Source organism: Ambystoma mexicanum, chromosome 1p, assembly GCF_040938575.1.
Source record: "Ambystoma mexicanum isolate Mex_15411 chromosome 1p, UKY_AmexF1_1, whole genome shotgun sequence".
NCBI classification, from domain to species: domain Eukaryota; kingdom Metazoa; phylum Chordata; class Amphibia; order Caudata; family Ambystomatidae; genus Ambystoma; species Ambystoma mexicanum.
In genome coordinates this window covers 148,458,387-148,602,565 of record NC_090921.1, presented here as the reverse complement: position 1 = coordinate 148,602,565, position 144,179 = coordinate 148,458,387, and the positions used below count along the sequence as shown (strand labels likewise).

Below are 144,179 nucleotides of genomic sequence, written 5' to 3'. Positions count from 1 at the left end.
CGACTATCATTCGTGGAAGTCCAGGGAAATGAGGCATGCGGTCCACCTCGATGCAAAGTGCCTCGGGATAGCTTTGGCGATCGGGACTCGACCACAGGCTGGTCTTCGGATCTTCACTCCATCAGTGTCCTCAGGACTTCTTTGTGGCTTCAGCTGGCGGAAAACCCATTGGCAAACTTTCCTCGATAGCCGACGACCACGACTTTCTCTGGCGGGACATACCGGTCGACGGTGATGGCAAGGGAGTGATTAGTTCAAATGTTCTTGGGCAACGATGGAGCTTTCTCTGCGCCGGTCGCCAGCAGCACAGCGTCAAGATATCCCCGCTTCTGGGCGACACGCTTCAACTGGCTTCCAGTGGTTACGGAAATCCTCCAAACGCCGGTCAACGGCAATGGACTTCGATGGCCTCGATGTCCTGGCGCTTTTACTTCACGATTCTCAGCGCACCCCGTCTCTGGTCGACAGGCTTTTGGGAATGACTTCCAGGCTGCCTCTATGAAGATCAGCTTTTGAATGATGGTCCCTCGTAGCTCAGGGCGAGGTCTCCTAGCAAGGTCCTCTCTTCGATCAGTCCTCAACAGACACAACAGCTTTTAGATTTCATCGAAGGAAAGCAGCAGCAATTCTTCTTCTTCCATCTGGACTTCAAGGATAAGCTTCAAGTTTCAACTTCAGCTTCTGAACAAATTGGGAAGTGAGAGGTCCCCAGATATACACATCTGTTCCTCATTCACTCTGGCTGAGCCAAGCTCAGTCAGTCAATCACACAGAAGGGCTTTCAAGTAGTCATGCAGCCAATCAGGTCGCTCACAGGCATTCAGGCTATTCAGTTCTACCCAGACACCCATAACAACAAAAATGGATTTGGCCAAGCACCCAGGCTTTCAGCACACCACACTGCGTTCATGTCAGTTTCAGGCTGGGCCGTCTCATTCATTGTGTCACACACACAGAAACCACACGCCCATAACATAGAATGCATATTGGTCACACACGCTGTTCACATAGGACCCACCCCAAGGGTGTACCCACAACATACTATCACTGGGAAGGCTCCTGCCAGTCTGGCCTGGACTTCCCCACAGGCCATATATGGTTGTTCCACCCAACAGCCAGTCAGGGGAAGGGACAGAGTCAGGGCTTCCTATGACTTTGGGAAAAAATGGTGACAGGCAATAGAAACCAAGAGGCCACAGGGGCTATCTTGCCTTCTATCAGGAACCCACTGATTCCTATAGCAAGGCCTGGGTATCACAAAATGGAGGATTCTCTGAGCACCTGTCAAATTTAGCATGGAGCTGCCACCAGCCCATACCCAGCTCTGTGGGCAACACACAGGTGCCCAAAAACATACACTAGTGGTACAAGGTTGTACCCCCACCCATGGGTGCCATAAGGGTATCCCAAGGGTCTCTGTTCACTCACCACAACCAAAAAGAAGAAGAGCTGCACTGCCAGGAATCCCAACTGGACTCATGTGCAGAAAACAACACGAAACACACATGATAAGGGAGTACAGGACAAGGACATGGAGGCCCTGCCCCCCAATGCATTTCCAGCATCACACATGGCCAGGTCAGGGCTCACACAACAGGAGCATCTAGGAACACATGCCCACAATTTTAGTAGCTAGGTATAAAGGGAAGCAGCTACAGAAGAGAAAATACATTTTAGATCTCTGGCATATGAAACAGAAGATCAAGGGAATGGAGTAGAGGTGCAGAGGCAGAAAGATAGAAATTGCAGGAAGGGAGAAGGAGAGGGTGGGGCTCCAGTGGAGTGCAGGGAATTATATCCCTTGTCAGCATATCCTGCAGAAGGGTACACCAATCCAATCTATGTACCCGTTGCAACAGGGACCCCTTCTGCTGTGGTAAGGACCTATTCAGCACCGGTAACACCACAGACTACTGCTCTCCAACTTGCATACGCAAACCTGCCTAAAGTATCAGCATCTGTCGGTGTCAGGTCAAGAGAGTTCGAAAACCGGTTGGCAGAGTTGTTAACAGAAATGAACAGGATACAAGAATCCTCAAGAAAGTTGAGCTATGTAGGGGCACCATAAGATGCATCAGGAGACTGCAAATCAGAAGATTTGTTGTTTAGAATGAATCAGGGAGGAATAACAAATGTATGTGTTGAAAAGGAAGGAGGCAGGGGTAAGTGAAAATATTTTGGATCAGGTACATTGGTGGGAGATGTCGAGAGGGAGGACAATAGTGACTCGTTCACTGAGGACCAGGGTGAAGAAGAAGAAAGGGGTGAAGTGGCGGCTGAGAGTACCCCCCTAGCAGTAGGCGCATTGGAAGGGCAGTTTGAGGAATCAGATCAGCCGGATGGCGACAGTAAGAAAAAGGGGACGTGGGAAGAAGGGCATGTGAAGTCAGGTAAAGATGCAGATGCCCCTAATACATAAAGGGGTGGGGAGAACACAGTATGTGCCTTGGACCCAGATGGATATGAACAATTTAATTAAGGCCCTCCCACAGTTCACAGCAGGGGTGAGCAAGTGGATATAGGAATTTGAAAAGCAAACAGCAGGGGTGCCCCTGGCAATAGGGGATCTTAAGAGCTTGATAGTTGCTATAATTGGGGTCCAGGCTGGGGATGTGTGGGTTAAAGTTGGATGTCCGGAAATAACCAAGGGGGATGATGAACATGATGAAGCACTGTTTAATGGAATTAGAGCACAAGTGTGGGACGCATTAGGGAAGGCTTTCATGGATACCCCTGATTTACAGTTGATGCGCAGGGATTCTCTGGGGCTATTTCCAAGGTTCCATACCCAGAGGGGATGGATGTAAAGGTGGGAGGGAAGGTATTGCGGGCAACCTTACTATATTCTGAAAGTTCCCCTGTTAATTTGCTAGGCAGAGACCAGCTCAGCAAATTAAACATGACGATATCATTTTCAGATCGTGGTATAGTTCGCTCCACGTCTGGGATGTGCGGTATAAGAGCGATATTGATAATACACACAAAGACAAGGGAGGTGTTGGTCCACGGGATTCCCGTGGACCCTGATATGTTCATTTATGGTATTACTGTGCTCATGGAGGTGGTGCCCCAGATTGCCAAACAGTGTTGGCAAGTGCCCACTGATTTTATCTTTCATCCAGCAGTGTCACCTGAGGTGGTGGCGGGAACGATATTGTCGCTGGGTTTGCAGGATTGTTGTTTTCCGACAAGAGTGGTGTTGTGTTAGGAATTGACAGGGATGGGTGTGAGTGGCGCACAGTGCTCTGTGTAGATCCAACAGTACAGCTAAAGGAAATGACGGATGACGAATTGTTTGAGAATAACGCCAACGATGGGGAGAGAACAGTAGAGATTTGTATCCCCTGTGACATAATGATACAGTACAGAAGAGTGCAGTGCCCCTTGATGGCAGTATTGACTCAACCACTCTTTGCTGATGAAGATTTGCAACACGTGCCTTTACAGCTGTGGACTACAAATCCACATGATGTAGGATTACTAAAAGACGTGACCCCTGTACGTATAACACTGAAGCCAGATGCGATGCTGCCCAGGGTAAGAACATATCCATTATCGATGGAGGCAGAGGAGGATATCAGAAAGTCAATACAGGCCCTATTGGATCAAGGGATCATTGTGCCATCAAGGTGTGTAATACAGCGATATAACCTGTCAAGAAACCAACAGCGGGCAATTGGAGAATGATCCAGGATTTGCGCACCCTCAATGATGTGGTGCAGAAAGAATTTCCAGTCGTTCCGATTCCTGCAACATTTTTATGTAGCATTCCCAAAGAAGCCACGTATTTCACTGTAGTGGACTTGGAAAATGTATTCTTCTCGATTCCACTCCATCCTGATTTGAGGTACCTCACGGCATTTACACAGGGCCAGATGTGTTTCGAATATACTAGGTTACCTGAGGGGTACTGCAAGAGCCCGAGCATATTCAACAGAATACTGCATGCTGATTTAGGGAATATTCAGGTGCCTGGCACGATTATCCAGTACGTGGATGACCTGTTAGTGTGTAGTGGCAGTGAACAGCTCTGCCAAAGGGACTCTATTGCACTTCTACAATTGCTGGCCTGGAAGGGGTACAAAGTCAGCAAGGCCAAATTGCAATTTTGCCAACAGGAGGTGCTTTATCTGGGGCAGTTTATATCAGTGAACAGTAAACGAATACTACCAGATAGGGCAGCATCAGTATGTACTACCACAGACCCGCCTCAGTTAAAGAATTGCATACATTTCTGGGCCTGTGCAACTACTGTAGGGCATGGATTGATTGATTGATATTTTATTTCTATCGCGCTCATACACAAGTGTTTCAGAGCGCGACCAGGCAGGGAAAGGGAACAGGGGTGAAAAAAAAAAACGATCTTACTAGGCCCAGTGACATTGAGAACGTGCAAGTGCAGGGTAGAGGGAGAAGGGGGAGAAGTGCATGGAAGGGGGAACAAAAGGAGAGTGCGGAGCAAGAAGGAAAAAAACAAAAATAATAATAAAATAATAAATAAAAAGGCAACAAACAATGGGAGTGCAGCCAGCAAGTGGCAAGTGCTGGGTTTATGGCAGCAGGCTGTGTAGGTCTGAAAGTACAGGAAGAAAAGGGGAGGGCTGTATGGGTACAGATACAGGCCCCAGTGCAGGGGGTGGCCCGGAGGCAGTGCATGAGTGTGGCAAGATGAGCAGGTACCTGGGCCCGGGACAGAGGGTTGCCAGGTGCATGGTGCCGAGGGAGAGTAGAATCAACAGGGGAGAGGGGAGGAGAAGGCAGAAGCAAAGAGGAAGGTTTTGAGGTGCTTCCGGAACCGGAGATGGTTCTCCTCATGTTTTAGAGTGGCAGGGAGGCTGTTCCAGAGGGATGCCCCAGCCGAAGACAGAGATCTACCCCCAGCTCGTTTCTTTAAGAAACGACTAACCCTGAGGGAGATAGAGGTAGAGGAGCGGATTGCTCGAGATGGGAGGTATTTGCGGAGGGATAGCTGAAGGTATGTTGGACGCAGGCCCCAGAAAGCCTTGTGAACAATGCAGAGGGTTTTGAATTCAATCCTTGCATCCACTGGGAGCCAATGGAGAGATTTCAGAGCTGGAGAGAAACGATCCCAGGGCTTGAGGCCAAGGACAAGTCTCGCAGTCCTGTTCTGGATAAGTTGAAAAGGGCGGAGAGTAGAGGCAGGTATATTAAGAAAGAGGCTGTTGCAATAGTCCAGCTTAGAGAGAACCAGAGCCTGGGAGACAGTGAGCTTCTGGGGGAATGAGAGGAAAGGAGGAATACTTCTGAGGAGGTGCAGTAGGAGGTTTGACTTTTTTGATACATCAGCGATGTGGCCAGAGAAGGAGAGTGTGGAATCAAAGGTGACACCAAGATTCTTGGCCTCGCAGGTTGGGCTAGCAGGAGGGCCAAGGGAGGCCGGCCAGAGAGTGAGGGGAAAGGATGGTGATGGTGTGCCAATGAGGAGGATCTCTGTCTTGCTGGCATTAAGACAAAGATCGTTGGCGGCACACCAATCTTGGATGGCAGTTAGGCAATCAGTGATGAGAGATGTGTAGGAGTTGGCCGAGGGCAGCCTGAAAATGAGTTGAGTGTTGTCTGCATAGCACTGGAAGTTTGAGCAGAAAATGGCAATACAGCGGGCAAGAGTTGCCAGGTATTGGTTGAAGAGCCAGGGCGAGAGGTTAGACCCCTGGGGAACACCACAGGTGGAGAGGAAGACAGATGATAGGAAGGACCCAAGTTGGACCTGGGAGGGTCGATCAGAGAGGAAAGAGGTCAGCCAGGCCAGAGCCTGATCGGTGATGCCCAAGTTATCCCGGAGACGGTTGAGCAGGATGGTATGGTTGACCGTGTCGAAGGCAGAGGAGAGATCAAGTAGGATGAGAAAAGAGGGAATGCTAGAGTCAAGGTTGGAAAGCAGATCTTCACGGATGTTCAGGAGAGCAGTTTCCATGCTTCTGCCAGATCTGAAGCCAGACTGATGGTCATGGAGACAGCCAACAGAATCAGAATGAAGGTTTAGCTGAGAGATGGCCAGCTTTTGAAGGAGTTTGCCTAAGAAGGGGGTATTGGAAATTGGGTGATAGTTGGCCGGACAAGAGGGATCCGCTGTGGGTTTCTTGAGGAGAGGATGCACAAGGGAGTGCTTAAGAGGGGAGGGGAAGGATCCTGAGGCAAAGGATTGGTTGCAGAAGTCGGCAAGGGCCGGAGCGAGGGTATCAATGTGGTCCTTGAGAGTTTTAGAGGAACAGGGATGAACCTGTTTTGACGAGGCTTTCATAGATCGGACTTGTCTAGCGACCTCATCAGGGGAGAAGAGAGGAAAGGAAGAGAAGGAGGGTGGGGGTTGGCTGGAGGAGGGTCAGTGAGTAACGGCGGAGAGGGGAGAGGAGAGGGTGTGGAGGAGATTGTGGACAGGATGTCCTGGGTTTTTGAGATAAAGTGTGAGGCCAGGGCATTGCAAAGACCCTGAGAGGCAAGGGGAGGGGTAGAGACTGCAGCAGGGTTGGCCAGCTCCTTACAAATTTTAAAGAGTTTGGCCGAGCTGTTCGATGCCGCAGAGACATGGGCTTGAATGTGGACTCTCTTCTTGGTACGGACAGAGAGACGGTATTGCCTTTGGAGAAGGCAACAGGCCAGTTTGTCAGAGGATGAGCAGGAATCCCTCCATTTTCTCTCAGCCGCCCTACACCTACGTTTAAGTGTAGCTAGCTCAGAGTCATACCAGGAATTGCACTTGGCTTTGGACTTCAGGCAGATCCTCATGACAGGGGCAAGAACATCAAGAGTATCAGAAATAGAAGAATAGAGAGAAGACAGGGCTGTGTCAGGGTGTGAGTCAGCCAGAGGAAGAGAGGGTGGGGAGAAGGGGGAAGCAAAAGCCTTGACTGACACACGCTTCATGGGCCGCATGTCCAGGAAGGTAGGTGGCAGTGTTGGGGTAGGCTTGTCTTGGGGGGAAGAGAGAGACGAGAGGAGAGGAGGTAGTGGTCACTCCAGGAGAGGAGAGTGGAGAGAGAGATAGATAGGGGGAGGCTAGAGGAGATCAAGACATCAAGTGTGTGCCCTGCAGAGTGCGTTGGGCCAGATGGGAGGATAGAGAGGGAGAGGGAAGCGCAGAGGTCGCGAAAGAGCAATGTTGAGGGACAGGGAGAATCAAGGTGAATGTTGAGGTCACCAAGGAGGAGGAGTTGAGTGGTTGAGGCCAGGAGAGAGGAGGAGAGGTCCGCCCACTCAGAGAGAAAAGAGGTGATTTGACCAGGGGGCCGGTAGAGAGTGGCAACAGTAAGAGAGTGGCTAGGAGAGATTGAGAGCCTGCAGAAGAGGCATTCGAAAGATGAGTAGATCTGAGTGGGAATTATAGTGGAAGGAATCCACTCAAGAAAGATCAAGGATACACCCCCTCCAGGGCGAGTGGATCTGGGTGCGGATTGATTGATTGATTGATATTTTATTTCTATTGCGCTCGTACACAAGTGTTTCAGAGCGCGACAAGGCAAGGGAGGGGAACAGGGGAGAACAAAACAGCGATCTTACTACGCCCAGTGACATTGAGAACGCGCAAGTACATGGGAGAGGGGGGAGGGGAAAAGTGCATGGAAGGGGGGAGAGGTGAAAAGTGCGAAGCAGAGGAGAAACAGATAAAAAGCAATAAATAAATAATAAAGGCAACAAACAGTGGTAATGCAGCCAACAATTTGCAAGTGCTAGGTTTAAGGCAGCAGACAGGCTAGGTCCGATAAGTGCAGGAAGAAAAAGGGGGGGCTGTATGGGTACAGATACAGACCCCAGTGCAAGGGGTGGCCCGGAAGCAGTGCGGGAGGGTGACAGGATGAGCAGGTACCTGTGCCCAAAAGACAGAGTGGCCAGGTGCACGGTGCCAAGAGAGAACAGATCAGCAGGGGAGAGGGGGAGCGAAGGCAGAAGAAAAGAGGAAGGTCTTGAGGTGCTTCCGGAACCAGAGATCGTTCTCCTCAAGTTTTAGAGTGGCAGGGAGGCTGTTCCAGAGGGAGGCCCCAGCCGAAGACAGAGATCTACCCCCAGCTCGTTTCTTAGAAAAACGACTGACCCTGAGTGAGTTGGAGGTAGAGGAGCGAAGAGCTCGAGAGGGGAGGTATTTGCGGAGGGATAGCTGAAGGTATTTTGGACCCGGGCCCCAGAAAGCCTTGTGGACAATGCATAGGATTTTGAATTTAATCCTTGCATCCACTGGGAGCCAGTGAAGATATTTCAGAGCTGGAGAGATACGATCCCAGGGCTTGAGGCCAAGGACAAGTCTCGCAGTCCTGTTCTGGATTAGTTGCAGAGGGCGGAGAGTAGAGGTAGGTAGATTTAGAAAGAAGCTGTTACAATAGTCCAAGCTAGAGAGAACCAGAGCTTGAGATACCATGAGCTTCTGGGGGAAGGAGAGGAAAGGCAGAGTACCTCTGAGGAGGTGCAGTCGGAAATTTGACTTTTTAGAGACCTCAGAGATGCGGGCAGAGAAGGAAAGGGTGGAGTCAAAGATGACCCCGAGGTACTTAGCCTCGCAGGTGGGGGTAGGAGGAGGGCCAAGGGAGGCCGGCCAGAGAGTGAGGGGAAAGGATGGTTAAGGTGTGCCGATGAGGAGGATCTCCGTCTTGCTGGCATTCAGACAAAGATCATTGGCGGCACACCAATCTTGAATGGCAGTTAGGCAGAGGACAGAGGCGGAGAGGATCTTGTAGCCATCAGGGAGGAGAGTGTCAAATCTCGTGACAGAGCTGGCCATGAACCATGTCTCTGTAAGACCAAGAACGTCAAAGCCAAGTTCTTCAAGGAGGTGGCAGATGTCAGAGGAGTGTTTGACAACAGAGCGAGAGCTGAGAGTGGCAAGATGAAGAAGGTTGCCGGCCTTAAAGACCTTCCGGGGAGGGGTACAAATCAAGAGGTTATTGTTATTTTACATTTATAAAGCGCTCACACAGCCCGCAGGCATCGAGAGGTACGTCCTGCGGAGTTGTGGAGGTAGCCAGTTGATGGGCAGAGGAGGGAAGAGTGGGCAAGGTAGCCAAGGAATGAGAGGAGGGGACAGCCGGAGAAGAAAGGAAGTTGATGAGGCGAGGGAAACGCCTAACGAAGAGGAGGAGATTTGTCTGGGGACCTTGGACCATGACAGTGCCATTTAGGTAGACGTTAAGGATGACTCTGGAGGAGTCAAAAGAAGCCATGAGGATTTCCCAGCGAGTGCCACCATTTATGGGAGAGGAGGAGACAGGACCTAGCACAGAGATCATATGGGGGGTCCATAGATCAGGCGAAGGAACAACAAAGAGGATGTTGGTGAGGGTCTGTCTGGAAGAGGCGCTGGTATAGGTATCAGCAATAGGGAGACCAGGGTTGGAGGCCAAGATATCCTTTTTAAACTTCTTCTTTCCAGACTTAGTGAGAAGGGAAGGGTAGTTGATAGAGAAGCAGTTGGAAAAGATGGGAGAAACAGAGAGCGCCATGAGTATGAAGAGAGGAGGCAGGGGGAGGAGAAAGCAGGTGCAGCGGTATGGAACAGTCACTGGGATAGCAGGATTACAATAAATGGGCAAAGTTAAATGCAGAATTACACCCAAGTTTGACTTTCAAGTTAAATGCAGAATTACACCCAAGTTTGACTTTCAAGTTAAATGCATAATTAAACCCAAGTTTGAATTTAAGGATAGATGAAGAATTACACCCAAGTTTGACTTTCAAGTTAAATGCAAAATACACCCTAGTTTGACTTTAAGGATCCAAGATTACGTAGCATACACATGGCCACTTTTGGAGACCCTTAAGGAAGCACATAAAATAAAGAACCCCAATTTACAGTGGACGGCAGACATGATCAAACAGTTTGATAATTTAAAAGACATAATTTGTTTGGTACCTGTACTGGCCACCCCAGATTCTAATTCAGATGACCAGTTTATGACATTGGTATTGACTCAGAAGGGCACTATGGGCCATAAGCCATTGGCCTATTATAGTGGCACTTTGGATGTAGTGATGCAAGGGCAGTTCACAGGTGAACAAGCTTTAGCAGCTGCTGCTTTCACAATAGAGAAAGGTTCTACAATTGTAATGGGGTGTTCAGTTACATTGTATGTGGAACATTCTTTGTTTACCATTCTAAAAATTTCAAAATCTACTTTAACTACACAAAGATCGTCAGTGTACGAGATTATCATTTCTAAACCCCATATTCATGTAGTTAAATGCAGAACAGTGAACCCTGCCACCTTTTTAACAGACATGCCTAATGCAGAGGACTTAACGACACACGACATAGCCACATACGAGGGGCAGAAGGACGAAATTCCCAAAGCAAGGGATTGTGCATTGTAAGAGGGTGAGATACATTTTGTTGACACAATTGATCAGGGGGATGGGCAAAGACGGACAGGGGCAGCAGTGGTACAACTTGAGGAAGGAGAGTATAAGACGGTGGTCAAGAAAAGGTTGCCCATGCATTATTCTGTGCAGGCGGCAGAACTCATAGCGTTCATCGAAGCATTTAGAGCGTCTAAAGCAGTGGTCTTCAAACTCTTTTGGCCTGGGCCACCCTGAGCAAAATGTGGGAAGGCTAGGCCCCCTCAAAATTTCAAATGGCCAGTATGCACAAATGGCTATGAACTATTGTGCGCCGTCACCGCACCATAGTGCCAGTATAGTCCCTGGGTTTCCCCACCTGCTCCCATCACAGTTGCTGGGCTCCCTCCTCCCGCTCCTACCCAGTCTCTGGGCTCTATCCCAGTGCTCCTGGCCATCCTGCTCCCACCACAGTCCCTGGGCTTCCCCCACCCCATTCCCAACACAGTCCAAGGGCCAGTGGGAACTGGTGAATTTTTTAAGTGGAGGGGCATATTTCCCATAAAAATTCCATAGCGACTGAGCACAGCGAGGGATCCCAAACCAATCAAGGGGGGTTTCCGCCTTGGATTCTTTTTAACATAATGGCTTAAAATGTTGCATTGTAGAGCATACTTCTAAAAAAATGGGTAAAAAGCCAAACAGTTAGCAATTGACGCTGGGGGGCCAAGGGGGAAAGCATGGTATTTTTGACTGGACACCTATGATAGATAATAGAAAATACCATCCCTGTGCCTGGGCTCCACTGACGCCTCAGGAGGGCTGATTTTGGCCGCTGGATTGTGCAACAAAGGCATTTTTAAAATGCCTTTGTTGGATAAACCTCCTTCCCCTCTATCCCCCCCACTCGCCAAAATCAACTCAATGGACCAAAACACATACACACACACATGCACGCACACATGCACGCACGCACGCACGCACGCACACACAAGCACACACACACACACACATACACAGTAATCACTCTATCATTCATGCGAGTACCCATGATCATACACTCACTCATAACACCAGCATACATGCATCCATACACATATTTAAATAAAAAATAAATGAATATAAACGTACCTTCTGCAGGGACCTGCGAGTGGGTGCTGAAATGTCCCACTCCAGGTTGCTCTGTCTGTATTGGCGAGGAGGCGCAAGAGCTCCCCCTTGCACATACAGACATGCAGTGCCACAGCCAGCATTTCCAATGAGCTATGCAAGGCTGGCAAAGCAAAACGCCCCCAGCCTTGCATGGCTCAGTGAGCATGTGCGGCTGGGGAACTGAACTGTCAAAGGAAAACAGTATTTCCCTTTGACGGTTCAGCCAGTCCAGGAGCACTCCCTCAGCTGGAAAAAGCAGCTGAGGGAGTGCTCAGTGTTTCACTGGGCTGGATCCTCCATAATGGGTGAGGGGACCACTGGGTGGCCGCCCCCTCGCCCATAATGAATGAGCCGCCAGACTCGGACTGGCCTATAGGGCAAAAGGGCAATGCCCGTACCAAAAACGCAAAATGCTAATGTAGGCCAGTCAAAATGGGCCACTTTTTTGGGCCAATGTGGGGCAGTTTGATGAGTTACTTCACTATGCAGCTAGTAGTTTTGACCATTGTTGCTGAATAAATATTCTTTAAATATCACAATTTGCTTACATGTCAACAAAAAATACCCCCTTGGGTACTGTTCAAACAGTCTGTGCCTAAAGGAATGAATACCCATTTGCAACTGCGGGCCACTTTTTCATTGGTGCATGAGACAGTTTTATGGTCCGGTTCGACCATCTGAGCTGCCCCTGCCTTATCCTCCAATCTAAAACATTTGGTCTGGTCTGGTCTAAAGGTTGCTATGTCACAATATATTCAGGCTCAGTGTTCGTCACAACAACGGTACACGCTGGTCTATCCCGCTGGAAGAGGAGGGGGTTTCGGAGGATGGATGTGTCCCCAGTGCAGCATGTGGTACTGCTAGATCTATTGATAGAAGCATTATCCCAGCCATCTGTTATGGCTGTCGTCAAGTGCACCACCCACACTATTGGGACAGACGAAATATCAATGGAGAACGCAGCTGCCGACATGGGCGCCAAAATGGTGGCGTATCTGCCATATGAAATACCTGCGAATATGTCATGACTGCCCCACCCGCAGGTGAATATCCAGCACCTTACACAGCATTGTCCATCTCCCAGATTATCGAGCTACAAGGAAGGGCACCTGAAAGGAAGAAAGATCTGTGGTCACAGAGAGGTTATAAGCAATCGCTGACAGATCTGTTATGGAGGTAAGAGAGCTCTGGGAAGACAGTAATGCCCCAGGAGCTGCTAGCAGTAGCCTTTAAATAGTTACACTACCCATCCCACAGTTCAAAGCAGCATATAGCAGTAGATATACAGGAGGATTTGTGGATACCAAACATCCAGGAAAGAATTACAGAAATGGTCATACATTGCACCACATGTCAGAATTTCAGTACCGGGATTACACTACAGACATTACGGGGCACCTTGCCCTGCCCTAATGGGCCATCCCATGAATTACACATAGATTACGCCAGCATGGGTGAGCGTTGTAATGGCTCCAGGTACCTCATTGTAGTGGTTTGTCCTTTCTCAAGGAGTGTGGAAGCAGGGCCGTGTACACATCTGTATGAAAAGTGTGCTGCTAGATTTTTAGTACGAGAGGTTTTATCGATGGGGTGTGTGCGAGGTTTTAAGGTCAGAAAACAGCACACATTTTTTTAATGCATTATTTCAGTAGTCACAGCACTACTTGGCATCAAGCACCGGATGTGTTCTTTTTACCACCCACGGGCCAGTGGCGTTGTGGACAGAATAAACAGGCTCCTCAAAAGCAAGTTATCCATACTGTTTACCACGTTGAAGAAGAACTAGGTGCACTGTTTTCCCCTGGCCCTCTTCATTTTATGCACAAAGCCCAGCAAAGACCACCATTTGTCATCTCACAAAGTGGTCACTGGCCAGCATATGCATACCCCCATATCCCCTGTTAGAACGGCATCAAACACACATAGAGCAGCAGTGGTGCTAGGTGAAGAGTTTAAAGAGTATTTGTCCACACTAACTAGAGCAATTAAATATGTCTCCCGACAGATTGCATCTCCCAGGATTGTGACAACAGAGAGACCGGACGTTGTAACTACTACGGCGACAGTTCCCGAGCATATGACCACACACTGCTGCCAAGGGACCTCATACACATCCATAATTTTGAGCACAGGTGGAATAACCCTCGGTTCCAAGGGCCCTAGAAGGTGGTGTGGTGTACGCCCCTTGTAGTGAAAGTTAAGGAATTGTGTTATTGGGTCCTACTGTGTGGTGATCGTAGGACACCTCCAGATAGTATACTGGTACACCAGTTATCTGAAAAACAAGAGGTAGCAGTACCGCGTCTACCTCACTGGCCTGTCCAGGGGCAATACGTGTGCAGTTGCACGCTCAAGTGGCAGGCCGAAGGTTAGCTGCTAGCTCCGCATCATCCTTTTTTCAGGAGCGCTTTTTTCTCTTTCTCTTCTTCTCTCTCCCTTTCTCTTCCTTTTCTTCTTTCTTTGTGTAAAAGGTACCTCTTGTACGTCTCTCCTTTCCATTGTCTTGTGTGTCTGTGTTGTCATTTCAGGACAAAAGAAGATGGATGTGACTAATGTAAATAATCTGTTAAGCAGAGATCTGAGGTGCAGATGCACGAATGAGAGAATATGGACCTATGTGTATTATTGTGGGTTGACCTTTATCTTAGGTCTCTGTGTGATATTGATAGTACTATTGGGATTGTATTGGGGAAGGATGTTATGGGGGAAGGTCCTATAAAGGGGGAATAGGATTGTATATTATCCGAACGGGACAATACATATGTTCATAATATTAGCAGAGTTACATATATTTGCAATGATGTGAACACATAATAATAATGGAAATGGATATAACGAGCACAACATGACAGTGGGAGAAACAGTGAAAAGGTTGTTCTTTCAGCAAGTAGGTGATTGTCTACCAATGCGAAACAATATAATGTTATTTCCGATAGCACTAGTAAAACTGCAAGCCTTGAAAGCATGTATAGAATAATGAAAAGAGAAGTACGAAGAAAGTATGACACGTATCAAGGGCTGGGTTTGGTTGTGATTGAGGATATCCGTCATCCAGAGTTTACTAAAGAGAGAGTGATGATGCTAAAAGCCCAGAGATTGTCTTAGGAAAAACAACGAAAGAAAACACAGGCAACAGCAGGTCTAAATTATAATGCAGTGTGTATCTTGGGAGTTATTTGTGAATGGGTGTCCCATTTAGGGTGTGAGCACTGTATATTTATATTGTTCCGTTACCTGGTTTCAATTGTGAATACATGTTCTGTAAAGAAAAGTAACAGAACTTGGTTGGAAAGGTCCACCTTTCACTTTTGTCGGTGGAAGTTCACAAAGGTACAGGTTTTAGACAGCACTTCACTGGCAGACAGTCGCCTACCGGCCCCGTGAACAGGCAGCGGAGAGCCTCTCCATATGCGAGCAGTCACGCCCGCATACAGGATTTATTCCTATACACGGCCACGTCCGAGTTGCCGCCAACCACAGATACTCTCCAAGTTAGCCCTTGATGATAGAAACCTCACGGCTGGGGACTTTTGTATGTGCACATCTCAATGCCTCCGGATATTTTCCGGACCCCATCAAACCTGTTCAGCTTTCCAGCTGCATCCAAAACAGGCCACCCATAAGTGCAGCTTACGTACATAGCCGCCAATTTAAGTACAAAGTGGAGCTCACGGCATTTGCCTTTGCCGGACGTCCTCCACCACATCAGCATTCAGAGAGGGGACAGGTTACTCAAGGCGGCTCAACCCATTGTGACCACGGATTCCATTCAATCCCGTGGCCCCTAAGAATTTGATCTTCACTGCCCCGATGAAGGCGGAATACTTTATTTCTCTTTACTTTTTTGGTCCATAACCGCCGGAACGCAAGAACTGTGAGGGGTGTGTAGGTGCTATTCCACTCCACCACACAAAGACATTTTCTCAGAACTGAGTTCCCCCACTGCGTTGGCAAACCTTTACCTCAGAAAACGACACTAAACCTGAGAAGAAATATCAGGAATTTTTGTTTGCATTCTTCATTTTAGACCTTAACGGGGAGTAACGAGGTGATACTTCCCAACTGTAGCAGAAACAAATTGTGTTGAACTTATTGATTTGTTCTTAATTTTGTGCCAGGACAGATACAACTCTGTCCCACTTTCACAGCTATCGCAACTTTATATATTTTTCTTTCACTTCTGCTTATCATTCTTCTTCCTTTTCTGCATGCTTTCCTTTTACTCCACACCACCACTCAGATTTAAACCCACATCTCTTGTGACCAATGAACAAAAATGTATAAGGTGTGTGCTGTTTTCAATGATGTTTTTCAATGTTTTTCAATGATAATAACATAACTGTTTGTTTTTTCTACTTTGAATCATACCTCAGATACTGGTTGCAAACTTTACATGTCTGGGGTGATAACCTCCAGTCAAACAGCGACTTTCATAATTTTGTGCAACCAAATACAGAACTGTTTTACTTCAATTGAGACTTATGTCTGCTGTTTATTTATTTGTTTTTTCGTCTTTGGTGTCCCATTTGTTCTGTCAAGTGGTTTAGATGTGATATACATCAAGGCATTCATTGCAATAACATTGGGTTGGCAAGGGGAGGCTACGAAATAATACTACCCCCCCTCCGCTTTAAAAACCCGTGGCAAAGCAACACCCCCTATCCTTTGATTTATAGCTTCACTGGCAGATAGCCTGTGTCTTAGAGGCCCTCATATTTTTTTTGCAGACATGAAATTGCATGTACTTTGCCCTATAGCCGACCAGCCTGGGGACAAATCCCACCTCTGCTGAGGGATCAGACCACACAAAAAGAGCGGTCAGAAAGCGTGTGGGGCTCTAGAGACTTCAGTTCCCAGAATGCTTTGTGGAAAAATGTAGTCATTCGCGCTTCGTGCGGATTAACAGCTGAAGGCTGATTGCAGTTCCTACTTCAACCGCCGGCCGCCGTACACAGGTGTGGCTTATTGAGAGTATTCAGCACGGGCAGTCACGACGGCGTGTAGGAGAACTTTTGGAGATCTGAGGAATGCCGGAGGAATGCGTCGCTTCATCCATTCCGGGTGGGAGCTGTGAGCATTCTCTGGAGGATTCAATGAGCTGCTACGTTTGGTTCGGGTCATTCCCACGGGAGGCCCGGGCCGTCAGTTAAGTACTGGGAAATAAGATAGGGGCACGTTATTTTCTTGTTCATTGTACTAGCGTTTGACAGGCAAAAGGCGTTGGGGAATCAGTGAGCCTAAAGCAATTACAGACTTGTAAATGCAATTCCATGCAGAGGGGCTCAGTAAGAAACTTGCCTTCCCCATTGCTTGCAGACTATAATTCTGGTGTCACGCTTGTTCTGGGAGCACTACTGGGCACCATTAATAGGCTCTCTTCCATGTTCTGCTTTATGTGTGGTTATGCTCACCCACGGGGCCATGTGTTTGTCTTATTCATGAAGGGAGCCAATCCTGTGTTTGTTTCATTACCGCTTGCTTCGTGATTAAGTGTGGCAACGTATCAAGATGCTACATGTCAGTTTACTGTTTCAATGTGGCAATATGTTTTATATTCATATGTGAAATGTTGGCACGCTTTATGTTGAATGTACATGTTTGATGGCGTTAAGTTTGCTAAAGCATCAGGTTGTGTTAGGAGGTACAGGACAGGAGTTGGTGGCAGGAATCAAGAAGTGTGCATGCAGTGTCAGCTTTAAATGTTACAGTGTATATGTGTAGCCGCAGGCTGGTGTTAGAAGACAGTTCTAAGTGGTTTGACTTCTCCCTTTTACCCCCTTACCCTGTTTCCCGGTTTTCCTACTTCCCCTTCCCTATCCACAACCTCTCCCTAATCCCTCCTTCCCCCATTGGCTGCCGCGTGGTACCGTGTGATTCTAGTATCAGGAGCCCGTGCCAACCACGGTTGGAGGGGTCAATCCATTCGGCTTCTGTGGTTCGGGGGAGGGTATCAGACCCTACTCCCTATAGTGTTAAATCTTGACAGGCACTACAAATGTTTTGGACTTCAACTCCCATCATCACGAAGCAGCTTAGTTAGTAGAAAAGGCTGATGTGGGCTGAAATTCATAACATCTAGGGGGTGAGGCTCTTAATGAGTATTCTTGCACCAGACAAAATACCTTCGGCTGGTCAGATGATCACAGCAACTGACCGGTATGAAATCCAAACTTTTTTTTTACGCTGACAGCCTGGAGCCCAGGCGCCCTGATGTGCCTGCTGAGCACTCAACAAAACACCCACTGAAATACAAACATGTATAACTGTTTGAGGCGAGTTCTCATGGCCAGTATATTCCTTCTCCAACAGAGACATCTGCACATGGGAGCTGGAGGGATGGAGGCCCGGGGCATTGCAGGCAAATGTTACTGAAAGCCTGGAAGAATAGACAGGGAGAAGGGGCAGGGTGATGTCTTTGTGTTAGCACTTCTCAGGCAGTATTATGGAATGCGCCAACAGATATATCCAACTTCACGGGGAAAGACCACGCAAAGAAAAACAAACTCTTTGTGGGCTATTGCCAGAAAATCCCCATCGAGGCCTCACTGAAAGCTGCCTTGTGCTGTGAGGAAGACCTGGTATCATTAGTGAAGACAGACACAAGTGATGCACAGTTCCAGGTTTTTATTGCACAACATGAGGGTTGGAAGAATGCCTATCTAGCCTTATATCTAAGGATGGGAACAAGCTCGAACATCAAATAATAAATAACGCAGTCCTGGTAGTGTCTGTCAAATCAAAATAGCCTAACAAAACCTATTGCCTGCCCTTACGCTATAAGACATATGTGCAGGGAAATGGTGTATTCAAAGAAAAAAAGTGTTCAATAGTAATGTATCAGGATGACTGAACAGTGATGTTCCCTTCTCCACGTTTTCAGCACGGAGTAAGGTTGCTCACTCTGGCTTTGGAACACACTCTGGCTTCTCTGGCACAAGGATGCAGTTCGGGACATTAGCCAGGGACTTCTGCAATAAAGTCTCTTTTTTATTCAAAAGTCTCTCGTTCGTAGAATGCCTTGGACACACAACTACAAAGTTCCTTTCTCTTTAGGAGTTTCACGTTCATATGTTTTTGGGATCACTGTTCACCATGGCTCTCCCTATGTCGGGTTCAGCCCTCTCAATAATTCACAGTTCAACAAAAAGTTCATGTAGGTCTCCCTCTGTTGGCCTTGGACCTCTCAAAGCTTTAATAATTCACATGGGTCTCCCTCAGATGGGCTTATACCTCTCAAAAGCAAAATGTTAACATCGGTCTCCCTCTGTCGGGGTCGGACCTCTCAAGGCATCAAAAGTACCTAGATGGACAAGTGAGGATCGTGCTCTGCTCTAAGTCATTGGGCCTTCAGAGTGTATTCCTCCCTGGCGGGGAAGTGGTAACCCAGGCAAATTTTCTGGCCCCTTGGACACCTACGGAGCAGAAGACGGTGCCCCCCTTCAGACCAGACCTGCAACAGTGCCTGGGGACGCGAATAGGGCCAAGAAGCCCAAGACGCTATGAGCAGCAACTGCGACAGTGCCTGGGGACACGTATCGGGCCGAGAAGCTCAACAAGCCACGAGCAGCGCGAACCTCGCGCCCGGTGCAGGGGTGGACTAGACCTCCACACTGGAGACCATCCTGGCCGGATGACAGCTTCCTGGGTGCTTTTGCGGGTGGAAGAACACTTCCAACAGCACATGGGCACCAAGGACAAGAGGAGCTTGAGGTGGGATCTGGTGATCCCCGGCCAAGGAGAACGTCGGCGGAACCGGCTAAGCAGGGTCGCTTGCAGAGGCATTGAGGAGGAGACACAAGGTCGGGTTGACCCCCTTGGGCCTTGAGACAGTAAACTGCACAACACTTCCGGCACCACATCGGAAACCCACAGGCCTCCCTCTGGTTGGCGCCCGGATGACGGGATAAGGTGAGGAGTCCCGGAGGGGTAGGAGGACAGCCCCAGGGCCGGAAGACCGAGGCCCCACACCAAGGGGGCACCCTGGGAGCACCCAGAGTTCGGGTGGAGAGAACCCCCAAGAGAAGAGAGCCTCGGGGGGATAGGGGGTGGCCCTGCCATGAGAGAGGCGGACACAAAACCGCCAGAGGGCCCGTAGTCTAGATAAAGACCGCCTGAGGGTAGAGATCCCCCAAGGGTGGAGCACAACAGCGCCAGACCTGGGGGCCCGCACACATTGGCCAGGGCCGGCTCCCTCTCTATCATTGGAACGGGCCTGCTGTGACCTCTGGGGGCAGAGGCCCAGAGCCAGCCGCCGAGATGACCCCAGAGCCACAGTGGGATGTCAGAAGGAGGAAAAGGCAAAAGTAAAGGAGGGGTGAGCCCGACTCCGTCCACAGAGGAGGTTGCAGAAAGAGGGGCCCAGAAAGGCGAGAAGAGTCAGGAAGAGAGCGGATCACCCAGAAATAAAAGAACACGGTTCCTGCAGGGAGGCCCCCGCCTGTGGGCCCGAGACACTGTTGACGGAGGTGGCCACCATTAGGGCCATCCCCACACCGGAGAGGCAAGAGGCACCCAAAAGAGGTGTCAGACTGCTACGGAGTCCACCAAGGGGGCAGAGAACATTAGCACTGAGCATAATGGCCCCCAGAAATCAGGGGCATAACTACGGCGCAAGATCAACTCGGCAACAGGAGTTGACACAGGAACCCCCAGACTAAGAGGCCTACCACTCTGGGCCCAGAAACAGGAGGCCTGTGCCCACACCATAGTGCAGAGCCCTCTTATCAGCACCTTGGGAGATGGCAGGAGGCTGGTACAAACCAGAGGAGAGGTTCTGGGGTAGCAAACGGACTCAAAGAGGAAGAACTCCCCCTAAGAGAGGCACCGCCACAGCCCTCCATGGGTTGTAGGGGAGAAACCCGCCTTCACCACTCGCATATGAAAACGTCACCCTGGAAGGGCCCATGCACAGGCTCCGGACCCGGAAGCCACTGGGAGATAGACGCTAAGGACCCAAAAGCCCCCCAATATGTAGTTATTAGCCGGCACACCCAGAGTCCACACCCCAGAGGGAGGTCGGAGAGCAAGCCTGGAGAAGACAAGAGTCAGACCCTCCACGAGCAGAGTGCCCATTGCAGGAATCCCATCACGGCAACGCTTTCGGAGGCTGCAGAAAAACGTCGGGGAGGCATCCCCCACTGATATTCACAGAATGGTGTTGGGAGAGGACACACTGGCACTCCAAAAAATGATCTCAAAGACATACTCCAGGAGACCAAAGCGATCAGAACTGACATACAAGCCTCGATATGCAATCTTAAGGGCAGGGTGGATACACTGGAGGAGAAAATGGAGGGCATGGAAAATAATCACCTGCAGGTGGATGTCCTTGACATGAAGTACAAAGTGCACCTCACCGAATTTTAAATGAGGGAAGAGGACGTTACTGAAGCTGTACAACCTGGAAAACAGGGAGAGGCGTAACAACCTGTGAATACTGTAGGTGAAAGAGCAGAGAGGAGAAACAGCGGCGGAGGTCGGACGAAAGGTGCAGGGCTTGATAAACCAATTATTCACCCTGGAAGGGGGCAAAGAGGTGCAACTGGAAAGGGTCCACGGAGGTGGAGGGGGAAAGGGCCCAAGGTCCATTGTAGTCCGCTTTCTCAGATACAAGGAGAAGATGAAGTGCTTGAGAAGGCAAAACAGTTGGGGAGCGTCCTCTTTGAAGGGGGCATTGTGATGCTGGAAATGCATTGGAGGGACAGGGCCTCTGTATCCTTGTCCTTTACTGCTTTTTATTGTGTGTTCTGTCGTGTTTTCCGTGCAGGAGTTCATGTGGGACTCCTGGCGGTGCAGCTCTCTCTCTTTTGGTTTGGTGAACGGACCCGTGGGATACCCTTATGACACCAATGGGTGGGGGTATAACCCTGTGCCCCTAGTGTATGTTTTTGGGCACCTGTGGGTGGCCCACAGAGCAGGGTATGGGCTGGTGGCAGCTCCGTGCTGAATTTGACAGGTGCGCGGAGTATCCTCCATTTTGGGATACCCTGGCCCTGCCATTGGGATCAGTTGATTCCTGATGGAAAACAAGATGGCCCCGGTGGCCTCTTGCTTTCTATTACCCATTACCTTGTTTTCCCAAAGTCCTGGGAAGCCCTGACTCTGTCCCTTCCCCCTGACTGGCTGTTGGGTGGAAATGCCATATATGGTGTTGTTGTGAAGGCCCGTCCAGACTAGCTGGAGCCTTCCCGGTGATGTATGTTGTGGGTACCTCCTGTGGGTGGGACCTGGGTGAATAGAGTGTGTGACGAATATGCATTCTGTGTTGTGGGTGTCTAGTATCTGGTGGTTGACACAATGACTGAGACAACCCTGCCCGAAACCGGTATGAATGCGGCTTGGAGTGTTGAATGGCTCGGCACTTGTCCCAATACACATAACTTGTTGTGAGTGTCTGGAGAGAAGTGAATGGCCTGAATACCTTGTGTGCCTGATTGGCTTCCTGCCTGCATGAATACCTGTAGTCGTGATTGGATGCTTGAGTGTGACCCAGCGGAATGAATGGGAGATCAACAGTATATCTGGGGACCTCTCACTGCTAGGAATCGTGTTCAGAAGCTGAAGTCCACTACGACGAGTAACTGGAATAACTGACGCTTGACCTTGAAACCCTGCTGGACGAGAAGGAGTGCTGTTGCTCTCCCTCGCAATCTGAAAGCTGCTGTGTTCTCAAGGACTGACCCAGAGAGGACCTGGTAAGGGGCCCTCTTCCCGAGCTACGTGGGACCATCGTGCACAGCTGATCTTTGCCAACGCTCCCTGGTAGACAGACCTTCGACAGGCTGCAGACCCGATACGGGGAATGCTGCGGAACTCCAAGGATAAGCACTCGGACTGTTGTCCGCCACTGTCGACGACCGCCGTCGCCGACCGGAGCTGCCGTGCTCCCGTTTGCCTAAGAACTTCAATTAATCATTGGATGCTCTCGTCTGCATCGTCACCCGCTTGTCTCCCGCTGGAGAAGCCCCGACCGTTGACGCGCCGAGGAGCATCCACCGGTGGGTTTCCCGCCACCTGAAGACCACAGAGACGCCGATGACTAGACGCCCTTGTTGGGCCACAGTTCTTCATCGTCTCTTTGCAGTCCAGAACTATCGTCACTGAGGTGCCCCGCACGCCTCTTCCTTGCAGGACGCCAACGCTCTGTCGTCGACGAGCACCGCTAGGAACGAAGCTGCCACTTCCCTGCCGTAGTTCACCCTGTTCACCGTCGGACGTTCGACGACCCGTGACTCCTGCCTTAAAGGGAGGGCACTCAAGAAGGGCAATCGATTCCCCGACACCAAACGCCAAGTTCCCCGACACCTCTCGACGATCCGTGGCTCCCGCCTGAAAGGGAGGCACTCAAGAAGGATCGGTCGGCGCATCGTCGGAGAACTCCACTCCACCAGGTACATTGGGGGGGTAAACCCTTAATAGGAAGAAGTAAGACTATCGAACATTATATGGACTGGGCTTGTGCTATATATCTTTATTTTACAGGCTGCCCAGGTGGAGGGATCTCCACACAGAACTGTGTCTAGGTAACGGGGCCAGCATTCTGCCTATTGTTTCAACCATCTTACGTTCCTGCCTATCTCTATTGCTGGTTTCCTCGTTATTAATCTGTGTGACATTTTAACCGTACAGTTGATGCACTTTAATGAGATTGCATAACATTAGTGGTACCACTTTAGAATTGTATATATTTATCATTATTGACTTCCGAGTACAAAGTGCGTTATTGTGATCGTGTACATACGTTTGAATATTAATTATATAAAGACTGTGTTTTCAGTAATACAGTGTGTGGACATTCCTTTGTGGGGGTACAGGGACTACACTGTACTTAAGAACCAGCCCGCATCACCTCCTGAGAAGCTAGGCCTTGATTGCTCGTCCATTGCTACCTTATAGAGAATCTTGGCTGGGGTCCTCTGTGCCTCTCCTCTACCATATAGAGAGCGGAAGTACAGACACCCCCTACCAGTCTTTACAGGCACAATCAAGGTATTTCAGGATCTATCAACACTGACGCTTGCCCGTCGTAGGGAATGTCGGCCGCTCACATTGTGGCTCTCCGAATAAGACATCAGATACAGGTGGTCCTATCCTTTTGCTTTGACTTTCAAACATGGTGAGGTGGACTACCAGGTAGCCAGTGGTAAAGAAGCACTCCAGGTGCTCCAGGTTATAAAGAATGAGGAAGTGGCGGCTGAGGGGGAAGAGGAGGCAGCGCCTCTGGAGTGCACACGGGGACCTAATGGGGCCTGGGCCACAAAGAAGAAGATGAAAGGCAGAGGAAAATTCTAAATATTTAATAATCCCCCCCCGCACTGAGAATGGGGAGAAAGGGTGAAGGCCAGACCTCAAGAGACTATCATACAGGGGAACCTAAAGATGCTCTAGCCCCGCTGGGGGGAGGTGAGGTGTTTCTGATGACAACGGAGGAGTAGCATTTCTTATCCCTTAGTGGCTGGCCTTAGGGTGGCCGTCTCAACCAACAGGGAGGGGGGAGAGAGAGGTTGTGGGGGTTTGACACATGGAGGGACAGGCCTGGGTTATAGAGAAGGATTAAGATGCCCCACAGCACCGAGTGGTTAAGGAGGATGGCACACCCTGAGATTGGGGGCCGGGTCGAGGTCCTCAAATTTGGGCTCCCTGAACGTGAAAGGTCTTAATTTGCCCACGAAACGCTCTCTATTGGGGAAAGAAATGAAAAATTCTGGTTTTGATGTACTTCTAGTACGGGAGACCCGAACAGTGGCTGGTGAGGAGAGGCATGTCCCAGGTGCCCATATTGGACAAGTCTTCTGGGTGTCTGGACCCGTCAAGAAGGGAGGAGTGGGGATTATAATTCACAAAAGACTTTCGGAGCCGGTGGTATGGCACCGAACAGATGAAAGGGCGTTAGTGGTTTCAGGGAACCTAGATAATACCAGGATAACAATAGCAACCCTCTACTGCCAGAATGTTGGCCAGATGCACTTCCTAAAGGAGACTATGGGGGAGGTGCTGGACAGGACGGAGGGTCTCCTCGTCGTGGGGGGCCATTTTAACATGTGGGCGGATAGGGAAATGGACCACAGAGGCGGGCTCATCCCCTCAGGTAGCAGGGGGGATCCGCAAATGGTGGGTTCACAGACTACATCTGGGACCAAGGGCTGGTTGATGCCTCGAGGGATGCCCAGCCAACGCCGAGGGGTTACACCTTCTATTCAGCAGTCCACAACTCCAGAACTACAATAGATTAATCTTCCTGGAACAACAGTACATTAACAGGGCGGGCAACTGTGAGCACCTCCGGATTAGCTGATCAGACCACAACCTGGTGGGGATGGAAATAGACGAATCGTACAAAAATGTCGCCCTCATTTGTGCACCCCTACAGTTACTGCGACTTTGTGGGCGCACAAAATGAGGGTGACATTTACTGCACCCAAGCACAGCAGAGGTTGCAGGGGTGTCCCCCGTTCTGCTTGGGCACCGTAACGGGAGTCGGGGGTTGCAGGGTTGTCCCCCGTTTACCATTTTGATAAGCGGGGGACACGAAAGAAAAAAAAGAAAAGCACCCTGCGGCGTCAGCTCTAACCCACGTTAGTGCGAGGAGCTGACACCACAGGGATCGCAGTGTGCAGGTGGCACACACAGAAGTGTGCCGCCATAAAAGGTAAGTTGGGAGTGGGGGGTGGGAAGGGAAAAGCAGGCCGGGGAAGCAGGCACAGTGATCTATATTATCACTGGACCGCGCCGTAACTGCCGTCGGCATTTCGGCCGTTGCAGTTATGGGCGGCGCAGTGATCACATAGATCCGAAATAGACTTATCTGGGCTGAAAGCTAGGGAATGCCTGTGGCGCTATAACGATCTACTCCTAAGAGACTGGGTCTTCATGGAAGAAATGGGGAAGGCCATTAGGGGATACTTCAAGCTTCGACGACATGGGTGAAGTGTAGAAGGGAATGGTATGGGATGTAGCGAAAGCTACTTGGAGAGGCCTGCTTATCAGTGAGGGCGCAACAAAGAAGAGGGTTAGGGCCCTCCAGGTCTGGAATCTCCGGGGAGAGATCCACCTCCTGGAAAGGGTGGAGGGAAAAGAGGAAGGGGAAAAGGATGTTTGCCTAAGAGCGGCAAGGGGGAAACGCCTAGAATTGAAAGAGATTGTGATGGGTAGGGTTCTGTCCAGCATCCAATACTTGAAATAGAAATACTATGAAAAGGGGTATAAGGCAGATGCCCTATTGGCAGCAAATCTTTGTAGCCAGAGAGCGGAGAGATGGGCAACTAGGATCCGGGGAGAGGCGGACCACATGTGTTCAGGGGCTGAGGCAGTGATGGGTGAATTCGCCACATTTTACGAGAAGATATATGGTCAAGAAGGGGCCTCAGATGAGGACGCATTAAACACATACCTACAGGGGGTGTCCCTTCCGAGACTTCAAACTGGGGAGTCCTCCATCCTGGATGGACCCATCACTCAGGAGGAGGTGTTGAGAGCGATAGCAGGTTTGAAACTTGTCACAACCTGAGACAATACCACAATCTAAGGTGATACATATACAACTCCCACTTAGGATGTTCCTTCACTCTGCGAAAGTCTTGAACGCGATGTAAAGAAAGACTTTCCCCCCAAGAGCGCAGCCTGCAGGAATTGAATACACCTGATTGGCCGGGGGCTTGAGTGAAAAGGCAGGAGCAGCAACAACAGAGCTAGGGGAACAAAGAATAATACAATAGTTCAGAAGAGCAGCCAGGAATGCCGGAATACAGCAATTACCACCCACAATTAGCCATTCTTACCTGCTCAGCGAAGAAGACCAGCAACCTACTTGTATTCAGTGGGAAGGTGATGGCTGTGATTGGTGAAAAGAGGAAGTCCCAAATCCAAGACAGTTGTGCAGAGCCACCTAACCCGAACGGCACAAAGGCGCAAACTAAAATGATAGTTCAGAACCAATCCAAATGTGAAATTCAGCAGAGCATCCCAAATTGTTCAAAAGCAATCCAACAAGTGATCTGGTAGGCAGGAGAGCATCCAATAGACCACTGATGTGTTCAGGGGAATGGTCCTTGATGATTGGGAGAAGTGCGTCCCTGGGAATCTTGATGAGAAGGTGTTGGTGAGTCAGTGAGTGATAAGTGATGGAGCAATTGGGGGGAAGTGCAAAATAAGAGTTCACCAAAAAAACCTTAAATCAGGGTTTGCGGCGTTATCACCATAAAACGCTAGTCTCTACAGAGAGCAAGGTCCAAAGGTCAGAGGCAGAAGGAAGTCGATGGAGCGTGTAACAGAGTTCGGTAAACAAGGGGGGCAGCAGAGGGAGCCAAGCGTCGGGAGACCAGAAAAGGACAATGGTAGAGGCAGTGTCCTTGTTTACAAACTGGGTCGAAGTAATAGAATATCAGAAGATTACAGGATACAGAGCGCTCGGAACTTACTCAGTTAAGGAGCACCCATTGTTTGAGACACCAGGAATTAAATACTTCAGTCACGGGAATATGTGAAATACTTCAGTCACGGTCACGTGACACACTGCGTGTGTCACGTGACCGTGGGAAGGAGGGCTGATGGGAAATGTAGTCCGATGAACCCCGTGCACCGAGTAGCGCTGTGAGAGATGCCAGGGTAGCCTCCAGGTGTTGACAGTCACCCCCAGGCGCCACCTCGTAGAAAACCGGGGTATGACAAAACTGGGGAAGGCACCGGGTGAAGATGGATATACAGCAGGCTTTTATAAGGCCTTTGCAGGACCACTTTTGGGGTTTTAGCAGGCTTATTCTTGAATATTATGGTCACAGGGAGGGCTCCCCCATCATTCGGGAGGGCGTTGATCACAGTCATCCCTAAGGTGGACAAGAACTCAGGGGACTGCAAGTCCTACCGACCCATCGCCCTACTGAACGTGGATGCTAACATTTTCACCAGGATCCTTGCCACGAGAATGGAGGGCCTTATGCCAAAGCTCATTCACTCAGACCAAGTGGGTTTTGTATCTGTTTCAGATGCTCCCGATTAAGGCCCCAGAGGAGCACTTGAAAGAGGCCAAGCGGTGCATCACGAAATGTATATGGCAGGGCCGGAAACCTAGGGTGGGATCTGACACGCTGCCCTTCCCAAAGGAGAGGGGGGGTGGGCCTCTCAGATCTGAAGATGTACTATAGGGCGGTCCAACTCCGGGCATTGGTGCCTCACTTGTGGGAAGACCCAGACAAACAGTGGGTATATCTCGAAAAACCAGCACCTGCTCCGGTTTGGCAGTCCTATGCCCATTTTCAGCTAAATCAATTTGGTAATACTCTCGTGTCTCTGTGAGGTGCTAGAAAACATTGCAAATATAGCCTAATTACTTTAACAGCAAGGTTGATCTACGTCTAAAACGTTTGCATTACCATATACTGGTTGCTTCAAGATGCACACATTTACTCGATTTGCAGATTTGGCAATCAAGACAACTGCGGATGTTATATGCAACAGTCGGAGAGTGGCTTTGGCTCCCGAGAAATAGACTCCTGAGACGCTACAGGGAGCACCCGATACTGGGAAGCCCTGGCCATGGGGGGCAAGGGAGAAGGGACCACCACCTGGCCCTCACCGATGAGTCACATTTGGGCACCACCAGTCAGTGATGTGATACCAGAGGTTGAACACTATCAGTCCTGGTTCGGGGCTGGGCTCAATAGGGTGGGCCAGTTGATAGAAAAGGGAACATTTGTAAGCATCCAGAAACTTTAGGAGGCATTGGGTATTGGTAAATTGTCAGTGCTGCTATACTTGAGGTTAAAGGGGATTTTCATGTCAGGGAGATGGAAACCATACAGTCGAGGAATCTCACACCAGTTGAGAGGGTCCTGGATGAACATGCTGACACGAAGGCATACATGCCAACATTCAGACGCACCTGGGAGGGAGATTTCCGATTTAGGTGGGAGACTCCTGATTTTTAGGTGAAAAATATTGCTATTTTTCACAGTCTTCGCCTAAAATAACTGTAGACTCAATGCATTCCTATGGGGAAATATGCGTCTCCCGATTTCCCTGTGGAAATCTCCCTCCCAGGTGCATCTGAATGTTGGCATGTATGGTACAGGTGTACTGGACTGAGGTCCTGGGTTGGATTAGAGATGCAGGGGTGGGACGTACAGTATGGACCCTTTCCTCGTCCTGTTTGGTCTCGAGAAATGTGACGAACAATGGGACTCGCCACCGCCACTGGTGCATTTCCTACTGTTGGCAGCACGGGCTTGTCATCCCAAGCACTGGAAAAGGGTGCTTCATTCATTTCAATGGGCCCTCACCCGCCAAAAACAAAATCGGGTGTTTTCACCCGCTTTTGTGACACAAATGGTTGAGAGCTATACCCCTCCATACAGGAATGGCCAGCTACAGCCAAAGACATATATCTTATGGCAAATATCTCTGCAGCAATTCCTGAAAGTAGTGCCTTAGTGGAGACAGAATGGTTGCAGTTTCATAACTTGAAACAAAAGAAGGGAGACAAGTGGGTGGACTGTGGAAAACACTGTCTTTCCTAGCTTGTCTTATTCATTTAACTATGACATTAGTAATGAAAGCTCGGGCTTTAAAAGAGCATTTGCGAAGTCCTCACATCTGCCCCTGAGCTTGCCTTTCACGTGCTTTGTGAGAGCAGGATACCAGATGAAGTAAAAATGATATACTACTCTTAATAATAATATAATATATAAATATTGGAGTTTACGCGCCTGTCCTATCTTGTACTTACTTTAAAAAATATTCAAGACGCATTTTTTCTTTATGCTTCTCTGGTAAAGCACACAGTCCAATATGGCTACCAGCTCCGGTTGCAGTTAAGCCTTTCTTTTGACATGCCTCAACAAAGATGGCCGCCGAGCACCCACCATCACTCCCTCCCATTGTCTCTTCCTGTTTCCGATCCACCTGGTTCTCTGGCCGGGATTTGCAGGCGGGGCTTGCGTCACCTGACAAGTGAGGCTCGGAATGCACTGACGTAACGGGGCGGGACAGGGGGGTGAAGTTTTCCCGCAGGAGAAAGTTATTAACGGAAGAAAAGAAGTCGAGAACCGGTGCCCGCGTGAACCGGAGGGGGCTTGGCGAAATTGGCCAGGTGAAAGGGGAGGGAGAGAAACACGGGGGAGGGGCTACGTAGGGAGGAGATAAAGGTTTAGTGTCTGTCTATTCTCGGAGCATGGAAGGTGTTGGTGGCAGTGGGTATTCTGTGTGCGCGGCTATACAGGCATGTCAAAGTCCCACAGGCCAGAACACTGCTCCTTTGAGAGTTTTAAAGACCTGTTAATAAATATACTATTGCTGATTCACAAGAGTTCAGAATCAAAATAATGTATACACGACCTAGCCCAAGATCCTCACCCATTCACGTCATTGTTGTATGCATTCTGGGGCTTGGAGTTTTCATTTTCGGTTTATTGATCCCTGAGTGCAAGCCTCAGAATGGAATTAAATGAACAGGACTGGCGGATCATGATTTATGCTCATGCTTAATGGGGCCCTGGCACATATATGCATAGCTCCCAACCTTTTGTGTCCCCAAGCTCCCAACCTTTTGTGTCCCCAAGGCGGGTAAAAACGCCCGATTTTCTTTTTGGCGGATGAGAGCCCATAGAAGTGAATGGGCATATGAGGGACTTGGGGGACACCCTCCAGTTGAGTTGAGAGCAATGTATAAAATGGAGATTGTGACACTGAAGAGTGTGCCCCAGAGTGCGTGTATGTCCCACCTTGTTTTGAGTGGGACTGCGTCTTCTCTCGCTCTGTGATCAACTGTGGCACATAGTGCGGTAGTATATGTGACTTTTACGTCCTCCACTGTACTGCAGGTTTAGAAATTGCCAGGACCTGCGAGCTATTTATCTCCTGGCTACAGCCAAGGGGAGCTTGGTTGAAACCAACAGCTAGCAGGAGCTACTTCCGACTCCTGGGGCAAGTGGTGCCATACAAACCTAGCTATGCGATTTTCTAACTATGTATGTTTGGGAATGTATATAAAGGACGATACATAACGCACTTAAGGGACATTTATAACACATTAGATAACATGACATGGACAGAAAGTTACAGTTTGTATCTTGTGCAAAGTTAGTTTTGCTAAACACTCTATACTAGCTCCTGGTTCCTTAGCGGTAGCTCCTGCCTAACTGGTTATGTCGGATACCAGGAGCTTTTTACTCCTGGTCAACAAATCCCAATTTTGATCCCTGTACTGTGCTCAGAATTGTGCCACTGTATTCCAAAACGTTACACCCACACTCAGTAAGAAAAACAGTACTTTGTGGTGTGAGGCTCGCACCAATGAGTGTGTTCAAAGGTGAGACTCGCACTCGTGCTTGATGAGTGAGGCAGCTATTCAGGGGGGCTAGAATAGCACCTAATGATTGTGACTTGAGCAGCCTGAAGGTGTTTGCACAAAAAGTGAAGGAAGTAGACGGAGGCTTGGATTTTATTTCTAACCGCCTCACACAGTGTTTGCTGCACCAATCCAAGTGAAGTTGTGAGTTGGGGTGTTCCTTTTGCACAGATTATACCAATTTTATTTGCCACCTCTTTATCTGCCGAGTCAATTCTAAATGCATGGATTTGAATCGTCCTCCCGATGCCCTGATATGAACAAAATGTGACAGTTGCTGTCGTAGTAACTTGCGGCAACAGTTATGGGGTGCACTGGTCTATAGTGAACTTGGGGAAATGTCTCGTTAGGCTTCTGCACCCTGGGCCTCTTTTGTGTGGTATTTCTCATATGAAAAGGGTTGGGCTTGCTGAAAATATGTAACATGGGGCCACTTTAACATTTTTCCAGGGCCTCTTTTGGTTCCCTGTCCACCCGTGGGAACATTATAGAGCCCTCACACCCTATTCAGTGATCAATGTTGACAAATTCACCCTCTCACTTCAGTGTTTATCCTTTACACTGCTTGCAAGATAATCAACCGTGGTGCTAACTGTTACATTTTTCATAGAATGCAACCAGTTATAGGTATGATCCAGTTCAGCTTTACCAACTATTCAGATGTCTTCTTATGACAGAGAAGTTCTTACGCCTTTGGTCCCAGGGCACATTGAGAACACCTTCTCTAAAGCATGGAGTTTTCTCACACCTAGAACCAGACACCCCCCCCCCCACCTAATCCGAGATCTGATCCCCTCCTGTTTACTCCTCTGGCTGCCTGAAGATCCCTTGCTTCCAAATTGCCTACTCTCCAACCCCCTCCTTTTGATCCCTCCCCGCTCCCTTGTATCTCTGCTTCCATCACCATGTACTTTCCCCTATGACCTGTAAAGTGCTATGTTGCTTTCCGAAGCTAGGTCTGTGCTCGATAAATACCATACTAATAATAATTGCCCACCACTTGGAGAACCAACAAATCCTGAGTTATGGGCAAAAATGCATGTATCTTCTTTCAGCATTTGGTCTTATGGCAAAGGTGCCTTTCGTATTTGGATGCAAAATTCTACTGCCAAACATGTACTTGGGAATTGTCCACTTGGGGCTCGCTTAAACGTATATGTGATGCGCCAAACTTATTCTAACCTTTCTTAATAGAAAATCAAAATGGCAAGACCTCCTTTTGCGCCCCCTTTTTGAAAATGGAGTCCGTTTTATATTTACTCGATTTTTAGTGCTCTGGTTCCAAAAGGGCTCACTGACCGAATGTAAATGACTTTATCCTGAGCACCCCTCTTTAGATAGTTGTCATATTTCTGTGGCTGCTTTGGTAAAGGACCAACCACAGTGTTGTTTCCTGTGGCACTTGTTAGCACAAGTGCTGGCATCAGAGCAGATTTCAGAGGTCTGAAATAAAGCTTCTTTGACGCTTCTTGTTGGCGCTGTTCAAAGAAGATATAGTGTCGGTGAAGTTTTTGGCAGATTCTTACTTCTGCTGCTCTAGAAGAGGGAAGAAAGGAGTATCCAGGATCTCTGCCAATCATATTCCAAAAAAGGAAACGGAAAAAAAGGAAACGGAAATGCCTTTCTGGCCTCAAACATGGTGAGTGGGTCAGCCCATGGAGCATTCCGATCAAAATGGAAACCTGGAGGGACACCATATATATTCTTTTGTTTTACTTTGATGACCTGTAAGCCAGGTGTGTTGCGATATGCTCCTCTAGAACCAGTGTCTGATCACATTCCCCGTAATGATTGATATAAAGCATGGTCTCTGTCACAGCTATTAACAGCAGTGAATAAATGTCCTTTTATTAGTGATACAGCACTCCGCTGCTTCCCATCTAGTTTCATACTTGATCAATTTGAAATACATGCCTGCATACGTGTAATGATTGCTTAGATCACCTGTAAACCAGGTGTGTTGCGATATGATCCGCTAGAACCAGTGGCTGATCACATTCCCCAAAGCATGGTCTCTGTTACAGCTATTAATCACAGTGAATAATGTCCTTTTATCAGTGATACAGAACTCCGTTGCTTCCCATCTAGTTTCATACTTGATACATTTGAAATAGATACATGCCTGCATACGTGTAATGGTTTCCTTGATCACCTGGAACTGTAAGCCAGGAGTGTTGCGATATTCTCTGCTAGAACAGTGTCTGATCACATTCCCCAAGCATGGTCTCTGCCACGGCTATTAATCACAGTGAATAATGTCTTTTTATCAGTGATGCATCACTCCATCTAGTTCCATGCTGGATACATGTCATACATACATGCATACATGCCGGCATACGTGCAATGGTTGATTTGATCATTTGTAAGCCAGGAGTGTTGCAATATGCTGCGCTAGAACCAGTGTCTGAACACATTCCCCGCAATGACTGAGATAAAGCGCCTCTCTGTTAAAGCTATTCATCACGGTGAATAATGTCCTTTTATCAGTGATGCAGCACTCTGCTGCTTCCCATCTAGTTTCATACTTGATACATTTCATACATACATGCCTGCATACGTGTATTGGTTGCTAGGATGGTGCGTGAATAATAAAAGGTACGCTTTTTACTCTTTTGATATAACTGCAAAGTAGTTGCATTCTGACATTGCGAAAGAGCACCCAACTGGCTATCCCCAGGAAGTGGCCGTTGCAAGACATGTCTCTCTTGTTTCTTCAGAAGCTCTTGCAGAGTTGAGAGATCTTACAGGCAAGTCTGAAGCTGCAGAGCTTGCGCCCTCAGGCGCTGGGTGAAAGGAGGACGAGTTTGTGGGTGAGGTATCCGGCCTGTGCTGAGCGAGGGCTTGATTTCTGGACCCGCTCCATCACCAGAACCAGTTGGTTAAGTTTGCTCGTCTTTGGGAAAGTGGAGGAGGGTTTGGCTTGTGCGCCCTGGAGGTTAGGATTCTTTGCGGTTTCCGGCAGTGAGAGAGGGCGAAATCGGAGGAGCGTGGCCTGGGGTCAAGGTGTGGCACCACCGTCCGTTATACACAGCTATATTGGTGAGACCCCATTATGCTTCCAGTTCCTGCCACTCATCTTTGAAGGTGTATGTTTCATTGAAACCTCAGGGTGTGGCCAGTCAGTGGTTTGAGCTTTGCTCATGGAAATAATCTTGTGCTTTTATTGTGCCTTTTGTTTTACGTGGCTGTAATTTATCAATATTGAAGCGAGTGCAGCATAACTGATAGCTATACCTTTTTAAAAATGAAAATTTGGATTGCAGTCATGACATTCGTTCTCGGCGGTGTGATTTTTAGCCAGCATTACAGCTTGCTGCAATGTTCCTTCTTTTCCTTGCCACAAGTAGGGTGTGGTTTTCCCTGAGGCATGGACATGCGCCAAGAGAACAGCGTGGGCATGTTCGGTGTCCTCTGGGTGTGCAGGAGTTTGTTAGGCTATTGCACAAACCTTGTGAGAGAGGAATGTGAATTTTCAGTGAAAGCTCGAACCCTAACTCTGGCTTTTCCCTATCCAGTGCTCCAGAGATGTCGGGGCCGACTTGGCTTCCCCCAAAGCACCTCAACCCAGCAGAGCCGGCCGATACTAGTGTCTCTGTCTCTGCACCAGCAGTATTCCGACCCCAGAAGAAGTTTGCCACAATACCCGTGCCAAAATCGGAGCCTGGTCCCTGCGAGCAGAACGGGAGTTCAAGCTTTGGACAGCCACCTCCGTACAAGACTTCCACAGGTAAGTGCCTTATCTATCGCATTTCAAGTCAGGTCCTTGCCAACAGCCGAAGATCCAACAATGAAATGGGAGAGTTGGGAGGTAGTATAAGTGTAGAGGAAGAAAGCGGAGTAATGTGAAGCCAATTTATTGGGTTTTTGTGAGAACACAATGTGGGTAAGAGGTCAATCAGTGAGTCGAACCTTTTTGTGCAGTACCTTTGGGTTTCGACTGGTTTGTGATTGTTCAATTTTCCTTTCCTGATGGGTTCTCACCCAAGGATTCCTCAGTGAGTGTGTGACCCCAGAGGGTCCCAGGTTACCCTGGCTCCCGGGTACACCATTTCACTATGCAAGTAACTCACATGGCTGGTTCTGAAGGCTCGTCCGGCTAGTGACACCCTTTTTGCCAATTTCAGAGTGTACAGCCCCACTGTACTGCAGGGGTGAACACACCTGAACTTACCATGTAAAATCCAGCTCAGGATCTCACAGCCAGACATTGTTCCTGTTTGGAACGAATGTGAGATGCATGTGGCCATATTTCATCCGCTCTGCCAGTCTCAGTCTCAGTCTCAGAGTTCCAGAGCTGGAGTGGCCGTGACAAGATAAGACCAGTTTGTGAATGGCAGTCTGGATTCAATGCTTAATCCACATCCAGGGAGTTTGTCTGGGGGAAACTTTTGAAGTTTGAATGTTGAGTGGCCAGCATTGATTGGGTGGATGCCAAAATGTTTGAATTAATGCAACCCCTTGATTGGGACTTGTGACCCTTAGCCTAAAGTGTGAGGGCCAGCGTTAGTTACTCCAAGAACCTTTTGACTTGAGGAAGCCCAGTTAGAACCCCTATCATTCAAACAGCTAAGGATGGAGAAGCTCTGACAGATGACCACTGTGCTATTTTACCTGAAGTGCTGTCGCTAAGGTCCTCCTGCAGTTTTCAATCATAGTAGCTGCACCTTCATTTGACCGGATTGTCCTCACTGCACTCTAGTTCCAGCACTATGTTCTATTCAATGAGCTATAAAGGACACAACGTGGGCAAGCCAGCTCAGTGAGTTTAGCACCTGCTTCTGTCATTTGTGTGCAGCTTAGTCATGGGTTCGAATCAAAGCAGATCTCCCTTAGCTATTTGCCCTTCCGGCGGATAATTTGGTACCATTAAATAGGGTAATAATAACTTTCATAACAGAAATGATATAAAGTGCGCTGTAATGATGAGATTTTATTTCTCTGTGTGTGGACATTTGACATGTAGCTATGTATTCTTGTTTACTCTGCTCCCCTCCTGAAACTTGGCGTTGCTGGCTTGACCGCAGATTACATTATGTGATCTAATTGAAGCATAGGGAAATCTTGTCCTGTGTAGTTCAGTAGTCTTTGTGGTCACTAATTTGCATGGTCTGAGGAAATTTGCATGGTCTGAGGAAATCTCCAGACATCTGGTTGCAGTGCTGGAACCGGTGACCGATACCAGGCAGCAATTGGCGCGCTGGAATAAGACTAACGGAATCTGAGAGTAGTAGACGTGGAGAAAGAAAGCATTGCCAGCAGTACTGGTCATTGAGGAGTCATGTGCACCATGAAGATCGAGGCGCCGTGATACACATTCCAGAGGAGGAAACTCCATGTGATCTCCCAATCACTGCAGATATCGGTTGTGCATTAACCAATAAAAGGGGAGGAGGATGGCACAATACTAAGCTCCCCAGAGAAAAGATATTAAAGTCCTAGAAGTTGTTGAAACCGAAGAGGAAGGGGTTTTCCCTACAACACCACCTGAAAATCTGCTACCATCAACCATGTCTGTATTCTGTCATGGTGAGAATCCCCGAAGCACCAAAAACTGGGTTTGAGGCACTTCAATTAATAAAATAAAAATGAACTTGGAACTGCATAGAGCACGCATGGCCGAGAAGTATGATGTTTACTTACAGGAGAGTGGCTTCAGATGGAACCACACATGCTGGCAGCTGACCTAGTCGGGCAAGGTGGACAACCCAAAAAGCGGGACCAAGCTTTGCAGCACATCATAATCCAATAATGGCACAGATCCTCCCTCTTGTTCCCATCTTTTGAAAGAATCGCCCAATATCTATGTTGTGGGGTTGGGTGTCTGAGCTTGGCTGGCTTTGTTCCTTGTGTACAGAGAGAGTGAGGAGGACACGTCTGATTGCTTGTTAAGCTGCCTGCCTCTAAGCGATGGATTCTGGAGATGCTGGCAAGTCAGCAACCAGAATATACCAAGATGAGAGAATCTATCGTGAGAAGGTTTTGGAAGACACCAAACCACTCCTAGTTGTCTGCGTGGGAGAATGGTTGTGAGACTGAAAGACAAACTATGGAGTAGCATCACACTATGTGTTTTTTTTCCTGATGTTACTTGATCTAGGGTTCATTCAAGACATGCTGTATGGACCTTGTTGGTGAGAACCTGAGTCCATTCGGTCTGAGTAAACGCAGCATGACCTGCTTTCCATATTTTAGTAACTTTGCGCAGCTGCCTATGAGGGCTGTGCTGGTAATCTACCTAATTTCAGGGTGTACAGTCCTGCTGAATCCCGGGGTGGGATGGTGCTGATTGGCGACAAAACCAGTGCATACAGACATTGCTCTATGGGAGAGCGTGTAGTTATATATACTCATGATTCTGCAGCCCTTTGGAGTTCCATATCTGGAGCAGTGGCCATGATCCGTTTATTAACGGTACCTGGAAGCAGGTTTGGAGTTTGGGTTGCTGTATCTCTTTCTGCCTCTGGGACTCGATGCCTCCATTGAATACCCACTTATTTGTGCACCTCTTCATCCTTCTTACGTTGATTCTCATACTCGATTACAATCTCTGTTCTAATGTTTTCTGACCCATTCTCTTCCATTTTCCACTGGACCCCATGCTTGATTTCTGCATCCCACTTTACCTTCTGTTTGCTGGCCCCAACGTGACAAGAAACACTTGTTGCACAGAGTTTGCCTCCTCTTTCACTAGCCTAGACATCTTGTATGTTAACTACTTCCATGTATGATCCATGGTTAGCAATCATTTTTGTTTTTTATAGGATTTGCTGGACCTTCTCAACCTGAAAGTTTGGGGGTGCACTCTTCGAGCTCTGAACATTTCCTTCCACATTCCGCTGGATCTTCAGAATACTATTATCCAGCGGTTCCAGCTGCTTCTGAAGGGTGTGGTGTAGCTGCCTGGGCATCCGGCCCTCCTTCCTACCAGATGCAGGTAAGTACTGTTAGGCTTTACCTCCACTTCCCTTCGTTCTTTTTTGAATTCCCCGTCTGCTGCTCTTCAGTTGATCTTGGGAATGGAGTTATTTATTTTTCTAGAGGGCCTTTTCAGTAGACGTTACAATTTAGAAGTCCAAAAGGACTGTGGATTTTACTGTCGGTATAGCCTTTGAAACAGGACTTCTCCGGAATCTATTACCCCATGAACTAGCCAGGGGTCTGCAACATTTGGCTCTCAAGATGTTGTGGGCTATATTTCCCATGATATCTGGATATTGACTATGCTGGTTAGGGATGATGGGAGTTGTAGTCCAAAACCTATGGAGAGCCAAAGGTTGGTCCCCTGAACTAGCCTAAACCCCACCTAAACTGCACTCTGAAGCCTTCTCGCACCACCTCAGTAAACCACAGCATAGCCACCTAGAGCTCGCTGCTCAGCCTGCAACACCTTTAGACCCATGACTCTCCCCTCTTCCCTCCCGCCCCCAGTCCAGTGGATCATTCGGTGCCCCAGCGATGGTCTCTATGACCTCTTGGGTGCTGCCCACCGGATAAAATAAACTCCTAAGTGTCACTATCACCAACCTTGTTGGATCGACCGGTGCACAGGACTTGGGAACTTCTGGTCGGGGCCCAGCAACAGCTCTGCTTTCGCACCTGCCCCTCTCTCTCTACTTCCACTAAGCCTTCGTCCCCAGAACCCTACAGATAAGCAGCGTATCGGCTGCTTTTACTTCTGCAAATATACTCCTAACCAAAAAATAGGGAGTAAAAATACTCTCAACAAAAAATAGGAAATCGACACAAGGATCAGTTCAGACCAATGGTGCCACTGGAAGAAGCTCCACTATTACTGCCTGAGGTAAACATGGATCTCTTTATGTGCTTGAACAACTAGGTGCAAAGAACTATTGAACACACACAAATTCTCCTTTTGTGACTGGGACCTTTTTCACTCTCTAAAAAGTAATTCCACTCCCAAACCTGAAAAGAAAATGGGTAGTAAAGGAGCTCTGCCCCCCACTTTTATATCCAGAGTCACGCACCATAAGGCCTTTGCAAGAGTGCTTCACAGTGCATACATGCTACTGCCCCACCACGTCGTTGGATGTTTCACTTTAATGTACTTTCATTTTTTTGAGGGGACTCATTCCATACAACCAGTATTAGATTCTGTCTATTTCTTTCAAGAGTTGTGTTAAGATGGATTTCTGAACTTTGACCTGGTGGGCAGAGGTTTAGAAGGCCAGCCTATTTTCTTGGAACAGGGTAACCTTCTGGACAAGCCAGACCAATGAAGGTAGCATTGGCGGTGGTCAAGACTAGGTCTCAGGAGGGGTGAGCGTGATCGAAAGCCCACAATGAGCACACACAGTAAGGACACTACAAATTACTCTGTCAGGTGTTTATCAAAAATACATATACATTTATTAAAGGCCTTTTAAATCAAACACAAAGCTCCATGGTAATACTTAAACTCACACCACACTACTCTAAAACATATATACAGTTACAATTGGTCTAAAGGGATAGCACACAGTAAGGGTCCACAACCTGTAAAGGACAGGGGCATACAATGCGATTATGCTTTAGACAATTCTTCACTTGTCAAATCCTAACGAAGAGGCAGTCCAGTCCCTACGAAGTGTGGAGCCTAGCGCTCAAAAGTACTTTGTGTAGACACCCGCGATTGTGCGATAGAGCAAAAACACGGTCTCTTGCAGGAGCTGCAGCGACTCGGGAAGGCAGGTAAGGCAGTGAATTATAAGCTCCCACTATTCGAGGGGGGTCTCCCAAGAGGGCAGAACAGGTCACAATAGTTGGGAATAGGATGGTAGCACAGGATACCTCGCTAAAGGTGAGTGGCCCTCAGGGGACACTAATGCGTAAAAATGGATGGATGCGCCAGGGGCCACCAGTAAGGGTAGCAAGTACTCGCCGACCCAAGGCGCACTCCGGACCAAACTTCGGCAGTGGAGTCCACTTCGGTTGCGGGTTCAAATGCTGCAATTGTGCGGCTCTGAAGCTTTCAGTGGCTGAGTTCCATGGATGATTCCGTGGCTGGACAGTGACGATTTCTTCTCTCCTGGTGAAGGGGATCAGCTCGATTTCACTGCAGCACGTCTCAGGGCAAAGGTGGGCACAGCAGCAGCGCACCCTCGAAGTTCGGCACCACGGCTGGGCGACACGGAGACTGCATGCACTCTGGTTCAGGCGTACTCTCCTAATTCCAGACCTAGGGCGCCTAGGTGTTCGAAACTCAGTGGGAGAGTGCCTTATACCCTGTGCTTACGATCTCCCAAGTCTCAAGAGTTAACTCGAGAAAGCAGTGGTTCCAGAGCAATGGTCCTGCGCAAGCTGGTCAGTTTGCTGGTCGGCCCAGGAACACTTCCTAGAAGGCGCTCTTGCAGGTTAAGGTGGAGGTGCTGTGTAAAGTTGTTTCCACTATCCAAATGGGTCGAAGCACCTTTCTGGATCTTCTGGTTCGATCAGATGCAGAGAGGTCCTGCGGGACAACAGCGGCTCAGGGTGTCAAACCTTCCAGTGGGTCACCAGCGGTTCCTCGACTCTGCTTCTTAGTTTCAGGATGCTTGGATCCTATCCTGGGTTCAGTGAGAACTCAAGTGATCGACCCGGTATGGGTGTTTGGAGCCTTCTATTATCTCCTTCGCGCCAAAACGAAGAGGACCCAATGGGAGATCTGCTCACATACAGGCACACCAGACGTGGACCAATCACGTACCACAGTGGTCCCTGTCATTCCCAGCACACCAGACTCTCTGGCACCCAGGATGTGTATTGGAACTAGACAGTCCAGCCCACATCCTGGAGCCGCACACACAAGGCATGCAGAAGCCCGCTAATGCTAGGCGTTTTGTTGGAGAATGCATGACCAAATAAGGTCTGCTCGACCTGGGGAAGGCAAAGAGACAAGATGGCCAAAGGACCGAACAAAGGACCTTGTGGAATGGCCATTTTGGGGCCAAGCCACTGTCCATGGCCAAACGCGGTAAATGTAAAATGGACCACAAGAAAGGGTTAAAGATATATGAAAAATAAAAGCTGCAACCAGCTCTGTGCAAGGCACATTTGTACTTCTACCAAAAAATCCTTTGAGGGTGTCTAGGGCCTGAAGGGTAGTCCCCAGCGCACTGTAATGTAAGGCACTTTGTGCACTGGAAAAATGTTGCAAAGAAATTGCAACAGTGGAAAGAAATAAGGGAAACAAAGACTCCCAGTACTGACTGCCTTTAAGGGCCTGTCATTTTCCCCATAAGAATTGAGCGAAAACCCAGCACCGTACAGCAGAAGGCTGTGCTCCACTGGCAGACGTCAGGCTAGCATGGTCAGACAACAGTAACAAGTGGGGGGGGGGGTGTTTCACAACTGGAGGGGTGAAACATTGGTGAAGTTCGGTTGAGTAAGTGTGGTTTCTGCTTTCTCGCTGCTCCTTGCCCTGCTCATTTGAGGATTTTGGACTTTTGGAAAAACCTGCCTCTCACAGACTTCCCGATTGCTGCAAGAGGTGTTTTATTAGATAACATCCCGGGTACGCTCTGCGTGGACTTTGTATTGACTTCGTTTGGAGGGGGCAGTGCTAACGTTTTTAACGTTAGTCCCGAATGCTCGTGCATTCGTGTGTTTGTATGACGCACATTTACACTCTATCCTTTGTTTCTCTGTAGAATTTCGCCCCGCCCACTGTCCCAGCAACCTTATCACTGTCGAGCCCGGGCATTGGTGAAGTGCAGTTGAGTAAGTGTGGTTGCTGCTGTCTCGCTGTCTAGCGTACTACCATACGGCTGAGGCAGTTTACACGGTTCTTTTGTTTTCCACGTGTCTTTCAGGTGGGCATTGTAACTTGTTGCTTACTTACGTGCCTATAAGAAAGCATTGAATCTTTGTATTTGTACTTGTAAATAATGGTGCTCTGAAAGTTCACATTGAAATCAGGTATGCCGCATGTTCTCCCATGGCAACCACTTTCTTTACCACAAACTCAAACTACAGTAATCAGACCCTCTATGAAGAAGTCTGTTTTTTCACCTACAAACTCAGCTAGTGCTAGATTGCGGCGTTCGTTATCACTCACTTCTGATATTCGCTCTTATTATTGTAAAGATCAGCCTGTTAAAGATTCAGGGCCAAATAACCTATCACAAGACATAATATTGCAGAATGAAGTGAATTACCATGCCGTTACAATTGAATACTGATAGTGAAATAGTTCCACAGCCTCCTTCCACGGCTCTCATTACTACATCTAGTTCTAGCAACTCAACCAGCTCCTCCCTCACGAGGGAGGTAACGGACACTACCTTAGAGTCAGCTTGCCTAGCGGGCGAGATACTACCTGCCGATCAGATGCAAATAATTGTCACAAAGATCCTGGGGCCAACTGTAGAGCATACTAGCTCAGCCAGCGTACCTCATGCCGAGGATTCGTTGCAATTACAAAATAACATATTTCCAAAAATGATCATGGAGCCTATTAGATGCTGTGTGGCAGCTAAAGTGAACCTCCGTAAAGCCCATGAGTTACTGACCATAGCGGGCGAGGTGGATGACGATACCATGGATTTCATGGCTTTGTCTAGTAAATCCTCCTCCCCCACTTCGAAGTTCTCTACATTTGTTCAAATACTGAAGACTTGATACAATTGCACGAAGAATTTACGCACAATAATTCAGTCATGTCAAATGATTTTCACCCTGCCAGAAGTTCCTTTCTTCCAGCGGAGAATCCTAACACATTACCATCACCTGCAGTTGGAGAGAAATCTTATAATCAAATTGTAGACAAATCCCCTTCATTCATAGCGCCCACTCCGCTGCGCACTAGATTTCAAGAAACAGATCAAGATTCGGAATTTTTTATACATAAGAACCATTCAAAGCGTTTTTCATTTCCTGAAGCTCCGGCTTTGAACAGTACATTGAGCGCAATGAATACTGCTCTGTTGTCTATTGCAAAATTATATGAAGTTTTGGATGGTAAAATGTCCCACCAAACAAAACTACTTGAACAGTACATCAGCAAAAAAACAGAGTCTCTGGTTAATACCCCTGTAATTTTAAGTGATGCCCGCCCAACTCTTGATGTACCCAGAAATGTCAGTGAGCCTTTAAGCGTTTCCGAGCCAACTCAGACAGTGAATTATAGTGTGCAAAGAATGGCCCAGTTACCATGTGCCCCTGACACAACAGTCAATCAGAGGCCGATGGTTTCTCAGGACCCAATTAATGAGCCCATCCATTTGCTGGCCGAACCCAAAGTGGTTCCAACTGTAGAATTGACTCCTTCTAAGCCCACCAATGTCTTCAAACCTTTTGATCCCTGTATAAAAACATGGACAAACAAACCATCATTCCGTCCATCCCTGAGGAATGAACGGAAGAGAGTCAAAAAAGCATGTAAAATAACCCGCTGTCTTTGTCCTAGGGACACAGCACGGAAATTTCTCAAGGCTCACGCTAGGTTGGAGTAGAGCCCTGAATGTGTACCTTTAACATCAGCTTCATCTGTGATTGCCCCACCTATGATGTATAAACCGCTTGATGATCTAGTGGCTCTAAGCTCACAGACGCTTCCAGCAAATATTGTGCAATTGCCTGCGGCCCCGTCCGTGTTTGTAAACCCTCTACTCCCAATTGTCGATCCTCTCAAAACAGCACATTGGTGGTTTCCAATTCTCCCAACTCCTGATAAGGAGCAACAGATTCAGGCCTTGACTGCTATTGACCAACTTCGTGAAGAAATTAGATCTTCTATTAATGCAGCTTCTCACTGTACCACAAGTAGGCTCTTCTGAGAGAGAACCTGTTAGGCCTATATCTTCAGTAACAACCACCTCTATAACCCATCCCACTAATGTGACTGATGAACTTGTTGCTCAAACAGCTCTGCAAGTGACATATGTTTCTACTAAATCTTCTGACTTTGTAGATCAGGTTAACCCTACCACGACTGAGTCTGCACTATCTTCTCAATTGCGACTGCAACCTGCACCGCAAGTTGTAGCCATTGATAGATCCCCTAGTGAGACTTTGAGCCAACTTGTCCTCTTTACACAATATCCGAGAGAAATTATAAAGTCATCTATTGATTCTTACAAAACAGACTCTCAAAGAAGTGGTCATGGTGCCAAAATGCCAATAACTTCTACTTATCCTGATGTGAGTCCCCTTTTGCGAGGCCCTTTATCGTTGAGCAATCAACAAGGACACCGCCGGGTCACTTACATGGCATTTGATACTCCTCCACTAAGACCATCTACAAGTGTATAAAACCCGAATCGTGTAGACAAGGCTTATACATCCAAACAGTCATCTTCATATTGTCTAACTTTGAAATTTTGTGATTTGCCATTCCCAAAGTATGTTCTTAATAGAACACGCTTTTTAAACATATGCACCGAAGTTCCAACTCTGAAAGAGCTAGCTACAACAGATATTGAGTTGATAGAATTTGCTGATCAAGAAAATGTATCTGAAGCCAAAATGTATGTACGATCAGGCTTAACATGTTGTGGCAGGCTTGGACGATCTTGTTTGATCTAGGGTTCATTCTGTTACAAGATAGTACCCCAAGTACTTGTCAGACTGAGAAGCCACACATAAAAATATATCGATCAAATCAACATGATACATCTAGGAGATTTATGACTAACCAATTGTCTACTACAGCCACAAGTGTGCAAATCTTTGGGGCTAGATCATAACAAGTGGCTGCTATGGATTTGATTAGCCTCGTCTCCTGGAATACCCGAGGCAATAGTCATCTTATGAATTCTTGTAACAATGGTCTTGAGGCCTTTGACATCGTTGCATTACAGGAGACGTGGCTTACAGATGCCCCGATTTGGGCCTCTCTTTCAATTATCAGTACTCTTGCCATTAAAAAACCGATGGGACAACCATCTGGTGGTCTTTTATTGGCAGTCAGGCAAGCTTGTGGTTTTACAGTGATGAAATACCCTTCCACTTCCCCCTATTTCCAAGCTGTGAAGTTGACTCGTGGTAATGGGAGTATCGTTATCATTAATATATACTGGAGCAAACGAAATATAACAAATTACCTATTCTTCATGTACTTGTTGTGGCATCTAGATAATATAGCTGCTGACAGGAACGTCTTATGCTCCATCATACTTGGTGACTTAAATTTACATTTAATGCCAGATGGTATTACTGTCCAAATGCCTGAGGAATGTAATTGGTGTAAAATCATGAAAGAAAGGGGGTTTATCATGGTAAATAACACTGTAACAGGTGACCTGCACAACCAACTTGGAGACGAGGCACTCAATGGGCAATTATAGATTACATCTATGTAAATATGAAGTTTTTTCCCCAGGTGCAATCTATGAAGGTGATTCCATCGCGTGTGAGTGACCACAACAAGCTAGCAATGACCTTTAAGTACCTCTCTGACACTCAGTTACTGAGTAAAAATATACATCTATCACATGAACAATTGAACAACAGCGGTACTCGCCTTCGATGGAACCCTCAGAGTTTGATGCATTACGGATATAATCTTTGCAAGGCCTTCATCTCAACATCTCCCAATGCTTCACACTGTTATGTGCATATGCTGCAAATTTTTAAACAAGTCAACGTGCTCGATTCAAGTGTTAGATACAGACATTCGCATCCCTTTGATGTGGAAATCCAACGTGAAAAGGCTAACACTGAGACGAGCTGTTCGAAACTTGAAACATTATACTGTAGATTTCAGAACAGGTATCAAAAAGCGTTTAAAATCAGCTTATAGAAATTGGCTAAAAGGTCAAAAATATCTACAATATCAGAAAAATGGCGAGCTAATGTTGAAATGGATCATTACTAAATCCACAAGTGGGATCTGGAACTGTTTGAATGATGCCACGTTAAAAACACAGGGTGCAGTAGTAATCTCTGCCATATGGAATGAAGATTGGTGTGTGTACTTTAGGGATCTCTATTGTTCCCCCTTTCCTGAGTTAATTTGGGATCTTCACATGCCAGCAGCGTGCCACTAGTTTCCACTTGAAAACGAAGATATATTACACTGCATTAAAACATTAAGCCGAGATTAAGAGAATACCCATACGAATGGGTGAATATTCTCACTCAAATTTTCAAACACATAGTTGCAGTTGGTAAAATAGCCAAATCTTGGAAACAATCAATAATACTCCCAATTTTCAAGAAAGGCAGTAGGGCTGATCCAAGAGTTTATCGCCCTATTGCCCTTCTAGATTGTCCAGGTAAAATATTTGCTCGGCCAATCTTGAAACACTTCAACTCATGGCTAGATTTGCATAGTTTTCGTGATCCATTTCAAAAAGGCTTCCTTCCAGGACTGGGCACAGCAGTAAATATAATCATCTTAAATGCTGTCGTCCATCAAATGCGCCAATGAAAACGGGCCCTTTACATGGCCTTTATTGACTTTCGAATGGCGTTTGACGCAGTCCCACGTGAGTTACAATATTAAAAGCTAATGGATAAAGGTTGCCCATGGTTTATATTGAAGTGGATTATTGATTTACACACTGGCACCTCCATCCAAGTCAGGTTAGATAACGAAGGCTTATTGTCTGACCCTATAGAAACTGCTTGAGGCCCCAAACAGGGTTGCCTACTGGCATCGGCTATGTTTAATTTTTTTTATTTTGGACAAAGGGCCTCACTTTGAATCTGTAATAACTGACTCACCAAAAATCAATAATGTGCAGATTACATTTTCATTATATGCTGATGATATGGTGCTGTTTTCGAAAACTCCAAATGGCCTTCGAGTGCTGCTAGATGTCCTTGACAAATATACTATGAGTAATTGTATAACGATTAACATAGCAAAAACAAAAGTAATTCAGTTGGTACTTCTAAGCAGCGACTCGCTATCCATCGGTGGCCAATGCAGTCGACAACCCTGAACTCAGTTTCATCATATATCTATCTGGGCAAATATATAACTCATTTTCCAAGTTATAATGCCTATGAGCACTATGTTGAAAAAAAGTCTTTACAGCAGTTTCTCAAGCTCGGCTAATTAAAGCCAAATACTGTAAATTATCTCTAGTTCCAATTTTTGGGTACTATAAACAAAAGTTCATTCCTGTCATTACATATGGATCTGAGGCATTTGCGAAGAAATCTTATGACTATTGGGCATTATTAGAGGGGTATTACTGGAAACGAGTACTAACTTTGCCATTATCTGAACCCATGTGTCTTCTTAGACCTGAATTAGGTTTGTGATCCTTATATGCCTCATATAAATGGAAATATCTGCATACTTTACGGAAAATGTGTGATGGCCTCTAACAACCCTGGATTAATAAGCATTGTTGCGAAATATCTTTTGTCATCAATGGTCGACTTTCCAAACACTTGGAGGGGAAAGGCGCTGAAAATCATCAATGACCCTTTTAATTGAAAACCCAGACAAAGCCAAAAAACATTTGTGGGAATACGATTGGATACAAACAAGGAGCGCTTGCTCCAAATATCGTACATTTAATGATAATCCCTTTGCCTTAAAACGCTATGGGGCAATTGAAAACTATCTAACCTTTTTCCCTAACTCACGTCTGAGGAATGATTTTCTGCGCTCTCGTCTAAATATCTGGCCTGCACATGAAGTCCTGCATAAACGTAAAATCATATCAGTGAGTGACTTGCCAATGTCGATTCTGTAAAAATGTTCCCAAAACGTTGAAACATTTGTGCACTTGAATGTCCAGTACTGCTTCCACAACGAATCTTGTTTTTTAAATCCTTTTTTCAAAATGATTGCATCGTAACAAGTGAGAAATTGTGGAAGTTACTTTTCCATTGCACAGGGAATTCGATCAGATATGCTATTTTGAATTTCTTATACAGTCTAAGATTATTGAACAAACCATCATTTCAAAGTAAATTATGATGCCTACAACGTGAGCTCTATCAAATCAAATGTGAACATTAGCTGTTTTGTTCTGACCGATGTAGTTTGCGATGATACATGATGATTGATAACTGAAGAGTTTCTTTTTAATAAGAATTTTATTTAATGTTCTTTTCTTTTTTTTCATTTGTATTTTAATGATTTAGTGAATGTAACAAATTACTTGGAATTATTTGTTTTTATTTTTTTTTGTCAAAGTTGAAAAATCAAACTTTCTTTTTTTTATTAAAACAACTCAACAATAAAAAATAAAATAAACAACTGGAGGGAAAATCACAAATAAATGGGAATCTTTCCTAACATTGTGCATCAGGTGTTTGAGAAACCAGTGTTTGCTGCAGTGTTTTCTGTAAAGGATGCTCACTTGCTGATGAGTAAGTCCATTCGTTGTACACCTGCAGTCTGTTCCTTTTGCCATTGGGACTCTCAAGTCTGATCTGTCATTTTAGGTATTTGTAACACTTAAAATAAACACCTGGCTTTCTTCTGTCATTAATTAATATCTTTTTTCTTTTCCAAAGGGGCCTAGTAGAATATGTTGGTTTAGAGAGCTTTTGTGTGGCAGGTCCATTGGCAAGCGATTTGAGGTGGGCAAATGTCATTACAGAGCCTGGGCGCATGACTGCAAATCCTGTTTTTCTAGTGTGCATACATTTACTTTGAGAAGCGCCTGATTGGCTGAGAGTAGGTTTTAGAAAGGAGAAGAGTCTGACATTATGATGACTTTTTAATGAGTGCAACCAATATTTGTGTGTTTAGCCAGCGACGATAGAACTATGTTCCTTTCAGACACCCCTTCTTTTTCTGTTCCTGCAGTTATTTACATCCTTTCCCCCTTTATTCTGTAATTTCTGCTCTCAATGTATATTTCATATGTGGATTTTGGCTTTTCTTTATTTTTTGTAAACCAGCACTACACATGGTTTCCAAGAATTAATCCTGTCAGTTACTTGTATAGTTAAGTGTCAAGTGGTATGATGTTCATAAAAACATACTTATTTGTCCTTCTGCTAAACTACTCCTTCAGACTCTTGACTAAATCACTCCTGCTCCCTCTGCACTGCATTGGTCTATCTAAATTTGCTCGTCATACTCGTAAGCAGTCTAAACTTGCCCTCTGCTGTATGTCTTCTATTTGCTTTTAGTTTATCTACACACACTTCTCCCTACTTGTTTGACTTTGCAGACTTTTTCCCAATTGTGTAATGTGTTCACTTTCTTTTTTAATGTATTCATTTTAATTGTGTTCACTCTTGTTCCTGCATGTCTATTGGGCCATTTGCCTTTCATAAACTCACGTAATCTCTGTTCTTCCCCTCTGAGCTGTCGTTGTGTCCGTATCCTCATGTGCTTTCCCACAAGATAATTCTGTCAACTTTCTAGTCCTCAAGTTATGGATTGGCCCCAAGAGGACAGACTGCTAAATCCAACATTGACAGTTTTAAAAAACATTTTTAAAAAGCTCTTATTTCATCGGTTGAGTGTGGCGTTCCCTGGTCATTTTAAGGTTTGGCTATTATTTGGTGCTGCCTATGTGCTGGAATTATTGGCATTGGAAGGGGAGATGGAATATGAGTAGGAACATGCTGTTTGGCCTTTTACCTACCCATTTACCACCCATGACAGTCCCTATGGCCATTCTCTCCTACTACTTCCCGTCCCCCGCCAGGATCACTTTGAGTTAGTTCTATGCTTTTAAGGGGATGCCAGTAATATTTCTAAACAACCTTCTAAAAGGTTTTTAATCGCAGCTGTTCACTAACCTCTGGTTAATAAAAATAAGTCTTAATCGTGTTTGCATTGCACCACTTGAATTATAAGCAATATGCCTGCCCTTACCTCTGTTCCTTGCTCATGAATCCCTGATCAAAACAAGTGTTACGATGGATTTCAGAGTCTGCTCTTCTGAGAGGCTACCCTATGTATTAAAAAGGGTAATAGAATTTGGGAGGAACAACATGAATGTCTTTCTCGGACTTGAAGCTCTACCTCCTTGATATTTCTGTTTTAAGATTTCTGATTTGGTAGGACTTCTAACCGGAATTACACCTTTGTGTGGTGACCATCATAATTGACCCCTAAGCAACATTAGGGGAGCTCTATGTTGTAGAAGTTGGTAGGAATCTGAATGTGTTTAGGCGTTTGAAACACAACTTGTTAGAAAATGATGGTCAATATATTTGCAATTTAATACAGAAGCAGAAACGTGAGTAGCTTAGTTTCAGCTGAAATTCTTTTTCAGACCCTTGTGCAAGTTACTCTTTATGCAAAACCATTGTACTGTAGAAGTGTGTGTTTTTCCTTTTTTCATCTGGCTCGATAACTTTGTGCTCAAGAACCAGAGTTGACAGGGTCTTGTGTATGACTTGCCACTTTGTCTGGCTCCAGACTTAGTTCCTTTGTTTTCGTGTTTTTTCCACAGGGTACCTCCGTGGACAGAGGTGGCTATCGCCCCTCCAGCATCGATGCAGAAATTGACTCCCTGACTAACATGCTGGCTGATATGGAGAGCAGTGGGTCTCGGCGGCAGCTGGAGACGCAGGTATGTAGGGGCACCTGCTGTGGGCAGTGTGAGGGAGGGAACTAGGTTATCTGCATTTTACTCCTACCACTCCTTGGACATTCTCAGATAATCCTTGTCGCCAGCCTCCATGATCCTGTGGCGCAAGATGAACATTCAAGATGGCTCATTACCTAAAAATAGACACGCTTGAGTTTCTGTTTCTGAAGCACATGTAGCAGCCTGCAGTGTACTTTCAGGGTGATTTAACATGTGGTTTAACTCTGTCCCTTCTTTTTTCCTCACAGGGATATGATGTCATGTCACACTCTGGAGGCGCTCCTCATGCAGCGCACTTCTCAAAATCGTCCTCTGGTTACAAGCCTAAGCAAGCCATGTATGGGGCTGCACCTCAAACTGGGTCTTACGGAGTCGAACGGAAGACTCCAGGGTTTGGAGTATCTCCCCAGTCTGAAACATATATAGCCTCCTCTGGGACTAGTTCTGCCTACAGTCCGCCTCTCCCAGAGCCGCAGAATCCAGCTCAGTCAGGTGGATACGGAGTATCTCAGGCGCCAAAGTCATATCCCCAGCCAATGCCAGCTTCCTATACCACAGCCTCCTCTTCCACGGGGCCAGCATTCAATGTTCAGGTTAAAGTGGCACAACCGGTGCTGAACTACACAGAGCCACGCAGAAAAGCAGAACAGGCCTATGGCCCACCTTCACCCCGGCACCAGGTGCCCAGTTATCCACCCCAGTATGCGACTGAACCATCCTACCGAGCACAGCTTACTTCTGAACAGTCTTACAGAGGTTCTCGAACCATGGAACCTTCTTACAGAGGGCCGTCGGTCACTGAACAATCATACAGAGGGCCACCAACCACAGAGCCATCCTTCCGAGGACCTCAAGCCACAGAACTGTCCTATAGAATGCAGGTCGCTGAGCCATCTTACAGAGGGCCTCACACCTCTGAGCCACCCTACAGGGGCCCGCAGGCGGCTGAGCCTCCCTACAGGGGCCCGCAGGCGGCTGAGCCTCCCTACAGGGGCCCGCAGGCGGCTGAGCCTCCCTACAGGGGCCCGCAGGCGGCTGAGCCTCCCTACAGGGGCCCGCAGGCGGCTGAGCCTCCCTACAGGGGCCCGCAGGCGGCTGAGCCACCCTACAGGGGCCCGCAGGCGGCTGAGCCACCCTACAGGGGCCCGCAGGCGGCTGAGCCACCCTACAGGGGCCCGCAGGCGGCTGAGCCACCCTACAGGGGCCCGCAGGCGGCTGAGCCACCCTACAGGGGCCCGCAGGCGGCTGAGCCATCCCACAGAGGGTCTTCATCAATGGAAACATTGTACAGAGAACCTCAGATAACTGAGCAGTCATACAGAGGACCACAAGCCAGAGGACTGCAGAACACCGATCTGTCTCACAGAGCACCACAGACCACTGACTCGCCGTACAGAGGACCACAGAGCACAGATTTGTTACACAGAGCACCCCAGCATACTACTGAGGTATCCTACAGAGCGCAGCAAACCCGGTATCCAGAAATGCAGATCGCACCAGGGCAGAACTGGAATCACACCTCTCCCTATCCTAGCGGATCTGACTCCGGTTATAGCGAAGCAGAGGTTGCACAAGACCGCAGGTATGGACAGCAACCCGTTAAGAAGGCTGAGGTCGAGCAGTACAGCACTGGATCCAAGACAGCTGGGCAACAGATGGCGATTGGTAAGGGGAATCGAGAGCAGTCGGTTCTGCCATCTGGAGGTTCAGCAGGATACCCTCAACAGGTAAAGGCTTCTGTGGCATTGTCTCTTGTGAAAGCATTTAAATCATGGTGGTGTATGGATACGAGTGTCACCTAATGTGGACCTATATTAATAGGATGATCACGTGCATGGGTATTAAAGGGATGCACAGAATGATAGGTAATGGAATGGGCATTAGTAAGGTTGAAGGACCAAAAGAGCTCCAGGAGGTGGATGCAGCCAGAAGGCCATGGGGAGGTGGTGGACCAGGGAGGTCAAAATGTAGACAGATGAGTGTCAGGGTAATACGTTCCCTTTTATGGAGCCATTTGTCTCACATACTGAACTAGCTGATTATTTGCAATACAATTTCTAGTACAGATCAGTAAATCAGGAAGATAATTTACAGTACCTTTTTAGAAGCCGGCATTTTGCACAGAATCTTGTGGGTGGGAAGGGGACAACACATCACTTGGTTGGAGAGGTCTGAATGATATGTCCAACTTGTTTGCTTAGACCTTAAGTGAGAATCCATAGGAAAGTTGCTTTAATTCTCCTAAGCATCAGGACTGCTATACAAACTGTTCTTGTCTATTGTAATATTTGTCATATGGATGGCCACTTGGTGGCCAGGACTGAGTGACCCACCACAGGTCACAATCTGGCATATACTCACCTGTATTAGGAGATGAAGCCTTATTACTCCTGTCTGAAACCTAACTTCTCTACAATCTCTCTCTCCTTTGTGAGCCAGGACTGTTTCCCCCGAGCGTATGGTAACTGGAATCGTGTGAGCTAGAGGGAAGATGTGCTGTGGGTTAGCTTTGCATACCTTGTCCACTGCTACACATCATTGTGTAACAATGTTCCTGCCTTTGTACTGAGGAGGGAAGAATAAACTCGGAGGGCCATCTAGAAAAGACCTGAACGTCAAAGGTACATAGAAATGTAGGGAATACAAAAGCCACTAAATATTTCAAAAGACTTTGTAATAATTTGCGGCTAACTGTAGGATAGCCCACAAACCTAGGTCCAATCCAGAAAAGATTCTAGAATTGAAAATGAGAAATCAACATTTGACACATTCATCTGGCCCACCAAGGCCTGCACTGAATCCCATGTGATGCTATATGCCTTTTCTTCACAGAGGGAGAATCTAGGAGCAATGTTCTCGAGTAGCTCATGTCAAATTCTGCTGGGCATAATTGATTAATCTTTTATTACACGCTTAACACCGGAGACCAGTCTCTAAGGGCGGTACTGGGATTCAGACCTGTGTTGCTCTGCGTGGTCTTGCTTAAAATGTAATTGCCCCTGAGCAATCAGCCGGGAATTCTCATGCAATGTCATTTTCTGTGTAAAAGGGTTCCATGTGTTAAAATCTCAGCAAAAAGGTTGTAGTTTTGCCGCCGCAATCCATGCAAAGGATGCAGGGGACACCCCCGCAACCTCCACTCCCCCTAAATGGTATAATGCGGTACACCTTTACCGGGTCAAACCACAGCATTTTTTACGTGATTTTATAAAATGCAGCGTAAAAGGCCTTTCGACGGGAGTGCTTGGCTGAGTGTTCGGTGTGTGAGCATGTTGCAGCTCATTCAGTTCATTTCTATTAACCTGGCGTCTTGGGAAAGGATTAGCAGTCTGATTTCAGTTTGCATTTGAACAGGAGAAGCCAGATCACTCAAAACACCAGCCACGAGGCCTTGCACATTTTCTTTACTAGAATTGCACGTGCTCTAGGTAACTGTTAACACTGCAAATTAAAATGTTCCATTAACAGTCTTAAGTTTATTACATTTCTAATCTGTATTGCAATCACTATTCTGCCAACTGAGCGCTATGTTCCATCGAAGAATGGAAGTTGCTCCCATTTCATTTGATATGCACATTTTGCAGTGTCCCGTCAAAGTTTCGAAAAAATAGTTTCGAAATACAATAATTTGGAAACAAAAGCATCGGGAAAAGAAAATTCAAATGCATTTTTTTCATGTAAATGTTTTTTTTATATAGTAAAATTCGTGTTTTTTCCCAAAAACATGCATTTGAATTTCTTTTTTTTTTGTTGATGCTTTTGACTCGAAACTGTTGTATTTCGACACTATGATTGTCGAAACTATGACTATAAACCCATTTTTCTCATTGCGCACAAAAGGTTGGGGACCCCTTCTTTAATGGAACTATAGTGAACTGTCTCCAATCGCTGGCATGGAATAGGACATAGAGTGTGTATGTGGCGTCTCTTGACCTTACGCCCGCCTTTGATGCAGTCGATAGGGTTCTTTTATGTTGTAAATTGGCATCATGGGGAATACCAAGGGGTTTATTGAGAATGATAATGGCCTTGTACTCACAAACTACATTAAGGGTACGTTTGAACCACTCGGGTCCCTCTCTGAAAGCATTCTAGTGGACTGGGGTGTACGACAAGGGTGCATGTTAGCACCCTTGCTATTTAACATGTACTTGGCAGACGCAGGAGAACATATATCATCTGCAGGCTTAGTATCCCTCAAAATATCAGTTCTCCGAATTTAATGGCTGGCTTACGTGCATGATTTTCTTTTATTTGATGTGACCGCATTTGGTTTACAGAGACTAATTGATGCATTTGTTAAATACGTGAAGGATTTGTCACTGATAGTTAACCCTAAAAAGACCAAAATTATTCAGTTGACAAAATCTAGGAAACAATTTCAGCAGAGATTGTTCATGGATAAAACAGAATTCGAGAAGGTCAACTCCCGTACATATTTGGGATTCATGGGGAATGATGGTCCCAATATCTCTACCATAACCGTTTGGTTTGAATCCAGAGCTTCTGCTTTGGCAAACCAATTGTCTAGAGTGGACACTAAATTTGGTAAATTTTCCCTCAAACCAGCAGTTTGCTATTACGAAGCAAAACTAGTCCTGAAACTGTTATATACAGTTGATGTGTATCAAATGAGGATTCTGGAAAAGAGTATTGCAAGCTCCAAAGTCTGTCCCTCTGCCATTAATCAGGTACGAGTTGGGGATCGTCTCCCTTAAGACAAGAGCATATTGGAAGATTCTTTCTTTAGTAAGAAAGCTTTTATGTCCACCAGGCAACTCCCTTTTGTGGATCTTTATAATATCTATATAAACCAGCGAGTGTTACATTTGAAGGCAATCTACAATCTGTGTGGGAGTATTTTTGAGGAAGTAGGAAGCACAACTGAGGAACTCTGTACAAATCCTATGAAAACTAAATCTAGACGGTTTCATTGGGATTGGATTAAAACATTGGAGTCTATGCGCACGTATAGTTCCCTACAAAATATGTATGGTGAACACAAAGATCTGGGTATATTAGCACCATTTCCCAGTATTAACCCAGTCAGAGGTACTTGGTTGTGCTTCCTGCGTTTTCGGTGGAATGTTATACAGACTAAGAGTTTTCTAGTTCGATTTGGTTTGATCTCTTTGGACAAAGCAAGTTGTAGATTTTGCACAAATGATACAGCGACTTTACAACACTGGGTCCTTGATTGTCGTGCCCTCGCTCATTTACATATAAAATATTTTCAGAAATACTATGATTTTCATGAATTGAACTGTGTCGATGGAAACGATTTTATTTGGTCTTTGGTTCTTGCAGGGCGTACAACTTCTTCAATGATTGCGATTTCAGGTTTTATCAGTGCAGTGAATTTAGACAAATTTGTATTTGAGATTTTACAGTGTCATTTGTTTTTTTGTTTTTTCCTTTTATGTAAATGAAATGTATGACTTCTAAATGTTCTTAAGATGTTAAAGGTTTATGTATGAAGTGTATTAATGTATTTTCTTGATTATGAATTAAAGGTTGAATTACTTCAACCAAATGATTTAATTAAAAAAGAACAAAAAGTCCTTTCGACTACAGCATCCCATCGACATTCTTTGGAGAAACCACTTCTTGATGCAGTTTATTAACGCTCCGGCTCGCAGTCTCCATGCTTGATAAAGACAAGCTGCTATTATCAGGAGAAGCTGGAGAACACTCGCCCTAGGGTTAGAGTACTTGAAACAATGATGGAAGATGGGTCTGGACGATATTTCTGGCTGAAACGATATATATCTCAATATTGTTTGTGGGTTAAATGCTCAGTTGTAAGCTGTTTGGACTGATTTTCTATATTCTGGCCAGGTGGACAGATGTATAGAAGGCCTACCTAGTTTAGTGACGGGGACACCACTGGGAGCTGCAGCCAAAGCAGTTCAAGGTAGCATGACGAGTGGTCAATGCTAAGTCTCAGGAAGGGTGAGGGGCCCTCAATGAGTACACACAGTGAAAAGTCAAGGAACACTCACTTATACAAATATTTATTTATGGCCATATGACAAATGACTACTAGCATGTAATAATTTCACACCATACTCAATAAACGATACATCTATACAATCACTGGAGTAGGGCAACATACATAACAAAAGCCCTGCATTGGAAGGTTAATATTCGCATACTCTACTACAGGTCCATTCAGTTGCTCAACTCCTAGGAAGAGCAATTTTTGGGGGGCTTATAACTTCGTTCCCCGTGGACGAATACTCGCCAAACTTTGCAAAAAAAGTAGTTGGCCCACTCTCACATGTGATTTCATCAATGAGATTTGTGATGTCATCTTTGATGTCCTGGGTGTTAGTTTTAGCAGTGCACGTTGGTGGCGCGAGTTATGGTTGCTTAGCTTACCATAACCCGCGAATTTCTGAGGTTTTTCAGTTTTACTTGTAACCATAACGTCCCTTAACACTGTTTTTTCACTGAATATATATGTACATATATATATAAACATTAACTTTAACCCTTTAAGTGCCAAGGACGAGGTATCTTGTCTTTGGAAGTGCATACGCAGTGCCAAGCTTTTTGGCACCTTGTTTTGAGCGATCCCTGCAAAGCAGGGATCGCTCAAAACTGTAATCCAACCCCTGGGCTATGTGAGGGGGAGGTCCCCCCTCACTGCCAGGGGGCTGGATTACCTTCAGTTTCACGTGGGCGTGCGTAAAGCACGTCGACGTGAAAGTAATTTTCACTGCAGCAGCCATTTCGGGCTGCTGCGGTGAAAACAGAAGGCGAGTGTTCACCTTTCTCCGCCTCAATCTCCGGCTGTATTTCAAGCCGGAGATCGAGGCGGGTATCGTTGGAAAGGGGAGATTCTCTCCTTTACAACGATACCCATTGTGTGGCATTGCTGCCCGCGGATCGGGCAGCAAGTGTGATATTTGGTAGGGGAAAACATTCAGGTGTCAAAACAGACTTGGGGTTACCTGTGTTTTAGGCTTTCCCCTTGGCGCCCAGGTAGGTGCTGGTTTCATCGGGACACCTGTGGGAACGCAGGACGGTATAACATTTGTTGTGTTTGTGTGGTTTTCATAACGTTTTGACCCATTTGCTGGTGCCCTTTGTCACACCACCCTTTCATTTCCCAAATATGACCTACACTTAGTCGTTGCTTTAGGCACCATACGCTTTTGTAACCTGCACACGTCACCTACCCTTGAAAAGGTCTGCCTGTGCTCTTTAAAAAAATGTGTGCTTGCCGTTCCTCACCACATTGGTTTTCCCGATTTACACATGCAAAGTGCATCTGTTCAGGCCGTGAGCGTAAAACTCCTGTGTACCATGGCTCAGTGTTTGGCTTGTGGTATTGCTTGTTTTGTAAAACACTACAAAGAATGCGTGCTTTCCTAACTGCAAGAGTCGGGGGGGAATGTAGCGGAGCACTGCTTTTCTCAAAATTCATAGAAGCCATTGCCGTACCAAGCCAACCATGTCCAAACACATACCTTTTTATTTCAGTCATTTTCCCGCTTTTGCCCCAATCTATGGCATTTTCCCCTACCTAGTGTTTGCATGACCTACGCAAATCACCCCTTTCTAAACTTGGAATTTTGTCGACTTTTCAGAAATATATGCTTCTGTTCTCCAATTCGGCTTTCCTACCCTTTTCTCCTATTCCATCCATGCATGTCCAATTGGCAAAAATGGCCAACATCGCCTACCTCTCACAAAACGGTTGATAACCACATAAAAATATTTTTTTTCAGTTTCCACTCAACCTGTTCTTGAAAGCCAGGAAATTGGGGAATTCAGCACAGCAAACCATTTGATCCTAGCTCTTACAAGGAAGAAACCACAGGCTTCTTTGTACATCATTTTATTGTCATTTTTTGAAAAACCCCAACATTTTCGCCCTTTTTGCTTATTTTCTCTCGCCCCCCTACAGCAACCTAGGATTCCTGGGCGGCGTTACGACCGCTTACATGTGGGGAAAAAAAGCCAAATTTCGCCAAGATATCTCATGTAACAAAAAAGTTACAAGCCATTGAATGGCCACTTACCGAAATCGCCAAAAAAGGCCCTGGCACTGGGGGGAAATACCCATGGCAGTTAAAGGGTTAAAGGTCCATCCCTAAAATGTATGGGGCTTTATGCCCAAATGTTCACCAAGTTCCACACAGTTTTGTGAGACTGGAACAAGTTAGTGGAGGGCTGTCCAATGAAGAGTTTCAAGGGGTAGAGTACAAGATGTTCTAATGAGTGCCCCCCTGCCCCCCGCTTTCGGAATGCTTGCGGGAGCAAGCCATGGCAAAGCCAAACAGTTATAAAAGTTTCTAAAAGTTACCAAACTTTTAAAGGGGGGACGGGGGTTTCAGGTAAGTAATGTTACGACTCACCCCCCTCACTCCGATTCTTCTTAGGACTTGGCAGGTCTTCAAAAGAGGGTCCAAGGTAGCTTTTCCCGCTGTCAGCTCTAGTTCTTGATGCCCAGTGGTTTCCAGTTCGAGCACTTATCTGGTCAGCGACAAATGCTGGTGGAAGGTCTTAAGGATTGTTGGATAATGCAGAAGAGCTCGATGCCGGGCCCCTCTCAGCACAGGACTGAATGCTGAAAAGATGCTTTGGATGATGGCCGCTGATGCACAGCGACACAGGGGGACACACCTTTCACGGTTGGAACTTGAACTCGCCTTCGATCTCTGGTTCCCTTGCTACTGGAACCACACAATTTGGCAGAGATGAGTCCTGTAGAACCAGCTGTCGATCCCCAAAGTTCTGGGGCTCAACGCGGAACAGCGACATCTGCCGCACAGTATCCCAAACTCCGAGCTGGGCAGTGTTTAGGCATCTTGAAGCAAGACACAGACAATATATTCAAAGTTCAAAATCAAATGGTTTATGAAATAAAATGTCAGGATGGTTGAAGGCCTAACTTGCTCTATGCTAAGGTGTGAATTCCCTTGCTGAACGAAACTAAGGAAAGTCTGAGTCAGAGTTTAACTTAAAAGTCTGTATGTGTCCAAAACCTAACCTTGCCCTCACAACTAAAGCTAAACAATGTGTAGGGATGCCAATAACCAAAGAAATGATGATCAAAACAAAGTTCTGTGCTTCTTCCTGCTCTTGACTTCAAGGCAAATTCAAAAGAAAAGTTCAAGGCAGCACAGTTCAAAAGAAAAGGGTCTTGAGGCTCCACCCTCAAAACAATATTTGGCGTTCATCAAGTCTTAGGGTTCACTTCAACGTAGCACCTTGAACATTAAGTTCAGCACAACTGCAGGTCAACTTGACACTCCTTCTGGATGGCATCAACAGTTCGCTTACATTGCTCCTTCTTGGTTTGTTTCATAATGTCTCTGGCTTTCACAATTTTAGGGCTCCTTTGTCTAGGCGCAGTTGTCAGAACCCTAGGCTCTTCAGCTCACGCAGCTTCTCTGTATTTGCCCCGTGTACAGATTCACGTTCAGGATCCAAAAGCGATGGCCTTTGCCTGGGCACCTGAGAAGAGGACCCAAGGTGAGTGGATGAAAGGATTCCCTCAGGTTTCTCACAGCAGCCACTGGGTGATCCAGGGCCACTTCCGAGGGCTTTACTTCGCAGGACTCTGACCTGACGTCGAGAATGGATGTTCCCTCCACTCCAAGGGTCGAAGCTCCTTTGCAGGACTTCTGGAGATCACCTACAAGACCGAGCTAAAGTACAGTAGCAGAATTTGGGCGCCAGGCCGTTCACCTTACATGTCTTGCAGCCGAACTGGATAGTTGGCTCCTTCAGGTTTCTTCCAGGAACTATCTGGAATGGGTGCAAGCGTTCTCTTCTTATCGAAACGGACTCCCACTAGCCAATCCAAGATCCGGCCAACGCCCCAGCAGGGGTCCAATCAGGACCACTGGTGGCACAGCTCATGCATACCATTCAGAAACACTAAAACCAGGTTGTGGATTGGGACCAGACGGTCCCAACCAACTTCCTGGCATCAAACACACATGGCCCTGCACAAGCCTGTGAAGAGCCTCAGCTGTCCCGGTACTGGCAGTCCATATAAGGATTTTCCTGTTCTCACAGGTCAGGAAGAAGGGTTAGTGACAAGATGGCCAAGGGACACACGAAAAACATTGTGGAATGGCCATGATTGGACACTAGCCACAGTAGGTACCAAATGTGTTAAACGTGATAAGAGTACACTAAACAATTGCAAAAAGTAACTGCTGCCACCAGCTTGTCCCTTAGGCACACCTACAGTAACCAAAAATCCTCTGAGTGTTAGTCTAGGGCAAAACAAAATGTGTAACTCGCTGTACTGCATTGAAAGATGCATTGCAGAATGATACACGTTACCAAAAGTGGCAACAATGTAATGCGCCTAAGGGAAACCATGCTTCCCAGTACTGACAGCCTAAAGGACATGCCGGTTTCCCCAAGATAAATGAGCAAAAACCTGTGTAGTGAAGCTGAAGGCTTTGCTGCACTGTTAAAGGAATAGTGTGGTAAAAAATGTTTAGTTGAAAGTGAAAGACGCATAAAATGTACACCACTCTGATTCCCCTAAAGCCCGAGAAATGTATTCAATTGTCAGACTACATTCATTTGACAGTGATGGATCAAAGTTACGACAATATAGGAGACAAACATGAAATATATTTCATCTCAGTGCTCAAAATGACATCACACCTACAGTACATTTACTTGTTACTTGGATTGCGAGGGCGAACAGTTGCGCAAAGTTTGTGCATAAGCACCATCATAATCCTCAACACGAACCTTGTGAGTTAGGCTGCCCTGATGTCATGCAGCTCGGTAACACATAGCGGCAGTGGGTCTTCCTCCGATACGTAGGCCAAGCATCCTTAGTTTTCTCGGCAGCTGCAGTTCTCCTCGTTTGGCATGACTTTGCACCGATTGCAGGTACACCACGTGGAAACGTCTTCCATGCGATTAGGTTCTGGCTCAGGATCCATTGATTACTCTTCCCAACTATCGTCCGATGCCCCATCGTTTCCGCATCTTTCTCTATCAAGTAATTCCGCCTTGGACTACTCCGGCTCGTACTGGTAGGGCTGTATTGTTGCCATTATACAACGAATTGCAATCAATACTAATGCTAGTATAAGTATCTGTTCGCCGGGGCACCGTGCAACAAAGATAGCTGAACACAGCAGAAACGAGTCACAGGCTATATGAAAAATAAACAGTGAAACGATTGAAAAAGCAACTCTGATGTTGTCTGATGAGAAACGGTCTGTTTATACTTATTGAGGAAAGGCGACCTGCCATTTCCATGGAGATGCATCATTAGCTGGCACACAGAGGACGTTGACACCAGACGTGCATTTGCGTTGTGAAATGGGCCGCACGCGTCTAGTGATGTCAGCTTCAGTGGCGGGTGATATGATTTAGTGCCGTGAGGGCACTTGAACTTAGGGCGATCGATCCACGGATAAGATTAGCACAAGATGACCACGCCCGCTCGTTGATTTCGCATGTGTAATAGTGCGGAAAATTAAGGTAAGGTGCATAGGGAATGTTTTTACGATCGATCACAGTTTGCTTAAAACCACATGCCCGAACGCTCGGGACAATAACATTTTTGAGCGCACTATTCCTTTAAAGAGTTCAATAAGATACAAATATAATACATCATCCTAAAATTGTAATTGATTCAGAAGGACATCATCTCAGCAATAATGGCAATGCTAACAAAAAAGGCAAGTAGGCAGGGACATCATTTCACCAAAATGCCAGGGGTAGCAGAAGTGACATCACACGACCCTTGACCGCTGATGACATCACAGGAAGGGATGTGATTTGACCCCAGCCTGAAGGGACATCACCGGAAGCGATCCAACACAACCTTTCACCCCTTACCAAAATAGGAAGTGGCATCATATAGTATTGTTTCTAAGTACACTCCGAAAAATATGGTTACGATATCACTGTAAAGCGATATACATTTCATACAAGAATGGATCACCATATGTATCGTTAATATCACCCAACATGTGTTGGTACTCATTTATCAATTTCAGCAGGATGAAAGGCTGAGTTGACCTTGCCGGGCATCGAACCTGCAGATCACACACACATTGCAGCAGCGAGTGCTCAACCTACTGAGCTATCTTACCGGCAACAGCTATCTGAAAACCAGCAACTCTGGTTAATTTATTATTTGTTTTGCGGAGTAGCAAGGGACACCACGGGGTAGCAATTGCAACCCCTGGTGACCCCTAAAGGATGCCTGCCCGCGCCACGAACCCTAAATGTTTTTTTTAAACTGGGAAATACAACTAATCTCGAGGAACCATTACAACCAACATGACAAGGCAGCATATCTGCAACAGATTCAACAATACAAAGCAGCATACAAAAATCCAAGAAACTACTCCGAACAGCAACTCTGAAATGAGAAACTGTACTTCTGGTGGCAAAACACTCACACTCTTCCAGAATCTGTACAATCTTATCACTAACAATCTCCAAAATAAAGTGAAAATCATTTAGCAAGAGATAGACCAATCACAGATTGTCAGACATTATGAAATTCATCCCAACAGCAATCCTATTTCTCAACCTATTCTAGACAATTATGGAAGCAGACTTGAATAAACTGGTGAAAGAAAGTTTAATTATTAGTGATATTAGCTTTAGGGAGCAATAGAGCACTTTGATTCAGAGGAAGGAAGGACGCAGTGAGGGAAGTAGTGATGCAAGGAAGCAGGGGAGCTAGAGGATGGAGAGGGCAGACAATTTGACAGCAGGGGATCTACATGCCACCACAGGAGAAAACCAGGGGGCTCAAATCACAGTCCCAGATTAGTTGGGGAGCGGTGGGGCTTTTGTGTGTGGACCTAGGTGTTACTAACAAGGCAGGCTCCCTAGCAGACCCCTACAATGGCATCCTGCAGAGAAACCCCCTGCTCTACGTTTTCAAAAACTATTGAACTATTCACTGGAAACACACATTTTATTGTGATCTTTCAGGACTGTCTAAATGAAACCACCCATTAAAAAATACTACCGGAATTACGGGCAGCCCAACTAATTACAGACCTATCTCCAATAAACCCTAACCATCTAAAATCATTGAAAGCTGCATAATCCTGGAGCACGTAGTCCAACAACCTCATAGATATGTGTGAGTCGGTTTCAGAGCCATGCAGGGAGTAGAGTCTGCTCTTGTTTCCATTGGGGACAACCTTAAAAATATTAGACGCTTAACATCACCTTGGCCGCCATACACTTGGATATCTCAGTGGCCTTTGACACTGTCAAAGACGGATCATTAATAAGGAGACTAGAAGAAGTGGGACTACATAACATAACCCTAGATAGTGGATGAGGTGTTTTCTCACAGCTAGAACAGAAATCGCCCGTCTCCCCTCTTTCGGTTCCAACCTGTGCAAAATATCTTGTGGGGTTCCCTCCAAGGATCAAGCCTATCACCCCTCCCTTTGAATATATACATGGCTCCACTTTTAATGCTCATTAACAAACATGGACTCACCTTACACACTTGCATAGATCAGACACAGTTCATATACAAAACAGTGCTCCGCAACAATGACATTCAAACTTGACACACCAACTGCCTTTCACATGGATGCCGAATATCAACTTAAAAGTTTACCTTGAACAAAATATAAATCATGATCATTTCAGCCAATTTGGCACTGTAAACGCCACCATCTTGGCCTAAAGTAATGGGTACCTGTCAAAAACATTTAAATGTATCAAGAAAATTGGTTCCTTATGGACAAAGGGCTTAATCTGGATCCACAATTCAGTGTCTGAGTTTAGAAATGCTTCCATCATCTTCGTTCATCAGACAAATAATGATATTCCTCAGCTTGCCGCTCAGAATCACTCGCACCCTAGCTCTGTTTTTTTTAAAAAAAAATCAAGAATCGACTATACAAAGAACGCGTGTCTTGGCATGCCAGATTAGCTCACAAAGCAACTTCACCACACCCAGAACACAGTAGCAAAACTACTACTCAGACTCAACAGGAGGGGAACCCATAACAACAATCTTACGAGCTCTCGGCTGCAGACCGGTCAAAAACGTATCCAATTCAAAGTATTATGCACCATCTACATACTCCTTAAGGGTTGTGAAGCCGCATTCATCCAAGAAAAGATTTCCCAATACCATCCAAGAAAGACACGAAGATCCAGCAAATGTGTTCTAGTGGAGATCGCATTCGACACCAGAGAAGCACTGTATCTGATTTCTCCAACATTGTGGCCAAACTCTGCAACGTGCTGCCTAATGGATGCACAATTCAGGATTCCCTTAGTTTTAGGCACAGGCTAAAGATTTGGCTTTCCAATGACTCAAAGACTGGGATACTATCCAGTCACCGAAAGCCCCTTACCATTTTATGCCAATGAGCAAATCTGACGGCAGTGTAAATGAAGGAATGGTATCAAGTAGTAGACCCAGACACAATGGATACAGTTTTGAAAACCTTTATTTTGTATTTTGGTTGGTAGAATTTCTAACTGGCACTAACTCTAGAATGGTAGTAGTCTCAACCATTAATCAATTAACAAACAAGTCCAAGTCAGTCTTGTCAAAATAAAAAGGCCTATGCTAAAGAAAAAAAAAACTCGATCTCCTTCCCAAAATGACAAATGTGTTGAGGGAATACAAAAGTGAAATAGAGTCTCAAAATAAATGTCAGAATGGCTTAAGTAACAACTCTTTTCCCACCTTTCAGAACCATGGGGTCTAAAGAGTTTCTTAAAAAGAATAGGTGGATGGCACAGTTCTATCAATCGTGCACATTTTGGCTTACTGGTAAAACTCACAGTTCAGGCTTGGGCTATAAGCTTCTGGTAGTTCAATCACTTCCTTAGGCTCTGTCCGCCTTGTCATAAATACTCAGTTCTAGTTTTGCCCTTCACTTTCCCACAGTTCAACACGGGCCTCCATCTGCTGGGCTCGAGCCTGCCTCTGTTCACGTTTACTTTCTCAGTTTCTCACAGTTGTGCATAGGCTTCCCTCTGCCGGGCTCGAGCCTGTCATTCTCTTCATGGGGGTTCTTAGGTGTCTTTTCCACTTTTGAAGACATTTCGAAACTGCAAGGATTTTACTTAGACGTCTGCATGACCACTTTGACGTCTCTTTCAACAATTCTACAATCCATAATCTTTATCTTGCAACACCAATGCCGATTGATACTTGTAGTTCTTATTCTCTTTAGTTTGCCCTTTTGGCCTTTTTCAAAGTTCACATACTTGGCCCTCTTGGCATATTCAGAGTTCACATACTTTGCTTTTCACTTAATCAACTTTCTTTCGGGATCGCAGTTACTTTCTTGTCTTTGGTTCCCGTACAATTCACTTCAACTCAGAACATTATATAGAGACTTTTCGAATGTGCGATTTCGCCTCGCAGGACCACTCTTATTTTGTATCCTTGCGTTTTACAGTTGCCCTTTTCTATTATGCTGTTTATCGGGACACGTGCAGCCTTCAACTTTTGGGTTCTAGTTACTTTTGCTTTTAACACAAACTGGCCTTTTGTTGCCTTCATTGACTTACTGGTCTTCTTCTCATCAACGCTCTTCATGCAGCAGTCATTGCAGTTACCAACGCCTGCTCTGCTCCACTCCAACTGTGCCGTTCACCCGGGAGGGTCGCATGCCGCTTTCAAGCAACTTGAAGGTTTCTTTCTTCCGCTCGCTCTGTTTCAGTCATGGAATGCTTACGGCTTCCCAAAAGTGTGGAATTATCGCCTGACTCTCTCTCGATCTTTGCAACTGCCAATCAGCCCCTTGGCCTTCCAACTTCCATAGCCTGGTTTGCATCAGCTTCGAAAGAGCTGTTCTTTCTCATACCCAGCCCGCTCAGAGTGTGCCTGTGCGTGCACCTTTCATCCTGACTCGGAGTGTTTTTAATAATTGGCAGGTGTGTACTTTCCTGACTCTGCCTGGCCTCATTACAGGGACAGAGCCATTGCAAGTCCGTAGAGGTAATCATTCTGGCCTCATTCCTCATCTTCCTCGGGTCAGTAGTGTTGTCAATGTAAAGTGTGGCAGAATTATGGGAGCTTTGCTACACTGGGCTTTTGCTCACATGTTATGGGAAAACTGACTGGTCAGTCAGGCTGTCGGTACTAGGAAACTTAGTTTCCCTTAGTCTTTTCACTTTGTTGCCACTTTTGGTAACCTTGTATCCTTGCACAATGCATCTTCCAATGCAGTGCGATGGGGTCTATTTTTGTTTTGCTCTAGACATTTCCCCGGGGATTGCTGTTTACTTTTATATGTGCTAAGGAACAGACTGGTGCCATTAGTTGCTTTTTCTCTATTTCTGAAGTATTTTTTGTTAGCCTAAATGCGTTAACCGCATTTGTCTTCTGACTGTGGCTAGTGTCCAAACATGCTGTGCCACATGTCTTTTGTGTGTCCTTTGGCCATCATGTAGTTTGGCCTTCTTCCTGCCCTTCCAGGTCAGGAAATTCCTTGTAAGGGCATGCGCTTCCCCAGGAAAACGTTATCTTTTTCGCAGGGTAGTACATATCATGTGTGGTGGCTCTCTGAAAGTGGGTTGGGACTGTCTGGTCCTAATCCACATACTGCTGCCAGTATATCTGGTGTGGATGTGTACATGAGGACCCCAGTGGTCCCTGATTGGGCCACTGCTGGTGTGTATGTGTGGGGCAGATCTTGCCACTTGAGCACTCGCCTCCTTTGGATAAGAGGAGGGGTCCTGCAGCCATGCCAGCAGATCAGAAGAAGGAGCCAAGAATCCTGAGAAGCTGAGCAAACTAGAAAAGACCCAGAGAAGAGCTGTGAAGAGACCGGGCAACCGAATCCTCCTGCTGACCTGAAGAAGCTCTGCTTGGTGGCTGATTCCAGAAGACCCTTGCTGCTGTTTTGACCCTTTTGGAGTGGCGGGACCAACCATTCCCGACGTCTCCTGGTAGCCTAGCAAGTGAGCCTCCTCGGAAGTATCCCTGTGCCATCCAGTGGGCTGACCTACGGACACTGTGATTTGGGCATCGCCGCCCTGCGTTAAATGTTGGGACTCCGGGGATTGACAGCTAGTCCAACAAGAGGCCGTCCTGCCGAATTCAGTCTTCCCAGCATCTATGAGTCGCGAGATGGCGCTTGGGGGGGGGGGGGTTGTACAGTTCTTCTGTCTGTGACAGTTGTGTTCTTTGTGTTGCTGTGCAGCAGTGGCAATCACTGAAACCTGTTTTTCCCGCCGTGTCCAGTGCCTTGAAGAGGACTGCAGTGGTACTTCTTGCATTCTTCCTCCGGAACAGATTGCAGCAGCTCCTGTGTCAAACCGGACCTGTCTCTGCAGCCGTGGTCCTGGGACATCTGTGACCTGAACGGGCAGTGGGAAAACAATCCTCTAGTGTTACTTTCTAGTCTTGCCCAGTCTGGACCAAAACCGGAGTAAGGGTGGTTAGTACTTACCAGTACCTCCTTCTCTGCTTGAAAAGTTTGCTAACTTTGTGAAAGTTTTGTATTTGTTTGCCTTGGGTAGCGCTTGCCGCCTAAAGTGTTCCAAAGACTGGGAAGAGTTTTGTTGACTAAAACACAGCCTAACCTGGACCCATATTCATGTCCTCAGAACCTTGAATCTATATTTTTCCTGCATCTAAAAACGATTGGAATCTTGTGAACATTGGGCACAGGGTCTCATTCTTCTTTATATGATATGACATTTATAACACGCCTATACACAAGCTTTTTAAAGCGTGACAAGGCAAGGAAGGGGGAACAGAGGGAAGACTGAGATAACGATCTTACTAGGCCAGGTGACATTGAGATCGCGCAAGTGCAAGGGAGGGGAGAAAGGGAAAGTGCATGTGGGGAGTTGTAGGGGCAGTGCAATACATAGGATCAACAGTAAAATAAATAGAACAGTAGGTAAAAGTGCGGCCAGCTAGTGGCAAGTGCAGGGGTAAGTGCAAACATCAAGTGTCAAGAGCTGGTGTGGGCTGTAGGGGATACAGAAATAGCCCTCAAGTGCAGGGATTGCCCGGGAGGCAGTGCAGGAGTGCAGCTGGTGGAGGAGGGGACCTGGCCCGAGATCAGAGAGTAGCCAGGTGACCAGTGCAGTTGCAGTCAGGGGTTCAGCAGGGTAGGGGAGGAGAGCAAGCAGAAGCAAAGAGGAAAGTCTTGAGGTGTTTCCGGAACCGGAGATGGTTCTCCTCAAGTTTCAGGGAGGCTGTTCCAGAGGGAGGTCCCAGCCTAAGAAAGACATCTACCACCAACTCATTGCTTGGAGGAATGACTGACCCTGAGGGAGTTGGAGGCGGATGAGTGAAGAGCTCGAGAAAGAAGATATTTAGTAAGAGAGAGTTGGAGGTAATGAGGCCCCAGAAGGCCTTGTGGACAATGCAGAGGGTTTTGAACTTGATCCTCGCAGCCACTGGGAGCCAATGCAGAGATTTCAGTCCTGGAGAGATACAATCCCTAGGCTTGAGGCCAATGACAAGTCCTGCAGTCCTGTTCTGGATGAGTTGCAGAGGGCGGAGAGTAGAAGCAGGCAGATTTAGAAAGAGGCTGTTTCAATAGTCCAGCCTAGAGAGAACCAGAGTTCTGGAGTCCGCAAGCTTCTGGGGGAAGGACAGGCAAGGAAGAATACATCTGAGGAGGTGTAGCTGGTAGTGCGACTTTTTAGAGACGTCGGTGATGTGAGGAGAGAGTGGAGTCAAAGATGACCCAGAGAGGGAGGCCAGCCAGAGTGCGACAGAAAAGGAGGGAGCAGGTGAGCCGATGAGGAGAATCTCAGTCTTACTGGCATTAAGGCAGAGATCGTTGGCGGCACACCACTCCTGGATATTGGACAGACAGTCTGCGATGAGAGAAGGAGAAGAGGTAGCGGAAGGGAGTCTGAAAATTAGCTGAGTGTCGTCTGTAAGCACTGGAAATTGGGGCAGAGAGCAGCAATGCGGTGGCCAAGAAGTGCCAGGTATTGATTGAACAGCCAGGGAGAGAGGTTAGACCCGTGGGGAACACCACAGTAGAGATAGAGGAGAGGAAGGACCCAAATTGGACCTGGGAGGGTCGATCTGAGAGGAAAGGAGTCAGCCAAGCGAGGGCCTGATCGGTGATGCCCAAGTTATCACAGAGATGGTTGAGCAGGATGGCATGGTTGACCATGTCAAAGGTAGAAGAGAGATCAAGTAAGATGTGGACACAGGGGGTATTGGAGTCAAGGTTGGAGAGCAGGTCTTCACGGATGTTCAGGAGAGCAGTTTCTGTGCTTCTGGCAGCTCTGTAGCCAGACTGATGATCATGGAGAGGGCCAACCAATTCAGTGTGAAGATTAAGCTGGGAGATGGCCAGCCTTTCCAGGAGTTTGCCCAGAAAAGGAGTGATGGAGATTGGGCGGTAGTTAGCTTGGTAGGAGGGGTCTGCCGAGGGTCTCTTAAGAAGAGGTTGCACAAGGGAGTGCTTCAGTGGGGAAGGGAAGACTCCAGTGGCGAAGGAGTTGTTGCAGAACCTGTTTCGACGAGACTTTCATCGTCTGGTGAGAACAGGGGAAAGGCAGAGAAGGGTAGTGGAGAGGTGACCACAGAAGGGCCAGAATGTACCAATTTAGGGTTGTCATTTCTGAGGAATGTTAGTGCTACCCATCTTTACTTAGTGTTTCTCCTACATGTATTAGGAGGAAAGTAATTTGTTCATGTGCACTAAGTGACTGTATATATATTTTTGTAGTTTTCTGAGTTGTGTTAATATTACCTGCTTGTGGTCATTTTCCGTAGTGTGTTGTTTTGGGCTTAAAATAAATTAGTATTAATTTTTATATACGTCGCTTGGAAGTGTAATCCTGGTTTCACTGTGTGGACTCATTGTTGACTCCTGACCACTCTCACCCATCCTGAAACTTATCCTTGCCTGCTGTCCAAGCTACCTTGAATTGGTCTGGCTATACTCCCAGAAGTTGTTTCCTGTTCATCCAACACGGGTGGTCTCCTAAACATCTGTCTTATCAGGCCAGAGTGTAGTAATCCATTATAACAATTTAATAAACCATACAAAAATGTGACTTGCTTAAAGACACATGCATCATGGGCAATTAAACTATATTAAAAACAAAGAGGTGATGTTTGTACGATTTAAAATGAATCTTAAATCTCTGGCAATTGCTCTGGGCAACCCTCCAGACCATCGTTCTTCACCTACCAAGCCATTACAGAAAGGGCAAAGACCATATGCAAATCGTACTTGGTCCCACCACCAAAAGGGGCAGTCCAGCTTGGACTGCTAAATCACATCCCTTCTGCACAAGCCCACAATCATCCCCAAACATGTTTAGGCCGCATTGGGCGTCATCGGTGAGGAGTAGCTTGGGTCTATGGTCCCAGCAGGCATGGGACCCAGATCTGGGAAACATGTCTGGGGTTGCTTGTGTTTGTATGCAGAGAGGACCTGGTTTAGCAGTTCGGGGCTGGGATGTTCCCATTGGTGGCAGTACCTGACTGATTTGCAAATGGCTGGACCCCATTTGCAATTGTGCAGACTGCCTAAAAAATAGGGGTGTTCAAGGTTGCCCTGAGAAGTGCCAGTGGTTCAGATTTATTCAGAACCTTCCACCCATCCCTTTTTTGGTTACAATGAAACTATATTGGCATTTATATATCTCACTCAACCTTTTGTTAATCATACCCACCAACTTCTAAAGTGCTGCTTTCAAACACACCACACCCAAACCAACCAAGCCGCTCGGGGGGGTATACAGTTCAAGCTTCAAATTACTAGCCAGGCATAAAAAGTAAACTCTCCCTCGTAATTCTCCACATACATAAAACACACCATTTTGTACACGCCAAGAGTCCATTATCACTCACCAATGGCTAGTGGCAAGTTCAAATTTTCAGGCCTGAAGTCGCTCACACTTCGTAATACTGCTCCCACCGGACAGCAAACAGAACACTGCACCTCTTCAACTAAATTGGCATACCAGTGCATACTAGTAATATGAGCACCGAAGATGGCCTCTCAAGATTCAAACGCCTCAATAGCCTAGACACAAAGCACCTTGGATATCACTTTCAGGCAGAGCTCAGGGTCTGCCCACACTCAACAGACCAGCAAAGTAGTCTTGCATGTTCCTCTCCTTCACTTACTAACTCACCCTTCCTCTTTCAATTCCTTCAGAGCACCTGGAGATCATTTATTTGGCAGCGGTGCAAGGTATGCATCCAAATAACATCATTGAGCTCTGAGTGAACTGCTACACATGTGGTAGGTCTCCTAGCTTTCAGGTCACATTTTCAGATGAGGGTCATGTTTTTCTGCAAGATCGTCCATAGTGACTTTCTTAATACGGATGAGAGGTGAGGTGAGCAGTTTTTCAAACCTATTTTGAGGTCCCCAGGGAACCTCTGCTACCACTTCCCCGTACCAAGCCCCCGTCCCCGTAGGCCAGTACTGGAGTCCTCGGGTGCTGAACGAGTTTCTTCAGATAGGGCTGCACATAGGTGAAGCCAAAGCCAGGCACTGTGTCTGTCATGGGATTCTATTCCCCCGAGAATCTAGTTTTCACTTTCACTTTGCAAGCCTTTGACACCCAGACAAGCTGGGTGGCATACATTCTGCACACTCGGCTTTAGTAGCAATTGCTTGCAATAGCTAAAACAGCTTTAGTCGAGGCAAACATTGCTGAGATTAATAAACGACTGTGATCTTGAGTTTGAAGAAGTTAGTCAAATCAAATCAAATCAAATGGCCTTTGAACTGTGAGTTGTTTGGTAATAGGGCGGTGTGAACTAGTGACTCTTTTTGCAGATCTGGGCCAGTTGTACGTTGCTAGCCACTTTATCTCATTGCATTCTTTTTTTCTATAATGCAGTGAGCCAGACCCCACACACAATTCTGTTCTCTGTAAAGCTACTAACACGTGGTCGGGATGTCCCAGCAGCATTAACCCTTTGACTGCACTTGCAGTATGTACATAAACATCAGACATAGATGGCCCTGTTTTGCCCTTGGGACACATCTGTACATGCTACATTGGGGGTCGGAGAGTGATCTCTGTGCCCCATAAGGACCACCACCAAAATAATAATTGTGGGCTGCAGCAGACTGGGCTCTGGGGGGGGGGGGAGTGGTTGGCAATGGAAGGCTTAAACGTTCTCTGAATAGTTCTCCACTCCCCCTATGAGATAAGGATGTGCAGTAACACATACCTGAAATAAATCCGGTAGTAGAGGGCTGTATAGCATCCGAGCATGGGCAGGCCGAATTGTTGTTCCCAGGAGAAAAAAACACCATGGGTGACGCACTGTTCCTTTAGAGTAGGTTTTGAGACATGTGAAATGGTATACAACCATAGTGACACACATTAACCTATGGAAACTATCAAGGGTAGGGAACGGGGGTGGAGAGAAAGGTGAAAGAGTGGGAAAGGATGGCATACACACGGCATGCAATTCAAGTCCTGAAAATGCATCCTAGTGGCTGCAACCAGAGATCATCTGTACAATCGTTGGGGTGGCAGGGCTTCTGAGACTTGTTTCGTACCCCAAAATAGCCAACTTGATCTAGTGAAGATTTGGATTTCTTTAGATCTCCTGCTCACCTATGAGAATGCGTTGGTGCCGCAAAGGCATGCCTTTCTGAAGGAGAGTGGCACCACAGAAATACAGTGTAACAATGTATTGCCCATAATAAAGGGCTGTCCTCAGGAAGTTTAAGTTATCACAGTAAGTGCCACATACTAGACTACCAGCTTGCAGGTAGGTATGTAACCTTTGTCACTGCTGAGAGGTGTGGTGTGTTACAGTCCACTGAGGGGCCCCCAGGTGGTTCTCTACGATACATTTAGTCTAAACGTTGATCAGTGCCAGCTGTTCGCGCTTGGCAATGGTGCGCCCTTTAGTCCCGAAGTATTCCTATAGGTCAAAGTCTTTCGACGGGAAAATGTTATGGTAATTTCCCTTATTACTTGACTGTTTCCGATTGCGGCCATTCTATAGAGACCAGTGTTTCTCAGGGTTCCAATGTTCTCTGGGTGTGTCCTTGAATAACCTATGGTCAGGACTTCTGGCTGATACCATTGGAGTCTGGGCAGTTTCAGCCACTCCTGTTGTGTCTGATTACTGGGGGACAGCTTCTACTGGTCCTTCACGTCCCAGTGTGGTCTCCAGTGAGGGGCAGCAATTTCCTCAGTTGAAATGAAGAAAAGAGGAATGATGAGACCTTTAGCTGCTGGAGTACACTACAGGCTAGTCTTGAGGACAAAGAGTGCAGAAAGCTGTCCATCATGTTTTTCCCCACTTGTAAAGAAAGGCACCACCACAAGGTCCTCTTCAAGTTGAGAGGTTATTGGCGCAACTTCCCAGAAAAACTTCACCTTGCGGAAGTGTCTTGGACATGATTGCTCACAAGCAGAACTTCCTCACGATCAAAAGGGTTTCAAAATCTTCTATGTCTTCAGTGACACAACATCCCCAGTGAAGAACGGAACCTCTCTAGTTATAAGAATTTGGTGACAGAACAGAAATGCAATCACAGGTGCCAATGACAGTCGTGCAAGGCAGAAATTAGTAGAGTTTGCTAATTAAAATGTTCTCGCTGAGCAAATAAACTTATGATTAGCAAATTTGTACCAGTATTTTTAATGTAACCACAAGTTAATAGGATCCAAGACATACATCTAGCATTTTGTGTACTTCTGAACTAAGACATTGGAGAGATGAAGGACTTAAAAACAGGTGGCAAAAAATTCAAGTTGCAATCTACTTGCCAGCCATAATAAAAGTTACTTGCCACCTCAATTCTATACATAAACACAGCACACCATTTCTTACATGCCAAGAGTCAAATATTTCTAGCCAATGGCTGGTGCACATTTTGCAGCCTGTTAAAAATGTAAACGTTAGCTAAATGAAAGTACACAAAAACAAAATAAAAAAGGGCTCCGAAAAGGCTCTGTACTGCTGGGTGCAATCTGTGCTGTACAGGGCAGTGTCTCTGTATACATGCCCCATCGCACTGTGTAAGGAGAAGTTTTGGAATTTCATAAAGTTCATAAAAGTCTGAGTTGGAGATCAAATCACAAAGTATGTTGTTGCGACAGACAAGGCAGGGTTCGAAATTGTGATCTGATGAGCAGGAGCTGAAATGAGCTTTTGGGTGTCGGGCATCACCCTGTAGGCAGAAGATACTGCAGGGGAACCAGGAGATACCAGAGATGCTCTTTTAACTTTTTGTCCATTGTGTGTGAACCATTGGACCTCATTACAAGTTTGGCGTTAGCCTTGCCGGTAAAACCGGCAGTCTGCCGCCAAACTTGCGATGGGCAATTACTGGGTCATTACGTCCCCCCCACCAGACCCGGTAATTGCCCACATGCGGGTGCTGGAAAAAATTATCCCTATTTCCATTCGAGCCCCATAGGGTTCAGTGGGAATGGGGAGGTTGGATGCACCGGTACCATTCAGATTGATGCCGGTGCATCCAACATACTCTGCTTACGGGTGCCGGTATGCCCGCCAGTTCTGGCAGGCGGAAAGGAACCGAAAGCATAACTTGTAGTTTGCCAGTCCGGTAACAACGGTACCAGCAAGCTTACCGGTACCGCTGTTACCGGAACGGCAAACCTATAATGAGGCCTATTGTGTTTAAATGTGTATTAGTTTGTTCTGATGGTTCTTTATTAACATGCTGAAATACTCATATTTACATGTTAGGAAGGCACCAGTTGGCCCTAGGAGCGAGTGATGGCTCCTGGTAGCTGTTGGTTTCAAGCTAACCAGGCTCTTCTATGCTAGAAACAGGAGCTAAATAGCTCCCAGCTCCCAACAATTTCGAACCCTGCAAGGTAACTGGCAACTTTAGATAGACAGATTGGTAAGGGCCATCTTTTTCCATCATTGATATCAACTGATTTCAGCATAGCAATAAATACGGTTTTCAGGGTTGGGCACGGCCCGCCCCTGAAAGCGGGAGGCCAGGTAGGATGAGGCAGCGTTCCATCCCAGCTAACAACTGACAATAATATTTATAACTATTTGGCACCCTGGGGCAATGATACTTTTTTATTTTTAAGGAAGCAGGATTTGCGTGATCCACGCGTGCCTACTTCCCTTAAAACAATCTATAAACAAATGTGTCCACCATTCGAAATAACCTTCTCCAGTACCCAGAGGCAGGCCAGGAGGTGGGCAAGTGTGGGGAGTCGGGGGGGATTCCGCAGTGTATTGGGGTGTTGATGTGAGTGACTCTAGCGGATTATCGGCCCAGGGCATTGGCACCATTGCACCGAGTTGATGGCTAGGGGAGGGCTCAAGGGGCCAGCATTGAATGCTGTCAGTTACTTGCAGATTCGGCCTGCATTGCCAGCCTCCTGATAGGCCTGCATCACTCCTCAGGTGCGGATATATAATGCTATCATAATCATAAAGCAATGAGAGTTATGGGGTAAAGTGTATGGTTTTGCAGTAGGCCTTTAGATGCCTGGATGGAATTATTAATCACTACTTTGCGTTAACATCTAGTTGGCTATGTGTATTTGTTGTGTAAGAGTAAAGGCAAAGCTAGAGACTACGCAGTGCGAATGACGACGTTGGCAGATAATGTACATTTACAAAAGTGTTCTCTTGTGCTTGTCAATATCATATACCTTCCCTACAAATTGTTATGCAATTCCCACTTTGAGATTTAAATTCACTAACCTAAACTAAATCTTACCGAAAAGCATGGAGACAATGCAGCATTTTATATTTGAAATAATTATACATTATGCAGAAACGTATGTTTTTAGGAATGGAATTGCAGAACTGACTTACAAAATCTTTACCGTGTACTGGACATTGCAAAACAGAATATAGCTACCTTAATAAACGTATCATTGTGATGACTGCTGGTTTGCAGTGCCTGGCTAACACTCCCACACAAGTACTTGGCACTTATAGGAGTGGAAGATATATCACTGCTGCACTCTCCGTTAGCTTCTTTGAACTTGCTGTGAACAAAGGAAGTACAGGGGGGCAGCGGGGGAGAACCACAAGAAGGACAATGGAAGAATGTGGGGGGAGCTGTTTGTTCTTTGAGCTGGTTAATTAGAATCGCCATCTGTTGCTACCCAAGTGTCAAAGTAATTAGCAAATCGACAGAATCACATCGCAAATTGCAATGCAATACTGCTTATTTTATGCCTTGGTCATGCATCCATTCAAGCTTTTGGCGGACACACAATCACTTTGACTCTCCGACATTCCATCATGGTGAGCAATGTTCCCTCGATTTTGGTTTGGGTGTGTGCAGCAGTAGAATGCTTGTGTGCGTGCTGGGGCTCGTCATCTGCACAACTGATTGTTGCAGTGATGACGAAGTGTACTGCGATCCACTATGAAAGCAATCGCAGCGCAGGCACAGTCCTTGAGGGTTCTGTTCTCCTCCCCAAAGGTACTTAAACTAATGTAAAATTTTGATTTTGAAACCTCAAAATGCTGGGAAGATGATTTTAGTTTGCCATTTTAATCAAATGCATTTTGTGAGGATGAGTAGATGGCTCATGTATGATAATAAGGACAGAGTGGAAGGTTCTGCAGGTGCTGCTCTGCTGCTCAAATTCGGTCCCACAATTGAATATCAATATCTCCCTTTCTCCTAAGTGTAATAGAAAGAAAATGATGCCCATAGGTGCAATGAGGCAAGCAATACAGGTCTATTGAGTAAATACAGATGTTCCGATGCTGACGTCTGATGGCCTGCTCTACCTACAGCACCCGAGCATGAGAACCGATGTGCCGCAAAGCAGGTAAGTAAATAAATGCAATAAATGATGGAACCAGAGCACACGTTAATACCCTAACTTAAGCAGTCCAACCCCTGAGAGGAATGGGGCCTTGAGCCCAAAGGTCACAGGAGCCACAAGGTTTCCCCCCAGAATTGGGGGTTTCTTTAGGTAGGTAGTTCGGTTGTGTTTGTGATGGTTAAAAATACTCTTCAACAATTTTACTAACGTTATTAATGTTCTCTTGTATTTCCAAATATTCTACCCAGGATCGACGACCAAGAAGTAGTGGCATGGAAGTTAGGCGACTTAAGGGTCTGGTTCCCAATGTTATCTTATGGAGGACAGGGGGAGGGGGGACAAATACACTGTGATTACTTACCCCCTCCCACCCCCCCTGACTCCGATTTTCCCAGATGACTTTGTGGATTGTCTGGGGGTCGCTGGAGGTTGGATGTTCTGCCACTGTTTCCAGTGAGGGGTGTCCAGGCGTTGTGGGTTCGAGGATTCTCCAGTCTGGTGCAGATGCAAGATGCAACCTCTGTTGATGAAGAAATGCAAGAAACACCAATGCAGACCTCCAGACACTTCACTTTATCCGACCGTGGATCCAGGTTCTACGGTCTGCAAATGGTCAAAGACTGCTGAGGTGCGTGGCTCACTCTGTGCAGTGATTGGCTATGGGAATTCAGATTCACACTCTCAGCTGTGTCTCTCAGATTCGCATTTGGCTATGCGGCTCTGCATGGCATTAAGAAGGGTCTCTGCCATCTTGCCATTGACAAAGCCCTGGCAAACTCTGCAATCTGAGTTGTCTGCGGTACTCTGCTATTCAGTGCAGCACTGTCGGACACCACGGACGCTTCTCCCGGGCTCCTGCCCATCATAACATTAAGGTTCTGTGCTACTTGTCCCACATTCAAATAGTGTATAGTATCGGTCAGTTGTTAACAGCCCTGCTGCTTTCAGTGTATTTGTTGGGGCAGAAGCCTGTTTGCTATTAAAATTAATCAGATGTAGTAATACCCTCCTTTGCACTTCAGCTCTATGGCTGACAACTGGCACATTGATATTGGAAAGTTTGCCAAATATTAGAGCAGGAGGAAAAAAATTCAAGTTAAAAGCTACTGACCAGCCATGAACTTGCCACCTCAATTCTACACATACACACTGCACACCATTTCTCACTCGGAAAGAGTCATTTATCACTAGCCAATGGATAGTGGTGGGTGCAAATTGTACACCCTGACTAGGGGGTTCTTTACACTGAGACTTAACATGCAATGGGAGGGTCAATGTAGTGGGACAAGCAACGGGGTTAGAGATGGGCTGAGGAACCTGGGTGCACTTCCTAGCCCACCTCTGTGCCCTACATCAGGTATCAGTCGATGGGAGCCAGCCCCTGTGTTTTCCTGTCTCCTTTCCTAACCTAGGGCATGGGACATAATCACAGAGGGTAGGTTTGCCACACACCACCCACAGTCTTCCCATTCATGTCTTCGAATAGAACATTTGCAGATGGTACTGCCCCGATGGAATACTGCCCCGTACCGCACAAGGACGCAAGTAAGGATGGGTCAAGTAGTACAAATCACAGACCGGTGTAGAGGCTATCCAAGGCATTTCCGGGCCTAAACTTCTGCACAAGAGACAGACACCAGGAAAACAAAAGCACAACACCAATAATCCAATGGATAATCCATTAGCTGTGCCAGGGACGGCCGAGGTCCAGTACACAGAAAAGAGGAGATCCAATAACTAGTACAGGCACAGGCTTAGGTCAAGGTCTATAGGAGGTAATCCAGACAGAGAACAAGGGTTTTGGACGGAACTAAGGGCTACACTCACCGCAAGGTTGGCAAGCGCCAGATTCCCGGCTTCGTCGGCCTGTTCTGTTTTTACCGAAACCAACATACTGGTGTGACGTGCCGTCCGATGTGTTGCGTCGGATATGCTTGTCGTTCGGCATCCTAGTTGCCATGGCAACTTCCAGCCTGCTCTAGCGATGCTGAGGTATTACGGGAACATCTGGACCGCCTCGCATTAGCCCTCCCTCCGTTCGTTCCCTGCCGTGACTGGATCCGTCTTCTAAGAAAGGACTGCAGAAGCCGAAGGGCATGACCATTCAACAAGGACTCACACAACCATTCTTCTGGACCTTACCATTTACAATCATTCAATAAAAAGATCTTTGCAAGCACCTGATGGATATCCAAGATGGCACGTACTTCGTATTCTTGGGCAACCTGTAAACACACAGGAGGAGGGTGTGGAGGCAAACCGGTTTTACGAGGGAGACACAAAAGATTGGAATTCGACCTTCCATGTGAAGAGGTTAACTCCACAATACTGGCTTCCCAGTCTATATTGAATTGTGGTGTTTCAGACATCGATGCCCCGTATATGCTGAAGAGTGGGCCATTGATGAGATAAAAAACTGCTCTTGTGATGATTGCCAGCACGTATCAATTTGACCTCTGGCATATTCGTGGTTATTGATCCAGAAGACCACTTGTGTCCATCCACTGCGCAAACCGACTTCGGTGTGTTCTTGGAAACCAAATGGAGGACTATTGTCCGGGCTAGGGCACGATCCCGGCATATCAAATGCACAGGAAGGCGCAGCATAGTAGAATCAGGGCAAATGTTGAAAGGGTGTCCTCTAATGTCGAGCTCACTCATGTTACCCCCCTTCAGGGACGAGCCATGGAGGTTCCGTTCTTCCTAGCTGGTCGATTCTGACAATTCCTCAGGAAGTTACTTGATTGACCTCAATATAGGCATAGGTTGTCCCGTCGACATCTGGCTCTTTGTTCTTAAGCCAGTGGGCCTGCACTGCACCTAACTGCATGGGCTCTGCCATGCTGCTGGTGGACAGTGGATCTGCATGGCCCAGAGGTCGGGCAGAGATGGTCCCTTTTCAGCTTTCCTTTCAGCAAATCGGGCATTTTTTTTCATCTCTTAGTTTAGTCTACGATAGAAACGCCAACTTTTCATTGGGTCAGTGCGTCTCAGCTGACAATTGGTTAAACCGTGCGACATACTATAACTGGTCTCTTCGTCCCTGGGACAAATCAAGAAGTTCCAGATCTGTGGTTTGGGCCCTGTGCCTAGTGTCGAACACATGACCCAGTTCATTGGCTAATGCATCAAAGTCATACACTAAGGCACTATTGTTTTCCAACAGTGGGTCACCTATGTTCCAGCTCCACCAGAAACATAGGAAAGTACAAAGGCTGCCTTGGAGGTGTAGTTCGGGAAGGTGCCTGGTCTGCTCAAGAAATGCAGCTTGCACTGATTTAGGAAAGTTCTGTAACATCAAGGATCACCCTAAAAGCGTGTGGGTGGAGCCAAAAGAAAAGTGGGGGATATCACCCTGTAGGGGATATCACCCTGTAGGGGATATCACCTGACGGTTGGGGGATGGGGCTGCGGCTCCACCCACAAATTCCCAAGATTCCTCATGCTAGGAATCGCAGTTTCCTGAAGTGTGTCCAACCGTGCATGAAGGTGTGCATGGGACGAGGACATTACGGTTTTCAGAGCGGCGACAGCCTGGATTAGAGCAGTCGGAGGGTCAGCTGCCGCGTCCATGTCAACCGGGTGAACCAAAGGCTCGACAATCCTGTTATGGTGAGGTTCACAGAGCTGACAATGTTACAAGCCCACACAAACAGTACTCGCCAAGTGGCTATGGAGTGAAGGAAGTGATGTCGGGTTGAACACCAGGTAAGGAAGAGAGTTCCAGGGAGAGGGCGAAGGTATACACGCCCGTATGGCACAAGGATGCAGAAAGAAATCCAACAGCGCAAGGAGCCGCCATACGGCACGAGGACGCAACTGAGGATGGGTCAAGGAGTTCAAGTCACAGACAGGTGCAGGGTATATCTGTTAGGAAAGATTTCTCTTTACTGCACCTTTCCTTCCATCTTTATGGAACCCTCAAACCTTTTGCTTCTATTTTTGATTCTGACCTGCTCTTTTTTCAGTGCAGTGAAGCCTTAAGCTTCACTACACTGGCGTTTGCTCATATGTTATGGGGAAACTGACATGTCCTTCAGGCTGTCAGTACTGGCAAACATTGTTTCCCTTAGTCGTGTTACGACTTTTGGTTACTTTTGTATCACTTGTGGTAACTTCTTATCATTGTACAATGCAGCTTACACTGCAGTACAATGGAGTACATTTATGTTTTGCCCGAGACTAACACTCAGAGGATTTTTGGTTACTCTAGGTGTGCTAAAAGGATAAGCTGGTGGCAGTAGTGACTTATTCCCACCTTTTGGGGACTTTTCGTTTTAGCTTTAACGTGTTTATCACGTTTGGCTGCTAACAAACATGGCCATGCCACGAGATTCTTCTCTTGTCCTTTTGCCATCTTGTTCTTTAGCTTTCTTTCTGGCATGTGAGGCCAGGAAAATCCTTATAAGGACTTCCAGTGCCTGGGAAAGCAGAAGCTTTTGGCGGGCTACTGGATGGCTGTGTGCGTTTGCTGGCAGGATGTGGGCTGGGACTGTCTGGTCCAATCCACCAACTGGTTTCAGTGTGTCTGAGTGGTATGCATGAATGTTCCCACCAGTGGTCCTGATACGATAAGAAGAGGACTCCTGCACCCATTCCTTTAGAGATCCTGGAGAAACCTGAAGGGGCCAAGAATCCTATCCAGCTGCGGGACCTGCAAAGAAACCGAATACCCGTCGGAAGAAGGCTTGACTGCCAACATCTTCTGCTGTCCCGGAGGAGCCCTGTCTTGCTGAATATCTTTAGCAGTCCTGCGAAGGAGCTGCGACCCTTGGAGTGTAGGGATCATCCATTCCCGATGCCTGCTCGGTACTCTGCAAAGGAGAGCCTTCGGAAGAGCCCCAGGACTGTCCTATGGCTGACCAGCTCCAATATGGGCTACCGTGCTGCTGGCGTGACGAGTTTCGACCTCGAACCTTGGGGATCGTCCGCTATCCCTACAAGACTAACCCTGTGAATTTTCGGCATCCTAGCACCAAGGGCACCCGAGGTAGGAGGGAAAGTCCCACTGCGGCAGTTGAGCCCTTTGCGTCGCAGTGCTGCAGTGACCACTATCGGAAATCGCGTACCTGACCCGAGTCCAGTCCTGCATTGAGTTTTGCTGCATTCTTCCATTGAGAGTCCTTGCAACAGTGAAAGAAACCAACCGGAGATCAGCTAGAACCTGCAACCCCTGCAAATCAAGGACTGTGACTTTCGGCGGGATAAGCAACCTCAGACCTTCTTCCTTTGTCCTGCCAAGTCTGGGGAAGAATCGGGGTACATGGGTTAAGTTATAGAGCTTCTTACCTACCCCTATACTCCCATTATAAGTCAATGGGCTTATAATAAATCTTTATTCGAACACCTTTGGCTTTTCCATGCCATTACTTGCTTGCGCAAGACTTCTGAAAGTTGTGGCTACTTCTGTTAGATAGTTTAACTTGTACTCTAACCATAATTTATCCACACTTCAGACTCAATTGCATTAAATGGCTCAAAGAAAATGACCTATAACCTACTAGACTAGGACTATTCACGTCTGACCCACCTGTTAATCTGCAGCGGAACGCATACGGCGTTCATCACCCGCTTAACCCACCTTGCTCCCGACACTCAATGCTTACTGTGTACACATCCCTGTGCACACTCGCCTGCGCATGTAACCACGCATACTGTCATCACTTACTATTGATACACCCTGTAACCTTCCTGAAATGTGTAACTGTAACACGTACATTGTCATCATTTACTGCTAATGCACCTTGTAACCCTCCTGAAATGTGTAACTGTAACATGTAAGCTTAAAGTATTCTTGAACACGTGCCCGGATACCCTCGGGTCTGGCGCACGCTACAAATAAATAAACAAACAAACAAACATAAGAACCCAGATACACTACCTGCATTGTTTCCTGCTTCAAAGATTCTGTGGAACTTTAACCTGAACTATTGGGCAAAAGGCCCCTGACAATTTAGAGCTGGACAATTTGTTGGGGATCATTCTCTGTGGACCATGTTATGTTATTGTTACGCTCACCTGGCTCCCACAGGGGCGTCGGTCGGACCCGGACAGCTGCGGTCTCCACCTACATGATGCGTAGCGCAGCGATGACTGACTGGATCTGCCCTCCTAATCTTGTCTGCTTAACCCGTAGAAATATTCTCCTGCAAGTGGAGAGATGGATTTAGCCACTTGTGGATTCAAGTGAGGGCACCCCACAGTCCTCCCCAACTAATCACCTCCGAAATGCCCTCACAGCAATCTCACCTTATATTCTTGAAAGACGAGCTCTCCATCTTGCGTGGATTTGCAGGGTCGCGTCGATTCCAGTTACTTCACTGGTTTGGAGGCTCGGGAGAGTTCCGGAGAGTATTGACTCTGAGGTTCCTGGTGAGGACCAGTAAGTATTAAGTTCATAGAGTTCAATATGTCCGATGTTCACTCTTGTTCCCCCCCCTTCCTTTCTTGTCTTGCAGCTGGCTCGTGAAAAGATGCTCTTGTGGCAGCTGGTGGCGCTCAGGTAAGAGTCTGTATTACCCGGTGCTGTCTGGTAAATGTTGCACAAGGAAAACATGTTGTTTTGTCTCTCTTTACAGATGCGGCACGTGAAAATATGGAGAGTCACAAAAGGATGCCTCCGGTGGTAAATCAGGTAAGTCTATGGTGGTAAGAATTATATTTGTTGGTTCCCTCGGCTCACCTTGTGGTTTTCTTTTGTCTCCTAGGTGCCTAAGTTCGGCGAAGAAATGATGGAGGCAGCGCCGACAGGAAGGATGCTGTGAAGACTGGTGAGTATGGCGCGGCGCTGCAGCTGGAGGTGCGGCGCGTGCAGAAATGTTGTTCTTTACAGGTCCGGAGACAAGATGGATCCAGAATCAGGTGTGGAATAGAAATAAGTTCGTTTTCTAACCTTGTCCCTTTCTTTCCTCTTTGTTTTAGGAGCTCTGGATTCGAGGCGGGCGTGGCAGAAGACTGGATGCCGGCTGCAGGCACGGTGAGTGTTACGCTGCTGGATGCAGAATAACGCGAAGCATGTGTTGCTGGTCGGGCGTGGTTTAAATAGTCTCAAAAGTAGTCCCAGGTAAGAAGTCCCTAGAACCACACCGAGTAAAAAATAGTCCCTGTAGAAAAATAGTCCCTTTCAGGCTTCATGTTGGATTGGAGTAATTTGCAGCATGGTCTGCCTGAGGTAAGTAATGACTATGAGCCTGGCGCCTTGGGCGCAAGGACTGCTTCCTACTATGAGCCTGGCGCCTAAGGCACCAGGACTGAACCCAGATAGCCCCTAGCCGGGGCTGCTGAGGTTTTACTAAATGTCTAGATGCCTGCTCCCGGGGCTGAAGGGCTTGGTCCGGATGCCTGGGGGTAGGCATCATGACAGCACTCCACCCCCCACCCCCCCCCCCCAAGACCCCTTCTAAAGTTGTTCTTCCCCTGGGCCCTGGTTTGTCTGGGAAGTTCCGATGGAATCTTTTCACCAACCGAGGTGCATGGACGTGGTCACTAGGTTCCCATGACCTTTCTTGTGGTCCGTAGCCCTTCCACTCGATTAAATAAAAAAGTTTTGATTTAACCATCTTGGAGTCCAGGATATTTTTTACCTCGAATTCAGGTTCTCCATCTATCAAGATGGGGTCGGTGGTTTGGTTAATCTTGTTCCTGGTTGAACTGGTTTTAAAAGTGAAACATGAAAGACAGGATGAATGCGCATATTAGAGGGTAATTGCAATTTGACGGCTACCGGGTTGATAATGGCCTTAATAGTGTAAGGTCCCAAATATCTAGGGTTAAAAGTCCGAGTTCCCTTCAGAGGTATGTGTTTTGTAGCCAGCCAAACTTTATCCCCAATCTGGTATTGTGGAGTTTCACTTCTATGTTGATCAGCATTTTTCTTCTATTTATCTTTTGCTTGTTTCAAATGTTCTGTTGCCTCTTTAAAGGCTTGTGTAATAGTAGAATGCAAATGACTAACTGCAGGCATTTCTAAATGCTGAGGCGAGTCTAGTTCTGAGGTTCGAGGGTGATGTCCATTTATGGTATAAAAGGGGCTTTGTCCGGTTCCTGAATGTACAGAGTTATTGTATGCATACTCGGAAATCCATAAAATATCTTTCCAATTACTTTCGGTTTGGTGTAGCATGCAACGTAGGTACTGTTCAAGGGTCTGGTTGGTCCTCTCCGTCTGACCATCAGTCTGGGGATGGTGACTGGTTGATAACCTCACGTCGATTTGCATCAGTTGACAACATTTCTTCCAAAAATGTGAAATGAATTGACTACCTCGGTCAGAGACCAATACGGAAGGAAATCTGTGTATTCGAACAATGTTTTCGAGGAACTCCTTGGCCAGAATTGAAGCAGAAGGTAATCCCTTTAGAGGAATAAAGTGGGCCATCTTGGAAAAAAGATCCACAATAACTAGAATGGTGTTAAATCCATTACATGGAGGTAGATCTGTAATAAAGTCTTAACGATAAGGTGTGCCATGGTGTAGGTGGAATATCCAAAGGTTGTAAGAGGCCAGCTGGTTTTTTCTTCTGACTTTTGTTTTGGGCGCAAATGCCACAAGACATTACAAATGACTTTACGTCTTTTCGCCAGGTGGGCCACCAGAATTGTCTCTTAATTTTAGCTTTTTTGCCATACCTGGGTGTTCTTCCATCAGGGTGTCATGATAATTGGAGATGACTAGTTCTTGTAGTTCCTTGTGTGGTAGAAATAGTCACCCTTGATAATAAGGTAGGTCATTGATGACTGAGTAGTCTGGGCCTTTCTTCACCCAGTCGTGCAGGGCTGTTGGATCGAAGAGTTGTTGGATTTTTACTTGAATATCTTCTAGTGTCTGTAGAGTGGTTATGCCAAGAATTCTTTGTTCTGAAATTATAGGCACCGGTTCCGGGTTCGCATATGCTTCTCCCATCCCTATTCGGGATAAGGCATCTGCCTTGCCATTTTTACAACCTGGTCGATAAGTGATCACGAAATCGAACTCGGCAAAGAACAATGCCCATCGAAGTTGACGCGACGATTGGGCCTTGGCTGTTTTTAAATACTGCAAGTTCCGGTGATCAGTGATTACCGTAATGGTATGCCTGGCACCGAGAAGATAATTGATGGCTAATAATTCTTTATCGGTAACCGCATAGTTTAACTCGGGTGCCGAGAACTTTCTGGACCAAAATTCTACTGGGTGAAGTTGACCGGTTTCAGGATCCTTCTGGGACAGGACAGCTCCCATGGCTAAACTGGATGCATCAGTTTCAACTATGTATGGAAGTTCGGGGCGTGGATGCTTTTAAGACGGGTGCAGATGTGAATTTCGCTTTCAGCTCTTGGAAGGCCTTTTCAGCTTCTTCGGTCCACAAGAAGCGTTTGTTTTTTCGCAAAAGTGCTGTGATATGGTGTACAACATGTGAGAAATCCGGAATGAATCTGCGGTAGAAATTGGCAAATCCGAGCATGCTTTGTACCCCTTTAACTGAACTGGGTGATGGCCACTTGAGGATTCCGTCCACCTTTCGAGAGTCCATTCGGACTCCTTTTGGAGTCGGGATAAATCCAAGGAATTCAACTTCCGTAGCATGAAAAACGCATTTTTCCAATTTTGCATATAACTTGTGCTGGCGTCGTTTCTCAAGGACTGCACAAACGTGCTTCACATAGTCTGATTCTGAAGAGGAGTACACTAGAATATCGTCTATGTATACAACAACACAGACGTCAATGAGTTCACGAAGGACATCGTTCATAAAATACTGGAAGGCTGCTGGTGCATTGCACAACCCGAAGGGCATTACCTGGTATTCGAATAACACGTACTTAGTGCGAAAAGCAGTCTTCCATTCATCGCCTTTCTTTACACGTACCAGATGATATGCCCCTTGGAGATCTAATTTAGTGTAGATGCAAGCGTCCTTTACTTGGTCTAGTAATTCGGGGATCAGAGGCAATGGGTATCGGTTCTTAACCGTGATCTGATTTAATGCGCGGTAGTCTATGCACGTTCTGAGGTCACCTTCCTTTTTAGGCACGAAGAACAAAGCTGAAGATGCAGGGGACTTGGATGGACGAATGAAGCTATTAGCAAGGTATTGGTCCAAGTATTGTCGTAGGTGAAGGTTTTCGGGTTCCGTAAGGGCGTAGATCCTACTACATGGAGGTTGTGCACCGGGTACGAGATCGATTTGACAATCGTATGATCTGTGAGGTGGTAGGATGTTTGCCTGTTCCTTTTGGAAAACATCCTGGAATTCTTGATATTCCTGAGGTAACTGCACGACTGGAGTAGCGACTGTGGCCAGGCCTTGGTTCAAGGTTTTTTCTTTGGGTAACAAGTATGTGCACAATCCGGGAAGGTTCTTCTCTTCTCTTGCCAATCAATACAAGGGTTATGTGTTTCCAACCAAGGTATCCCCAGTATTATTTGGAACTGCAGGGCTTTGATTAAATCAAACACAACAGTCTCTCGATGCCCATTCTGACCCAATAGTGTCATCTCTGCGGTGGAATGAGTTACAGGCCCAGAGGCAATTTCAGTTCCATCAACTGTGGTGATGACATCCGAAGTGGTCTTTTGGCAGAGAGACAGATTGATCCAAGAAGCCAACTCGTGGTCCACATAGTTTCCTATGGCCACGCTATCAATGTATGCCCTCACTGCGTGCATACGTGATGGCTGCCTTGGATCTATGAGGACCATTGGTATGATGAAGTGCGAGGTCTGAGTATCCTTCTTCAAGCTCGGCAGGCGGACCTCTGCGCTTGTCGGGCGTGGTCGTTTCACGAATCAGGCTCTGTTCGATTTTTATCAGCAACTCCGACTACTTTTTAAGATGTTTTTATAGGGCAATCCCATAGAAAATGTCCTGAGGCCCCACAGTACAGACACAATTGCATCTGCCGTCTTCTTTCTCTTTCCTTTTGAGTTAAGGGTCCCTTGACCCCCCCGATCTGCATCGGTTCTGATACATCTGTTCCTTTGAGGGTAACATTGGGTTTAACCAATACCCGATTCTCGAACTTAGCTCGATCAGCCTTTCTATTCTGAAGTCGGTGGTCTAACTGGACCACTAAGTCTATATATTCTGCACAATCCTGAGGTGGGTTCACAACTTGGGCCAAAACGTCTTTGAGTTCACCCCGAAGTCCACGATGAAATAATGTAATTCGTTTTACCTCTGGCCATCCGGTTTCCACCACTAACCTATTGAAAGTGGCGATATAGGTTAGTAGATCCTGGTTACCTTGTTGTAATGATAAAAGTTCGTTATCCAGGGCCTGTCCCTGTGAATGTCTGGCAAATAGTCTTTCCATGCTCAATTGAACACCTTGAAAATCCCGAAGAAGAGGGTCATCCTGGTTAACTAATGGAATTGACCAATCCGCTGTGCTGCCACTAAGATATGATAGTGCAAAGGCTACTTTGGTTTGGTCGTTCGGAAAATCTCCAGGTCTGCATAAAAAGTGCAAGCGGCATTGGTTCATAAACACGGCAAACGTTTTTGGGTCCCCAGCAAAACGTTCGGGTGGAGCTAAAGGAATGCTCCCTGGTAGAACCACTTGCACAGGATTGCTCAATGAAACAGGAGTTGGATTCCCCCCCTCCCCCCCCCGAGTCCAGGTAATGGTGTTTGCCCAGCTTGGTTTTGCAGTAATTGTTTAGCAAGATCATCAGTGCGCTCCTTTGACACAATCAGTTCTCTCCTGAGGGCATTAGTCTCTTGGCGCGCGGAGTGCACTTCTGCCCTAAGTTCCCCTAACAATAGGGCTAGTTGGTCGGTTTCTGAGGTTTCCATAACGCCCAGGTGGGGATTTGTAGATGGGCTTCGCGTTCTGTTACGCTCACCTGGCTCCCACAGGGGCGTCGGTTGGACCCGGACAGCTGCGGTCTCCACCCACGTGATGCGTAGTGCAGCGATGACTGACTGGATCTGCCCCCCTAATCTTTTCTGCTTAACCCGTAGAAATATTCTCCTGCAAGTGGAGAGATGGATTTAGCCACTTGTGGATTCAAGTGATGGCACCCCCACAGTCCTCCCCAAGTAATCACCTCCGAAATGCCCTCACAGCAATCTCACCTTATATTCTTAAAAGATGAGCTCTCCATCCTGCGTGGATTTGCAGGGGCGCGTCGATTCCAGTTACTTCACTGGTTTGAAGGCTCGGGAGAGTTCCGCAGAGTATTGACTCTGAGGTTCCTGGTGAGGACCAGTAAGTATTAAGTTCATAGAGTTCAATATGTCCGATGTTCACTCTTGTTCCCCCCCTTCCTTTCTTGTCTTGCAGCTGGCTCGTAAAAAGATGCTCTTGTGGCAGCTGGTGGCGCTCAGGTAAGAGTCTGTATTACCCGGCGGTGTCCGGTAAATGTTGCACAAGGAAAACGTGTTGTTTTGTCTCTCTTTACAGATGCGGCACGTGAAAATATGGAGAGTCACAAAAGGATGCCTCCGGTGGTAAATCAGGTAAGTCTATGGTGGTAAGAATTATATTTGTTGGTTCCCTCTGCTCACCTTGTGGTTTTCTTTTGACTCCTAGGTGCCGAAGTTCGGCGAAGAAATGATGGAGGCAGCGCCGACAGGAAGGATGCTGTGAAGACTGGTGAGTATGGCGCGGCGCTGCAGCTGGAGGTGCAGCGCGTACAGAAATGATGTTCTTTACAGGTCCGGAGACAAGATGGATCCAAAATCAGGTGTGGAATAGAAATAAGTCCGTTTTCTTACCTTGTCCCTTTCTTTCCTCTTTTTTTTAGGAGCGCCAGATTCGAGTCGGGCGTGGCAGAAGACTGGATGCAGGCTGCAGGCACGGTGAGTGTTACGCTGCTGGATGCAGAATAACGCGAAGCGTGTGTTGCTGGTCGGGCGTGGTTTAAATAGCCTCAAAAGTAGTCCCTAGAACCACACCCGAGTAAAAAAATAGTCCCTGTAGAAAAATAGTCCCTTTCAGGCTTCATGTTGGATTGGAGTCATTTGCAGCATGGTCTGCCTGAGATAAGTAATGACTATGAGCCTGGCGCCTTTGGCGCCAGGACTGATTCCTACTATGAGCCTGGCGCCTAAGGCGCCAGGACTGAACCCAGATAGCCCCTAGCCGGGGCTGCTGAGGTTTTACTAAATGTCTAGATGCCTGCTCCCGGGGCTGATGGGCTTGGTGCGGATACCTGTGGGTAGGCATCATGACAGTTATATAGTCTTGTAAAGCGCACGTGTGCCCGAAGGCATCTTGGTGCTGAGCAGAGGCAGGTGGAGCAAAACGTACATTAAAGGAAAAAGGTCTTCAGAAGAGGAGTCTTCAGGGCCCGCCGGAAGGCCAAGTGGTTAGAGGTTGCATGCAGTGCCCATGGCAGTTGTTTCCATGCTATTGCGGCTGCCGCAGAAAAGGCCCGGTCACCGGTCCTAGTCCGTCTAACATGGGGGACTAATAATAGTAGGGCAGCATGAGACTGAAGAGGACTAACAGGAACATGAGCACATTTTTCCTGGAGATATTCGGCTCCTAGCTTGTAAAAGGCTCAATGCACTAGGCACCTACATTTAAACAAGATCCGTTTTTCGATTGGAAGCAAGTGCAGTTGTTTCAAGAGTGCTGACACGTGAATGTGTGCTGGAGGGCGCACGACTACACTAGCTGCTGCGTTCTGGAGCATTTGAATGCGGTTAATCAGATAGCGTGGTTGGCCAGAGTACAGCGAGTTACAGTAGTCAGCTGTACTAAGAACCAACGCTGCTACCACAGGGGCATGAAAATGGTCAGGGATAAAGGGGAGAACCTTCCGCAAGGTACGCAATTTAAAATCACCAGATTTACCGACGGCACCAACCTGCTCCGTCATTGCAAGGGAAGAGGAAAACTTTACCTCCAGATTTCTCACTACAGGGGACGGTGAGGGGAATGGGCCAAAAGAAGCCGGCCAAAAATCAGGAGTCCAGTAAGTGAGGGACTAGTCGTTCCCACCACAAGGACCTCTGTTTTGCTGCCATTGAGTTTAAGTGAGTTGTTTGCCATGCAGGCACTCAAATCCTCTAAACAGCTCCTCAGCTAGACCGCGGTTTCTGGGCGAGAGAGATCCAAGCGTACCAGGATCTTTGTGTCGTCTGCATAAGAATAGAAACGGAAGCCATGAGACATAATCAGGAGGAGAAGGGGGCGAATATAGATGTTAAAGAAAATTGATGACAACACAGATCCTTGTGGAACTCCGCAGAACAATGCAATTGATTTAGAGCAGAAAGGTGGCAGAAAGACTGACTGGGACCGGTCAGCCAAGAAGGCTGCGAACCAGTTCAGTACCTGGTCACCAAGGCCCGCGCTCGACAAACTGGAGATCAAGATAGAATGATCTACAGTGTCGAACGTAGCCGACAGATCAAGCAGAAGGAGAGCTCCTACACCGCCCTGATCCACTAGGCGGGTAAGATCGTTGAAAATGGAATTAAGAACTGACTCAGTTCCTCTTCCTAGTCGAAAGCCGGACTGAAATGTATTGAAGAACCCAGAGGTTTCTATAAAAGATGACGGGAGGGGAGAGACCAAAGCCTCGAGCATTTTGATCAAGGATGGAAGAAGAGAGAGAGGACGGAAGTTTGCCATCACGGTAGGATCCAGCGAGGGCTTCTTCAATAAAGGAAGCACGTGTGCATGCTTCAAAGATCTAGGAATCAGCACCTCCTTGAAAGGACAAATTCACTGCCGTTGTAATGCAAGTAATCAGATCTGTGGAGATACCTTTGAGCACATCCAATGGGATGGCATCGGCAGGTGAAGCTGATTTAAGGCCGTGAATAGCTTTAGAGATAACCTGCTCAGAAACCATGAGTGCATAATACCAATCTTACCTTTCCTTTGCAGGAGTTTGATATGTTTTATGCCCTATGATAAGTGAATGTATATATGCATCTACAATAGCAAGGTTGGCAAACGAGGACAGCGAGGCTCAGCGCAAAAGACCTGTTAGGAGTTTTGTGGGAAACGCAGCAGGTGAGTGTAGGTGTGGGGACTTGCCAAGTCTGCCACCAATGAGACAGAAGCAGGTTGTTTTTACATACACACTGCGCGCACACACAAATTAAATTAAAGTTGGTGTATATTTAATAGGTAACCATGACGGCAAGGTTCCATAAGGTTACTGTAACCTCATGGAACATTGCCGTCATGGTTACCTATTCATGACGTTTAATCTGGATTCACTGTTGGCCATCTAATTAGTTTTTAATCCATATATAATTATTTAATTCCTGGCACTAGCCCAACCGAGGTGGGAACCCCAGAGGCAGACGCATGGGGCATAACCCGCCCAGATTTGCACCTTACCTTTAACCATTGTTCGACTTGTGATCCAGTTCTTATTAGTTTTTATCCCACCATTTTCCTGCTCTTGGCTGACATATAGACAAAATATGGGCGTTTGCATTCTAGTTTACACGCTCAGTCCTATTTCGTTTCACTCCCCTTCCCATGTGTAATAGTGAGTTTCCCCATTTTTTCGCACGTTTTAAATTATTAATTTTACTTTAGCATTATCTTTGCACATTATAGAATTAGAGATCGTCATATACAGCGGTTTTTCAGTTTATCCACGGACTTGGGCAACAGACCCACGTATTATAGCATCTCCATGCATTAATGCTCAGCATTCAGTCCTCGCTCAAGATGGCGTTCCCCTTACGCCACCCGCACGTTCACTCGGCAGTCAGGCATTGTGTTTAATTTGCAAGCAGGAGCCGCGCACGCCTGGCTCCTGTTCACAGTCACAGCCGAGACGCTGGTAAGACCAGCACCTTCGTGCAGACCGCTAGCCTGACAGAGGGGCTACGCGGATTCTCAATTTGTGTCCAGACGTGCACCGCCGTCCAATTAATAATTGTACGGACTGCTTTTCTCCCTTCCCGCCCGTGGCTTGGCTCCCTGTTACGTGTGTGTCGCCATGTTCCGCCGCAATTGCAGTTTCCATGCGATCATGCTTTCAATTGACCTTGCAACTGCAATTTAAGGTATGTAGGCTCTTACCCCTTCACTTCTACCAAATTGGCGCATTCGTACAGCTCAGCACTAATATGGTGCATGTTATTTTTACAGTGGAGCCCACGATACTTCTATTTTTATGTCGCTTACCACACACCTTGGTAAGTGCAACTTCCATTGCTCTCTTCAGCTATCAAGATCTCACCCGAGCAATTAATTTTACACGCTCTTCTTCCCTTCTAAATGTTTCTGTTCTAGTGTTAGAAATACAGAATTTCCCCAGCACAGGTAATTCGCTTGAACTTCTTGGAAATATATTAACTAACTGGATGGCCAACCTTGATCAACCATGCTAACAAACTTTTTGTTATTTTTGTCTTTCTCTACCCCCATTCCTTTCTCAATGTGTTAACCCATTCGTCAAATCTTGAATTGTTTTCTATTTTCAGCTTACCATATGCACTGGCACAATTTATTTTGCAATTGGATCACCTTGGTACTATGTATTCAATTGCCTTTGTGGTTGATATAATTTTCCTTTTGACTTTATATGTCTAATGTGTAATTGTGTGTTGACCTGCCACTTGCTCCTTGCTTCGTTGCTTGGTTCGCTCTCATGTATAATACATTATTCTGTATTTCCATGTACTGGCCTAACCTGCATGTACACTAACCTGTAGCCTCAGTAGAAGAGCAAGTCGCTCGAAACACGTGTCAGGCTACCTTCTTTGGGAATTAAATATACACCAACTTTAATTTAATTTGTGTGTGCGCGCAGTGTGTATGTAAAAACAACCTGCTTCTATATATATATATGCAACCTGCTTCTATATATGCATCTATGTTTATCAGTGTTGTGGGATGTGTTGACTACTTGCTAATAGTCATTTATCTTTTTTTTTAATTTTTTTTTTTATTTTCATTTAGTTTATACAAACTTTAGAAAATCTTTTTATATCAAAACTTATACAATGTCCAATTGCCTCCTCAGCTCTGTCCGAGGCTCAAATTTTTCCCTTAAAATTTCTCTATTTATAATACTTCGTCCTCATTTCTCAATGTCTCGTTTATCAAACATTTGATCGACACCGCAGTCTCTTGGAGAATCCATACTCAGTGGTTCTTTTGTATATGAATTATGTCTGTGTTTGTTCCTCCATTTTTCCCCACATGATTTCTATTTGTTTCAAGAACAGTGTGAGTGCCACCGCCAGTTTTTTGTTGTTACTGCAGTGTAGCCTTCCCCACCATTCTTCCTCACTATACGTGGAGACTAATTTTCTTTCCGTTGCCAGGTATTTTGTTCTTAATTCCTTGAGTTCGCTGCAATAAAGTATCAAATGTTTTAGTGATTCTGACTCTATTCAACAGAAACGGCATGTTGTATCTTCGTTTGGCCATTTCCTGTTATAGATTTGGGCTTCTTTAGTTTCATATAGATTCAATCTGAATCGCAGATATGCCCTCCTTAGGACTTTACATGGAAACAATTCAAGGTATTGGGTTAGCTGCATTCTCCCTTTTGCTTCTCCAGGATGGTTCTTCATACATTTGTGTGAATTTCTTTTTTTTCTATTGTTTTAATCCAGTCAAGATCCATTAGTTTTTTTTTCACTCCATTTGGGTTGTTGACAAGCTGTTTCTCGTCTACTTCTATCTCTTTCAGAATCCTTTTACAGTTTGCTCTCCATTGCTGGAGGATCGAGTGGGGCTGTATACTGTTCCGTTCTGCCAAGATTTCGAATTGGGGGACACAATTTTCAATTGTTTTCCTATACAGGTTTAGCATGTTCCATGTGATCTTCGCATCTAACGTTGCTACACCAACTTCGTAGATTACACAAGCGGTCGGGTAACTTTGGGGTATTTGCAGAATCTTTTTCCAAAAGTGCCCCTCACATCTTGCCCAGATCTCACTGGAACATCCGAACAGACATTCCGCTCCGAATATTAGTGCTGGGATTACCTTGCTTTTATAGAAATTGATCACTGGCTTATATGAGAATTTTCCATATTTGTTATGGATTACCCGGGCTTGTGCTGTCAGCTGTTTACATTTACTCAGGGTCTTAACTACCATAGGTTCATCTCGCAGGCTTGAGTTGATATACACCCCTAGATATCTGCTGCATTTTACTTTTTTAAGTTTTCCATTTCCGAGTGACCATTGGAATTGACGTTTTCTTGTTGAGGTACCCTTTAGATTTTCTAGGGTCAGGATCTCTGATTTCTCTGCATTGACCTCCAAGCCCATTTTTATTGTATATTCTTTAAGTGCTGTTAATTTGCGTTGCAGGCCTATAGTCATTTTTCTGTAGTGTGTTTTGGCCAATAAATAACTGTATTCTTATACATCCTGTCTAAGTGTAATCTGTGATTTCCATTGTGTGAGCTCATTGTGGACCCTTTACAAGCTCAGCACCTCTGAAGCCTATCACTGCTACCTGAACTGGTTTGGCTACAGCTCCCCAGAGTTTTCCCTGTCACAATATAGGTTGGCCTTCTATACATCTGTCCACCAGGCCAGAGTATAGAAAATCAGTCCTAACAATATCCAAGGCAGTTCCGGGCCTAAACCCTGCACAAGACACAGACTCCAGGAAAACAAATGCAGAACTCCAATCACCTAATGGTTAATCCATAAGCATGAACAGGCTGAGGTCCAGTACACAGAAGAGAGGAGATCCAATAACTAGGTAAGGGACAGGCTGAGGACAAGGTCTATAGGAGGTAATCTAGACAGTAGGGGTGTCACGGTATTCGTTTTATGACGGTACGATAACCTTCTTGCCAAATGACGGTATATCATGGTTATCGCGGTATAGCAGGTGGAGTTAACTGATCTTAACAAATATTTTCTAAAAGGTCATAAATTGACAGATTTATCATCACAAACAAAACCAGGCACCCAGGGCCAGAATTGGGCTTTTCAACATACTTTCCACTGAAATGCCTTGCTTCCACCAAACACAAACACACGTGTGGAGAGGAGGGGGTGGGGTGGAGGCCTGCTGCAACTGGCAAAGCAAACTGAAAAGCTTTTCTTTATTAGGCTTTTTGCTTCCCCACTGGCTACTGGTGAAGATGAACATGTTGCCATCTTGATAACCTGCATGCCACAGATCAATGGAGGCTGATGGTAGTATACGCGTGTGCACATACACACACACACGCACTTTCTTTTTACGTTACAGCCTTTAGTTTACTTGCGGGCCAAAAGGTGTTCAGTAATCACTGACATGTTACCCTTTGGTATGGTAGCAGGGAATACCCACAGAGATGAGTGAATTTCGCAGTGTGACTTATTATATGTAAATTCAATGATAGAACCAGGGAAATCCCCCATTGGCATATGTTTAGAGAACATTATCCATTATAAATATATAAACCCCAAAGCCGCCACCCCAAAGTAAACCCTTTTCCTTCTTGGCACTGTATCTATTCTTCCTATTGCTAACATATTGATTTTGTGTAAGGCACGTGTGGTTTATGGAATGGCATTAAAAACTGCTCCAACTGAAACTATTTGGCAGACGGCACATCCAACAGTGCAAAACCAAGACTGTGCAGCAATTGCTTACTGCAGCCTTTCCAAATTAGATTGAAAAGCACACTTAACGGTATGAACGCTATAACGGTATAAACAATGCGACGGTTATTATTGTTCAATTAAGTGGTTCACGGTATCTTTAACGGTATACCGTTATACCGTTACATCCCTACTAGACAGAGAACAAAGATATTGGACAGGGAATGAAGGGCTATATTCACTGCAAGGTTGTCGAGCGCCGAATTCCCATCTTAGTCTGCTTCTTCTGGCTTCCATTCTTGTGGAAAACCACGTCCTGACGTGATACATTGTCCTCTAATGTGTTACATCAGATACACTCTGTTGTCATAGTTGCCATGGCAAGTTCAGTCCGCTTTATACTTTAGTAAAGAGATGCAGACCTATTACGGGAACAGCCGTACCATCCATCAGACATTAGGGCTTATTGTATTTGCTCATATTCTATGTAGCAGGAGAACATTTGCAGCAACATTTTCTGCTTCCGGCTTTTTCCTTGATTGAGTTGATTGGGAAACGGTTTCCCAATCAACTCAATGTCTCTCCTCTTATCAAGCCAACTCAATGTCTCTCCTCTTCGTGGGACCACGACTCTGGTTATCGTCTTCTGGAGAAGCCACTATGATTTTCAGGCACAGCATAACTTTCCTAACTGCCTGGTTCTGCGGCTAGAGCTAGGTTTATGCCACAACATGTTACTTAATACAGTTGCAGGTTATGAGCCCCCTTCCAATATGGTTGCATTGATACCTGACCATCTCTTCTTGCTGGAAAAGGCTGTGTCACTGCTTGCCCCTCCACCGCACCACCCCATGCAACCGAGAGGTACCTCATTACAAGTCCGGTGGTAGCCGTGCTGGTAAAACTGGCAGGCTGCCACTAGACTAGTGTATTTTTCCATTGCCTGCCTTCACGGAAACACAGGGATTACGACCCTGGTGTTCCTGGAAGTCAGACGCCGGGAAAATGTTAATCCCCATTCCAATTTGAGTCACATAGGACCCGATGGGAATGTGGAAGACGGAAGAAATGCCACAGTTAATAACGGTGCTGGTGCTTCCGTGAAAGTCTGCGAGCGGCTGCCGTCCCGCCTGCCTGGTCAGAACTGACGGGTGGGATGGCAGCCGCCCGCAGACTCGGATTGTGCCAGTCCGTTAACAACAGTGCCGGTAGGCTTACTGGCCCCGTTGTTACTGGTCCGGCACACTCGTAATGAGGCCATAGGTCTCCTTTTGTTTATGGGCATCGGATTTTGTTCCTTAGCCAGCCCTTACTGCTGCAGCTTTGTCTCTTGCTTTACCCTGCACTGACCTTCACTTCCAATTTGTGCTCTTTTCCGCAGCTGCACCCCACGCCAGCCCTCCGGTAAGGACTTCTCCTTAACTCTGGTAGAAGTGTTTTTCCTAAGGTGGAAGAGGATACAGAATTGAGCTAAATTCCAGTGTCGTCAGAAATCTTGCTCTTCACCTTCAGCACTCAATGCACCCTTCAGCTTCTTTTAGTGACGTTAGTTGGTAGTGCTTTTATTCTGCAACAACTTCTACTATTGATACCAGATCTTTGGATTTCCCTAATATTCAATTTCTGAAACCTTTCTTTCCCTTCTTGGGATACAAACGGTAGGGAATCAACGTTGTTATAATTGCGACAGGTGGTTTTAGGAAACTCAAGTAATCCAATAAATGGTTCAAACGTTTTTTGTTTGAATTCTTTACGGTTTTCCTTGTCAGAGGTTTGAGACTGTAGAATGATCCAACTAATGGGTTTTTCTTTCTAGCCCCTCAATCTCCTGTAGGCAGTCCTCCATCCTAACAAATGCTTCTCTGTCATCCCAGGTCAGCTTAAATACTATCAATCTGTATCCCTCACCATATAGTGTAACTCTCTACGGTGGTACGGCCTAAAGACCAATGATTTGTCTGTCTGACTCCCTTCAGGAATTTCTGAGGATACTTTGACAAATCCAGACAATTCGTCCACTTAACACCCCCTAGAGGACCGGCAAGCGGGATCCCACTGGGGGTGACGACCCCTTGGTGAACTTGGAATCCCCAGATGGGAGATTGTATTCATCATCCCTCATCTGAAAAGTCCAATGTGAAAATTGACTTTATGGGGATTGAAAAAAATAATTGGATCTATGACCCTTTAGAAATGGCTTCAGTGTTTCTGACCCTTTTAGAAGACCGACATTGTGAGACACGCAGTATCAACAGATCACCCAATAACGTATCGTCCCGAAACATAAAAATACTGCATGAGAAATACCAGGAGAGAAAGAAAGGGAAGAGCTAGTCCTGTGAAGCAAGGTGCAAGAGGGAACATCCTCCTGGAAGGCAGAGTCCAGAAGCACCCCAAAACAGAAGGCGTCAAGTTCGAAGGAGCCTGCAGAACATTGCTCTCTTCAGGCTGGTCTGGAGCCAGCCAAGCGCGACCAAACGAGTGATGAAATACTGCATAAGCCATAGGATGGTGACAGGTGCCCGTAGTCTACTACGCTGATGAACCTGCGAGCATCAGCCCGACAAATCCGATGTGATGAACTGGCATGGGGTGTGGCTGAACCGCAGTTCTGCGACAGCCAAGAAGGCTGCCTCAGAGGAAAGCCGCCACGACCAAGAAGGTACACGATTGTTCCAAAAAGGAGGGCAGACAGACCTGGCCAGACCCATGAGAGACCAGCGAGTCCCAAGCCAAGTGAAATCCTAACGACCCCAAGGCACGTAGAGAGACATACGCGGTTGGGTGAGGAAACCACACAGCTGGAAGAGAGACTGAGAGCCTTAGGTGGGGTGAAATCCAAAAGAGATACAATACCCAATGGCGGAGCAAGAGTGTCTGGACCCCAAGACCAGGTGGAAGAAACAAAACCCAAGAAGGAGTGCAAAAAGCAATACCTCCAGGTCGGGAGCCAGATATACGACCCCAGGGTCACTTTTTAGGGAAACCATCAGGGCAGAGTGATCACTGCTCGATTGCAACAGTCAAAAACGTATACCGGAAGACGAGGGAAGACTAAAAAGACATTCTTACTTGAACGTTCAACTGTACAACTGCATTGGCTCTTCAGTTGACACCCCCTTTGTCATTCAATGGTTCGCAGTGGGGCAGGCCCGCTTATCTTTCTGGAGCTCCGGCCAGAGTGCTGCCGCTCCCCTTCTTCACTCGGGCTACTTAAACGCGGCGGCCTAGGAGTTGTCTTCACTGCGCTGCGCGAAGTGGTGGACTAGACTTAGGCCACCAGCTCCCATCTTTGCCCAGGCCACGGACGTGGCAGCTCAGGTCTTGATCTGTGCCCCGCCCAGTCCAGGGCCAGAAATGCAGGGGTTACATCTGCCATACCCTATAGCAATACTTATGTGAATGCAGATAAGTAGAGAGTGCTTAAGGTGATGAACAGATCCTACGTTTACAACAGAGATCCTTCCTAAAAAGCCCACCAAGGTGGGGAGGATGCGAACCCCTTCATTACTTGTGGGATGGACTATTCAAGATGGTCGTTAATGGGCATGTTACTGCAATGCTTTCATAATTCCTTGTGCCCTTCTTGGGGACTCTTTGATTGCTTTGAAAGACTGCAGTAACAGGAAGCCCATAGTTGTTCACTGTGCCATGCGGTATGTAAACTCAAACCTTTAGCAAGGAGTTTGAATGGCATTTTAGGAAATGACATAATATATTCTTATGGGAACCTACAGAGACCTGGAGCAGATCTGTATAGGGATAATGTGTTTCTCCAGCATGGGGTCTGGCATGGATTCACATGCTCATGAATATTCCCCGTCGTCAGGCTGGGAATCCTCGGTAAAGAAAAAACCAGTATCAGTTTCGTTTCTGATCTGTCTTTCGTAGTAATAACCAATCACTGGTCTCGGCGTCATACTGACCACAGCCAATGACTGCCCTCTACCTAAGCACCGCCTCTGGCAGCCATCTTCAGATTTTTACCGCACGTTCATGTGTTGGGATCCTCGTGCTATTGCTCTCGAGCGTTAGTGCTAATTTTTCGCGCTTTTTCACAAAAACTTCGATTCTTTCGGTCAAAAGAGCCTCAAGCTCCACCGATCCTACATCCGATCAACGGGGACCCGTGTCGGATTCATCTGTGCCCCTCAAGGGTGAAGATTTCGTCGAGCTACACTTCGGAGGACTCCAGAAGCTTCTCAGGCCCGGTCTCGGAGATGGCCCAGGAGAAGGGAAGCTCGACGCCCGGAAAGCTGTTCAGGGCCTGCCCTGGATGCCAGCTGCAGAACGTCTTCAAGGAGGACGAACACTCTTTCTGCCTTTACTGCCTTCATGGGGACAAGACGCACGTGGAGAAGGACTGTGCGTTTTGCGGCAACATGTCGGAACGGACCATGAAGGACCGCCATCAACGTCTCGCCAGCTGGCTGGAGGGTAAGAGCCCGTCTGGCGAGAAGAAGAAGAAATCTGAGCGGTCTTCTAAGACCTTTGAGGGCGCCCCGGCGACGGGGGCCCAACATAAGGCCAAGCACCGCGAGTCCGCTGGCACCGGGAGCGCCGAACGGTCGGGCTCTACGGGCGCCAGGCAGGGCGCACCCTCCCCGGCACCATCAACCACGAGCCAACGCTCTGGGTCGGGTAAGAGGAAGGCCGAGCACCCGGCGAAGCTCCTGGAGAGACCCCGGTCGAGCTCTAAGGCAGAGGAGGAGCGTGGCAGTGCCCCCTCCCTCAAGGATAAGGCGGTGAGCGCACCTAAGGTGGTGAAGGCCTTGATCCATTCGACCAAGCCCTCTATCGAAACGGTCGCGGCGGCCCTGGCCCAGCCTGTGGAGGCTGCACCAGTGGTGGCGGCCTCGGGGCCCAGAATCTCCCTGCCTCCTCGGAGGGAGTCTTCTTTCGTGCCCATCGATAGGACCCCCGTGAAACCCTCCGTGGGGAAGAAGGGGGGGCAGGGCGTCGTCGTCGATTCGGCCTCAACCTCAGAAGAGGAACTGATCGAGGTCTTAAGCCACGGCCTAGGCGTGGAACAAGACCAGCCCGTCGGAATGGGCCCCGACGCAGGTGACGACGACGACATCGTCGAGGATACCGACGGGGCCCCTGCTCGCCCGTCGGATTCCCCTCTGCCAGCGCCGCAAGACAACTCAGCGGCCATTTTGTTGGCTATACAGTCCTTATGCTCCGAGATAAGGACGAGACTGCCGTTACCGACGGAGGAACCTCTCCCGTCGGGGGATCCAGAACCGGGACCTTCTGGTGTTCCCCCTACCAAGAAAAGAAGGATCCATCCACCGCCTCCTTTTCAACCGTCGCGCCCCGTCCAGCCCTCCTCCCCGTCCACCCGAGGGGATGATACGGGGACTGACACGGCAGCGGCGGGTACGGACGACGAGGCATACGACGAGGATTTTCCGTCGTCGCCTCCCACCAGGGCTTCTCCGCCCGACGAGATTGGATCGTTCCACTCAATGATCGCCAGGGCATCCGAGCTTTTCCAACTCTGCCCTGAGGAGAAGAAAAAGGAAGGCTTCCTTTACCAACGGCGCGAGGCCAAGAGGAAGACGGTCCTCGCAGTGCCTCTGTTAGACGACATTTGGGATGAGGGCCTTTCCCTCCTCAAGAACCCTTCCACGACGCCAGCGAAAAGAGACCGGTACGAGAAAAAGTACCGGGTCCCGGACTCGGCCCCCCTATGCCTCCGGGCCCAGCCTACCCCGGACTCCGTCGTCTCCGCGGCAGCCAGGAAGAAAGCGGGGGGGGGTGCGGCCTCCACGTCGACTTCCCCGCCGGACGGCGAGGGAAAGAAATTGGATGCCATGGGACGCAGAGTCATCTCGTCGGCGGCGACGACGATTAAAGCGGCCAACGCCTTGGCTATCGTGGCCCGCTACGACAGGGAACTCTGGTACAAGATAGCTCCCCTGCTGGATTTTCTGCCGGACGACAAGAGGGCGGAGGCCCTTGAGATCCTGCAGGAAGGTGAGGTGGCCTCGGACCACGCCATCACCGTGGCGACGGACATCGCCGACACTGGGTTCCGCCAGATGGGCAACGGCGTTTGCCTTCGACGTCGCGGATGGCTCAAGGCGACGGACTTTCGGCAGGACGTCCAGACCAGGGTCCTGGACATGCCCTTCGACGGGAACAACCTGTTTGGGAAGACAGTGGACGATTCCCTTCAGGCCATCAAGGCGGATACTGAGACGGCCCGGGCCCTTGGAGTACTGCAGCAACGGCGGACGCCCTTTCGGAGCGGCGGAGGCAAGGGCGCCTCCAAAGGTTCCGGCGGCGGTTTCGCTTCCTACCGTCAAGCGGCCCGCTCGTCGTCGCAAGAGGCCTACAGAGGACGAGGCAAGTCTGGCGGACCCCGCCGTCGTCGCCAAGGAGGCCAAGGCGGCAAGGCCGCGTCCAAGCAGGATTGAACCGGCCGTGGGGTCGGGCCCCCACCGAAGCACCCCGGTGGGAGACCGGCTGGCGGGCTTCGTCAGCGTGTGGGAGTCCATCTCCACCGACCGTTGGGTGCTGGACGCCCTGGCCCGGGGCGACGCGCTCGAGTTTCAAAGAAGGTGCCCGCGCGTCCCCCCCGTGGCCAGGAAAGAACTTCACGTCCCTCAACTTCTCCTGGAGGTAAAGGCGATGCTCAGAAAGGGCGCCATCGAACTCGTCCCAAAGAGGCTTCGGGGCTCCGGAGTCTACTCGCGTTACTTCCTCGTGAAGAAGAAGACGGGAGGATGGCGCCCCATCCTGGACCTGCGACGCCTGAACAAGTTCATCAAGGCGCAGAGGTTCCGGATGGTCACCCTCCAGCACGTCCTGGGTCAGCTGGAGGAAGGAGACTTCCTATCGTCGTTGGATTTGGAGGATGCCTACTTCCACATTCCCATCCTGAAGGGGCACCGAAAATTCCTCAGATTCGTGGTCCAAGGGCGTCATTACCAGTTCAAAGCCCTTCCCTTCGGACTACGGTCGGCACCCAGGGTTTTCACCAAGTGCCTCGCACCGGTGGCGGCGCAGCTGCGCCGCGAGGGGATTCACGTCTACCCCTACCTGGACGACTGGCTCATCCGCGCCAAGACGAGGGAGCTCGCCGTGGTTCACACGGCAAGGACCGTCCAACTCCTCACGGACCTGGGATTCTCCGTGAACTACGCCAAATCCCACCTGGTGCCCGCGCAAGTCGCACTGTTTCTGGGAGCGAGGCTCGACACAGTGTCCCTTCTGGCCTCCCCGTCGGAGGAGAGGACCAGGACCATCTTGGGCAAGGTGCAACGGATGTTGGTGGCCGACGCGGCCAAGGTGAGGTCCATCAAGTCCCTCCTCGGGATGATGTCTTCCTGCATCTACCTCATTCCCATGTGCAGGCTCCGGATGCGCCCGTTGCAAGAGTTCCTGGATGCGCGCTGGATCCAGACGACGGGCAGCTTCGAGGAAAGGATCAAGCTCGACGAGAGTTTCCGACGAGCGATACGGTGGTGGGGCACCCGCGCGCATCTGACGGCGGGCATGGACTTCCAGACCCCAGCCCACCAGGTGACTGTGACCACGGATGCCTCCCTAGAAGGGTGGGGAGCGCACACCGAAAATCTGCACGCAAGGGGACTCTGGCTCCCGACGGAGAAGTCCCTGCATATCAACGTCCTGGAGCTCCGTGCAGTGTTTTGGGCCCTCAGGTCCTTCCTTCCGTCCCTCAAGGGCAAGGTGGTGAGGATCTTCACCGACAACACCACCACCATGTTTTACATCAGGAAACAGGGCGGAACCAGGTCCCCAGCGCTGTCCAAGGAGGCGCAGGACCTGTGGCATTGGGCCGTCGCCCAAGGGATTCTTCTGGTGCCGTTTCATCTGGCAGGGATAAAAAACACCATCGCCGACTCACTCAGCAGGGAGCTGCGCTCGTGCCACGAGTGGGAACTACGGCAGGATCTGGTGGATCGCCTCTTCCGACGGTGGGGCACACCCCAGATCGACCTGTTCGCGACGGCGACGAACACCAAGTGCCGGAGGTTCGCCAGCAGGTTTCCCCAGACGAGGAGCATGGGCGATGCTTTCTCGTTCCCCTGGGAGGGCCTGTTCCTCTACGCGTTCCCTCCCTTGCCTCTGCTGATCCGGCTCGTCAACCAGCTCAAGAGGTCACGGTGCAGGATGATCCTCGTCGCACCTGCGTGGCCGAGGCAGATATGGTTCCCGGACCTTCTGGACTTGTCGGCGTCCCCGCCAATCAAGCTGCCGGCGGACGCGGATCTACTCTCCAGGGAAGGAGGCGCCATCCTCCACCACGACCCGAAGTCGCTGAACTTGCAGGCCTGGCTCCTGCAGCGCTAGAGTTTGGAGGATACGACATACCGGCCGATTGCAGAGAGGTTCTTGCAAAGGCCAGGGCGTCCTCGACTCTTAAATGCTACGGACACAAATGGAAGAGGTTCTCTGTCTGGTGCCACGCACAGAAGATTAACCCTCTACGGATTACGGCTCCCCAAGTGCTGCCGTACCTGCTGACGCTGGCCAAAGCTGGTCTGGCACACGCGTCCATCAAGATTCATCTTGCTGCGATCTCCCGATACACCAGAACCACGGGCCGGACGTCCTTGTGGTCTCATCGTCTGGTGAAAGAGTTCATGAAGGGACTGTTCAGATCGTTCCCGCCGGTGAAGGCTCCGGCCCCGGCGTGGGAGCTCAACGTGGTGCTGACCAAACTCATGGGACCTCCGTTCGAGCCTCTGCACTCGGCCCCGTTGAAGTTTCTATCGTGGAAAACAGCTTTTCTCGTGGCCATCACCTCCGCACGACGAGTGGGAGAGATCCAGGCCCTTTCCTGCAAGGCCCCGTACTTGACTTTCCACGACACGAGGGTAGTGCTCAGGACGCACCCATCCTTCATGCCCAAGGTACCGTCGGACTTTCATCTCAACGAACCCTTGGTGTTACCTGTGTTCTTCCCGTCGCCTTCGTCGCCGGCTGAGAGGACTTTGCACTCGCTGGATGTAGCTAGAGCGCTGAAGTTCTACGTGGACCGCACGAAAGGTTTTCGGAAGACGTCACAACTCTTTGTGAACTTTGGACCTGTCAATCAGGGGAAGGCTCTCTCGAAGGCTTCCATCTCCAGATGGCTCTCCGGCTGTATCATGTACTGTCACCGGTTGGCAAACCGACCGCTGCCTGGCCGTCCGAGAGCCCATTCCACCAGAGCGATCGCAGCTACCACGGCGTTCCTATCTGGTGTGCCCCTGCTGGACATATGCAGGGCTGCTACGTGGAGGTCGACGCACACCTTCACGAAATTCTACTGCGTCGACCGGGATTCCAGGGAGGAGTCCAGGGTCGGCCAAGCAGTGCTGCGCAACCTGTTCGCCTGAGGTGAGCCTGGTGAGGAGGTAAGATGCTTAATGTTGAGTTGATGTGATGCTTAATGTTGAGCCTTTGCCACCTCCCGTGGTTGTGCATGTGTGTACTGCTATGTATTCTTTATTCATGAGCATGTGAATCCATGCCAGACCCCATGCTGGAGAAGGAACAAGTTACTTACCTGTAACTGTTGTTCTCCAGCATGGGTCTGGCATGGATTCACATGCGAACCCTCCCGCCTACCCCTCTGCGGCTCTTCACTTGGTCATACTGCCACTTCACGTGCTTCCAAATCTGAAGATGGCTGCCAGAGGCGGTGCTTAGGTAGAGGGCAGTCATTGGCTGTGGTCAGTATGACGCAGAGACCAGTGATTGGTTATTACTACGAAAGACAGATCAGAAACGAAACTGATACTGGTTTTTTCTTTACCGAGGATTCCCAGCCTGACGACGGGGAATATTCATGAGCATGTGAATCCATGCCAGACCCATGCTGGAGAACAACAGTTACAGGTAAGTAACTTGTTCCTACTTGCAACTTCGTCTGAAAGGTTGTGCTAGCTCATGAGCTTTTCGTTAGCATGTGCAGCAACAGCATGTTAACAAGTGTCTTGGGAGATGGACGTTCTTGTGAATGATTTCTAAAATCACCCCTGCGGTGGATTTTGGGAGGTCTGTTATGGTGAACAGAAAATACTAGCCAAACCCAATGAAGGTAGTAGAGCGGTAAGGCTTGGAGTTGGGAGCGGGCATGAAAGTGGTCTAGGGCTTCACATAGAGCAACACTAATCGGTTCAGTTAGACAGGGAAGTGCACACATATACAATGATTCATTAGGTCTTGAACATGCACACTAAACAATAAAATCTCTAGGCAAGTATTGTCACACCCATATTAAAAATACATATGTAAATTCACCATTAGTAGAAGCTAGGAAAAGCATGATTCAATAACCATTGTAATATAGCTCACATGCGTATAATGCAGTAGGAGCCCTCCATAGCAACACTAAAACAATTCCCTAACACTTAGTAAGTCCAGCCCTAAGATGGTTTGGGGACATGTGCCCTAAAGTCATCAGTCCCAAAGTTATACTCTGCAGGCAGGTTTACTATGTGATTGGACAATGCCAGTTGTTAGGACTCAAAGTTCAAAAAGATAAGGAAAGATCAGGTAATTAGCGCTCTGCATCCCATTACTCTAGAATAGCCCTAGGAAGGGATCTTTGACCAGATCACCACTGATCTAAGTCAGCAAAAGGAAAGGGTGTTCCATAGGCGTCTTAAGAACATCTTTCCTACCACTCAGGCTTGCCGACTGCTTTTGAGGCTGGTCGAGTAACTTCTAACACCGTATTAACGCTCCGATCTTCCCAAATTCGCCAAAAGCCTGAAAGCTGAACCAGACGCTTTAAGCTCTTTCCATTTAAGTCTCTGCATCGAGGACCCAAAAAATGTACCTAGGTTTTTATTTTGGAAATGGTCTCGCCAATCCTCTAAACCATTCATGAGGCTCTTTTGTAGGCTATGGTGACATGAGCATACTATGCAATTTTGAAATTCTTCCTCCACTAATAACAGAAGTTTGAGTAGGTACTAAGTTGGATTTCTGGCCGTCGGTAGGCATTTGCATACTGGTAAAATGTTTCATATATTACATTTGCGATACCCTAGTCTAGGGCTTGGTATTTAAAAGTGGAAGGAGGGATCTGGGTGGGATGAAGTACTTAACCGATTATGCGCAGGATATACTAGCTCCCATCCTTATATTTTTAGAGGGCATGTGTAGTGACAATGTAGCTGTGCACTCTATCCCCTCTACATAACAAACACTGGGTGCACTTCAGTTCCGTTAACAATCCACTTGCTGCAATTGTTTGCCCTCACGTTTTACTCATTTCTGCAAGGAAATGCTAAGACAGTCCTATAATAGCTTCCTGGTCGCCAGTGGGTAATAGCAGGGCTCATAACCCAAATACCTTTTATTTCCCATCATGGCTCGATAGTCTGCTCTGTGTAATGCATCAGTTCATATAATTATGAACAAAGAAATACTGTAGTTGTAAGTTGGGTTGTCTGGGGTTCACGCAGCTTGCCTGCACTGGAGCATGTTGGCTGTAGAGAAAGGTATACGCACATGTGCATAGGCTTGAAGAAGGCACTTGATGACTTATTTAGTGGGTGTCCAGGAGTCCAGCTAGAAAGAAAATGTTTGCACGTGCAGACACTATAGAGGAGATTGCATGGGTAATCAATCTGGTGCTCAGTTGTAGAGCCAGCGTCGGTTAAAGCTGTAGGCTGTTGGTGACTGACTAAGCCATTTGTTTTTTCTTTAAGGGTTCTTCGAGCCGGCCAGAGGAGGAACTGGACAGACTTACGAAAAAGCTTGTTCATGATATGAACAATCCTCCAGCAGGAGAGTATTTTGGTGAGTCTTACTGTAATTAATCTTCTAAGCATAGTGCTGAAAAATGATCTGCCTGGAGAGATTCTGAGACGTGGGCTGAGCTCCGGGCCAGTGACCTGGGAATAAGGGTGAGCATGGTCTGCACTTTGGCCAGTGGCCTGGGAAGAAGTGACTAGCGGCTTGCTGTCAGTGGATTGGCAAAGGGAAGCATATGCGCAGCCTGTTCTCGTGTTAGTGACCTAGCAACTGAGCCACTTTCTAGTTTTATTTTTATTGTAGTGCTAACATGATTTGTTTCTGCTTCTTGCAGTGATTTTCAGACATTGTAGCATGCTCGGCTGCCAGAACAAGGCAACCGCCATTGCACCACATGGTTTGTGTTTCAGCCTGGGGAAGGATTGAATCCCCCAAGCTTGCTCCAACACCATGCTTCAGAAGGAGGATAGCTAGCTGGGTGCCACTGAGGATGCTGAGGTGTGGGTGGGGGCTTTTATTTTACACCTGTGACTGTGAAAAGTTACCAAGCACTCAAAAAGTAACCAATTTCTTAAAGAATCTTTTAGTGTGCAATGTATAGCTACCCTGCCACAGAGCAGTCAATATCAATGCATAGAAAAAGAGCCCGATCTATGAGCCCTCCCGTCCCAGCACACTGTAATGCCAGATCACTGGCTAAATTAAATTACCTAGACATAATTCTGAAAATGTGAGCACTGTACTTCACATAAACCAACATATATCGTTATTCTTCTTCTTGAAGATTGAAACCGTAGTATGCACTTAATGCAACTCTGTGATGATGCTCAATGCTTTTCGGGGAATCCATCCCCTTCTTCAGGAGCTAAATCTAATACAAAGAGAGAAACTTTACTTTTCTATTACATTATTCACAACATCTTTTATCACCCACCAACACGATTTTTGAATGAATACAGCAACATGCCAAGGGTTCACAGTACAATTTGCCTTCACCAGAGTCACGATCAGGTTCAATAATAACACTGATTGGATGTTTACACCAGTAATCCCCAATATAACAGGGGTGCTCACTAGTAGTGGCATCAATTGACATAACTGTAGCTTAGACCACACCTGTGGTAATTTATGAGTGAAAGTGATCATGCAGGTCCCCATTTGAAGTGGAAGCTACCGATGCTAACACCCCCCTTACCCCCACTGTCGTAATCCTCAACCAGGACTCCGGCTCCAACATTGACAAAGTTAGTCCTGACACAGCTGTCGTTCTTCCATAGTAGAACACAGACATTGCTTACATTGCTACTTGTAGGTCAGTTTGCACCAGGGCTTGACCTTTTTCTGCAACAAATTTTATGGATTGTACAAATCTAGTTTAGCCACCCTTTCCAAACCTCTCATTGTGGTCCACCCACCAGGAGTAAGTTGGTTGAATTTGAGCGCTGCATCTTCTGTCTCACATGGATGGATTGGTCTTTGTTCTTTTTTGGGCTGGACATTGTATCTGATTCCTTTGACATCCCAATTAATAGTTGTTGTGATGAAGTGAGCTTCTAGTCTTGATCAAGGAGGGGTGTTGTGTGCCAGGAGAACCAACCGAACTAGTTCCCCATACCAGTACTGTGACTTCGACAGACCTGTTAGGCAGGGCAGCAAAACACAGATCTTCTGCTGTATTCCCTTACTAAACTCTATTTTAAAAAAAGTATTAATCCCAGCTAGTCAATCACTGTTAAAGTGGTGGAGAAAAAATAGAAACCTTTTCCAACAGACCCAATGTACATCCGGGATCAGTTTGCATCTGTCTTTTGCCAGAAAGTGAGCGAATGCACCCTTGACAGTAACTGAATACATCCCAGACAGGGGGAGAAGGTGCATTTACTCATTTGGCTATACATCAGCTACCCCTGCTGCTTAGTGCCAAAATAGCCAATGCTATAGTAATCCTGTCTAGATATAACAGATTCTAGTGGTAAAACATGGAAGCATTGGGCAATCAAATACCCACAGAATTTCAGACCACCTTCCATAAAAGAGCCCAGGAAGGGAAAAACGCAGCTAATGCCCGTGTAAAAAAACACCCTGGATGCCACAGGACCATCGGGTTGTCAATTTGCAGAAGCAGTGGTTATCAAGCACCATGCATGGCTGAGTGGGGTAGGGGGAGTTGGTTTATAGTAGAAACTTGAGCAAATCTGCTGGACAAGCCATTAGAGGAGTCCCAATTCGTTCGGAGGGCAGTGGATGAGGCATTAGAGTGCATTGAAGGACCACACTCACTAAGTGTGGGTCAGATTTTCCCTGCTATCTGGCTGTCCTTGGGTCCCACACCTTGTACCCAACCATCTATCCAGCATATCGAGCCAGCAGTTGCAAGTTGCTACAGCGCTTCACAGCCACAACACCACACATTTCTCTGCCGTGCGTCCAAACCGCAGAGCAAATGTAAAAGGGAGAGGACAAACTCACAAGGAGCATCCTTTACCTCACACCGTGGCTTCAAAACACAGGTCCCCATCCATGCTTAACGCATAGGTAGACGAATAACATCATTCACCCATGTGTGGAAGGGGATAACCTAAGATCAGTTGGTGTTCGGCAAGGGATTCTTCATTAAACTTTTGGACGACTGCTTTACTTACCACCGCGTGAAAGACAGATACCATGTGAACTCGAGAGCTACTAGAAAAGGAAGTCAAAGCACTACTAAAGAATGCTATCGAGCCACTTCCAGGGCATCGGCTAAATATGGGTATTTACTTACTTTTTAGTACCCAAAAAAGACAACAAAAAGCTGCATTCTTTACCTCCAACCAGCAACGCAGTATGTAAAACTAGATCAGAAAGGCCACTCTTCAAGAGGTCATTCCGCTTTTCAGAGGGGGACTCTTCATGACTGCGCTTTACATGAAAGATGCTTCCTTTCATAATTCTATGTTCTAGGTCACAGGAGGTTTCTAAACTTTAAAATACGAACACACCATTACCAGTTCAGGGTACAAACTTTTAGGACAGCATCAGCACCTCATACTTCCTCCAAGGTGATCATTCCAGTTTATACTTAATCTGGACAACTGTCTTATGCCAGGAGAAACACAAGTGAGTTGCTTGTTTAACATGCACAGGACAGTAGACCTTCTACACCAACTAGGGTTCTCAATCAAATCTATTGCTCGCACAAAGAAAACAGTTTCTGGAAGCAATCCTAGATAGAGAATAAGCAATCACATACCCGTACTGTTAGGCAAGATTGTATGCAGGGGTGCACTACAACAACCCTAACCTCCTGGCATTAGGAACCCAACCTTTGCTATAAGTTTGTACTACACAGGTTGGTAGCGTGTTGAGCAGCTAGGCTTATCTCAAGAGGGGCCAATGTGAGCTGTAGGGGAGTTACACAGAGATTCACAGTGACAACTATTCAAATAAACTCTTACACACAAGGTTTCTTGATTAAACCATTATTAATTTATTTAACAGTCCGTTAGAGTAAGCCTTCTTCAGAAGGGGGCAATATAAAACAACACACACATACACTTCAAAAACACACTCTTAGTTTTCTAAATCAGTAAGTACCATTTTGGGATGGACCACAGACACTACCTACACCATCGGGTGACTTCAATAGTTGGGGTCCTGGGGACATTAATATATCACTGTTGTATTTAGAATATTTGTGAGGAGTGTCAAAGAAAAGAGGTTTTAGAATGAGGCAAGTATTCACACAATTATTCTTAAGCAGGTAAGTACTTTCAAAATAACCCCCCAATGCAAAGTCAGCTCTTAGCCAGCTTAAAAGCAACACACACAATCTGGTATTCCTCTCCCTGCCTATTCAGTTCCAGCAGCAACTGGGGTGGAATTTCAACCAGCTCTGACAGGATGTCCAGGTGGCTTACTTTGGAGTTGATTGGTCCCAGCAACTCAAAGTGAGAAGTCATCCTTTCAGGGCTTCTCTAGTCGAAACGAAAATGGAGTTTCAGCACAGCAGCAGGGCTTCACCTGGCAAACCAATGGTCCAGGAGTTGCAGCAGGCATCCTCTTCAAATTCTTCTTCGGATTCCTTCGTCCAGTGGTCGACTCTGCCTTCCAAGCCAAAAAGCCTAGCCTTTTATGCAGGTTTCTCCCATTCATTCCAGCCTAGCTGTCACCCAGCAAGGTGGCCGTCCTTGCTGGACAGCCAGCCAGCCAGCCAGCCAATCGCCTAAAAATGCATTCCTGTCTCCTAGGTGACTAAGCACAGGAGATTTCGGGCACCTCCCTCGCTTCCTGCACCCACCAGACATCCTGGAGCCAGAGGCGGGCTTCACTCTTGAATCTTTCAAAAGACAAAACAAACAAAGGGACCAAACCTGGATTGGCGCGCTGAGTAAATCTCAAGAAGGAACTTTCCACAAAGAAATGGGGAAAAAAGATCGGCCATTTTGACAAAAATGGCACCCTTGGGTGCTTTACTGCAGCAGCGAACGCAGCCCGCGGTATATGCACACCACGGTAATTAAAAGTAAACCACTGCCACCAGCCATTCACGAGGGAGGAACGGGTAACCTAAAAATGTTACATGAGAAGCTAGACAAAGGGGATACTAAGTAACCCCTCCAGTACTCTATTATGTGCTGGGGTCTAGAAAGTAACAAGTGTAAGTAAAGTCAATTTCACTTCACTCACTTCACTGCTCTTGGAAACAGTAGTTTATCCAAGAGAAGGTATTTAAACCTTGGGGAAATCTAAAAGACTTCCCTGTGCCACTACACTGAAGGTGCTGTGTGACACAATGTAAAAGATGATGCCTATGGAATTCTGTCTGACTCCACAACCAGTTCTAAATCACATTAAAATACATGAGAGCGTGGGAACAAAAGGTCTCACTCTCTCCAGGTTTTAAGTCCTAAAATCCAGCAAAGTTGCTGTGGGGTCTCTAAGGTAGAGAGGAATTGGCACATTTCTGAGGATTCTCCCTAACACATACCAAGAAAGAGTACAGGCCATTCGATCACAAATTCCCTATTATCAAATCGGTGCCCACTTAACGGTCTTAAGGGTAATGAAACTCCTAGGCATGATGGCTTCTTGCACCTACTTAGTCCGGTACGCATGTCTAAAAGTGAATTGCATACAACTGTGATTCTCATGTTAATGGTCACAGGTGTCTCGCGGATGGGACAATATAGTTGTGGTGTTAAAGTAGCTAGTAAGTGCTCTGCATTGGTGGACACAATCAAACCTCTTAAAAGGCAGACCATTCATAAATCGACCAGTACAAATTACAATTACCATAGATACTCCGTGGTCTTCAGGGGGAGGGGAAGAATTGTCTGGCGCTCATTACACAGGGAGCATAGACACAAAAGGAGATCACACAACACATAGATGTGCTAAAACGCCTACTAATAAGGATGGCCCTGCTGTCTTTCATACAAGACTCTACAACAACACTACAGCGATGTGTTAAATAGAACAAGTAGGGCAGGAACCGTTCAGTACCATTATCGCTCCTAGCACAAGAGAGGTGGCACTGGTGCATCAAGAGAGGAATGTACATTGAAGCACATCACACCCTCGCAGATCACAATGAACTGACCAACAATTGAACCAGGGTGCTTCATCAAAACCCAGTGGGAAAGTTGCAGATACACTCGACATATTTTTCAAAGATGCGAACTGCCAACAGTAGATCTGTTTGCAACAGCCCAGAAAGGAAAGTACCCAAACTTTGGATTTAGCTAGCCAGAAAATGGGGCCCAAGGGAATGCCGCATGGCTGACTTTGACTGGGATATTTCAATAAGATCTCCCACCCCAGACACCTCTTCTTCACAAGGTAGTACACACACTACTCAACAAACTGTTGACTCTAATCCGAATCACACCAATGTGGGCAAGAATAACTTATTAGTAAAAACAAAAGGGGGGTGAGGCGCGCACTCCAAATCCTGGCCAATATACTACCTGAAAAAAGAAAAAGAATAACTGAGTTAAATCCCAAAGTGTCCAATTCACTGCGTTAGATCCCAATTGTTGCAGAAAATGTTCACAGGGTTGGATCCCTTCTACTGCATTTGTACTGCTGTTCTCCTCCTCCTAGCGCTTTCGTGTCCCAACACTCTTCAGGGACGGTGTGTTGACTTTCTTTTCAGGTGAATCCAATTAAGTTGCTAATGTCTCTGAGGATTATAGGAGCTGTAGTGAAATCATTTGTTCAATTCAGGTGACCAAGGAAAGACTCTCCTCCAGGAGCACACATCTTACTCTTAGCAGGGCGAGGGGGAAAACCATAACTTTTGTTTTAAGAATAACTTATTACCCCATCTAATGCAGATGGCAGTTCAACCTTCTATCAAGCTACGACCATTATACAATTGATTGACATCAGCATGCACAATTAACACACCCATGCTGGCCATCAATGAACTTGCCGGCATAGCTTCGGAAGTCCTAGAGTTCGGTAAGTTGGATATATTAAGGCAGTCCCGAAAACCAAATACTAGACATTGTTACTTCAATAAGCAGAAACATTTCATGTGTTGAGCACATACATTTAAACACCCTATCAGTTGTAGATATTGTGATTTACCCCATGTATCTCTATTACTCCCTTAAAGTACACCTGGCAGATTATACTAAATCCCAACACAAAATATCCTGATGGAAAGTTCCTGTGGTGTGACACCTTTCATGAAGAGTCAAACGAATTCACCAACGAATTGCTCATCCAGCTCTGGAACGGAACCTAAATACAAGTCTGCAAAGTCTCTTGGAGCCCCTTTTGAGCCAATGCGGAAAGCCCGACTAAGAGGACTTCCAAACAAAGTTGCTTTCCTAATAGCTTTCACATCAATTAGAAGATTAAGTGAACTAAGGGCTCTCTGTCTTTTGGTTCATCAGGGTAAAACATTACCGCTCTATGCAAGGTATAGTGCGTTTAGTGCACGTTCTTCCCTACTCTGTGGATTTGGGAAGATGGTAGGTCAATGGAAGGATTGACATGTATTTAGGTGAGAAACAGGGATGTGTTGTTTGAACCACCTTTAGGCTACGTGCATTTACGGTGAGCCGAAAAGGTCAGTCAGTAACCAAGGCCACCATTGACAGGTGGATTGCCGCACATAAAACACTTCCATTCACACAAATGGGCCATTTAACACATAGCATAGGAGCAACATACGGTTTTATTGGTAGTGTTCCTTTGAGAGAAGTCTGTGAGGCTGGATCTTGTAATTCAAACCTTAATCTCACAACTCTATTGTACCTATACACAAATGCAAGAGCATTGTGTACAAGGGGCACAGGGTATTAAAGGATAATTTGTCACTGTAGCTGTTGGTCTCCCACCACATCTTTCAGGTACTGCTTGTCAATCGTAAAGCATGTGAATCTAAGCAGGATCCCAAGCCTCAGAAGACAAATATTACTTTACCAGTAATTATCTTCATGTGACTTGTACCAGCTTGATCACATGTATTTTATCTTTTATTTAATATAATGTGACATTAGTTTCCACATGTATCGTGTATCTCCAATATATAACAAGTTATACAAAAAAGCCAATCAAATACAGAAAATACAGCTATTAATACCAGACAATTCCACAGATCTCCAAACTCACTCAAAAAATTTAAAAATATAAAATGCTAATCCTGGTCAGGTAGTACTTTCACCAGTCTAACACAACCCATGTAGCAGAAGTGCAAAAAATACAATCAACAATTTCCTTCCATACGCGCAAATCTGGCTTCAATCACCGTCCATACACTGTGCAAAGCCAGCAATAAAGGCATACTGTCAGAATTAAGGCACTAAAGCCAAACGTCATCCTACACTACAAGATGTTAACACATGTTGTGCAGTTTCTTGAACGTTGGGTCTCTTGCATAGATGGCACCTACGGCACTCCCTCAGAATATGAAGTTGGTGGCCCAAGGAGGTCAATGTAGGCAGATGATCCAACCTTAACAATAGGTAAAATCTTGTTACCAAACTGGATAGACATGTACCCAAATAATTCTGGCGTTTCAGATAACTGTACCTTAAATAAGTGTCCAGGGTACCGCTTTAGAGATTCCATATGACTAAAGTTAGAAACCCAATCCCAGGTATCCAGCCCACGTTCAAATTCGACTTTTAGTTGTAATAGTAGTTCGTCCAGTTGGGCGACCAATCTACCTGTTCAAACATATCTTAGACCACATTCCAATCGCACCAGGTCAATAGAAACTGAGCAGGATGAATTTAACACTAACCTCCAGAATTTACCCTCTAGCACTTTCAGCCACTGATAATCTGTCATTTGTAAAGCTTCCAAGCCAAATACCATGGCAGGACAAAACTATCCCGTCATAACTGTATCCCGCTTTATTACTCAAATTTGTTTTATCAAAGCAGTCTGTATCATTGTTTTTCTGCTATTTTCAGCAATGATCTCTGTATACCTTGCATGTCTGAATTCCAAGCCCAATTATTTGTACACCAGTACCAATTCAACGATCCCTTCAATAATCAGGGGAGTTCTTCGCAAGTTTCTGTTGCCATAGCACATGTACTTAGTGTTTTACACATTCAGGACCAAGTCATTAGCCTTTGCATACCGACAAAGCTCCATGGCTGTCCTATGTAGACCGACATACGTTTGGTTCATTGAGACAATGACGTCAGCAGAAGACAGCCATTCCACGTGAGACCCCTCATCTTGGGACAGCAGTTTCTTTACCCATTTTTGACAATCTGGCAAGTTGGCCATATACAGATTGAAGCGTAGTGGGGCCAGCACACAACCCTGTTTCAGCCCTCAATTAGTAGGGATGTGGTTGGTGCCAGACCCTCCATAAACAGTAGTTGAATCATGTAACTGCCTCCAATAATCATGATGGGATGCCAAAGCTCCTGGTTTCTTCCACAACTTTATAAGACTAACCGGTGATAGTCTTACAGGGAACATCTACGGATAGGTTCCATACTTGTCAGGGAAGGTGATTGGGTATCTAAGATCAGGTGGGGCAACTAAGCCCTCCTCTAGTGCAGGTCACTATGAACATCATCAAATACATGACATCCCATTGGTTATACAAACTATAGTGCTCTCGATTACGTGGCCCCCTATAATTGGCTGGTGCCCTTGTACCCCTCTGTAATATTCCACACACGCAAGCAGCATGCAGGCTTGCAACCAGGTGCTGGTGGGCTGGTCATAACCATAGCTTACCACCAATTAGCCTGTCATCAATCATCACACTTGCATCCTGCTAGTCAATTAAGGCTGTGAACTGGGCCTTGGAAATGTTCCTTGCTTTGGAGAATACGAGGGTGTATAGGCATACTCTGTCTTCTTGGTGTCGATACAGCTCGTCATAGTGTCCATTTTCATCTGACCATGTGACTGCAGACCATGTTTTCAAGTCTTGTTGCATTTAAAATACTATTAAATGATGAACCTCTGACATCTTTAATGTTCTCGCTCCTCCCCTAAGACGGGAGTTTGTTCTTTTCACACGTTTTGTAACTGTTGTACGCACATTCAGGCCCACGGTGGCCTTGACTTCCTGGTCTTGGGTCGACCAAGCCTTTCTTTGATTCACCTCCATGGTTAAGTTTTAGATTTCTAACTGCGACACAGCTTTGCTAAAGTGCGTTGTGGAATCATCCATAGTCCTTACATTTCCTATGTATATACGTTGATGCATCGCCGCAGTCTATTTACTACATAGCTAGCGTTTAAGAATACTTTGTCTACTTGCGTTACTGCTTCTGTACAATTATAAAATTACTTGATAACTTCTTCATTATTTCTGTAGCATGAGTATCTTCACCTCAAGCCCGAAATGTTGCTCATCTTTAACACCTCCTCTTCTAGAGTCTTTAGAATATGTATGTTCTCTTGTCTCTGCATCTCTCCTGGGTGTGTTAGCTCTGCTCTTTATGATGTCACCAGTCTTCCCTTTTGCTCAGTTTTCACACTTCCTCTGGGATTTCATTTGATTGGCCATCATACTGTTGTGTGTGCATGTATGGCTTTCTCAATGGGAATCTTCCAGGATTCTCCTTGGTATTGGTATTTTGACTGGTACTGCACATGTCTCACACTCTGGTTCCCAACATATACGTAACATGGGGTGGAGCTTTGGGTGGGGTACTTGGCTCCATCTCTACAATCCCCCCTCTGGGCGATTCATCGGCCAATCTCTCATCAGTCTTCAAATCTAGACATCCTTGTCTGAAGAAATGCTTCTTTGGGACCCATATTTTTAGGACTCCCTTCAGGCATCCTGCTGATTTCACATGCTCATCCTTACTCCAGAACATGAGCATGCACTGTCCACTTGGACTGCAGTAAATCCCTTTCACCACATACTTATCGTGGTTCTTTGGGTACAGGAACTTCGTTCCCCCAGGTGCATGGATGCTAGTTTTTACATAGCCTCTGATCTCATCTGTCAGCTCCTTAGTTTTCCATCAAGATTCAACATCAATCATGATCTTCATTCCTACATCTTTCTTTTGCAGTCTTCTTGCATTGTGAGATTATTATCCTAATTACACAAAATCCAAGCAATAGCATTACTGTCATGGGTCCAAGGAACTTGAACATATCTGCCATCCATTGTGGAGCCCACGAAAAGAGTGATCTAAATCAACTGTCATAAGCAATGTCTTCCACTTCGTTTATCATCTGGATGTTTAACTTCGTCAGCATCTCTATGGCCTTTGTCAAGGTACCGTTCTCGTCATCATGAGAAGGTATGAACGTGCAACATGATTCTCAAATTGTGGCACAAACACAACCATCCATAGCTGTGATCATGTCCGTCCAGGACATATCTATTCTGAAGAGTCATCAGTCTTATGGTTCTTATCTCTTCCTTGATAGCATTGAATCCCTTTATAGTCGTGTTGATCGTCTGCAACAATTCCCACCTGGTTGTCTGCATCTATCTGAATCCTGGGCATGAAGATTATCGTGAATATTAATGAAGTCTTACTAAAAAGTATGTGTTCATATGGAATGAAGTCAAAGGCTTCTATTGATTTGGCTGAGAAATAGTTTTCTTTCCCTTCGTTTCAGGAGTTCAGCAGATCTCTTCTTCCTCCGGTGAGCATCTGCTTTTGGAAACTCGCCAATGTTCAGGTCACTTTTAGGAATCGCCAATGCTGGAACATGGACATTTACTATAGAACACAGTCCTCCCCAATTCTTGGACAGCTTCATGTAAGCCCTGGATCCACAAGCCCAGTAGTGATCCATTATCACTGCTGTTCCTATACTCATTCCTGGTACGTCAAAGATTTGACCACAATTCTGATTCTCTCCAAGCTTTCTCGTGCCATTGTTTCTCAAACACAACTTTGCACTTTCCAGATGTACTATCTGTAAGGGCCTTCCTTTGTCTTTGACCAATTTCAGTAGCTTAGCAAGCCTTGGCCATAACGGTTTGCATCCATTCTCCACAATGTCAATAGTCGGTTTGTAGCATCCAATCACTACCCATGCTCTGCAGATAACTACTCCTTCTTCCATCCATCTGGAGAAAGTACTGATCCCTCAAATCTGCACCTGGCCTCTGTTCTCCCATCTTCGGATTTCTTCTGCAGATTTTCAGTTTACTTCCCATCTGATTCCAGCCCCTTTCACTCCAGGCTGTTTGTATCTTATCACATGATTTTTGGTATGCATTCTTGCTCTTGCCTTTGTGTCTTGAACATAATCATCTTCATCTAGATCTGTCCATTCTGTTACCCAGGCTAAATAGGCTGTCCGGCCGATGAACAGACCCCTTGCTCGGCAGAATGCAATGTGAGATAGGCAGTCTGCTGTCTGAACATCTATTTCAATAGCTGTGAATATCTTCCCCATGCTATAAGGCAGGAGTGCACATACATAGAATTCTTCCTCTGAGGTTCATTTGCCTACCTCTTTCATGTGCTGATACCACATATTGTTTCCAAAATGTGCCGTACTGTCTAGATAATCATTCAGCTCATGATCATCCTCCCTTGTACTTCTCTTAGGTCTCCCCCTTGCCTCATGAGCTTTTATAATCTGAAGGCGTCCAAGTATGATCATGAGCGCATAATTCCTTCTCAATGGGGGAATCATAGGAATATTGGTCAGTGAAAACTGTGTCTTTACATGTGCTGCTGGTGTAGGAACGATCACATGAGGTTTCATCCCGCTGGCATAATATGAAGGTGTCCAAGAATCCTAGGGAACTTGCAAAGCCGACCTCCCCCCACCCCCCAAATGGAAGCCCAGACCGATCTGTCACAGGACTAGGTGCTTTCAAATGCACCACTGGAGTAGGGACAATTGCCACTTCTGTACCCTCCTGCTGCATAAGAAGATGCACAGGAACTACTGCTTTGTTTGGATCTACATAATAGATAGTACGTACTGTGAGTGAGAGAAGAACTACAATTAACAGGATGCATGTATAAATAATGTACCAATAAATCCACTTTACACAGCTATAGCTTCTTCCACGTCATGGTGGTCTGTCGTTGTTTGCCACATTGTTATTGCTATCAATGTTGCCCATTTTCTACTTTTACTTTTAAGGAAGGAAAAAACAAACTTTAATCGGGCAAGCTCATTAAATATTCTGGCAATTGGTGTATCTGCTCCAAGAACTCCTGACTGATGGCAGGACGGTTGATAGTTTCTGATGAATACAAAAGAGTTGTTTTTTGCTAAACCAAATGAGGATGTGCTTCCAGCAAATAGTAAAAAACCAAGGCCAGTAGATTATGGATGTCCTCACTCGACAAACCCATCCATGTTTTCAATGAGATGTCACGCAATGAACTGATCTGCCTGCGAATTTCATGTATCAGCCAATTTATCACAAGTCGATTTCTAGGATCTCTCCAAAATACATGTGTGTTGGTTTGTCGCCCAACAATATAAGGATGCTTTTCAATCAGGAAATAAAAGACGATTCCCAGCAGTTTGTGTGCATCTTCGTCAGACAGGACCACCATCTATGCTTGCTGTATTGTACTCGGGTAGCTGGAGGATTTGCTCAATTATGACTGCAAGCAATCTCCTCACGACTGGACCATTTTTAGGATCTTGCAAAAACATGTGAACCTCAGTAGTTCTTCCAACGAATGTAGGATACGCACGAAGAATGAAGAGGAAAACAGTAAGAATGATCCGATGAACGTTGGGATTAGGCACCACCGTGGGCACCTCCAAAGAGAAATTCAGTGAGAAAGGAATCTTGGAACTGCTTCCTCTTCCAATCGTTAAAAAATAACTTTAGGTCTGGCATTTCTTTTCCTTTCAAAGCTTCAATATGTCTCAGTCCAATGTTCGCAAGCTCCTGTGGCACAAGAACAATAGATTTTTTCACTCCTTGCTTTTAACAGCTACAAAGCATGTCTCGAACGTACAACAGTCCAACTAACACTATATCTGTCTTCTGAACAGTCTCTGCTTTCTTCTTCCTCGTCTTCGATCTAGTCTGCACATGCTGAACTACTTCTCTGTTGCTTGCTTCCGAATGGGGTGGGGGTGCAGTGGTCTCGCCGGGGTAGATCTTCACGTCTACCAGGAATACCCAAGCGCGTCTTCCTAGCACCTTGACTGCTGATGGAGTAACGTCCTCGACAATGAACATACCGTTAAACTTGGGTTGATGATATTTGCAGACAAAGTTCTGGATCAGAACCTGATCTCCTTGAAAAAGCTTTGGTGATTAAAAGTTCATTTGATCCGGTTGCTGTATGGTCTTCATCTGTGTTCTGAGACCGACACCCCTTCCAATTGACTTGGTCTGAAATGACGGAAATACTTGTAGTCATACATGTTAAATACTCACGTAGCTCATCTCCTAACAATACTGCTGTTGTTTGGGCATCACTTCTAGTCCTCGATGGAGGAGTGGGAGGAGTTTTCATTTGCCTCCCTGTTACTAGTTCATGGGGCGTAAGTTGATAGTCGGAGCCTAGTTAATTCCTCAAAGCATATAATGCAAGCGGCAGCCAATGCAGCCATCCTTTTTTCAACGTTAACTTAAGCTTGCCTATCCTCTTTGACCATTCGCTTGTGGGTGATAAGCCAAAGAAAACTTGTGCTTTATACTGAGCAATAAACATATTTGCTCAAACACTTTATTTGTCATTATCTGATCTTTAATACCTCACATATTCCCCATCTAGGAAACCCTTCTCAAACTAGGAACTTTGCAGCGCAAGTGGCGTCTGGATGTATGTATGGGCCAGCTTCGACCCAACTTGAGAAAGGGTACACCAGCACTATTATATATCTATAGCCATTACAGACTTGTAGCATGTCAACATAATCAATATGTAAATGCTGAAAAGGACCATTATGTTGAGGTAAGACTCCTCTGACTGTTCTTAGCAAGTAAACTTTTGACATACGATGCAATTTATTACTTAAAAAGCAACGTGTTCTAACAAATTCGGTATGAAGCATTCTGCCGCAATAGTTGCTGCAAGCCTTTTCTCAGTGACATGCGCAGAGTAGTGTAGCTGTTCCAACGCCAACCTTAATGCTACATGCATCACCTGTTTACCAGTGCTTTCCTGTCGGCACAATGCCTTGGAAGAGGATAAAGAACACCCCCTCCGTGTCCACAGATCCTTCTCATCCTGTGGTGCTTCATCTTGAACTTCCATTAATTGTGTCTTAGACAAGTTATTAAAACTTTCATTTATTATCATCCCCGCCATTCTTTCATTCACATTAGACATATCAAAACTCCTAATGTCGGTTGAATATGCAACCCTTTTTGCCTCTTCGTCTGCAGCTTGGTTTCTACATGAAATAAAGTCTACTCTCTTAGTGTGTGCTGCCCACTTATCAATTTCAATGGCTACTGGGAGCTGTTTGTCACGACCCACCTCTTAAAACCCCCCTGGCAGGCCCATAAACCAGGAGGGGTCCCGACTCGGGCCCCCACCAAGCTGAAGCATCCTTTGTCCCGGCCCTCTTGGGGCAAGTCCTGTCGCCTTTGGCGCCAGGCTCATACTTAATGAGGACTGTGCTTGGGAACTACCTTACTTGATGCCAGTCAACATGGAGGCATCCGCATAGCTTGGTTCCTTGGAACCAAGCTATGCGGTATAGTGTTTTGGGTGTGGTTGCCTAGGGACTACTTTACCTGGACTACTTTTCCTGAGGCTAAACCACGCCTGATTTAGATAACGCGCTTTGCGTTACTCTGCAGTCCTGCAGCGTGACGCTCATCGTGTCCAGCAGCATCTGTGAACCAGGAAATAACCGCACCTGAAAGACAAAGGAACATAGTTATTCGCAGCAGCTTACCTGTGATTCCACCGCTAGCTGCCCTCTGCTCCTGCAGACAACATCCAAGGAACAGCGAATCGTCGGACCTGCAAAAGGAGGAAAAAACAAGACATTAGACTTTTACAATTGCACCAGCGGCTTACCTCTCGAGTTGCCCATCGGCCAGCACCGCCTTGGAACTTCTTGCTCTGGTGAGCGCCGCAACCTATGGGAACAAAGGACAAACAGGTTAGCCAAGGAATTTGAGCGCTGCGCATAGCGCTTACCTACCGCCTCAAGGCGCTCTCACCATAATCACCCGTTGGTGATCCCGAATTCAACAAACGTCCCACCACAAACTCCCGTGCAGCTGAGGAGAGAGAAAGGACATTATTAGAAAAGGCAAGGCATCTTAGCGCCGCGCACAAGCGCCTACTTACTGCATCAAGGCGCTCGCAAACACCATCACCTGCCGGCGATTCCAAACTCGGCCCACCGCGAACTTTCGCGCATCTAAGGAGCGAGAAAAGACATTAGTGCAAGAAAGGCTTACAGTATACCAGTAATAAGACTTACCTGAAAGACTTTAAGGGGAGCATCAGTGAAGTAACTAGATCGCCCACCCCCACAAGGACAACGCGCCCCTGCCAAGAAGGCAGGACGGAGAGCACGCCAAAACAGATAACAAGGTGAGGAAAGGTCCGGGGAGGGGGCTGCGGGCATACCGGGTGTTGGGAGGCTCTCACCCCAGTTGCCCAGCATTGAACATTGCCCACCTGTTTTCCAGGCAGAACTTCCCCGCTGATAATACCAGGGAGTGGCTGAGAAGGGTACCGGAGTCCCCGCAAGTGATTGGGGTCCCCGTGGATACCAGGTGAGCGTAACACTGTTGTGCTTTAATAAGTCTGTTCAATAAGGCTGCGTGTTGCACCGTAGTTGCGTCCGCGCGAGGTAGCCCCTCATTTTACAACCCTGCGTGTACTGTCGAAGTCACATAGGCAGAGTCACTGTACACGGTTAATTCCCCATTAGCCATGTGCCTTACCACAGCGGCACCTAAATATCTTTTCCCATCAGCTTGATCGATCTTTGAAGACCCATCAATAAAGAGAATCTCCTCAGTTGACAGAGCATTTACTTTCACTCGGAATTTCGTCATAGAATTCCTCATAATCTGCGCAATCATGTACATGCTCGTCTTCTGCCAATGTTTAAGATACAAACGTGGCAGGGGGTACCCCGTCTCGCATCTACTTTAATTGTTGGATTCGATATGACCACCTCATAAGCAGAGGCTCTTTGAGACGTCAGTGCACCTTTTAGGTTTTTCCAAAACAGCAAATCATGCATGCTGAACAAACAGCAAAAGATTGTTTGCAGGGGAAGAGACCCCTCGTTACTGGGTCCAAGATCCAACTGTAATATGTTATAGAATTGTACCCCAACGTAGTTCTCTATGTGAGCACTGCTGTTATGACTGTCCCATTCGTGTGCGAGAATAAAAAGAATTCCTCAGAATAATTAGGAAACCCTAAAATTGGAACTGTGCAAATTGACTTTTTCAATTCATCAAAACCTTCCTCCATCTCCTCAGTCCATACAATTTTTTTCCTGACTTATTTGAGCCTTTTTCAGGGCCTGCAACAATGGCCTTGTGTATGAACTATAATCAAATACCCATGCTCTCACATAATTGCAAATAATAATGAGAAAATTGTAAAAATGTACCTGCTGACACCAGGTTGTCTTTAGGCACATATAAAAGTAACCAAAATTCCAAAGTGTAAAAATCTAGTGTGATACAGAGGTATCCCTAATGCACTGCACTGTAAGGTGTTGAGTGCACTGTTAAAAACTACAAGCATTCAAAAGGGAAACATACTTTCCCAGTACTGATTGTCTGAAGGACTGATCTGTTAACTCATGCCGATGAGCAAAAGGCAAGGTGAAGGCTTCACTACCCTTCAAAGGTCTGATCAGGTTAAAAAACAGAGCACAAAGAATGGGGGTACATACTATTGAGGGAAAGTGGCAAAAAGAGAAATCTTTCCTAACAGTAAGTAAAAAGGATTTAGTGGTATTGTCCCAATCTCACCATACTACGGGTTACCCTGGGGGAGATCTTTGGCCACAACTTCACGAATCACGGCCAAGTAAGGGGAGAGTTAGGAAGTCGACTTTACGCCTTTTATTAGCACTATGGGAGGGGGGGGGGAATAAAACAGGTACACAGGTCTTTGCCCAGAATTCTGATATTCTGACTGTCCACCCCCAGGGTATTCAAAATTGCTGTGAACACTTACATCTGATGTTGGTCCAGATGCAAGGGGCTCGAGGGCCATCGGTGCACTGCTTAAAAGCTGTGTTTGATTATGTTCGGCTAGATGGCAGATCCGTGAGGCACGTGGTGGCAAAAACTAGTTTCCATAAAGGCCAATCTTTATGCAGGAAAGTAGCTACAGTAGAAGGGATGGCTTTCAACCACTGGCTTGCAGAGTACCCAGCTCCAGTCCGGGGTGGCGTGACCAGTGCATTGGCTAGGCCTTGTGAGAAGCTGGACAGCCCGTGGGTTGGTCCTGGGTCCCTTTAGACTGCTTCTGGCGACCATAACCTTGTGCAGGGGTCCCGACTGATTGGTCTCACCAGCCCAAGTGTTGAATCACCAACGCTATGCTGAATTTCTACTTACAAATATATAACTTTCATAAGATTGGCGTGTCTTTCTAACTCAATTCTGAAGACACGTCAGTCTTATGAAAATTATAACACTAGAGTGTGCCTTTAGAATGCACAGCGCTGACGGAAGTAAACCAACACGCATTACCTCTAGCTTAAGAATGCCTGCCAGCACGCTTGAGATGGTTGGGGTCTGATTATAGTCAGCCAGGCATTAAATTAGACAAACGCATAGACATATTACATCATGGAAGCCTGCAAGATTTTAAAAAACAGGGTTTTGGAGTGCATTAAGTTGCTCATTCTACATATCAAAGTTACTTTTGAAGGAGATCGGGACTTGCAGAAAGCTTCCCCATATGATACAATGGGATAAAGTCCAATGGCAGAGCAGGGTTTATAGAATAAAGGCAGGTAAGTCTGTGTTCCACCTCACAGATGCCGAAAAAGAAGCACCCAGCGCCAGGGGACATGTGAGAAAAGCCCCACAAAGAGTTCTAGTTCCAAGAGCTAGTAAAGGAGGAAGCAGCGACTGATCCTAGTCTATGGAAGTCCATTGCAAACCACAATAGGGAGGGATCTGCAAAACCCACCACTCCAGGGTCCTGGGTATCTCTAATGGTGATTTCGAAGAATATACCAGGATGTGGGGCCAAGTACTTATGTACCAATCCCATAAGATTTGTTTTGTAGAAGGTGGGAGAACCTGATAAGTACAGGGCATCGGTGCCCAGGTACAATGAAACATATCCAATTTAACACAGTCTGCAGTTCAAATATAAATGTACATCACTAAAACCCTTTGCTGAAGTCCGACTTCCACTGCAACCCATTCTCCTTTACTGTCTTATGGTTCGCCCATATGGCACCTAGGGCAGGGGTATGCTTTTAAGCACCCTATTTTGTCCCTATATTGATCACTATATGCCTGGTTTGTGGAGTAGGAAGGTAATGGCTGTAATTTAGTTTTAGCAAGAGTGCAGACTGTTTTGCTGCATTAGAATCCCAATGTATCGGTATGGTAGCCTTTGGGATACCATTTTTGTAAAGTTCAACTCTCAGCCATTTTGTTTAAGGCCATCCCTTTGTTTGTGGTAACTATGATGTAGGTAATTCCCTTTGCTGCCTCTTCTGCTTCTCTTATCCCTGACTGTCTGTCTGCAATCCAGGATTGGCGCGCCGCCAATGATCTCTGCCTGAATGCCAGTAAGACAGAGATCCTCCTATCGGCACACCTGCACCCCTCTTTGCCGCCACTCTCTGGCCGGCCTCCCTTGGCCCTCTTCCTGCTCCCCCGTGTGAGGCTAAGAACCTCAGGGTTATCTTCAACTCCACACTCTCCTTCTCTCCTCACATTTCCGACATCTCTAAGAAGTCAAACTACCAACTGCACCTCCTCAGGGGTGTTCTTCCTTTCCTGGGTTGCCCCAGACGTTCACTGTCTCCAGAGCTCTGGTTCGCTCTAGGCTTGACTACTGTAACAGCCTCTTTTTAAATCTACTCGCCTCTACTCTCCGTCCTCTGCAACTCATCCAGAACAGGGCTGCGAGACTTGTCCTTGGCCTCAAGCCCAGGGATCGTATCTCTCCAGCACTGAAATCTCTCCATTGGCTCCCAGTGGCTGCAAGGAACAAATTCAAGATCATTTGCATTGTCCGCAAGGCCTTCTGGGGCCTGGGACCAAAATACCTCCAGCTTTCTCTTCAGAAGTATCTTCCTTCTCGAGCTCTTAGCTAACTCCCTAAGGGTCAGTCGCTTTTCTTAGCAAAGAGTTGGGGGCAGATCTCTCTCTTCGGCCGGCGCCTCCCTCTGGAACAGCCTCCCTGACTCTCTGAAACCTGAGCAGAACCATCTCTGGTTCGTAAGCAGCCAAGACTTTCCTCTCTGCTTCTGGCTTCTATCCTCCACTTCCCTGCTGATCTCCTGTCTGATACTGCACTGGTGACCTGGCTACCCTCTGAACCACAGCCCCAGGTTCCTTGCCTCCCAGTTTTGCAAATGTGCACTGCCCCCTGGCAACCCTGCACTTGGGGCTGTATCTGCAACCCTACAGTCCCCCTAGTTGCACTTATCTAACACTTGTCTGCACTTAACCCCTGCATTGCCTCCTGTAGGCCGCACTCTTTTCTTTTGGTTTTTTGTTGTATTTCTTGATCCTACGTCTCGCACTTCTCCTCCCCTTCCCCTGGCACTTTTCCCCTACCCTCGCCCTTGCACTTGCGCAATCTCATTGTCACTTGGCTTAGTAAGATCTTTGTCTTGCCCTCCGTTGTTCCCCTCCCTTGCCTCGTTGCGCCCTGAAACTCTTGTGTATAGGCTCACTATAAATAAAATATCGTATCATATATCGTAGGCCTCAAATTACTGTTGCTCACACATAGGCTCACTCTGTGCCCACCTGTGAACCCTCTGAAGTAGTTTAAACTGGTCCCCTGCCCTAGACCACCACAATACACATATATAGGGGTGAACCAGAGTTTTTGGCGGTTTTTAGGGCCAACGTAATTGGCTACCTGCCAAAACGGTTTTTGTATCAGCCTGCTGTGTGATTGGAGGGCTAGCTTAGGCCAGCTCATGTATGAATGTGCATATCTAGAGGTGACCCTATGCATTCGGCTAGCCTGTGAAGGCAAGCGTCCCCAAAAGGCATTACCCTCCCCACAATGAGAGGCAGTAATGGACACACCCCAAGAGGGAATGAGGCCAAGACCAAGTGCGGGTAAAAGTAAAAGGTTCTTTATCTAATCAAATAGGGCATGCAAAGGACTCTGCAAGCTCCGAGAGCGCTCTGTCTGACAATAGCAAAGAGTCTTATTTATTACAAAATTTCGTCATAGAAACCTATACACTATAGGGGGCACATAATCTTGGGGATTGGGTGGCGTCGACTAACTATAGGTGTAGTTGTGACAAGCCGATCCGTGGTTGGTGGACATCAGCGTGGTGTCAACGTGGGGCGGATAGGTCAGCTTGGCTCATCGGGTTGGGGCTGCCAGGCCAGGCGCGGTCAGTGTCGTTGATGGACGGGTGCCCTGACATTCTGCCCTTGTGGCCACACACACAACATTCATTCATTTAGATAATTCCGGTTGTCCTGTAAATCCTACAATAGATTAATCTAAGGGTTAATAAGACACAGGAGGAATACATATAATGTGAAGCTCTACCAATACATCAAGACACTGTTACTTCTGACCTGCTGACCAGGTGTCATAAACCTGGGGGTTTGGTCTGAGGGCACGGGGTGAGCTGCACTTTCATTCTGGTCTTGTTAGATGTAGTAAAGAATTACTTTATGATGTGTTAGTACAGGGTTGAATATCTGTTGTCCAAGGCCCATTAACTTAGTACCACTGGATCAGCGAGGGTGTACCTCTGGCCCCTTGGGGCGGTGGGGTTTTAGGACCGGGTTGTAAATAATTCATTTGGCCGACCATGGCGGTCTGGGACATGAGGGGGAGGCGAATACTTGAAGCGGGTCCAACAGAATGGGGGGAGGTGAGGCTGTGCTGCTCGCACACCAGCTTGTCCTGACGTGCCTTGGTGGGAGGGAAGAGGAGGGGAGATGGCCTTGGGTGTGTGTGTGTGAGCAATTCTCTGTGCTTGGGCTGCACACTATATAAAACAAGGAAATGATTAATAAAGTTGGTAATATTAAGGCGTTTACACATTTCTACTGTCTATACATTCGTATATTAGTTTATAGTTGTCTACAATAATTTGGCAGTGTTTCATACATCATTAAATATCGGACGACTATATTTTAGCAATGTCACACGGTAGTAGCTGAATAACACATGAGGTTGTATTTGGTTTGGTGGCGTACTCAGGAGCATAGAAGCAATACATTCAGAGGCGATAATACATTTTCATTCTGGCTTGTACATTTAAACGTGTCCCTCTATGCACACACACACATGCTTGCAGTAATGCTTCGCTTGCCTTCCTTTGTACTTGGCAGCATTTGTTAGTTAGCCCTAGGCAGTCTGTATCAATTTCTTTTCATTAAGTCTTCTAGACGCATGGTATCGTGTATGAGCTGAGGCCATGCTTGCTTTACCAATACTTATGAATTTGTATCCCTTTCTTAAACATGGATGTTTATATTTAATATAGCAATCTTTGTAAACCGTCAGGAATTGGAGTGTGGTTGGACATCGACAAGGGTTTATACAAAGAGGGTATTGACATCATATATTTTACATGTTACGGGTTAGATGCAGGGTCAAGGATGGTTTTCTGTTATTTTCCATACTTGAACCGCGAGTCAGGTCACTTCGGGGACAGTGATGTACTGCGAAAGGTAAATGATAGTGTTTGTTCTGATGCTTGTTCGTGTCTGGTTGCTCGTTAGAACGGGCCTTCAGCAGATCTGCCATGGAGCAGAGGCACCAGGGGAAGGGCATGGCTCTCTGTGAGTGGGGGCCAAGCTGCAGCATTCGCAGGCAGGCTGTCTCGTTGGGATTCAGGTTGTCCGTATCTAAAATGGAGTCCTGATGCTTTCCAAAATGGTGTCCATGGTCTGTTACATTACAGCATGATCAGTCCTGTGTGTCGATCAGTAGTCACCCCGTCACCTGGACCCTGGTGACAGGGGGGGGCCCCTGACGAGCCACAAACCTCACATAGGTGGGGCATGTCGGGGAGGGGGGGGGGGGTCTCCTGGACCTATCCTCCCATACACCTGCTAATTTTTACCTGAATTGCTGGAGGATTTTGTCACAGGGCTGGGTTGCTGGAATTAACTGCATGGTTTGGCCATGTTGGCTAAGCTGTAGGCCCTTTTTCTCTTGACCCAGTTTCATGTTTTGGCTGCTGGATATCCTTCCTGAACTGGTGCTAAGACCTTTTCTGGGCCATCATGGATATTACATATTGGACCTCATCTCGTCCCGCAACCTTACTACTCTGCTTATACTATGTGAATTTCAATAAACGATAAAGAAAAGGGAGCGAACATTAAAATAAAGTTTCTTATATCAGCAGCCTCAAGTAGAGGTTAATTCTCCTCATCTAACTGTTAGCATAGGGGTTTTTCTGCTTGCTGCTGGCCTTCTATGGCATTCTGCTTTTGCACCCAAAGCATTTCTGCACCAGATGTAGGTCTGCAGTGTTCTCTTCCCTAATTGGGCGAACGTCCTTTGCAGTCCCGGAGGTAGAAGTGTAGCAGTTCTGGACTCCAAGCTCATCACTCAGCAGTTCAGCCGCAGTGAATCGCTGCGCATCCTCCATGCGCCGAAGTTCTGTTGGCCCATGTTCTTTGCTTCTGAACCCAGCTTCTGCTCCACCTTGGGCCACATCGTAGCACTTGGAGTGAGAGTGGGCAAGAACACAAGGAGCAGGCAGAGGGGGAGAACACAAAATTCGATGGCCACTTTGTTCATGCTACTGATGCTGTAATATTTTAGTTTTATTCGGATATAATCTGTTATCTATGCAATTCAAATATAATTGCCTTTTTTCCACTGTCCATATGCACCATTTATTGAATTATAATTTATAAAATCGAAGTAACGATTGGCTGTCTCCATCCAATTTATTTGTTTTATGCTACCACCGAGTTTGCAAGAACATCCTTTGAATAAAATTATGTGTAATTGATTTAATTTCGTTGCCACTTTAAATATTATTTGTGATGCACTTGATATGTTTTTGTTCCCTCCTTCTCTTCATAATAAAGATTTGAGGGACTTGTACAGTAATTAGAATTGAATTATTTTTCAATTAATGACCTTTATTACTGGCTGTAGCCTGATTGTTTATTCGTTAAGTATTATTTTTGTCCTTCCTTTGGGTCTTCTGACTTCCCTTGACACTATTACATTAGGTTTGTTTATGATTGTTATATGTTATGAATTTGTAAAGCGCTCTGATGCCTGTGTGCCTAGTTTGCGCTGTACAAGAATTTGTGGTATGAACAAGACTGTTCTAGCGACCATGCAGGTCATGTTTTACATTCTTAATCCTTCATAATTTTGCGACCCATGTTTGCTTTTTTTAAATTGCATTTCTTGCATTTAAACTTTGCTTCTAAGACTTTCTGTTCCTGCATTTTTTCTTCCCAGTGGTTTGCCAAGAGTGACATGTATCCCTCGTGTTTTATGATTCTGATATGTTCAAGCATCCATCTTTTAAGGTGCCTGATGGTACTTCCCATGCAGCTGCAGATGCATGTCAATGCAGATGTGAAGGAAGTGCTACTGCAGGATGTGTTTCAAACAGACGGGGTGGGTCGAAGTGGAATACTAGGAAGTTACCCCACTAATATAAAACAATTGCTGTTCATAACCATGTGCTGTGTTTTTCTTTGGTTATGATAAGAGGACTAGGGTTACGGTATGGTCCTTAATGCTTTTGCGTATATTAATACAGCTTTATAGTGGGTACCAGGCATGGAGAGAGCCGCAGGCACAGTACCTGCTATAGAGTTCACAATGGATCATGTGGAATGTTTTATTCAGGGCACAGGGGGCTAAAGTAGCGTTTTGCAGCGCTCGAGCCATTGGCACAGGATTCTCTGAAAGAAGGGCTTGTACCCCAAGTAACACTATTGGGGTGGCAACTGCTGTAGTCCTTTAAAGTCCTTTTGATTGCCTCTCTCTAACTTTTTTGTTTACAGGGCGCTGTGCTCGCTGTGGAGAGAATGTTGTGGGGGACGGCACTGGCTGTGTGGCAATGGATCAGGTGTTCCATGAAGACTGTTTCACCTGCATTAGCTGCCACTGTCGTCTGCGTGGACAGCCCTTCTATGCCATTGAAAAAAAGTCCTACTGTGAAGCCTGTTACATTGTAAGTGCAGCCCTTGCCCTGCCCCCTCAGCCCCCAGACCACAACATCCCCTTCACCCTTCCCTTCTGACTACAGGGGGTTCTGGTACTGCGCCACTGGCCACTGGGCCATGTGGGGGCTCTGCCATATTCCTTCCTTTCTTGTCATTGTGTGTCCTATCCTGACCACAGAGATCATTGTCCTCCTGACTGACCACATGGGTCCACCTTCCTTTTTGGCTCTCCATGATTGACCACAATACTGCATTTTCCCGCCAGTGGCCTTGTCTTCTCTCATCATTGTCCTTTGTGTGACCCAGCCACTTTGCTGTTCTGCGCTTAATGTGATTGGTTTAGTCGGAGTGTCCCCAGCAGCTTGGATTAATCAAGAGGCTTACAGTGCTTACAGAAGTTGAAAATAGATGTCAAATTTAAATACATTAAGACTAACTGTGTCAGCAGGGTTGTAACAGTGCCCAAGGCTTACTAAACTAACTATAACCAAAAAATATGATGGGTGGAAGGTTTTGAAGGAAGTTTTAACCACTGGCATAGCTCTGGGCTATCTTCCACACCACAGTTTTTAGTCTGTCTGCCCTGCTGCAGAAGTGGACCTAATAAAAGTGTAGTCTTTTCGAGGGGACAGATGGGAATGAAAATCGCAAAGGGCCCGATATACATAGCAAACCTTTGAAATGCAGTTGAGTTTTCCAGAAATTAGTGTACCCCTTTCAGGTGATTATGCTCTCCTGGATGGGTCACTTGGGCATTGCCAATGAGATGCGAGATAAGTTTGTCCTTCGTGTTGTGGATAGGAGGCCTTGTGATGTGGTTCTGCATTGCTCTGTCCCCTTCCCTTGTTTGACCCCTTTTTCTCCACCGCCATCCTTAGGCTTCAGAGTCTATAACTGTGATCTAATAATTCAGTCCCTTTTCTGTCCTGGCTGAATCGCCTCTGACAATCCACAGGAAGGTGGCTGGATCATTCCTAGTGGGGCACTCACTGTCTTAGAGCAGGTTTAGTGTCCGCTAAGGAAGACTCTTTGTGGTTGAGAGCTGAAGTCTGGAGGAAGAGAGAACCACATCCTGGACGTCAGCTTAGTCACCCACCAGTTCAGTGCTTTGTTTGCCAAGTACTAGTTTCGAAGTGCAGACCTGTGCTGCACTGCTGCCAGATCCCAGTCACTCATGCGTATTTCTTACCATTGAGCTTTCGTGAAAACATTCACACTGTCCGTTCAATGCCGACGTGGCTGACCCATAATACTACCTTTTGTCTCGGGTCGTACACATGTATCCAGTGCTACCTTGGGGAAGTTATTCATCTTGTTTAGGATAAAGCTGTGCGCTTACCCCTCCGTGAAGGAAGAGCAAGGAAGCAACCAGTGGGCTTATCTTGGAAATGGGCTCTTGAATCTTCTTTGTAACAGATGACTGTAGAACCTGCGTGACCCCCATTCTTATGAATCTATCCTTGAGGGTAAATGTGGCACACACACATGTGGGCACTCATGCAGGCAGTTTCATGCACAAACACAAACATGCCCAAATACTCCACCCTCTTCCTCCTAGCTTAATCTCATCTATGCTTTCCCAAAACATTCTGCGGGTCTAGCACTGCACCCTTCTGTTGATTTGTCCATGCACATTGACTGCAGAGGCTTTCTGTGTGTGGTTTATTTTGATGGCTTGTTCGCTTCCATTTCAGTGACTTAATCCGTGTCCTCTGAGTTGGGGCCCCAGATGTCTGGCCCTTGTTCGCCTGTGCAAGCTCTTGAAATGCCTGCAGTATGCTGCCCCTGACTCGTTGTTGATTTCTCGCTATACAGGTGACTTTGGAGAAGTGCTCTATGTGTGGGAAACCCATCCTAGACCGGATTCTACGAGCCATGGGCCAGGCCTATCATCCCCAGTGCTTTATTTGCGTAGTTTGCAGGCGTTGCCTGGATGGCGTGCCCTTCACCGTGGATGCCACTAGCCAGATACACTGTATTGATGACTTTCATCGGTAAGTATCGTGATAGCTTTGATGATTGACACTGTGCACTGACATTGCAAACTTCATCAGGGAATAATCTCTGGAAAAACCCAGGTTACTTGGTCAATCAGCCTTTTATTTATGATGACAGAAATCCATATATCTCAGTAGATTGGACTTGCCTTCCCATCTTAATGTTGCACACAGCCTATGGGAGCTATATCACTATCTGAATACATTTGTGGTCAAATGCTTACCGTAGGAAATGCAACTATTGCTCATATGGTGAACCTTATGGTGGAAGACAGATTGTTAAACCTCAAGTTTATTTGATATTTGTTTCAATGAACCACACATATCTGACAGTTCTAATCATTTGAGATTAAAAGTGAACATGTTTTCTTGAAAACTCATGATTCAATGAAAGATCTAACCCACCTTTCCTGTGGTGGAGGTACTCTAGCGTATACCATTCCACACCAGCCTTCTTGCCCGATACGCTCTTGGTATTCTCATAACCAGCCAACATCCAGTGCCTTTATGTGAAATATTGTAGTGATTGCGGGCATGTGAGGTCAGGGTGCTCCTTCCTCAGATTGGCAAAAAAGGTTTTCCATATTGAGCTGGATTTTTGTTCTTGTTCATTATTGTGACACGCTCCATAGCAAGATCCATTTTATGCCTGCTCGGTCCGAGACCCAACTTGAGATGATGAATCATTTGTAATAATCAACATCTGTGCCCCAGGCATACCCCTTGTGATTCTCAAAGAAAGTGAATCCTGACGGGCCTCTGCAGAAACCTTGAGCTAGCTCTAGGGGTCTAGACAGCCCAGTTATCCCACACATACTCCATCTCACCATTCTCCAAAATTCAGTTTGCTTCAGGCACACCCAGATGCTGCATAGCAAATCTCTGATGTTCCAGTAATCCCACCATCGGTCCGATTGATTGCCTCCCATCCCCTATAATGCGTTCCACGTCTAGATGATGCAAGATCCTGGTGTTATTATTGGACCAGCCCATTCACCTGAGAGATACCGAATTGTGTTCTCATTTGTTATGTTACATAGCTTTTTCTTTTCTTTTTACAAGCTTTTTTGTATTTTCAAACACTTTCTGCCTGTGCATGTGAAGACACCTTGTACCCAGCAATACGTTATCCTTTTTTCGCAGACCTGTCTCCACCATTCCCTCAACATACATAGCAGCTATAGCTAATGAAATTAATAAGCATAACTTATAACCACTTAAACCATTGACAGTGTAGCAATAAGGGATCTATTATTGACGTTCACTCTATGCATGCCCTGCCATCCCACCTTGTGTTCTCGCATTACCTAACCCGCTGACACTCACCATATTGAGATATTCCTCACTAGGACTGGCTTATTATAGTGTTGCTCCCTATCTATGTTGCATAGCTTTTATACTGCACAAAATCAACATTGTAGTCTTCACAGAGCCCCAAGACTTGTGGACTAAAGGTCTTATGATAGTACATGGACCAAATCAGTAGCTTGTCAGTGGATGGAATTATCCACACAATGCCTGGTAAGGTTTAAATAGATCATAATAATAGATGTTCTCAGAGACCTCTTGTTTTATTAGTAACGCAATGCTTATGTTGGTAATATTGGAACCAGTCCTCCTCAGACAAGTGACTTAAGCCCTGGAATGATTTCACATATACACACGTAGACACTTATTCATGCACCATCCCCTTTCCCTCCACTTCCTAAGGATAAGCCCTCTACTGGTGCAAGAATTTAGTTTCATGTACATGGTATAACCGTCTAGTTTGACCATTTTCGGGACTGGTTGTCCTAAATGGTCAATATTGCATGCAGTATTGGGTGCTAGCGGTCAAATCCCTGTATTTGATCACTTTTTGAATCAATTATGAGTGCCATTGTGGAGTCTCTGCTCCATAAGGAATATCTTACTCGTGGGTATGCTCATTCATTTCAGGGCTCGAAATTAAGATTGGCTATAAACTAGAGCTAAAAGCAGCTCCTGGGTATCCAGCATTAACCAGTGGCCCAGAGCTACCACTGGGGAATGTGGAGACAGTACATAGCTCTCTGCAAAAAGAACTTCCATAGAAGATGGAAACATACAATTGTGTCCATTTTTTATGACGTCCTTATGCTTTAAATGCCATTTAGATGTGTCCCAATGCTTATTTATGCTTTGTCCCAAATGCACCCATTTACATTGTCATAGTTGTCTTTGTTTGCCATCAGTTGGACTGGTGAGCCAAAAAAGCTCCTGGTAGTTGTTGATGTCAAGATAACTAGGCTCTGCTAGGCTACACACAAGAGCTAATCTGTTTCCAGCTCCCCTCAATTTCGAACCCTGCATGTGCTTGGTAAATTTATCTTAGAATCATGATAGTACTTAAAGTATTTAATACACCCTTTTCTGAGTCACATTACGGGCATGTTTGTGTCCCCTTACAGACATATTTGACTTGTGAGTCAAGGGGATTCCTGCAGTTAGACTTTTGTACTTGGCCGTATCCTTTCCAATGTTGACTCCCAGTTCTCCTTCCATGCTATGTTACATTGCATTTATAAAGCGCTCCTATGCCCTTGGTACGGTCTCCTAGTGCTGTGGGTGGTCTGTTTGCAGAGCTGTTGGGACAGTTTTTCTAAAGCCCACCCAAAGGACTTTATAACACTATCTACTAGGCAATACAGAGCTGCAACCTCTAGTATAAGTCTGTACTACTCCATATGAGGGAGCTATGGCAGAGCAGCCAAGCTTATCCTAGGGTGGAGAGAGGGTTGTTGGAAGGTACAAAGAACGTGTAGCATACGCTTTAGTTATGTAAAAATAATGGATTATTATATATATGCACGGCCAAAGAGACGACTTTAGAAAGGTCAGTACTATAACCATAAGCCAACACTATTTAAAACCAATACAAAACTTCTTGCAAGTAAACCACAGTGTAAAATACTTCTAGAATGGCACCAAGTGATTCAAGGTAAGAACAACTACTGCTATAGTAAACTTTGTAGATCTGTTTTAGAATGGTGGAATCCATTCCAAGGTAAGTAATAACTGTAATACTTTTCAGAATGACCGCACGTAATTCAAAGGTAAGTAATAACTTGGTAGTCCACTATGTAACTTATTCTGTTTCAGGAATATTATAGCTATACTACTTACATTAGCAAGTAAGTACTTGGGAAAATGTGTAACCTAGTCTGTTTAACGAAAAATAATGTTACGCTACCTACAATAGCAAGTGAGTACACGACTTATTCGGTTTTAGAATAGCAGACACAATTCAAAGGTAAGTAAGACTTTGTAACACTTTGTTTCAGATCCTTATGAAAGCAATGACGGCAACACAAGGTAAGTTACTTAACAATCTCTTCACAGAGCCTAGGCTTTAGGACTCCTTGCCTATCTAGTTCTGAGTCTCTTTCAGGGTCAGATTGGAAGTCAAAAAGGCAGGCACATGCTGTAGAAAGGGCAAGAGTTCCTGTGGAAATCTTCTGTAGCAATTAAGTAACAGTTGCTGTGGGAAAAAGGGTTCAGGGACTTTGTGGAAGGCTCCCTGAAATGCTTTTCAGCGTTATGCCTGGGCGTAAGTGAATGGGCAAACTCCCAACTATTCGAATGACCCTCCCCCAACCCCACCAATACATGAGCGACAGAATAACTTTAGGTAGCTATTACCTAGAGTCACATTGTAGCTTAGGAGTGATGAAGAAGATGAAGCTGGATGGCTTCCTGCAGTAGCAGCTGCAGACCTGGTCTACTGTTCCTTGGTCGTGTTGATGAAAGGAGAAACTCGGTATGGGATTTTGCAACAGCAGCCGCGAGAGGGAACTCTCAGCAAAGGATTCTTCGTGCTCCCAAAGCGGATCTGTGGTTTTGGCACCTTTTCAGAGACACCAGTGAGGAACGGTTGTGGGCTGATCAATTTGCCTCGCTTGCTCAGTCCTGCACTCTGGTCAGGGGACTTTCAGGAGTAGAATCCTGCTTCTGGAGGTTCAGCAGGAGTCCACCAAAGTTTCAGTAAGATTCATTCTTCGGAAGATGATGCACTGCAGGATGGTTGCAGGTCCCAGGATATTGACGCTTTGCAGCCCAGGAAGGCAGCAGGTTGTCGTGGGGTGGCTCAAATTGCAGTTCGCCTTGCGACTGATCATGCCCACCATTCCATGAGAGGAAGTCGCCGTCTTCGGGGCTTCCCTGTCGATTCGAAAACAGGCTCAGGACAGCAGCAGTCACTTAGCAGGCTTCACCAGTTACTGGAAGGGTCTGCAAGCGTCTCAGGTCATAGTGTTGTTCGATTCTTCTGTTCAAGTGGTCGACTTGTCTTCAGCTTCAGCATTCAGGCCAGTTATCCACGAGCTACATACCAATTTATCTGCCCTGGCTGCACACATAACAAGTGTACCCAAGCACTGTTTTCTACACTACTCTCTCCATATCAGTGGTGAAAGGTGCTATACAAATGCCCAATAACGTAACCCGGCCAATCAGTATGTGTGCTGCATTCAAACTTTGGGGGGGGAACAGCCATCCTCCCAGTTGGAGCTGGTTCCTGGCAGGCATGCCAGAAGACAAAGGACTTCAGCGTTTGACTCCTCGTTTCCTGTCTTCGCAGACACTATGGAGCCTTGGCGGGATTCCTGCTGAAGTCAAAAGTCAAACCAGGACCTCCTCCACCCAGGACGGCAGAAGAAGGGCAAAAGAAAGAACAAGTACACAGGAAATGGCATGAAAAGAACCCAGCCACCATGTTGGGTCAATTGTGACCCTTCTATGCATTACTGGGGCTGTGACAACATCCTGCAGGTACATAATCACACAAAAGCCGGTAGAACACGTCCACTGCCACCAACCATACGGGCATGCTTGTCACTGTAACATACATGCTACAGGAGCAGTGAGAAAGGGTATACTGTGTAACCCCTCAGCACTCCCCAGGTGGGGTGTGCTGATCTCACAATATAAAAGGTAGAAAGGATAAGTATCCCTCCACCCTTTGGAACATTAGTTCTTAAAAGGAAAATAAAAGAAAAGAAAATACAAAAGGCTCCCAGTAGCACCACACAAAAGGTGCAGTGTGCTACAAAAGTAAATTACAGATGCCTTAAAAAATATGGAGGAAATCATGACTCCATAAAATAAAGTACAAACGTAATGAAAAATGGTTCTCCTAGACCAAATATTTGAATGAGTGAGTGGGGGAAAAGGCTCCCACTCACTCAGGAGACTGATCAAAAAATCCATGAATCCAGCAAATCGGGCTGAGGGTCTCACAGGTGAAGATGATTTGGCATAGAAATACAAAATCTACCTAGCCAGGGCTGCAAGGCTTTGGTTTCTGCTAAGCATAGTCTGCTTCTTACATATTATAACGGTGCATAAAAACATACCAGTGCTACACAAAGAGCATTTAGATATCATAGTTAGGAATTTTGTGTCGTGTCCCCATCAGGTAACCCTGCATAAAATAAATGTCAGAGATAGGAGGAATGGCATTTACATGATGTATGAAATGAATGCTGAATGCCTATTTCCATGAAGGACTATGCCCTCTCGGTGCCTGACCAAACAGTAATGCTGTGGCTTACGATGTGCAGGTTTGCGGAATGGTGTGGGCTATGTCCCTTGCTAGTGCTGGCTGCATGACTAGGTACATAGTTTCATACCCAGGTCTACTAAGGCACCTTGAATGCAAAGTGGGTGGTGTTGCCCTGCGGCGGCATATGGCATTGCCTATCAATTATATTTATTTGAATCCATTGCACAGAAACCTTGCCAGATACAAAATGGTAAATAGGATATACAACACAAAATATATTGTACAAATCATGTAAGGTGGGGTTTTAAAGTTTTGGGGGGTCAGTTCACCTTAAACTTATGACAGTAAAGACTGGGTGTAGCTCCAGTTATCTGTAGTAAATGCCTTCAATAACATCTCATCTGCTTCATGTATACTTCGTGGCGGTTTCAGTTTTAGTTTCTAATTTCTCTGTGCCGATACCTTGAGACTAATCGGACACAACGAATCCCGTTTGTACATTTTATTAGTCGTCATTTGCAGGTTGCTCAGGAAAGTTTCTGTTTCTCTGATGCCAGTATTTTTGAAGCCCCCTTAAGTGGGTTACCTAAACACTGTACAATACACCAAAAATGCATCCATCTTTGCCTTAATGTTCACTCATTTCTGCCTTTCCCCTTTCCCTATCCCCTTTTTTACTTCCATCCCACGCTTCACGTATTCCCACTGTCGTCCTCTCTAATTTATAAAACTCTCCCCTGTCTCCACTCTTCCACTTCCCTCTTGGACTTGCCTGGATAAAGGCATGTCAGTTCATTGTTCCCATACACTGGCCCTTGAGGGAGTAGAACACCCCTGCCAAATGATCTCCTTCCGATCAGAGTAAAGGTGTGTTCAGTTCTATTGAAATTGATTGTGTCTCATGGCATTTTCAGTTAACAAACCCCTGCCCCGAGATGATGTCCTCAGTCGTTTCCTCCTTTTCTATACTGTCTTTTAAAAAATAAAGTGAAATCTGAGCTTTTTTCTGAAAGTTTTCCTTGTGGTACCAGGCAGCTGCGCCTTCCATTAGAAAACACGTATTGCTTTTCAGTTGTGCCTGAACATCTGTTTGCCTTCTCTAAGGAAATGGTATGCAAGAAAAATGCCTTGCCTAATCCTGCCATTAGAACTATGGCCTTTGCTCTCTTTTTACATTGGCAAGTGAAACCAAAGGGCAATGTTCAAAGCTTTCCTGAGCACTTGGGCTCTGCCGTACAGTTACTTGAGCTCGCTGTTGAAATGTGAGTTTTGGTTGCTGACATCTTACTTTTCCCCGCAGCAAATTTGCACCACGTTGTTCCGTTTGTGGGAATGCCATCCTGCCAGAGCCAGGACAAGAGGAGACGGTGAGGATTGTTGCTCTGGATCGTAGCTTTCACATCAACTGTTACAAATGCGAGGTGGGGAGCTATTTTCATACCATTTCTTTCCCCTTTTCAGCCCTTCTTTGTGGTTGAAATTCTGTCTTGGTCCTCTTGCCTATACTAACGTTTTCTTATCATTTCTCAGGAGTGTGACCTGTTGCTGTCCTCTGAGGGAGAGGGCAGAGGCTGCTACCCCCTCGATGGCCACATTTTGTGCAAGAGCTGCAGTGCGCGGAGGATCCAGGAACTGTCTTCCAAGATAACCACTGATTGCTAAACCCGGCTGCCAGGGTATGTGAAGGTCTTGCATCTATAGATGGGACTATGATGTGCCCGATTGCAAGAGCTGGTGGTGTCTGCTGATCGCTGCGCCAGCGGCTGCTGAGCCTCAACCCTGGGGTCCGCCACAAACTCTTCTCTCTACAACGGGGACTGTTGCCCCCAAATGCTAGCATTTATCACGAGCGCTGCACACTCAACCAGAGATTCCTGGGCCAGAGCATTGCAAATCTTCATATGGCCCATTGCACAAGTCAGACGCGAATACTACTGGTGACGGTTAACTTCTGTGCACTATGGACAAGCTACATCGGTCTCTGCAAGCCCGCTGCCACAAGTGGGAATAGCAGGGCAAGCTGAATTACAAACTACTGACCCTCGGCTCTGTTTGCACATGCAACTGAACGTGGCCCTCCCCAGTGCACACCCTGCTTCGAGTTACTTGGGGGTGTGGGGGGAGTGTTAATATCAGGCAATATTAAGCTTTAACTTCATCTTTAACTGCTGAGTTTAATTTGGACGTCCTCCCTGATTTTATTTTGACGATGTGTCCTTAAATGCCACCATCAACCTGAACCACTGTGCCCACCTTAGAGTTGTTGCCCTCTCCTTGCGCCCATGCTGATGCCTCCTCCCTGGGCTGCTATACTAGCGCTCCTTACTACTGCTGTGATATGCACTTTTGGGTGGCTTACCTCGGCTTAGGGCTGCACCTTGGGGTGCAGATGGGTACGCTTTTAAAGGTATTCTGTATTTTGATCTGTTATTTAAGACTATTCAGGGTTTGCAGCATTTCACAAATGGTCTTTATGAGAATGGGTAGACTTTCTGCTGTGCACACATTGCACCGCTCTGTATTAAACAGGATGTTGTCTGCCCTCAAAGGTTCCCCTACTTTTCCACAAATAGTTGGGGAAATACTGTGGTCAGTGCCTGCCACAAACAAAGTCTGAATTTACAGTGCCTGGTGCTGTGTACAGTGTTAAGCCAAGCTATCATTGCATGTCTGTTGTACAATAATATTCAACCCTGTGGTCCACATTCACCCATTTCATTTGCGGAATCATGATTAGCTTATGTAAGGCAGCTGAAGTCTTGAAGGCCTCCTTTCACTCATTCAACTGTGCTGTTCTCCAAAGGGCCCAGCGGAGCCATTCCCTAAACTAATCCCCAAGATGGTGCTCCATAGTGTGTCCAATTTAATATTTGGAGGTATTTGGGGTGGGGGTACGTGTATATTAACAGAGGAGGACATTACAGTTGACTCTGCCATGTCCCAAAAGCTTACATTTAAATTCTGAAGGCTGCCATTACAATTGAGAAAGATGCCTTATTGCATAGTTGGCTCCCTGGTTCCTTCTGAACCTTGTTTTATACCTGCTTCCATAAAGTCCATATCTCATATGTGGCCATGGATGCAATGGCCTCCTTCCTTGGTCACAGGAATCACTACATTGATCCAGACAGTGTATGTGTATGATCATGTTGATATGAGTTTGTCTGTTAATTGGTCTGGCGGTTCCTATAATGGGCCTTCTTCAGAAGCAGATTTCCTGCGGGCAGGTGCTGTTGTTAATAGTGGACAGGGGTGTTCCAACTGCGATTATATTTTTTTGACTCATCAGGACTCCGTCTTTAATATTTTACATTTAGCCTCTCCAAAACGCACTTGGAAAGGGAATTGTGCCATTTTGCTCCATGCCCTGACCTTTCACTGTTAGTTGCGAGAATTGAAAGACTGTCCATCACTGTGATGTGCATTTTGCTGTATTAAAGGTCAAAGGCTGGCATGCTGGTGTTTCTTCCCCATCTTTTTGGGTGTGATATTTGTGCCAAATATTTAGGCACCAATGCCTCTGTGGTGAGCTGTGACAAGTGGTAGTGGCCTGCCACTCAAATGTATAGAACAGAGAAAAGCAAGGGCCTACGATGACGGTGCGACATTACCTTCATACACGTTTGTGTTCAACCGTTATTGCCATTAGACCCCTGAAGCAATGTCCAGGATGATCATAGCCCCCTTTTTTAAGAGGGGTGGGCAGCGAAGATCATGCAGTCCTTTTCTCCCCATAACAAAGAACTACAGGTAAGATAGCTGCTATGTAAATGATGGGTGGCATTTCCAAAATCGCTCCAAGAAGATGGAGGGGTGGATGTTGAGCGTGAACAGAGGCAGGTAAGGTTAAGGGGT

At 46.6% G+C, this 144,179-nt stretch overlaps 1 protein-coding gene across 2 annotated transcripts; it reads left to right on the top strand.

Moving 5' to 3' along the window:
* The first annotated feature begins 29,365 nt into the window (after positions 1-29,365).
* LOC138567315 (thyroid receptor-interacting protein 6-like) lies at positions 29,366-143,778 on the top strand. 2 transcript variants are annotated; one of them, XM_069645396.1, is made up of 10 exons: positions 29,366-29,515; positions 34,288-34,499; positions 37,534-37,706; positions 50,071-50,190; positions 50,457-51,935; positions 108,061-108,151; positions 132,645-132,814; positions 134,622-134,800; positions 141,625-141,745; positions 141,855-143,778. In XM_069645396.1, exons 2-10 carry the CDS (start codon positions 34,298-34,300, stop codon positions 141,984-141,986), a joined length of 2,667 nt encoding a protein of 888 aa, XP_069501497.1. In that variant the 5' UTR covers positions 29,366-29,515; positions 34,288-34,297; the 3' UTR covers positions 141,987-143,778. The 2 variants fall into 2 exon arrangements, with proteins under 2 accessions (XP_069501497.1, XP_069501506.1); XM_069645405.1 differs by lacking the exon at positions 29,366-29,515 and adding an exon at positions 33,678-33,811.
* The last annotated feature ends 401 nt before the right edge of the window (positions 143,779-144,179 follow it).

Coding starts and splice junctions, on each gene's coding strand:
- LOC138567315 (XM_069645396.1), top strand. CDS start 34,298: ATGTCGGGGCCGACTTGGCTTCCCCCAAAGCACCTCAACCCAGCAGAG. Junction 132,815..134,621: donor ACTGTGAAGCCTGTTACATT/GTAAGTGCAGCC, acceptor CTCGCTATACAG/GTGACTTTGGAGAAGTGCTC. Junction 134,801..141,624: donor TGTATTGATGACTTTCATCG/GTAAGTATCGTG, acceptor TTTTCCCCGCAG/CAAATTTGCACCACGTTGTT.